The sequence below is a fragment of the Phasianus colchicus genome, chromosome 7 (assembly GCF_987193195.1).
Source record: "Phasianus colchicus chromosome 7, bPhaCol1.hap1.1, whole genome shotgun sequence".
In the NCBI taxonomy this organism is placed as follows: Eukaryota; Metazoa; Chordata; class Aves; order Galliformes; family Phasianidae; genus Phasianus; species Phasianus colchicus.
This window is the reverse complement of record NC_143442.1, coordinates 13700498-13843394: the sequence shown is the minus strand read 5'-3', so window position 1 is coordinate 13843394 and position 142897 is coordinate 13700498. Positions and strand designations below refer to the sequence as shown.

Sequence of the window (142897 nt, the reverse complement as noted above, 5' to 3'; positions counted from 1 at the left end):
TTTGCTCCAGTAGAAATACCTCGTGCTGGCAGTGCCGGAGTTTCAGACCTCTTCTGTAGCCTTGCTGAAAAACCACAAAGGGCATTTGTCCCATTGCCAGGAAGCTCTGGGGCTGCTCCCAGTCTGCCAGGCCTCTGCCTGCTCCATCTGGCCCCAAAGTGCCTTTGCAGTGGCAACAACCTCCCCCAGGCACACAAGTGTTTTACCAACAAAGGCCTTTCCATGAAGCTGCAAACTACAGCTTGAGAACAGGCTCCAGTTTAGGTTCAGCTCTGAACATAACTTTTTAAAAAAGAATCAGGTTCATTAATGACATTGTCATAGTTTATCACTGCCCCAAATAATTTCAAACTTAAGCTGGAGCAAGCAACCACTGTTATCTACTTACTATTGTTCTTCCAGCAATTATCAGGGTTCTTCCCACAACCTGCTTTTTCTGACCTAACTGCTAAGTGTTGCAGTGACTAAAAACAAACCTGTGATCCCAATCCAAATCAAATCCTACCTGACATATTGACTGTAAAAAATGTTCCAGTATCCTCAACCTGATAGTATAACTGCCTCCAAACAATCTTTAACTCAAACAGCAGTTCTTACTCTGGGATTGACAGTCCTTGGAATAGCTCAAACTGAAGATGTTGTTGCAATTTAGGATGTACGTTCAAGTTCCCTAGCCCGTACATGAGAGCCAGATCTCAGAACCAGAAGGAGCAAGCCAATGACAGCATTTGCATGGGCTAATCCTGAGACCTGCTCACAACAAAAAACACTGTGCAGCTGGCTCTGGAAAATTAACAGCACCAGACAGCAGAGGATGATGGCTGCCCTTTTTACCATTTCAATCAGTGTCTCTGAGCCAGTCTCTCAATCCTGCAGCACGTGAACCAGGAACAGGCAGAGCAATGTCTCACATACTCTCTCCTCTCCCCTCACATTTGCCCATTTCTCCACTAGTATATCTGCTCTATGATATTCTTCAAAGCACAGGAATAAAGGACACATCAAGTTGTGCTGGGCTTCTTAAGCTATTTCAGTTTTCATCACATTTACCTCAGTGCATTCAAGCAACAGAAATAGAGTATGTAATCAAGTGGAATAGAAAAAATGCTTACTAATGGCTTAACTTAGAAATAAGAGCTTTTCAACTACTGGATAGAAATGCTAATGTCTCCATGGTTATATCATAAATACAATACAAGAAAGACAAGTTTAACCTGACTCCACTCCATATCACCTTTTATTGTTAAAGGTACAGATCTTAACAGTGGAGGAAAAGAAAAAAAAACACGTTTCAAAGGGAGAGCAGGATGTAGCATCTACTGATCTTTCAACTCTTTCAGTCTTCTGATTGCAGATTTGACCGTCACTGCAGAGGTGGTACTGAAAGAAGAAGCAGAGTCATTTGCACGTTGCAGCAGCAGAACAATCCACACCAAAAAGCACTATTAATTTGCAATAGCTATCACTTGATTGCATTGTTAACAGGAGGCTAAACCTCTGATTTTCATTGTAACAATGCCTTTGTCTACAGAAGCACAGAACTTCACATCAATATCTCTCCCAAATTAGCCAGTCATGCAAGTGCATGGGCCAATTCCTAGGAACAACTGTGTGGGTAATGGTAGCTTCTACCATAATGGGAGGGATGAAGGGGAATTAAAAAAAAAAAAGGGGGGGGGGTACATACAAGAGTGCCATCACAGTAAGGATTATAATGTTTCAGTGGTTTTAAAAGAAAAATAAAACATAGAAATTTCTCTAAGAAAATTTTTTTTTAACTATTAAATCTGATTCTCTCAATGGAAAAGGCTACTGCAGTAACCACAAAAGGTGCTACTTAAACTTCAAAGAAAAATATCAGAGTGCCTTTCCATAACTAAGATTTTTCTACAGTCAACAGAATCAAGGAAGAATAAGTCCCAAGTCAGAGGCATCATTTAATTACAAGCTATGTCAGCCACGCAGCTGACTCCACTCTGACAATGGCTGGATGGACCAGCCATCATCTCTTCCCCTTTCCTTCCAACATTTGTGCAGAAGAGCTATAGTTTGCATCTCCAGTAAGAAAAGCTACTAAAACAGAGGCAAAGAAAGACACCTCAGAAATAAACATTTGTTTCTGCATTTGCAGCTGTTTGAATTTATTCCAAGTTTGGGAAAAGATGCAGAGATAGTATTTCTTTAATAGTAAAGTAATCACTTGAATAAATCTCAAAAGAGAGAAGAAAATTTTGGAGACACACCAAAAACAGGAGGAATGTAATGGATGAAATGCAATAGCAGGCACTTTACACTCCAATCAGATGTTAATAATGAAATTGAAAGAAGAACCAAAAATTATACCTTTATTTTGAGACAGAACTACTTAATGCTTAACAGATTATAACTAAATAATATTTTAAAAGTTTTATTATGTTTCAACTGTATGAAAATTAACACTGATAGGAACTTCATGGCCTTACTTGTAAGTCCAGGCACCACCAGCAACTGTCTTCATGCAGGACCCACAGTGCCAGATACCAACAGCCTTCCTCTTCATTTTGGTCTGTAATAAAAGTAAAAAAGGAAAAAAGAAAAAAAAAGAAAAAAAGAAAAGGAATGTGCTCTCAATCATTTGGAAAACAAAACAAAACTAATAATGAATTATACTGGTAGTAACAACTGATACTCTCACTCGGTGTGATGAATGACACAACACTGCTATCATACGTTGGTTCTGAACATTCTAAGATTACTGCAAACAGGAAGTCTTGGACAGCATCTAAAGAATGACTGTGGGGTACTGAAATCCCTTCACTTGAGGAAGTCTTCATCATCTCACAAAGATGATAACAAGTTTGCCTATACTTATGTTGGACTTAGACAACTGCTTAAATGGAGTTGTTGACATTCTCATTTCACCTGTAAAGGATGTTAAATTAAAAAAAAAAAAATCTATTTATGCTTCCAGTCAGTTAAAGATATCCACTTTGCAGGTATTGATAGTCTGGACAAAAACCAAGCTGCTGGGCCTCCTAGATTGTCAAAAAACAGATTCAAGTGAACTGTGATCATACATGATCAGATAAAAATATCACTTATTTCTAGCCCATCCAGAGTAACGCCATACACAGATAGATATAAGCAACCAATCAAAAGTTCTCCAGGGGAAAAACAAGGTCCCTCCCTCTCCTGGGTATGTTGTATGGGAGAAAAGCAAAGCTCCAGTCATGTCTTAATTACCAGGATAACACGCATGTTGTATAAATTGTTAAGTCTTCTTATTAGATATCAATAACGTACAGTCCGGCAACACTGCACATTTCTTAAATGAAAAAAAAAATCATTTTTCATTACTCAAGTGTTCACCTGAAAGGTGTAACAAACCTTTTTATTTTACAAGGGATTCTGACAGTGACCACGAGTTCACAACAAACTGCTTTCTCAAAACTAGTTGTCTCCTCAATAGAAAAACTCCTGAAGTAGCAGATTGCACTTCTAACACTACCGACAAAACGACTTTTAAGGACTGTTGTAGGGAACAAGATGCCTCACCTTGCCACAGAAGGAGCAGGTATACTTGGCGTGTTGGCTGATTTCAATCTTCTTCACCATTTTCCTTAGGGACGCACCATAACGGGTTCCATATTTACCCACAATCCCCACCTTCTTGGTGCGCTTGGCCTGTCAGGAAGCAAAATACAGCCAGCTGCAACTTCATTGCCATCACACCCTTCTCAGCAGCTCCTGACACGGGCGCTCAGCAGTCAGAAGTGGTGCTGCAGACGACCAAAGCTTCTTGCAGCCTTTATACACGGTGTTCTTCACTTAACTAGGAAGAGCACGTTCTGACACAGCCAAACCCGAGCAGAGATGTCTCCTTCCCCCCCTTCCGAACCGGGCCCGGCCTCCCATCCCTCCCCACAAACCTCCAAGGATGGCGTAGGGATGGGGCCCACCCGGAGAATCCCACACAAGGCCTCCGTCCAGGCCTCCCGTCGAGCACGTAAGCTCTCCCGTTCCCTCCCCTCTCCGCCGCCCCCTCGCCATGCCCCGCAGCCCCCGCTTAGTGCCTCTGGGCCGGATGGAGGCGGATAGGCCGCGGCGCTGCGGCTCAGCTCACCATCTTCCTTCCCGGCGCCGCTACAGAGAGAGGAAGTCGCTGTGCGCAGGCGCAGTATGAGCTGTCGCGCCGGAAGCTGGTGAGCGGGGACCGGATGTGACGCACGGCGGGCTTGTCTGCCCGTGGGGGTGCTGAGCTCTATGATCGGCGCCGCTCTCCCCCGCCCCTGCGGGGAAAACTGCCCCAAAGCTGGAACCGTTGTTGAACCGCCCCGTGATAACGGGATTATCCACAGCCTACAGCACAGGCAGTGGAATTTTTTTTTTTTTTTTTTTTTTTTTTTTTACAACCACGATTCAGATAAAATCGATGTGCAGCAGCGCCAGGCGTTACTGGGAACGCAGACGATGGACTTCCACGCAAGGACAGCACAAAAGGAAAACAGGAGGAGCGAGCCGTGGGGTCCCTGCACGCCCTCCTCCGTCCTGCGTGCGGTTCGGGGTGATGGGGGGACAGGCGAGGGCTCAGCGGGGCTCCAGGCAACAGTATTTGTATCTCTCTGCTGAGTCAAACTCTCGTTCCACACACCCTAGGAATATATTTGCCCTTTTCGGATCTTCATCATAATGGTGACTCACAGGACACATCTCCAATAATGGCATATTAAAAAAATAATAATAAAAAGTTCCTCTTGCTGCTCTGTGGTTATTTTGGTTAAGAGTGAATTGTCAGCCAACGCATGCAGGACAGAGGATCTATTACTGTTCTCCAGCCTGTGCCTACAGATAAGATTTGCTTTAACACAGTACACAGTCAGATCCTTCACCTACCATTACTGCAGGCAGCTCTGCCAACAGCCAAATCCCAGCTCCCTCAGACTGCAGCCAGTCCCAGCACTGCCAAAATAAACGTGTTTCCAGGTGGCTGAAAAGATGGATGGGTGCAGAGAAACCTGCACAGCTCCCAGAGTCTTGTTTTGGCTCTCACCTCGGCCTATTCTGCACAAGCCTGGCTGTCCAGCTTCAAAATACAGCAATTGAATTACTACTTTCTATTGCTCAAGTACCTGTTGTTTCAGATTGGGCATCCTTCCTCGAAAAGTCTTTCTGTAATTACAGGTGAGAGGACAGAGAGAGGTGTACAGAAAGGTAGACCAGTCACCTCAATAGAATGCTCCAAGTTCAGTTCCAGTACAGAAGAAATAATGCTGCAGTTTTGAGTCTGAAAGGTCTGAGTGTATCCAAACACACGCAATGATAATTATGGTTGTTCAAGAAGTGTCCTTTCCTTGTCTAGTAGGCTGATCAGCATACTTCTTGTTTGAACTGTGGCAGCATCAAGATGCCCTACTGCACTGGATCACATAGGAAACAGTCTGACCTTAAAAAGCTCCCAAAACATACAGAAAACAAAACAAGAGCAAAGTACCTTAACAGACATCCGATGGAAAAGCTGAAGGACGTAGGCCCCAGGTAAACCACAGGCATCACAGAACTTCCCACATTCCATTTTCTTTAATGGAAGTTCCATTCACTTTACTCAGATGTAGATAATGGCAAATAAATTAAAATAAAATAAAATAAAATAATTAAAAAAAAAAAGCTATAGTGTCTTGTGTCTTTGATGGGCAGATGTAAGAATCCTCAAAGCACTGCATATTCCTCAGCCTGGCTGTAGATCTCACTGGCAACCTGCGCACTAACTTGTACAAATCCTCAGCAGCAAGCCTTGGAGACCCCATCTAAGACTGCTGGCAGCATCCCAACCACCTCATCCTATTAATGACAGACTAATGGTATAACTGGACTAAGGCATGCACAGTCTTTCTAACTCCTTGATGTAGAGACTAAAAGCACTTTCCTTCAAGATTCTTCTCCCCTTTTTCATCTAGTATGGATAAAACAAATCTCAAGTGTACTTGAAGAGCCAATGTAATCCTGCAGCAATCCAGCTGAGATTTTATGGGTCCTAACAAAGAAAGAGTACACCTGGCATTCCTCTAACAGAACTGGGACTATTCAGTATATGGGTTAGATAAATTGAGTTTATGAGAAGCAGAATTCTCCAAGGGCACTTTCATCAGATTTCAGAAAAAAAATACTGTTTTGAAGTAGCTGTACCTTTACAAAGAAGAGAATTACTTCTATAGGAGATGACAATATGGTTACACAAATAATGCCTCCCATTTGTTTTTCAGTAGATATATGGCAACATTTCTCACCCCTTACTCAGAACAACCTTCTCTTCAAAGTGGAGAGATTGTGTTCTAGAAACAGATTAAATACTCCCATGTTCAAGAAGGAAGCCATTTAAAAGCATTTTAAAGCATGTATTTGTCTCCTGGCCAGTTGTCAGAGTAAGAGAAATAATGTTTAACTTTTACTCTCAAATCCAGAGACAAAACATTTCCCACAGTTGGCCAGTCACTCGATCTTCAGTCCTACACTTCTTCACTTGCACACACATCAAAGCACCATTTCTAGTGATGAATGAAAAGCAAATCTCTACCCAGCACAACTGCAAACACAGCCTGCAGGGCATTTCCATGACGACACTTGATAAAAATGGAATAATCAGACCCTCTGAAACACGAAAAAAATATCCTAATTATTATCAGTCTGATCCTGTAGCACAAACCTTTTCCTCCTTTCGGCCTACCATGGAAGAGAGGGCTTTTTGCCACTGCCTGGTATCTGCACAGAGCTAAGCGTGCTCCCTGCACAGCACATTAGCTCCTGCCCTCCAGGAGCTAAATGTAAGCCTTCAACTTGCTATTTCCCTATCCTTCACCAAAGATAATGGCTATAGACTGTCGTTAGCTGGTACCTCTGAAATTTTATCTTCTCATGTACACCCTGGTGAACATTTGCATAACACTAGGCCGCTTCCAAGCACCTTCCAGTACTAAGACCAAAAGTGGGAAAGACATGAATTTGGAATTACATTACACTGCACTGGAAATAACACACACCATGAAAAGACAACTATGCAGAGATGCCTGAAAAGACCGGTTACAATCAATAGAGTCATTTGCCTTTACATCAAGCTCACAGCAAAAATGGCCTCTAGAATTTTTGCTGAGCTAGCACTGCAGTGTAGTAGACTCAGATCATTCACAAAGAATAACAATTGTGTCACAAATCCCTGAAAGGAATAAAAGAGTAGGTTTGCTTAGATGGCACTGATGCTAAGATTCCAAGTCCCAGCAGCTCAGAGCACTAACAGTAGGATGGAGACTATTACAAATTAAAAACATGCAGTTTATTCACCATGTCAAACAACAGCCCTACTTATAGATTTTCATTGTAAACTGTACAGAAGTGTAAGGGAGTGAATAACAAGTCTTAACCAGCCTGAATGCCTTGTGGAAGTAGCTGCTGATGCACCTCTAGACAAAATATCATGGGTGATTCTCTTCTGAAAGCTCATGTGTTTTAGAAAGCACAGAAAGAAGCATCACTAGATCATCTCTCCACTGTAAATATATATATATATATATTTTAAATCAACAAACAAAACAACCCCACTAATATTCTCAATGCATCGTGTCTTCTAAGCTTAAGGTTCAAATGCAAGATGAAATTCTAATACAGAAAAAATACTTAAAGCTTGGGAACTGTGAGTTAAAACAACTTTTTATTTAACTTACTCAGTCCAGAATCAGATTTTCTACAAAAAAGTGAACAGTTTCCTCATGACCCCCTCTCCTCATTCATCTGTGGTAATAAGTCTTGAGCCTGAAAGAAAACACACACATGCACACACACTCCTTCCCCTGAGTAGCCAAGGTTAATCTCTGTCAGTAAGCACAGGCTTCACCCTTCACTGAAACAAGCAAGTGCTGTGGAGCAGGTCCTAAGATTTAGAGGACGAGGCCAGAGACAAACACGCTCAGGCAAATATGTGCCTAACAGGCAACAGGCTTGCTGATAGGCTGTAACAATGCTTGGTTTCAAGGTATTGCCAAAATTTCTGGGGCTCTCCTTCTGCTTGCTCACCTCCAGAAAATATCAAGAATTGTCTGTATTCCTATTTTTTTTCTGCTCTCTGCCAAACTGAATATGAGAGCTAGTTTGTGCATGACTCACAGAAGGACCGAATTCTGCCTGTGAACCAACTCTTCATAATACACACTAAGCTTTTTGGAGATGACTGTTGAAAGCACTCTGCAGTTGCTGATACACTAATTCTCAGAAGAGCTCTTCTTTGTGGACAGACAACAGTTATCTGTTTTATAAATAAAACAACTGTGGAAGCTGAGTTGCCAAAACAAAGCAGCATGCTACCTTCCCATGTCCACTCCGTCATCAGCAAAGGCAAGTCTGCAAGACCAGCAGGCTGCCAAGTGTGCAGTGCTCATCTGTCATGCTGTCATCCTTCGAGATGAAATGTACTACAGATACAAAAAATTTGAAATATTTTATTTTGAAAACTTAAAAATAATACTTTATTATTATTTTTTTTTAAGTTAAAAATATACGTTAGCCACTTTTGCTGTGTTACTCTTTAATAAACTCCTCGGTACGCTGCTTTTTGGGGGAACTCACTGAACACCTCTCTTCCGTGTCTTGAAAGGCACTGTCAGAGTCAAACTCACAACAAGCATCAGCTGCTTCCAAAAGTGCAACATCAGTATCATCTTTACTGTCAGAGAAGGTCCTCTGGAAGAGTTCATAAATGGTCTTCTGTTTTGGATCCGGCTGAGAAATTAGAACAGACGGAAGATGTATGTGCACTGTCATATAAAAATCAAAGTGAGAAACAACCAAAGTGTAATCTCACATTTCTAGTTCCTTCCCAGCTTTACTACTCAATACAGAATTCAAGCCCAGAAGAGATTGGCTTTACTTGGGTGATTCAAGATCTATCTGAATCTGAACTCTACACAAGGTCGTATGTCCTTACTTTCTGTCAACAAAAAGTAAATATTCAAAATACTGTTATGTTTTTAATGAGAAGAAAAGAAAGGATGCGAACTCTGTGGAAAGTAAATATAGACACTGATTCGATAGGAGTTGGACATTTTGTTCTGTGATACTGAAGGCAGAACAGGTGTAAGGTCAGCCTACCAATTACACGCCGATCTAGATGTACACAAGCCAAAACCCATTCAGCCTCTCCTGGGGAACACCAACATTTTTTCGGGTCAGTTACCTTAGGATAGTAATTAGTAGATTCAGCTGTATTGGAGAAATTGGTTTCTGAAAGCCCCGCTTCTCCCAGCACTTTTATCTTCTCTTGAATCATTGGCCTAGAAGAGATAAACAGTTATTACTGGAAGGAAGAAAATAACATGCAAGATTCTGTGGCCCAATGAGAAGCATGCTCAGTCATTTACTATGTGTAGATAAAAAATAAAAAAATTAAAAAAAAAAAAAAGATGTAGCAGGAATGTAAAGATGGCTTTTCTACCAAAGCTTTTTAGCTTCTTAATCTGTGTTCGCTTGCTTATGATGGTTGTTCGCTGCTTTGGGATATCAATTAATCCATGAAAGTATCAGTCCAATTTAAATAAGTGACATATAAGAGGATGTGATTTCAGACTATTAATAGCTGGAGGAGTTGCATATTCAGGAGGGAAAGTAGTTGACTGTGGTGACACTGATGGTATGAAGTCAGAATAAGAAGACGCAGTTAAAGGGAACCCAAATTGCCCATTGTGTTGAGTCTCCAAGGCAAGCAGCAGTATAACACCTGTCAAAAGCCACATAAGCATTTCTGGGGTATCTTCCATTGTATTGCAGAAGTAAGAATCCATTGCTGGGTCAAAACGTCTAGAGAAGTTCCAGCAGCATCTCCACAATGAACACCAAATATCCTGTCTTTGTTCTTTTTTCTTGCCTTTAAAAACGATGACAATATCTGTCTTTGAAGAGCCATATTTCCTTCTAACTAAGCATTAATGACTACATAGACAGCATTTCACAATACAGGCAGAATTGCTGTCATTATGTTTCTGTGAAACGTGGGCGATGCATCAATTTCCAGATCCCTGCATTGTAGGGTTATAATTATTTGCCATCATGATATTCTAGAAACTGGACAAGTTCATTTACCCCACTTGTTCCTTTAAATGAGGTAATAAAGAAGTAATTTTGGACTTAAAATGAACCAGCTGGTGGATAATTTATTTTGGTCATTTGCAGGTCAGTTCACTTGCAGCAGAAATGATTCCTCAGATTCTCCACTCCCCCAGGATGTCAGATTCCCTAGCCCCAAGGGCTGCAGTGACGGTTCAGACCCCATTTACTCAGAGATGCATCAACAGCGTTTCTTTAATCTCTATCAAAGGGCTTACTGAAGAGCAAGACAAAAGCAACAGTGAAGTCATCCTCTACACCCCCCTGTCGAAGTGTTCCCCAACCAGCCAAACTGCTCCTCAGACTTGATCCACAATACTCACAACTGACTCACATCCAATCTCCAGTACCTAAGGGGTTCACTGGAACGTACTGAACACTTGACAGTACCCCTGCATCAGAACCCTCTGCACTGTATGTGAGAAACTTTCTTGTCTTAGAAGCTGTGAAGGTTTTAGATGCATCACTCTTCCCAGATTTTTTTCTCAGCAGCCCCTTCTTTGCCAGATAACTACTTGTATTCCACCTGTGTATCATCCACTTAGTTGTAACCACTGTGACACCATGCTGACTGTCACCATTTCACTGCAGCCCTGGCTAGCAATTGCTGCTTCTTTCCTTGCAGACTGTGGAGACCAACATTAATATTAAGCAACTTCTGTGTCACATGTGATGCACTGAAATTACGTAGCAGGACAACCAAAGAGACACTCTCCACTTCCTACCATAAAAAGTCATCTGCTGTGCCTCTAGCCACCAAGTAGTGTACATTAACAGAGCTGGTCTGTCCAATTCGATGCGCCCGGTCTTCTGCTTGGATCAAAACCTTTATATAAAAACATTACAAAGAAAAACAATTGAAAGCTTGAACATCTAAGGAATAACAAACACTAGAGAACAGGGAGATCTCCTTCCTTGTGCTCTGTGACTACATCTTATCTGGATCCCATTAAGTTCTGCATCCTTCAACACAAACTAAGACAAAAAGTCACCTACTGCATCAGGTTGACTAAAAGACACCATGCATTTTTCAAAAGATGCCCTAAATCCTCTCCTCCTACTGAATTTCAGTAATCTGGGGCTGAGAAATGTAGGACTCACTCCCATAAGACTGAGTATACAATAATGGAGAGAGATGCTTGAACTGCATTCGGTATGGGGTGCAACCTGTGTTGTCCACAGCCTGCATTCACTCTTTGTCAAATACACTGGTAATATACTGAGATGATACTTGAAATACAGAGCCCGTGTTCCTAGGTGTTTGCTGCCAGATGAAAAGCTGTACAAATGCGGCTGAGATTAAGGGAACTGAATAAATAAACCAAAACCTACACTCCCTCCACTTTCAAAGTGAAGTGCGGAGTCAGCATTGATGATGGACTCATTCAGATCTTGGCTGAGCTGAGGGAGCTGTTGAGAGTTGTTAAGAAACAGCAGCATGTTTCCCTTTCATGCTATGTTCTTCAGCAAGTAAACAGTGTAACCAACCACAATAGCTCAAGCCCCAGGTGCTTGAACAAATAGCCACCTGAGAGGTAACAGAAAAACCCTAGAGAAAGTTTCCTGCCCTCACATCTCCTCCCAAGAGCCCCCCAGGCAGAATCCAGCACCCATCCCCTCCAGATTTGTACCCCTGGATTCCAGAAGAGCTCTGCAAACACCACCAGGTCCGCAGCAGACAGTGTCAGGCCCATGTTTGCAGCAGTGAGGGACAGAACAGCCACAGCCTGTTTCTCTGAGAACTGGAACTTCTGGCACAAAGACTGCCGTTCAGCTGACGGTGTAGAGCCATCAATGCGGATGTAGTTGAAATGCTGAGAAAAGGCAGAGAAAGATCCTCCTTAGCAGTCTTTCCTGCATTCATCTTCCAGATTTTAGTGGATTCTATTTCCCTTCCCCATACCAAAACCAGGAAAGTAAAAATTGCAACTACTGTCTTTTTAAAAGTTCACTCAAATTTTAAGGCACTGTAGCTCAACATATAACATACTCTTCCTCTGCTAACAATGTCTGGCTTGCTTCTGTGTCCATTGCTCCCCTATCAGACCTGAGCAACAGGAAGAACAACACCCCATCTGGCAACTCAAGTACAACAGAAAGGGAAATGGCTAACAGAAAGATGAAAGCTACATGCGTGCATGTTGTGCTACAACAGCTACAACCTTGCCAACCTCCTTAAGTCTTCCTCTGCTTACAAAAGGAGAAGATGAGATCCCAGTAGCATCAGGAGAGACATCCAAGTTTATACTTGGATGACACAGGGCTATAACTTCAGGGTTCAGCCCCCTTGCTCTGCTGGAGAATGCTGCCACAAAGGCAAAGTCATCGCTGCCACTGTATTTTAAAGCTAAGAATATTAACTTAAATCATCATTCACACTGCCCCAACGTGACCAAGAACTCTTTAGGAATGCCCATAGAAATCTCTCATGAATAATTAGTGCCAGCATTTTTGAAGTAAGAGAAATTACTGCCCAGGTACAAGGGTTCTATACCATAAGAGTACTGTAGTACAAAGGAAGGCAGCCATAGCTGGACTTGGGTTGTTACCTTTCCCTCTCTGAGGAAAGTTTGGAGGAAAAAGTAGAAATGGCCACACAGGTTAATTCTACTCCAGAAATTTTCTAGCTCCAGGGCAGATGATGAAGGTCAGCAAAAAACAACAAAAGCCACTCAGCTAATTCAGAGTGCATCTCATGATGCTCTGCTCGGCTCCCTTGGAGAAGGGCATGCTCAGACGCACAGCAAGTACAGATGATCTCCGTCCATATCTTTCATAAAATAGATGACTAGCCCTAACTCTGGGGAGCTCTTAAACGGCTTTGAAGCTGCAATAGTGATAAAATTGGGAAAATTCAGGCATTACTTACTTTCTTCTCCAGCTCTTCAACTATTGCATCCAGCACTACTTTATGATGAGCAAACACGAGGAATTTATCTTTCCCACTTTCTAGTAACTCCAAGATGTATTCTCTATATTAAAGAGGAGAAAAAAAGAACAAAACAAGTTCTGAACTATCTGCTGACAGAACACAGGCATTGCTCAAAACAGATTTTAAATCAACTTTTTACTCAACAGAAACTAGAAACTAAGTTAGCATAAATTGTTGCTGCAAAATGCAAATAACAAGACAAGTCTCCTACAGATTGAAGAAAGACCCATTCATTTTCTTCACATCAGCTGGACAGCTGCCCACAGCTATGCTTGTTTATCATTGAGAATCAATTTAATATATCCTACTTGACTTATGGCATCCCAGACCAATCAAATGGAAAGTACCTATGCTTTTTGACAATCCATTTGTCTTTCTGTATTTCTGACTTGTGCTCAATCTCAGATGATCAAAATTCCGTATCTTCTACAGAATAGCAAATAGTTGTTCTAGACCAAGAATGTCAAGTTCTTTGCTAAACACAACACAGCTTAGATCAGCAGCAACTGGCAGAAAACACCAAGCAATATCTCCAGCAATGTATTAAGATGGATCAATGTTTTTCAGACAGCTTACTGAATTCCATGATGTTCAGATCCCAATTATATGAAAATACCATTTAAGAAAGAAATCTGGATACATATCAAAGTGAATCCCCATTTATCCAGTTTCAAAATGGCTGTTTTCTCAATGACTGCAGAGCAGCCATGGACAACACTGTCATCAGGGGTAAGACACAGAAGGTGCTAGTAATCATAGGAGAGTACCATTAGATAGATGGAACTGTACATTAGCATCTTACACAAAGTAATACTTTAAATGCTACTAAACATCAGAAAAGGAAGTGGACAAGCTGCTATACCTCTCAGTATTTGGAGAGTCAGGTAAACAGCACAACATGGTTTATTCAGTTCAAATTTGCAACTGAATATAAAAGGAAGAAACTCTACTAACTGTTCAGTAACACAAAAAGAAGAAAATCCCTCTACAAGAGCTGGGACTCTGAAGTGGAGTTCTGTGCCAAACAGGCAGATTTTGCAGCAAGGTCTGAGACTGTGGAATCACACAGTGCACTTCAGCTGGTCCTTACATTCAAAGCACTGAGGAAAAGTAAGCTGTTTTCATGTTACCAGCACACTAATTAAAAAGTCTAAATGAACTACAGCAACTCCTTCGCAGTCCCAGAAGAAAGAATAAGGATGAAATGGCTTTACAACACACTGAAGGACATTTAGAAGGTCATCTGTGAGAAAAAACATTTGCTATTGAGGTCCAGCACTGAGCTCTGTGGAAGAGCCAAGAACTTCAGTAGGGGCTGCGACACCCTTGGAGAATGGTACAACTAGAGCTCAGTCCATCTCATAAGCTTTCTGACTCAGGGCTCCTGCTGCAGTACTACTGCAGTATTTGACTTCTCAAATTCTGTTGATACTTCTAGTTTCATTGCTCCACCTCCCCATAAACTGAAACAGAGTCTGGAGCAGGGAATCTAATCCAAGTCCCAAACATCAAATAATTTTCAGTGGTTCAAATGACACAGTTTAGATCCATATCTGGAATGAAATCAGAAAACTTGTTAATCCTAGGAATGCCAAGAGAAGGAAACCTTTAGTGCATTGTAATTAAAATCAATTTTTTTAAGCTGGCTTGCGGCTATTCTTCATGTCCCTACGTTGTTATCTCTAAGGCACCATTTTCCTGTTCTCAGCAGAAAAACACATTTTAGTAGGCAAGAATGAAGCAGTGACAAGCAGCTTACATGACTGAGTGGATTTTAGCTTCTGCTGTTCTGTTGTAGAAGAGGAGAAGAGCTTCCTTCTCCTGTTGTTTCTGCAGAGAGAAAGAAAAACAAATGTGAGTCCCAGTAATGCCTTCTCTCCCTTCTTGCTTACAGATCTAGGTTGGCTGCTGTAGCTCATATACACCTCTCTAGAAAAAAAATGAACCTAATAATATAAAACAAAAGGAGATTGGATGGCGAAGTCTACTCACCACTGGGCACAGCACATAGCCAAGCTCATTCTTCTGACACCTCCCTACCTACCTCCTACTCAACTCCTACAAGTTGCATGACAAGCATATCACAAATGCAGTTTTAGCTGATAAAGCACTTCCCAACTAAAATGACAAAGAACAACTCCCAGGTTATTACAAAACTGTGTTAGAAACTTATTTGCTAGCCAAAGTAGAAAAAAAAAATCCAAAAACACAGTCTTCACTTTTTTGCCTACTTCTATGTTGTACAACTCATCTTCAGTAAGACTTTTTATAGTCTGAATGGGATTACATGGCAAGACAGAAGAGTAGACAGAGGCAAAAATGATAATTACAAAGGACTAACAAGAAGAAAGAGAGAAGAAATAGTATTTGACACAGAAAGGATAAAGTATACCACTTTAAAGGGAAAAAAAAACCTGTTTTGTGATGTACGTTACTTTCCAACAGCAACCGTCCACTGTGCCTCCACATGGGGTGCAGCTCTAACTTTCATTGGAACACAGGACAGATTTTTCTCTGATTTTTAATTCAATTTAACCAAAGAAGAGTTCTAATCTGAAAAATAAAGACACCTGAAATACCAATGGCTCATCACAAAAATCAGTTCTGACTTACACTTTCATATCCTTTGGCCATTTTCTTAGCTTCAGCTGCCAACATAGCTTTGGTCTTTGCATTAATGCCTTCAGGAGCTACCACAACCATTTTGCGTTGCTTTGCTGGAAGCTGGGATAGCACATCTGATTTAAGACGTCGGATCATGATGGACTCTTCCAGCAAAATTTTCAGTTCAGCTAAGTTGGATGATCCAGAGTAGTCCCAACCCCACGGCATCTGGGAAAGATCAAAGTGGTTATCAGTGTCATACTTACAAGAGACTGATGCTTCTGTTCTGCAGGTGATCCAGCAGAGGAATAAGCTTTATCCAGTTTCTCTGGAGCTAAGAACTTAATGATTACTAGGAAAAGAGATGTGGGAAATATGGTGGTAAGACAGAAGAATACAAACTAATCCAAGAGAAAGTTACTCATCAACTTCCCTTTCTCCTAACAACAAGTATTCAGGAAGGTACAGGAAATAGGATTATGGAAAAAGATAGGGATCCCTCTCACGTGCCTTGGTATTTACCCTCACCCTGCCAGGTGTTTCTACTCTTGTAGCTTTGGGCAGGCCTACAGAACTCAGTGCAGTTCGGTGTACATGAATTTACCTCAGCTCTAAGCAGGGAGGAAGACAAACATCTCCAGCAGCACGATCACAAGCACCCTTAACCAAATGCCTTCACAGAGACATTAAACTTAGCATTTACTAGGTATGTCAGACAAGTAAAAACTGTCTGCTTTCCACTATGACCTGTCTCTTGGCTCTGTCATCGGCTCAGACTTGAGCAAACCATAAATAAATTTTGGTCCAAAATACATCACTCAAAGCATTGTCTTTTCAAAGCATTATCACTTCAAAGCTCCTCTAAATCAAACCTTCATTTAATCCACTTCTAAGCACTAGCCTCTGAACCTGCCCTATCCTCCAACACCCTACACACAGACATCATCTATCTGTTCAATTCATCTCAGCTCATAATTTCTCCTACTAGTAACCCCACAGCCACTCATTTGTTCTCTGGGGACACTAAGATGCCAACCATTACATTTTCCAAATGAAGCATCTCTCAACAACATGTATTCAGACAGGAGACCAATAAGGTTTTTATAATGATGTAAAGGATACAGAGATTTTTTTTTTCTTTGCTGAAGTTTCACAAATATATATATGAAATAAAGCTACAGTAATCTGAAAACTGAACGCTGGCAAAGAGGATCTTCCTCAGCTCCAATTTCAAGTCTTGCTGACAGTGTCACCAAAACCCACCACAAATATAAGCTCCAATCCTCCAGCAAGTCAAAGCAACCCTTATGCATGTAAATATCCTGCACTGCCTGTAAGAGGTACCCATGGTACCTCAGCACCAACCCCTTTAATCTGCTGCTCTATTCTCATTGTATCACCTTAACTGCTAAAATAGATTTAACTTGAAAAAAATCCATATTCCCTTTATTTGCCTTCCCCAAGAGAAATCTGCTGCAAATCGGTATTTGAAATAAAATAGGAAAAAGCTCTACAGCATTCACTGCACCCTCTATCTTCTTGTAGAATGGAGGAAACAAAAGTAACAATATTAGACATGAGGTTAACCACATCACTTACTGTATTAACGAATGGTGCTTTGATGGAAGAGGGACAAGAACAGGTTATGAGACAGAAAAGGGAGGAATGAAACAGGTCACAGGCAATTAAGACCTCTTTCATGTATTAAAGCAAGTATTCTTATTTCAGGCTGGGACATAACAGGACAATCTGCAATTCTATTGCCATATTGCAGTGATGAGAACCATTAACTAACTACAGATTCTGGCACCTGTAGCCACCATTAAAACTCATTTGACTTAATGTATTCCTATGTAATTATGGTACTTCCTGATTATCTGTAGTAGGTTCATTAAAGCTAGAAATAATTCAAACCATATATACAGAACCAGACTAAGTCCTGTAAAGAATTTTGGCTCTGAAAACAGCCCAGTGGTATATAGCTAAAGGTAATAAACACACTTGGATCTAAGCCAAGCCTCCAAAAGCCACCATGGGTATAACTGCTCTGCTTCCCTGAAACCAGGGGCACAATGCAAGTCCCTTGGGACCATGGAAAGCTGGCTCAAGTCTAGCTAGGTTCTTTAGCTTTAGACATGCTGCAGCACAGCTAACAGTGCTCAGCCCCAAGTCTCTGTGCCCTCCTTCTGCACTGCTTAAGAATTCTGACTCAGCGGTACAGATGTGCAGAGCCAAGAAGGACCTGGTGCTGCATCCAGCTTGGTCACACTGCTCAGTGCTGACAGTGAATGAGCAGGGATCAATGCTGAGTGAGCAGCTGAACAAGACCTTGCACACAGCCTGGACGCTCTACACAGGCTGCCACATTCTATTCACACAGCACACCTTCCACTTTTCATTGCCATCATGGACAAGTGATATATATATATTTTAGATTCACATAGTACAATTCATTTCAGAAGACTAACATCATCATGACTGGAAGAACGAGGCAGAAACAGAGCCAAAACAATATCTACTGTCATGCTAGGAAGTATATACAGGCAGAATGGAATTTTCAGATAACTGTCTTTCTTTTATGGTGATTGTGTTGCTGGAACAACCTGCAAACAAGAAAGCATACTAGTTTTGTGTTTACCTAGTTCATGATAGATAATAATTATTATCATGATAGATAATAATTATTCTTGGAATTATTAAAATAAGTTTTATTGTATATTACTATGAAAAAAGAGAGGGGAAAAAAAGAGGAATATTTATTTTGCCAAAATACACATCTGGCTTTGATCCATAACATTCCAGAACAAATGCATCTGTGATTTTCTTAAAGCGTTACAGCATTTTACATGAGTCAGTAAACTTAATACACTGTTAGCAGAAGCTGCCAAACTCACAAATTTAGAGCCTGTGCTCAGATAGAAATTATTTAATATTTGCCAACATCACCGAGTTGGAAAAATGAATTTGCAGCACGTATTACGGGAAACAGACCTGTGCTGTTTTGTAAATATACAGGTGACATTTCACTTGCTACATTTTTGAGAGTATTGATGCTAGGAGGCTGAATTACAAAATGACAAACTTCTATATCTTTTCTAATCACACCTGCCAGGTACCTGCAATTTTCTGTTAAGTAATCTATTCTCTTCAAATGGAAAGTTGTCAGATTTTAGTTTAAAATTGAATGGTACACAGGTTTGTCAGTTTTTTCTTAATCAGATTTATTACTAACACAAAAACATTTTTATACAGCACCTTTCATTCTGACAGATCTCCAACAGCTTTGCAAAACCTCTCTGGTTCTGTGCAATTCCATCCCCCCTTATAGTGCAGCCACTTTTGGGACAAAAAGCAGCACCTATTTGAATAATGACAGCAAAAGTACCACAACAGCTCTCTGGAGAGGCTGCAATTCAACACGATCTCATGTTAGAGCTGCAAAAATAAATGTGAGGGACACACTACAATCACCAAAGCACCTTTCAGTTTACTCATAGCTGAGAGGATCTAAGGCAACTCAATATGCAGTAGTCCTATTTTTAACTTGGCTACTATCCACATCCCTTCATTTTCAGCAGTCCCACTTCTGCTCTAAATAAGCAAATTCTTCCTAGTTTCACTCTATAATTTATTGACACTGACTGTAGCAAAACATCCCAGGAGAAGAGCAGTAATGTTCAAATGTCTAGTAGAGATGGGTCAAACGGAAATGAAATTGTACTACAAACCCTACAGAGGCTTTGAAGAGAAACTGACACAGACTGCGGCCCACACCCTGAGTTTCACTGTGGGCTGAAAAATCATTTATACAGAATACATTGCTGCAACCTGAACTGTGCAGAACAATTTTATTTCCTTTATCCAATTACACATCTTACCTGAGGTCCATATGCCTTGTAATTGAAGTAACAGCAAGTCATGCAGAACTTTACCCTCAAAGGGTTTATGAAACTCCAGACTTATTTAGATTCACAATCCAACCTTCCTTTTTACTGCAGAAAGCCAGTAAGACTCCCTCTACAAAGCATGCTGGACACTGTTCAGACAGGAATCTCTCACCAAAGATAATGTAACTCAGCAAAATAACTGCCCTCTCCCTCCCTCTGAGCTCTTCATCCACACAACTACTACAATGGATGAAGAAATAAGAAGTTTCCATCATCTGCCAAGAAAGCAGTGCTTTGCTTACATTAATGCTGTTATCTTCTAGAACTCATGCTCTGTATCTGTGATTCTGCACATTAAATGGTCTGACTTTAATCAATGATATCAGTGTTATCAGTACCAAAGCCAATGAACTGCACATCTATCTTGTACATCTGGACAAACATAGAATAGCACTAAGGTAGCTACAAAAGCTGAAGTGGACATTCAGATCTAGGGAAAATGGGCTTGTCAACTTCTGATGGGACTGCATCTTCCTGATGCAAACTTAGCATACATTAGCTACACCAAAGAGAAAAAAAAATAAAAATCAGTAAGCACAGCATCAATGCCCTACAAATAGATACAACTATTTTTATGGCATGCACTCATGATTTTCATTCTTCTGTAAATATTTTTGAGTGTACACATGGTCATTTGGCATTTCCAGCCACTCTGCTGAGATTAAGTTATTGCCCAGTCTTAGACAAGATGAGGCACAAGAATGGCTTACTTGAGAATAAAGCAGAGAGAGCAATTTTATGCAATACGTGTCCTTTCTCACACTGCCAAGCCACTGTAACTGCTACATACTTGTCCTAGAGGAGCTAGAGAGCAGGCCAGATTAGAAGGGTCTTGTTCCAAACAAGAACTCAGTCTGTGCAACCAACACAAAAGATTCCAGAACCTTGCTGTTAAGAGGCAGAAGCAACAGCTCTGCTCATACCAGCGTGTGTTCCAACACACACCGCAGCCTGAGAAATTACAAAGCCAAAGGCAGCTGAATTTCCTGTATGTCAAGATCAAGTCAGAGTCCCACCATCATAGCTGCAAGAACTAACGCTGCAAAGCCAAATTCTTGCAGTGGTTGCACTCAGTGACTCTGCTAAAACCACTGAGAGCAGCTGCCAGGGATAAGAGAAGTTACTCTGTCTTCAGGGTATGTTGGGAAAAACATTCATTTCATAAATTGGCAGAGAATAGAATAAATAGATGGACAGCAAGTCTTTTTTTTTTTTTTTAATTTCATCTTACCTGAAGGCATTACACTGTTAAAATGTATGTTAAGTGTAAACTGTAAAATGTTGAAAAGAAGTCTTACATTGTTAAAATGGTCACTAAACCAGACAATAAATTGTTTTTTAATCAATTAGCTCAATCCTGCAGCTGCTTAAAATGACCACATTGTATCCACTTAGAACTCTTAGCAAGTTCTTGTCAGAACAATCTCTTAACCCACAAGCTATGGCCACTTCGACTTTTAGCTTTTTATTTCCATGCTCTTCCAGGGCAGAATTTGACAAGAAGCTTTACTACCTCTTTATCTCAGGCCTACTTCTTATTTGCAGTACCTACAGCCTCTAAGGTTGAGAGCCTTCAAAATACCACTGCAGAGCAAGACCTTCTCAAAAAGTAGTATCAGAAAGGGAAAGGAAGGCAAGAAAGAAACACTCCAATTAAAACAAAACAAACAAACAAAAACCCAATAAAATAAAATACTGTTTGGAGAGTCCAACTTTGTCATTTCCCCACCATCCCTCTGAAGTACCTTCTTTGCATCACAGTAGCGGAGCCCGAAGGTGTGGAACTGTGGAAAGAAATCTGGCTGAACAGCTGCAATCTGTGTGTAGAGCTCTGCAGGCCGCGACATGGCAGGGGTTCCCGAAAGCAAGATCACTCTCCTTGCAGCCTAGAAAAGCAAAATGGGACATCCCTTATCATACAGTTGACAACACAGATGACACCTGCAATGAGGTCATCTCTGGCCCCAGTAGAAAGCCCCAGGGCTGTTGTCCTATCATCATAAATAATGTTTCACTTTCCAAAGATGCTTTCTGCCTTCACTTTCAGAAGGCTCCCAAGGACGGTGCTTAGAACTTCTAGGAGGCAGGACAAACTGTATCATTTCTTATTCATCATGCACATGCTGGAAGAGGACATCAATTTTTATGACAGTTCTTTCTGAATTGGCATTTACGCACAAGACGCGTTAATACCTTATGTCTGCCTCAACATTTCATCTGGCATTAGGATGTCACAAGAGCATGACACGCACTCCTCTCAGGTACATCTCACCTCCAAAATAAATTCTCTTGTAATAAACCTGCCACAACAAGCCACAAGCAAACTGTCTTGCTCACAAAAGCAGAAGGGATTGAGAGAAGTAGAGTTTTTCATGTTTTTAGGGCATTTTTTTAAAAATTCAACTAGGAAGGAGAGAAAGATGATGCTGCCTGAAGAAGGCTGCCCACCTAGCAGTCATTCTGAGTTTAAGCACAGCTTGCTGGATGCATGAGGTAATCAATAAGAAATCAGTTTAAAAAAAAATGCTTTTTATTGGATACAGGTGGGAGGGGTAGACAAACAAAAAGAACCCACACAGTAATCTGAAGTAGGTGCTCACAAAAAGTGAGGAAAAAAATAATTACACCGTAGACATAAAAGCCTCCAAAATGCATTTCTACCCTCTTATCCAATTCTATTATTAGATGAGAGCAACGAATTTCTACTGCTGTAAATTCACGTATAGTAGTTAAATTACAAATGCCTTGTAATTTCCTGCATAGTTTAAAGCAGGTTCATTAAAATAACAAAAAGATTCTTGAGTGACATCTGTACCAGCAGCTCATTCATATTTAAATGAAAAAGAAAATGAAATTCTTTTATCATTTCACTGAGATCTACCAGTCACCCAAATCTATTCAAGATGATTCATCAACTCACCAACCAAATGTGATAGGAAAAAAAAAAAAGAGTTCACAGATCAGCTAACGGAAATTAATTTCAGGACTTTATCAGATATTTATACACAGGTTGTAACCAAGGTGGAACTTGCTTTCCCCCTCTGTTAAACAGATCAGAAGGAAACGTGACGACCAAGAGGATCACACAATTCTCACAAATCTTAAAAAAGCAGGATATTTATCACATAAAGTAAGAAGAGGTATCTAACCTTTTGACATATCAGAAAGGTGTAAGTTCACACAAGACAGAGATCCCTACACTACTCAAAGGAGGGAAGGGTGACAGCCAGTGCTGGGAAAAAAGACAACATGGAGGTTGCACGACTACATGCTTGCACAAGAGAGCATATCAAGGTCAAGATGAATAGGAGGGAACAGCACAGCTGAGACATTTCTAAGCAATGCGTACACAGACCAGGAACATACTAAATGCAACATAAAACCATCTGAGTTGCAAGTTATACCACTCTCAAGGCTCTTCCTCCATGGACGGTGCTCCTCAGGAGCTACACAAAACAAGGCTGGAATGCTAATTTCTTGGTAGTTACAACACTTGGTTGGTCTCCTTGCTCTTTCTCTAATCCCAGAACAAGTACCAAAAGGGGGAGTTCAGAAGCTACAGGTCACGTGAATTCTAACCATGTCCAGCTGTTGCTTCTTTGTTTGCATCTTATTTTTGAACAGAAAAGATATCTCATCACTGCAAGCACTTACCAAGGGTTGTGATACATCTACAATTAACCATTTTAAAAATCAGGAGAACTAAAAAACAACTTAAAAAAAAACAAACAACCCATACTACTTAAGCAACAGCTGTGAAGAACCTGAAGAAGTTAATTTCAGAAAATGGTGTAGAACACAGGTGGTCTGACTCATTATCCAAGAATTCCTTTCAGTATTAAAAACTGTAATAGAAGGAGCCCAAGGGAGAGGGGAAAAAATCCTAGGCAGACAAGGTTTTAAAGTGTTGAAGACTTAAATTCTGGGTGACAGAAATGTCTTTGATTCAACAGATCTTTTACTAGTGGCAACTCATTTTGAATACATGCCAATAAAGATTTGCTCCTGCAAATCCTGCAGAGAAGTCTCTGCTGATCACTGCTTACTCTCATTTCTCAAGAAACCTGTAATGTCAAAAAGTGGATGAAAAAGGGTAAACTCCCAAGATATATAAGAACAATATAGAATACAACACAGAAAATATTATCACAGTGACAAACTGTGGACTCTTCAGCAAAAAAAAACAGAACTGTCATCAATTTCTATGCATCTCCACATAGAACAAATAACTTCAGCTACTAGTTATCATGCAGGCATGAAGACTAATCTTGACCAGAAGTACTCCTCCTCTCTCTCTCTCTCTCTTATTTGTCCTTGAGACAATTCTTACAGCTACTTTCCTGTGAAACTGCTTCAAGCAAATCTGATGATGACTTGACCAGTCTGTAGACCTGAGTAACATAAAACAATTGCGGCACTGCAGCACACACAAGACACCAGCAAGAATGATTTCCGCAGCTGTGATAACATTTACAAAAATTACTTTTTAAAGTTGAATAATTTATTAAGCCTGATGGTACTTTAGAGTTTCAAACTCAGCATCCAACTGACTGGAAGGGGGAGTAGGTAGGGGGTGGTGTGGAGTGTTATGCCACAAAACTAAACACACAGAGACTCATTAACATACAATGACTGCCTCTATTGTAAATGAATTTCACAGCATGAGCTCTGCCATATGCTAACAGACTTACACTTAAAAAAAAAGTTTGGCTGACTCTGGCTATATAATTACTTGTGTCCCCAGTTTTTGCTTACTTTGTCATTTTGAACTGCTTAGCTAAGAACGCATTATCCTGTGAAATTAGAAATCTGAGAGTGGCCATAATGTAATGGGGATAATAAATGTAGTAGAAGATTTGATAAAGAGAAAATGTTGCAGCTGTTTTGGGGAGTTTATTTCTGTACTTGGGTCAGTGTTCTTCATTTTGTAAGATGATGCGGTCATTCTAAAAAATATAAATGCTTTTCTCTATTATTAAATGACACCCAGACAGAGAACTTCTCCCAAATGGTGACAAACAGCTTCCACTGAACCAAATTACCTCCCCACCTGGAGAATCAGCTTCTCTGATTTCAATACAACATTCTTCCTCACAGCAGGTGACAAGTAAAGGTTTCTTTATCCAATCCATATAGATTTGTAATGCCTAAAGATAGCAGCTATTTATTTCCTACAGAGAGATTTTTCTGTTCCCTCTTTACCTTCTACCTTCAACACTGACCTAATTCCCTTTATTATTTCTAAGCATCACTTTATTGAAAGAAGCATGCAGAGTATCAGATTCCAGCTACCCAATGTATTTGGACTTAAGTAATAGAAACAAAGAACTTTAACCTGGTATATATCAGGATGTGCATTATGTTATTAACCTGCGTAGCAGCTCAGTAAGAACAATTTCATGAGTAATATTACCCAAATCTTATGGAAAGAAGCCCATAGAGAAAACAACAAAAATAAGGCCATTTTATTTCACCAGAATCTTTGATTAAATACTACTATGTATTTCTCAGTTTCTAACTCAGTTCTTCACTGAAAACTTACTGTCATGCCTCCAGAAACACCACTCATCCATATTCCACTGGGACCTTTCTCAGTTTCCATTGCTTCGCAATTACAGAACAAAGACAATATAGCTTTTCAGCTAGTTGAAGGATGTAGAATCCTTTTCACCCAAGTCCCCAAGAGATCCCTCTACAGATCACTGAAAAACTTCCATTTCACTGTTTCTTTTTCCTCTACTTCCCTTGGGGCTTTGTTGTTTTATGGCTATTGGTACCACGCCTCCTCTCTCCTCAACACTCACGTTCCTGGGACAGTTTAACCTTGGAAGGAGAAAACTAAGATGTGTCTAGAAGAGGTAACACGTTGGGAGGCAGGTGCAGGACAGAGGTAAAGGGAACAAGGGGTATCAACAATAAATCCAGGACAGCAACTCAGTCCCAACCACAAAACTAAAGAGAACAGCAAGGTGACAAATTCCTATGATGATTGCTGCAGCCATCTGGGACAATCAGGCTCAGACAATAAGGGACTGGGACAAATCAAGCATGAAAACAGTGACTCAACCAAAGCCCAACAGTGTGAGGCTATTGTCACTTTGGTATACATGGAAACGGGACAAAAGGGCCACTCTGAACACAGGAACTTCCAGCCCTCTTCAGTGCTACAAGACATGCTGAAGCAGGGGACATCTCACACGCGCAGTTGCACAGACTGATCAGCATGAAAGTTACCTAAGCTTGAAAGAAGCGTTTTTGCCATGTGCCAAAACATCAAAGTACAGTTTTCCACTATGGCTTTCAATCCATTTGCCTCCATAATTGTGCAGGGTCGCACACCGTGTACAGACTTGGCCACCTGAGTCCTTGTGGGCAGGTGAATCATTCTCCCCCACATACAAGTCTGCACACCCAGAAGTAAGCACATCCACAAGGAAGGTGAAGAGGGTAAGAAATCCAGCCTACACACTTTACTGTCACTATTTCAGCTCATTCTATCATATTGTAAAGGCAAGTTCCTCTCTCAACGTTTTGCCCAATAAAAATAAACTGGGCACATCATGTCTTTATCCTTATTCTTATGCATCTGTTAAGGTACTTCAGAAGGTAGTAAGCATGGTTACTGCATACATCTAGGCACTATAAAAGCATACTAAGAAGTCCTTCTGGTCACACTTCCCATTGTCCTCAAGCAAAACATTACCTCCGTCAGGGTAGGCAACTAAATATGTCATAAAAGATACTAAGTACTACACACTAAAAAAAAAAAAAAAAAGTTGGTGCTTCGTTTTTAAAATTTCTTAAAACATCAAGAAGTCCCCAGCCAACAGATTTAGGCCACATGTTTATTACACGGCTCTGCTTGACAATTCTATACCACACTTGCTCTGCAATACATACAAGAGAGCAGGGGAAGACAAATTGCAACTGGGTAGTTAAAAATACCATTTTGAAAAACAATCAGGGTCAGATATTAAAACTAAAACAAGACTTTAAATGCTGTAATCATAGGTTAAATATTTCAGATGCTAGAGATTCAGCCTGGCTGTCTGACAAGGCAGATTCAAAATTAACATCCATGCTAAGTCATCTTTATTGTGAATGTGCTGATGTATAATCTGGTTATTGTGCAGTTCTGTCTAAGCATCCACAACAATTTCACTTATCATTCAAACAGAGGAGTCACAGAAGCAGATTCTACCGAGATAAAAAGAATCCATTAAGCACCAACAGAAGGGACAGAAACATTTCAGGCTAGGAAATATTTTAATTTACATCTGCCTGGTGTCATTATGGACTCAATTCTTTGTAGCAAGTAAGAACCAATAATAACATTTGTTATGTTTTTTTTCTCCTTTTCTGTCCCCAAAGTTCAGTTCAAGGCTAAGCCTTCACGCTTAAAGGTACTGGGAACCTCATAGGAAATATAAATAATAAACAACTATAGCAATTTAAGGAAGCTAAAAGCAGCATAATGCCAAACACAAGAATTGCTTAAAAAGTACTCTAGGCATGACTTGGCTCCACAGGCTCTGGCTACAGCACTGACAAGGCTTAGTACTGTGACCTTAAAGTAGGGACTTACATGCCACAAGCACTGTACCTATCAAGAGCTTGCATATGGAAGGAGCTTTTTCTGGTCTCTTCCAAAAGACTCACTACTGCTCTAATCCTTTTAAACGCAAGGAAAGCAAAAATAAGAACATTATCTTCAGCACTCAAATCTCTAGCAATAATAAACAACTTTATCCATTCATCTTATGCAATAATCTTGAAGTATCACATAAAATACTAAAAAAACACTCCCATTTTTACCCCACTTACTATTTACTATACAGGTGACAATGTAATTTTTACATACAGTGTTCAGGTGATGAAATCTCCTCATATCTTGGTTGGTCTTTCAAATAAAAAATTGCCACAATGTGCTATGCCAGTAGTGGGCACAAGATCATTCACTAGCAGTTGAGGACAAAGCTGCCAAAGGGAGTAGATTTAGAGCAAAATACATGTTGGAAAGCAAGAAGAGCTAATGAGTGGCTATTACAAACAACACTCCCTGCAAAAATTAGTCAGGAAAATGCAGTTTATGTGAACATACAGCAGAAAATGTTCTCTAAAGGTTCTGGTCCTGTCTTACTGAATGCTTCTTACACGTGAGAGAACGCATGATGCAAATATGAAACTCCTGACTGAAAATTCAGTTTCAAAAGCACAAGATCTCAGTGCTTTAAAGACCAGTGATGTGACAGCATAAAACTATAAATTCTCACTAAGTTCATACAGGCAATTAACCTCTATATAACAGGTACCATCTTTCACATCTTATACCCTGCAAATTATTTTGACAAGCTGATCCTTTCAAAGCTACAAATAGGAAAGGGTTTTTGAGCATTCTGCAAAGAGGTAAAAATTGTTATTTTCTGCCATTTGTGATTGGACACCCCTTTGTGTCTACTTCAAAATGCTCATAAAAATCACATCTCCTGCTTAGTTTCCAAAACTCAAGGACTGTCACTAAAAATCATTAAAAGTGATTTGGAAAGCCAAGAGATGACAAGAGAGAATTTAAAGATAATGATGAAGTTACTAAGGACAACCACCTTTGCCCTGTCATTAAAAATCTTGCATATAAAAGTTGACTGCTGTAAAGCCATAATGGATCAAACCTTCTCTTTATATACAAATACTGGTAGCTATTGAGAAAAAACTGCATTTGCCTTGTTCTAATGAACAGACTTTGCAGTGTCTAGAAACTACTGCTACCTTTAATCTCTGAAAGGCTACTAGAGACAATTTAGCTCTTTGATCCCAGGACCACAGGCAGATAAAAAACCTCATATTTCTCTGATATCAGCTCAATATTTCTTCCTTTCTGTGGGTCACTTGCCTTGCTTACCTCACATCCCACCATTAACTACTAGTTCTTTATAATTAACCAGCAGAAGTGCTGTTGTACCCCAACCACACAAGTACATTGGAGGCTTGCAGTAACAGAGCAAAGGTTAAACTAAAGCCAAGGAAGGTATCTACGTAAGGTCGTTTTGATATGTCACAGTGATTTGAGAGCCAAGAAGTAACTGATTATGACAATTTACATGAAATAAGCTGCACTGATAATACTATATTCTTTCTGCTCTCCATGAATACATTCAGTAAGTCCTGACATTCCCTCCTTCCCATCACCATAAAACCATTGGCTGTAATAGAACTAGATCAAGGGAGGTACTTGTATGGGAACTGCTGAATCACAACCTGAACTTCTGATTAATCACCTGAGGTGAGCAATGAGTCAGCCACGGGAGCACAGGTGAAGGCAATTCACCTGTGCTGCTGGAAGGGGTGGAGCCTGGCTGCACCTCTCCTAGACCCATCTGACTACCAGTGGGGAAGATCTCTTCTGGAGATCCCCTCCTCTGGAGTTTGATAGCAAGCCTAGGATATGGGTAAGCATTCTATATATTCTCTTTTGGTATAATAACTGCTTAGCTACACTCTCTGGTATATTTCATAATTTTAACATCTGTACATTCATTGATTATACAGTACTGAAGTTCTTTTGTTGTATGGAAATTTGTGATTAAGTCAAAGATAAATTTTGTTCTTAAAGCAACAGTTACTTGGACTTTCACAAGCACAACAGAAGAATTCAGCTGCTGGCTCAGACAGCAACACTGCTTGGGGAGTCTGGCCTTAGCTGCAAAAGGTTTGGCATGCAGCATACATACCTTAAGTAGAGGCATGGCAGCTCGGCATCGTGCAGTTTTTATGTTCTTTAGGTAATGAGATTCATCCTGAAATAAAACCAGCATGAAAATGAAGACCGCTCTGATCCACAGTCCAACTGCAGGCTAAAGAACAAATTCTCAGTGCTCTCAGCTATCTAATATTACAAGCCTGCCATCCCAGAGGATATTCCAAGTACTGGGACAGTCGCATCAAAATCTCAACTAGAAGACAGAATGGAGAGTAGCAGGCTTCCTACATTCAAACCCATAGTTGTAACTGAATGGAATGGAAATCAAACCTTAAGGCCATGAATCTCAAATGACTACAGGCAAGTAAAAAGAGGTGGACAGAGACAGGTGGAGAAACATTAGTTCTACCACCAATGCTTGTTTGCCCCAAATTTCCACCTTAATGCCCCTTTAAATGCAGCAAACACAGGAGGCCTATACGTTGTTATTTCCCTAAACAAAGAGGTTAATAAAAACAATATGGGGAAAAAAAAGAAATCTAATTAGGATCCAACTGCTCTGCTGATAGGGCTCACCAGGTGGAAAATAGCCTCCTATTTGAGATGTCACACCCAAACAGCCTTCATTTCTTCTGCTGTAGCAAGGCAGACTTGGACACAAAAAGTAATTGACGCCCTCCAAGGGTACATTCTCATCTTTTCACATGTAGATGAGCAAGCAACCACGTATGCTTAGTACAACTGCTCAGTCTCTCGGGTACAGCCTTCTCCTTCCCCGTTAACAAATAACCTACGTGAATAGCCCCAGTCAGTGAAAGAATATTAAATGTAAAAGCAGGGAAGTTCAGCATTCAGTAAGACTACTTAAATCTGTAAAAACATACAGGGTCCAAATCTGAACACACAAAGACACAGAAAGAACATCTGCAGCTCAGGGGATTCCAATACAGCACCCCTAGAGCCCAAGTCTCTTTACAGAAAGCAGCAGCCCAGACAAAGCAAGAACCCATACTTCCACTCTGAATGCCTTGTATGGAAGGGGACCAAGAGAAATAAAATTAATTCCCTCATGAGCAGCTTGTCTCCAAAGCCCTCACCTACTCCCATATTCCCACATGATGCTGAGAAGAAAAGAGCTATTATGTTCCAAGTGTCATAATCATGGAGACAGGTGGATCTGTTTACTGAAAACCAGGCTGAGAATGTGAAACACTTGCAAGAAGGTATATAGACACTTCTAGTCTTTACAGTCTTTAAAGTTGGATTTGAAATATAAGGTGTTTTGAATTTTTAAGAAGTGAAATCTAGAAAAATGCCTTTTACCACAGTTCCTAAAAAGGTGAAAAAAATAAGTTTCAAAACCATTTACAACAGTAGTGATACATGTGATCAATGAAAGCTTAATGCACACTATCTGTGGCACTCAAACACAGGAAGACTTCTTGATGCTTCACCCACATACTTGGTGTTGACAAGTTACCTGGCTTGTTGGATAAACATTAAAATCAAACATCAAGTCCAATTACCATAAAATGACATAATTACTAAGCTAATGTATTGACATACAACACCTTAGTCTCCTGTAAGGAACATACCCAATCACAGTGAAACCAAGGAGGCACCCTAACCAGTAAAACAGAAAACACAGCCACAAGAATCAAAAAGGTTTCAGAGAATTCTGCTGTTTCTGCTCACAGAGCTATAATCACAGTCACAATTCTAAGACAATTTCAGTCCTAAAAATGGCCTGCCTTACACTTCTCTGCTGTACAATCCTAAGGATACCCCATTTGCAGTATATAATCAACTTCAAAACTCTAGCATACTACTTACAATAATAACTACTTGGAAAGTGCTCTTGAGTTGCTTGTCCATCTTGCTGAGGAGGTCAAAGCTGATGATGTTAATCAAGCTTGCTGTTAGGCTGTCTTTGCCAGTCACTATTACATTAGTGCTTCCTGGTCTTAAGGATGGAAGCCACCTGTGAAATGCCTGGAAGAAGAGAGAGTGATTAATTGCATTACTGTGCTCACATCCAACGCAAAGGTTCCCAAACCCACCACATCTTACAAAAGAGCATCCTCAAGGATGCTTAGAACAAGGAACAATCCCACTCGCCATTAGACACCAGGTGAGGGCATAGAAGGGGTGAGAAGCCTTCACAAGTCAGCACTGCTAGTAATAGGAAGATCAAAAACAGCACTCAGGATGTAAGGCCAAATCCACCTTCCACAGATAAGAAGACTCAAAAATGATTTATTCGTGCTTCTTGCTGAAAAAGAAATCTGATCTGCAGTAGAAATGTGTGTAACCTCCTGACAATGTTACCCGCTGTATTTGTAGCCAGAGAATGCAATGAACACTGTTGACAGGGAAATTCATCATTTTCCCACTCAAAAGGCTGTGAAATACAGCATTCTGAACAGTAAACATCTCCCACTACAGCAATGTTTACTCCACAATGATGAAGTACAACACATCCATACCAACAAAAACTTCCACTATTCCTCCTTCTTAAAAAAGCCTACCAAAAATAAAAAAATACTAGCAGTACCCAATCACAAAAAAGATCAAAATGACACCACACTAGCTTCAATATAACAGCAGATGAACATGTGGGAAGTCATTAAAATCACCTCTTGAAATGCTCCACACACCACAGGAAGATAACCTCCTGCAAACACATCTGTTAAGTACTGAGCACCCACCATTTCCCTTGTAAACCTATCCCCAACACCACCAACCTCCCTGCAACATCCAAGTCCTGCCGACGTTGCACTCTAGAGGACTTGGCTGGTGCTCTAGCAATCACAACCTGGTCTCTACAGGAATGTATTAAAGAGTGGTGATGGAAATGGCATCTCTGACTCAAGCACCTTCACCTGTGGCAGTCCACCAAGTCCCAGTCTTCTGTTTATCCAGGGAAGTGGCGGAGTCACTTTCCTTGGATCAAGAGAAAAGAGTGGATGTTGCACTTAGGGACATGGGTTAGCGGGCATGGTGGTTGGACTAGATGATCTTACTGGTCTTTTTCAACCTCAGTGATTCCATGAATTACATGCAGCAGGTAGATCATTCAAATGCTGACAGCTTATGAGAAATTAACAATTGCCTATACTTTACCACTTACAAGCAAAGCAGGCCACTATATGGACAAGGTTAGATCAAAACCAAAAAACATGGGGCTGATGCTATGCAAAGCTAAAAAAGGCGGCAGTAGTAAAAAGAATCTAGAAGCTCCCAGCTGAACTGCTCTACCTTTTTGGAAAGGTCACATGCCTACTTCACAGAAAAGAGAATCTGAACCTCTAAGTTTTAACACAGAACTCCAAATGAACACCTGCAGCATTTCTCATCCCTTCTTGCTGGCTTCCTATTGCACTTAAAATACTTAAGCACTCAATGGCATGAGCCTGGAAAACTGAAAACTAAACCCCACACTTCTGAGATGAACACAATTTCTGGCTATTCATCTCCAGAAACATAACAAGAACTTTACATTAAACGTATCTGTACAGAATGAATTGAGAAGGTTACAGACCACAACCTTCACCTTTTTCTACACCTTCTGCCAAACATTTTCCTTAGATTCACACCCTTCACTTACTGAAAGCAACAGAGAAAATTTCAAAGCAAATCTCCTAACAAATACCTCCCACAACAGCCTCCCAGGAAATCTGGAGGGTGTAGATAGAGGAAATGAAGCACCCAAGTAGAAAATTCTCATATTGCTTAAATCTCAGAGTAGGATAGAGGAGTTTGGCTGTAGGTACCCAAGACTTCAGTAGCTTGGGCCCCAGATTCCTCCCAGTAGGTCTCAAACAGCAGCCATAGATACAGGATAGGTACTGAACCACAGGCCTTTGAAACAAGTCCTTTGCCTTCACATCTCAAACACAATGAGCATTGCTACCTTGTTCAGAAATCTTTTTTCTTGTCATTCAGTGTTTTGTTGCACTACTGAATATGAAAACACGAGCCAAGATGTTCTTATAACCAGGTTACAGTACAAAACAAAACAAGCACATTTTTACCAATACATTTCTCATTTTCCCATCAATGTAGCATCCTGGGGAAAGCAATGGAAGGAAACTTTGTCTACTCAGACATGAAAATTACTGACCTGAAACATATGACTCGCATTTTTTTCCCCACAGAAATCTCACTAACCTATGGCAACTAAAATTCTCAGTGTACAAGTCATGACACTGATTTCTTTCAACCAGTTACATCTCCCAGCTATACAAACTTTCTTGGGCTTCTGATTAACAGCAATAAAGGACTCAAAGGAGTCGTATCTTTGACAGACTGAAAGACATAGTATGACAAACATTTAATGACAATGATAACAGAACCTTGTGAAAAGAGGTGAGAATTCCAGCATCTGAACTTTTATTCTAGTAAGTCCAGCTATAAAGGGATTGAATACAACCAACAATCGCTTCAATGCAACTATTGTCTTTGGCATTAATGAGCAAAACACCTCTTAAGAGCTAGCTGACTTGCATGAACAAAGTTAAGAGGCTCAGAGGAGATATTTTCTCTAGATCTCCTTTCCAACAGCTGGACCACAAAAAGAAAATCAGCCAATAGAAGAAAGTAGGCATATAACATACAGTCAGTGCAAACATCAAGCAATTTCTCTGCTCTTTAAAAAAGTACAAATTTTACTTTCTTCACCTTAAAATACATCTTTTTTAAAAAATTTAACTTATCCCTATCATTTACACAGAATAACCATCACACATGCTCTCTACTGGCCATCCACATGATCTTAAACTCACAGTACCTCTGCCCATGTAAACCTCACAGAAGAAGGAGTCACCACCAGCAAGGGCCATTCCTTTCTGTAGTATGCAGCGATGCAGATTGCCTGAACAGTCTTGCCCAAACCCATGTCATCCGCAAGAAGTAAACGGCCATTATTTAAAACCGCAAAACTGGGGAAAATAGAGAAGAGAAATATGAGAGTCAAGAAACGGTCCTGTCTCTTTCCTTTGTCAAGTCCTGTCTCTTTCCTGGTAGCCAAGATGAGTACAACTCATCTGTCTCCATCAGATGAGGAGCGTTCTGTAGAATTTAGAAGTGAAAAAATTAAATCCTTTTGCAGATTATGGATGACACTATACAGTGAGTATCAACTGCAGTAGCTGCACAGTATCTGATGAACTACAGATGTCTTTGCAGATTAAGCCTACAAGGTGTATCTCATGGCAGTGATCTGAGCTTTTTATTTCAATAAACCTATATCTTCACCATTAGTCTTAACACAATTGAGCAGCTCACAACAATCTTCTCTCAAAGCTGAAATGGTTCAGCCAAGTGACCCTGGATGGTTACTCAGAGACACTGATTTAATAAGTGGAGTAAACAAGATCTTAAAATTATTTAAAGAGCACATTCCATACTATTATTCATGTTCTGTCTTAAGAGTTCATTCCTATTGGGCTAAGAAAATATTATTTATAACATGGTCACCTAAGTAGCAGTAACTATGGGCTTTCCTGGATTGCATCTCAAATTCAACAACAAAATGCTATATATGGCAGAAACAGGGCCACATGAAAGTTTCCCTCTCCATACAATTAACCATTTTATGCCTTTCATCATCAGGTTTCCATTTCCTGGCACTTACTGTGTGCATTACTATTTTAATACAAACAAACAACAGAGATGCACTGGGTTAGAAAAAGATGACCTTATAAAAGCATCATATGACAATTAGGCACATACTGAATCATGGGATAGAGATGAGAAATTTATCACTTGAACAATGTTATTTTTGCACCTGACTAATGATGAAGAATTCTAGCTGGAAACAAATAAGTGTGTCATTCAAAACACACACACAGGCACACAAAGTCAAACAAAACAAATCAGGCAAAACATCCAAGAGTCCACAATATCACAACACAAGACTATGAGAAACATTAAGTCCTCCCCATGAAAGAAAATGAGACCTGTACACTGATACAACTTGCCTAACTGTACACAAGGATTAGATCTTAACAGCACAAAAAGGACCTACTTCACACCTTCCCTCTGAAAAGGCATGAGGCTTGTCACAATTTTAGAGTCCACTACTGAAAGATCAGCATCAGGAAAATCCATCTTCTGTGATGTAGAACTCTGTATTTGAGCAGCAAAGGCTTGTATGACTGTCCCAGGAAGTGGCTCCACTTCTACAGACACAAGGTTCTGGAACACTTTCACTGCAAAGAACAGAGAAGTTGATTATCAGAAAGGGAAACATACACACATTAAGGACACCTGGGTAACATCCTTTTACCTCAACAACAACATTATCTCCTACCTTTAGACAGCTCAAGAAAGTACTGCATCACACACTCATGTCAGCCTGGCCTCTTCCCTGAAATCTATTTCAGCAGCAAATGATGAATCACATTCCCACCCCTCATATTTAGACTTGATTATAAAAAACTGGAAGTCTGATGCCATCATTCAGAGATGATTGCTACTAATACAGCTGGAGCTGGATTATTCACATTGAGGGCAGCTTAGGGCACACTTTACTCAGAAATGAAAGTGTAGATTGGAACAAAAGAGCTCTTGAAGCCTAGAAGGCAGAAGCATCTTGGGATTCTGCATTAAATATCTCTCAGGCCTCCACCACCCGAGTACATGGATCAGGAGTTACGCGAGACAATTACCTAAAGGTCATACATCCTCAGCTTTGAAAACTCATTTCTCCCCGTTACCTAAATTCACACCAGTTTGGTTCTTTCTGAAATGTAGAAAATCTCCTATTTTCCCACACTTGGATAAGAAAATTCAGAGTCAGAACTTGTACTCAGAAAGCCATCCCTCAGGGACATGACACCAACAGCAGCTCCTTGCTCAGCTGGTGCACTCTGCCTTCTACCAAGACAGAAGTTCTGCAAGCCAGAACCAGCCCACAGGCTGCTACCTGAATCCCTCAACACTACTGATGTTTGACTAAAGGCCTCTTTCAGCCTCTCTATTCCATCCAAAAAAACCCAAAAGACAAAAAAAAACTCTTATTAATCCAACAATAAGTTTATAAGAAAATAGCAGTTTAAAACATGATTGCAAGGTCCCTGCTCACAATGTTTAGTAATCAGTCTCTGACCACTGATAGAAACAAAAGGCACCTCTGAACTATGAACACAAACACTCATGCACAGATCCTTCGTGGCAAGGAGACACTTTTATTTAGTAGTTGGTTTGTATAGGAAGTCAGAAAGATATGAAACAACTGTTTGCAAAAAATGACCAGAGCTATGCACACTGAAATAAATACTCATGACACCAGCAGTAAATGCACCTCCAGAACTCAGCTGAAATTAGAATACCCATCCCCAGGAGGTAAGCAGCAGAATGGATCTCTGTCATATGAAGGGGAAAAGCAATTCAAAGAAATATACATATGAAAAGATTTCCATTTGTGGTTGAGCTTTGGCCAAACTTTTTAAACTCTCCAGTTCAATTTGTACTTCAATAGCAAGAACTCTCTCCATTGGAAGTACAGCACAAGCTTGTTATTACACTCACAGACTGAGCTATGTGTTAGCATAATTGCTACAATTTGCTCACTGATAATTCTGTTGCTATTGTTCTGTACATGAGCTGGAAGAGTGATTAAGATATATCTGCCACCAGCATGATTCATCCAACAGACACATTTTACTGAAGTGACCTTTATATAAAGATGACTGAGCAACTAGGCAAAGAGACATTAACCTCTACAAACAGTTCCAAACTAACAGATAGCACTGCTGGAAATGGCAACCAGCTTTTTATTTTTTTTTTCCCTGACGTAGGTAAATTAACAGGCACAAACCTCATGCTTGCTCCTCTAAAAGGCACGTGCTACAAGAAGCCTCAAATGCCCTCACAAATTACTCCTTGCAAGAACATCTAAAGAATTTTTTGTGGTTTGGTGCTGGTTTGTTTTTTTTTTTTCAGCTTGATTTTGCTTTCCTTAAATCTGTGGGATTCTGAATTAATGTGATGTGTAAAACTGCCAGCAAACATAGTGACAGGCTGGGAGATGATGCATTTGCTCAGACTGCCTAGCTCTTACTATAGGATGGGCCTTTAGCAGATACAAAAGACCCTTTTAAAAAGCAGTGTGGGCTCATCAGCTCCCACTGAATCCAGAGCCTCTGAGCATCACAATCCTGCGTTTCATAATAGTCACCACCAAGATACACTTACTTCTTTCACAGCCTGCCATTGCTACAAGGCCCTATCACTGGAAGTAGAACAGCCTGGTAAGTTTTGCTCTGTACTCTCTTCTGAGTAAGGCATGGCTGTTCAGTTTTATGAATTGATGCATGCAGAAAAAGGAGCAAAACTTTATGGGTGGGCTGGCACTGCAGATTATAGAAATACACCTAAACACAGTCCATAAGACAGAATTTCTTGTAAGGACACTAAGGCTTGGTAGCCACCATGCCTACCTGTTCAAAGCTTTCAAGACAGAAGATAGTAATCCATTTTCTTGCAGTTCCTTAGTTCAAGTATAGCTGCTATACCTTATAAGCAGTAGCAATTTTATAATATTTAATACAGGTCCTCTAAGAAGAAGCACAGAAATTCAGCATAGAACCTTACGAAAACAGGCCAGTGTGAGTAATACATATTTATACAGTTTTAAGTCTGGGTAAACAGTATAAGTGTCTGACAAAGCAGGAAGACGCTTGCTTCATGGTTCATTAGCCACTCATTTCATCGAAATGAGAAGGCTCAATCCAAGAAATGAAGCTACAATTCACTTGCCTCCCCAGAAAACAGCCCTAGTCAGAAAGGAAAAATAAAAAGGACAGCTACTCACTCAGTTTGGGATAGTCCTCCAGTAAGAAATTCCACTTTCTGGTCTTCATATCTGCAACAGATAAAAAAAAAAAACAACACAAGAAAACACCGTTTTAAACTTTCTTAAGACTGAATTCTCTACCCAGAATGTAGTTATCCTCCCATATATCCTCATTTCAAAACAGATTTAACAGAACTCCTACCTTGTCCAGCCACCCATTTTCCTCCCTTTGTTTTCACGTTAAACAAATAGTTTGAAGAAAGTTAGAAACATGGACACTCTGAAAAGTAACATGAAGTCCTGACTTGTCTGACAATTCTACACCCAATTAGCATGCGCTTACAACCTCCAGGGAAGACAGAGTGAGCCAGGTAGAGATCTGCCCAGAGAGCCAGAGCTTCAGGATTTGCTCTCCATGCTGTCACTGACTTGCTGTGACACCTTACCACACTGCACCACATTCCGACATAACTGATGGAAAAACTAGTGTGTACCTTTGTAATCTAAGTGCCAACAGTAGAAGTGCTCTACAACTCCACTTGCCTCAAAAAATATCAGTAAAGCTGCTAGTAAACACAGTCTGCTCAGACAGCTGCAGCCAGTTGACAATAAAAACAAGAACTTAAGTGTGGCCTCTGTACTGGCAAACTGCTGACACATCCCACCTTGAGAGTAAATATAATGCCAAGTGCTGTAATATCATCTTGACTCTGAAGAGATTCTCTGGCACAGTGAGGGGCACAGATACAATACTATACCAGAACTAAGCTCTCAAAATCTTCACCAAAGCACATCCTCTCACACCATTCAAAGACTGATGCCCTCGCACACTCACTCTCCTCCATACCATTCACAGTACTTCAAAAGCAGCCCCAGTAACATTAAAGTAGAGACTAACCATAATTTCTGGAATTCATCTGTTTGAACACTCCAACCACTTCTGCAGAATACCCAATATCAACCTCAAACCGAGAGCGAGAGATCAGCACACATTTCCCTTTGACGTGGGCAGACGGTTTCTTCCAGTTCTTGCACATGTTCAACAGGGATACCATATCAACCCCGCTGCTGCTGAAATGAGAGCCTGATGACAACTCAACTGCATTTTCTCCTTCCAGTGGTGCCAGAATCACGGAGGAAAGTTGACTTGCTGCTTTCACTAGAAAGAAAAACATGAGATACTAAGGAAAGACAGGAGAACGCTGGTAAGCTACTTTGGGAAAGGACAAGAGAATGACAAGCAAGCCAGGCATCTTCACATTTAACGGGAATGAAGATTCCTTAATTTAACTTAGAGGGACAAAGAATACATGCGAGGGTATGGGAATCAGGGCTCATTCAGAACTGCTACAGCGTCAGGCTCCTGCTGTCAACAAACATGGCTCACCAGGCCAGGCCAGCCAACTACAGAAACACATCCAGAAGTAAACTGCACACAGCCATAGCATTTTCACATAAAATGATGCAGAGAGGTATGGTGATCAATAGCATGTGCCCAGGAAGACTGGAAGGTGTTTCTGCAAGTAGCAAAGGAGAAAGATATAAAAATTTGTGCCTCTCTATTCATGCGGACATCTGAGCAATCTCATCAAGGAGAAATGCTCAATAAACATAATACTGTAGGAAGGAATCTCATACAAAACCATAGACCGCTCCTTTGTTACAAGACCATCACCCTTTATTCTAACACAGCTTGCTGTTAGACTTGTATTTCTGCACAGCCAGGTGAGCTCCTATCTTATAGTCTGCAGCAACCACCTGTGTCACGATGCTAAGGCATGGGGAGAGACAAGACACATTTTTGCCAGTTGAAGACCATGACATTTTTCCCTTCTGTCTCTTTGTCAATCTATATCCACATGGCTGTCTTTATCATTACAGCTGAAGTTACAGTTTAAGGAGAAAAAAAGAAACCCTGACATGACACAATTCCCAAAAATCATTCTCTTTATTTGCAAGTTCCTTGGTGCAGGGACTCCACTCATCTGTACTCAGCACACTTCAAGCAAACCAGCAGCGCTTAAATAATGAATGTGTGTGGCAACCCACATGGGAAGCTGGAATACCAGTACTCAACTGTGGGTTTTTCAAAGTGCTCAACACAGGCCTAATTCTGTTCCCACTGAAATCAATAATGATTTATCACTGGCTTCAAGACAATGTACTTCTGAAAATCTTATCTGACTCATTTGCCTCTCTGTCATCTCTCAATCTTGCAGAAAATGACAGTAGAGAAAAAGATAAAACCATCCTTGGTATGTAAAAGAACAAAAAAGGCAAGTTCATTTACAGCCTCACTCAGAGCTTTAGAAAATTAGACTTTTTCCTGTCCTGATACCCAAAATTAATAGGAAAAACAGTTAAAAAAAAAAGTTTGAAAAGAACATACTTCAACAGATCTAGAAATTAAGTATTAGCCAGTAAAGTCAGCTGTCAACACAGACTCCACTATAATCAGACTAAGCAATTCAGCAACCGCAGGGAAGGTTAAACCTAAACTAGGCATTTAGATTACATCAAAAATCATACTTCTAACATACTACAACATGTCAAAAAATAATATGTACTAAAAGCCTAAAAGGTGGGCATTATGTTTGAGTAGCACCATCTTTTTTCATTATTCCAGACAATAACAAAGTAAAATCACAATCAGAGAAAGGTTATGGTGGTGATCTTAAGACTTAAGAGCCTTTCTTATCATTCAACAATCCATTTACTTACTGAAACTGCTGTAATCTTCTAGGCTGAAATTCCATTTTTTCGTGGTAGGATCTAAAATCAGGCAGAATATGAGTTATTTAGGGTAGAAAAAAGTGGTGCTGTAAAACGTTTATGCCAGACAATACAGAATTCATTCTACACATGCAAATTTCTCAATAGACATCTGAAAAACAGCATGCCCAGGCTTACAGCTACATGACATCAAATAAAGCCATAGGGCACATTAATGCTAAGGCAAGGAGAATGCAGCAGTCATTCACAGGGAGCAACAACAGATGTGGGAAACAAAAAGAGAATATAACAAAGAAAAGATTAGCAAGTTGAGGACTCCACTACTCGCAATAACCCAGTTAATACTCAGACCATTGACTCTGAAGTGGCCTATTTTCCCATACTAATTCATTAGTAACTTCCTTTCCAAAACATAGACCAGCTACCAACACTAAACTTCTTTGAGCACTGTTCATAAAACTTCTGATTTCTTGGCTAAATCCAAACTCAAGATTTTATGCTCAGAATATCTTTTCAGTTTCAGCTGCCTTGACTTTTCCAGTACCCCATAAATACTGTACCATATATTTGATCCCAACACTAGCCACCCTGCTAAAAACATAACACTACTACAGTTTCAGCATATACTGAAACTGCAATCAAAACACAGAACAGAGAAAACAGCAATGAATCAATTCTTACCATAGTTTCTGTTTGGTATCTTCTTAAACAAAGCAATAAGTTCAGCATTATACCCTACTTCAACCTGGAAACGGTCTTCCCCATATTTCACACATTTTCCTTTTGTGACATTATTTGCTTTCTTGAAATAGGCAGCTTTGATAGACTCTGCAACAGCAGGACTGGTCAGCTTCTGCATCTTACCACTGGTTGGAAAGGCACCACTTCCACCCTGTCTTTCTGCTGGTCTGTTTGTATTTGTCACCATTTCTGAAGCACTCAGTGTGGTGCTGCTTGGTGATGAAACATATTTTATAGCAGATTTGCTCTGACTTTTTAAATCTTTAATATCGTCGGAGTTCCTGTTACCAGTTAAATTAGGGTGAGATGTTTCTGTAGGGTTTTTGAAAGCTGGGTAGCATTTGGGCCGCTGGAATGTACTAAGATTAATTAAAGCTTGTTGTCCACATTGTCCATCTGAGTAATGTTGATGGGAATAACTCAGAGAATTTGGGATCGATGTAGGGAACTGCTTAATGCCACTTGCTTGTTTTGAGTCCTCTGAACAATTCTTTTGTTGTTCTCCCTGTGAACCAGCCATCTGTTGGTTTGCAGTGTAATGATTATAATCTTTCCGAAGATAGCTCTTCTGCTCCGCAGGACTGTCTGAATTCTGTTGGGGCAGGCTAATGAACCTGACATGACTGTTTCCTTGCTTCAAGCTTCCTCGATTGTCTGGACTCTGTTCTTTTACCTGCGGCCCAGTGATCCCCAGCTGCCCACCTTGCTGGGCTGCTAGTCTCTCTGCTCTCCTAGCCAAAGCCTTTTGGCGGTTCTCTTCAATTCTTCTCTTTTGCTCCTCTGTAAGGCCAGATGACATCTTCACCATTTCAAACAAACCTGAGTCAGTATGTCAGTATTTCATCTCAGAGGCACCTGCTTCTTGGTAGGAATGGAGGCCAGTCTGAAAAAGAAAGCAACAGAAGTTCCAACTTCATCCCAGGTAACAAGCTTAACGCACTGACAACTCATTGCTATCAGTGATCAGTTTCTAACCTTTCAGTCCTCAGGCATCTCCCAGCACATAGCAGACACACTCAGCTGCAGAGGGGAGTGTCAGCTGCTCCCTTGAGAAAGGTTCTCTCGCTGCTGTGCTTGTGAAGATTTACTGAATATATATATACTGAATACTGAAAGCATGCAACAGGCCCCCACCACACCTCCTCGCTCCACCTTCTCCTCGGCCTCTCTTCTGAGAGGCTGCCCACTCCTGCAGAGCTCAGAGATGGACTTAACTAACTGTACAAAGTCAGGCCCGCTCCTCCCGTCCCCACCCCCCTCCCAGAGGTGATGTTCCATCCCTGCCCCAACCCTGCAGGCTAGGGAACCCCTCGACCTCTTCAGGGCCCGGGAGCCACCCCACACCCAGCACACTTCCTACTCTCCAGGCTCCCCGCTGCCCACAAAGGCCCAGCACCACGACGCCGACTAGACCCCCGCACCCTACCACAGCTCCCCCCCTCGCTGCAACTCGCTACGAGCTCAGCCCTGACCGGCCTTCCACGAACGCCCGCACACCCACCGGCGGGCAGAGGCCAGCACCGCCGCCTTAAGGCGCGCAGCCGCGCAGACTACATCTCCCATCGGCCCCCGCCCTGCCGCCCGGTGGCGCCAAACTAACGGAGGCGCGCGGCGCGCTGGGAAATTGAGTCTTCCCTGCGCGGCGCCATCTTAGGGCCGCTAGGGGAATCTGGGTGGGAGGGGGTGGAGGCAGAGTGAGTGGTGCTGCGCTGTGCTCCTGGTCACGTGCGGGTGTGGGACCTCCGTTGCAAGCTGCGGGCTGAGATTTTGTCCGCTGGTGCACCGAGACGTTTTGGTGCAGAGATAAAAACAGTAGTACTGCATTTGAAAAAGCGATACTGCCTTCATAATAATGCAATTATTCACATTTTTATTAAAGTTCTGAATAAAAGTGCTTCCATGGGTTTTAATTATGCGTATCAAGTTGGCCTTCCTGGACAGCCAGGATTTCCCTCTCTGCTGTCAGGCATACTGGGGGTGAAAGGCAAGGAAACAGCCGTGGGAAGCACCGCTCCCCCATCCCTATCATGTGCTGTCCTGTCCTGTCCAGTGGCAGCTCTGGAGCCATCTGCCCCGTCTCAAAATCCCATTTTCTTTCACAGGCCCCTCAGCTGGGGATGCGGCAGCCAGCTGGTTGTTTTGCAGTTTATTTATTCATTCTCTGCTAGTTAATTAAAAAATGTTATCCTTAAATTGCTTCCTGATTAAGCAGCGGTGACTGTCATTAGTCAGGAGCTCGTCAGGCTGAGAAAAACAAGGCAGGCAGTGAGATCAAGGTGTGACCTGACACACAGCCCTGTGAGTGCCCTTACTCGCTGTGTGCATGCACAGATCCTCCCAAACACACAATTTAAAAAGCAAACAAACAAACAAACAAACAAAAAACACACCACCAACAACAAAAATGAGACTGAGGAGATCTGGGTCTAGAGTTTGGTCCCAGCTTCTCTTAGGAAGTAGAAAGAAAAGAGTAAAAGATGAATATATTTCCAGACTGCAGAGCAGGGTGTGCAAGGAAAGGATGCTCACCCTGTGTCTTCTCACATCCTTTCTGTTTACCCTTTTTATCCCCCTGCAAGCCAGCAGACTCCCACTGAGAGGAATGGATGAGACATCTTTATTTTTTCCTTCTTGTTACACTTCTAACTGACCAAAACTAGACCAAATCCTGATACCACAAAGCAGTAAGAGAGAGGACATGCAGAGCATAATCCTGAAAGTATTCCCAGCCAACTCCCTCCCTCCCAAGCAGCTCGAGGTCTCTGTTGTTGGGTCCTTATGCTTGGGAGATTTGGGGGGGGGGGGACTTGGGAAAAGTGGAAAAAAGCCCCAGAGGACTGAACCCAGCTCATACAAACAATTAGAGAGCATTGTTTTGCAGAAAGAAGAAGAGCTATTGGGTCGCACGGTCAGGCAGACACACAGACAGACGTTGAAGCATTTGCTCCATATGGCACAACTTCAGCAAGGCACAAAGAACAGACCAACCATGCAGAGAACAGACCTACAAAGCAAGAGGCCATTTGTGAGCAGTTTGCTGGTAGCACTCCAGGTGTCCTTTCAGTCAGAACATGCTTCCAGCGGTACCTTGGACTCACTCTCCACAAACCAAGTCAGAGTGCAGAGATGCAGTAAGAAAATCCTGGGAGGGCCAGTGGGTCAGCACACCCCAGTAATATCTCATGTTGAATGCGTCCACTTCTCTTTTCCAATACACTCTCACGGTTCTCTGCATGGGTCAAGCTGTACAGCTACATCTCACAGTCTCTTTGGATCTTGGTGAACCACACGCAGAGCCACTGTGTGCATCACAACCATCCGGGAGGTGATTGGAAATGGAAACCTCAGCCCACGCTTATGGCCCTTGGATGCTCCACCTTCTCAGAGGCATTTGGAAGCCCACACAAGTTCAGCAACACCATTTCCAGTGCTCAGACACACTAGTCTTCAACCATATGGAGAGAACCTTAGCTGCTCTCTTTAAAATAAATTCCATGCTCATGATCGTTTTCCGCTTCTTCCCAGTTAAAGCCTGGCAAGTGACTGGACTGGGGATATTCAGGTCAGCTCTTCAAGGAAGATCTCAAGGAAGGAGAAGCAGAGAAAAGCCCGTGGATATGCAGAGGTTTTGGTTGTTTTTTTTTGTTTGTTTGTTTGTTTTTTTGTGGTTGGGAATACAATTTGTATATGCTTTTAGTGTCTAACGTGAATACTTTCTACAGTATCTGCCCTCCAAGGGCTGATGGGATGTATTTGGGATCCTCAGTGGGATCTGAGCTTTCTAATGGAGCACCAGAGCCCCAGGTTAAGAGTTCAAGAGAGTGTTTGGCCTGTTCTTGGGTTTTGGACTGGACTTGGGAATGGTAGTTGACCCCACATCCTCCATTTCTGATTCTCTGAGGGTTTCTGTTGTTAGACAGCCATTGATTCCCTCTGCTTTCTCTTTGCCACTGCACATCACGGACTGTGGCTGACCCACTGAACAGCCCAGCTGTTACCACAAGTAGACCCTGAATAAGGTCCTTTCCCTGAGCATCTCTGTAGCATCAAAGTCCAAATTTGGAGTTTGCTAAATCCAGTTGCGTCAACTCCAACGAAAGAAGATCTCCAGAGCCTTTTGTATGAACTTTTCTAGAATTTAAGGGTTGTTCCCCTCCTCTGACTGACAGCTTAGTGAAGACCACTTCTTTTTCCCTGCTCCTTGTCCACTGGGTGCAAAGAAAATTAGTTGCCCTCACTCTTTTGAAGCAGCCTCTTTTATCTACACAGCCTGTTCTTCCCTGGCACACTGAAGCCTTCCTGCTCATGTTTATAGTACAACCCCACCAACAGATTGCAGGGTCTCTTTTCTGCCTTCTGTCCTTCTTGGCTGGATTCCCCTCCACAGCTCCAGTACAGAGCAATGGTCTGCACAGCACATGGCCTCCACTTTGCTGCCAGGCCACCGCCACACTCACACGGCTGCTGCATGGCTGAGCTGGCTCTTCATCTTTTATAGGATGCAACCTAAATGTGGGGAACAGTTTATTGGCATCTGAAAGAAAGATTTAAAAGAAAAGAAAAAAAAAAAGGAAAAAAAAAAAAAAAAGGAAGAAAGATCTGCATTAAGATGCAAACAGTGTTTCCAAATCTGCTGTATTGCCAGCATTTAACACAAGAGGAGGTGTGATCCCGCTCCAGGAGGCACAGGCAATGTGGTCTCTTCGAAGTCCTGTAGTGTGCTTGTGCTCAGGCCAGAGCACGTCCCTCTGCTCTATACAACTGCTTTTTTTTTTTTTTTTTCTTTTTCTTTTTTCCCTTTTATTTATTTATTTTCTCTGTTTTTCTCCAGATGCTGAACAGAGCTTTATCATGATGAAACATGGCTGAACTGGCAGAAGGATACAAAGAGAGAAGGGGACAACCATGTGCACACAAAGAATTTAATTGCATAAGCTTTGTTTCCTCAGGAAACCAGGCTAAAGAAACAAAAGTTGCATTTCCAGTTCTTTTCTGGAGCTTGAATTACTGGCCTGGTTTTTGAGCTCAGAGCTCAGAATAAATAGCTAATCCTAGTGCTGCAGTATTGATATGAAGCCAGCTTCTGAGATCCTGTTTGTTAAAACTAACCACAGTTCTCTGCCCTTTCTCTTCCAGGTGCACAAGATACACAGAGATACTAAGAAATCCCCTAAGCAGGAGCGTCAAAGGTGATGATGGTAAATAATTAACCAACAATCTAATGTTAGCAGTCTTTTGCCCTTGCACAGGAGTAGCATCTCTCCTTGGAAGATCTCAAAGCACACTTCATATCAAGAGGTGTAGGCAAAGAGGTAGCGGACTTCTCTGAGACACAAAGTCTGAGGTCAAGGGGGCTTCCAAGACACAGACCCAGGGTTGTGGCATGCCAGAGACTTTCCTAAGAGTCCCAATCTTACACTGGATTCTGGTACAGCTGTTTGTCCTGATCTGCTGTGACTTAGACCACTATTGCTTTACTGACAAGTGTAGACTCAGGGCTCTCCTCTGCCTTGATCTTTACTTAACCAAGTATGCAGGAAAGTTGTTCTCATCTTAGAAATCTCCATGAAGGCAGAGCATGGAAAGTGAGCCAGAATCTGGCCTTGGCAAGCAGTGCACTTAAGCACACACTTAACTTAAATTGTGCGTGCTTAAGTTTGTTATTAAGATTCCTCTCTCAACAGAGATGGTTTTCCTTTATCTTGGGAGTCTCATCTGCTACAGTGGGAAAAATCACAGGGTGATTTGTTTGCTACATTACAGCCTGATCTAAAAAACACTTGCTGTCAGCTGCAGTATTTTGCTACTCGCTTGTTTCAGCGACTTCCACTGGGCTACCTAGGATAGCAATTGCCCCACTCTTGGAGCGTCAGGGCAGCGTGCTCTCAAGGCACTGCTGCAGTCACTGCCTGAGTGGTGCTATGCAACTCTCATTATAAATAGCAAGGGTTGTGGGCAATGGGAATGCATGTGCCTGTATTTATGGAGGTATTTCCCCATTTTGATCGCAGTAAAAGTCACAATAGCTGGATCCTAAGAAACAGCTACAAAGGTTCTGCTTAAAAGTGTGTGACTACAGAAAGCAGATGCTCATCAAGTTAAATAAGGAATTTAATTAGCCGGCATTTTATCTTGTTTTCAGCAATATGATGACAAATCGCATCTTAATAAAATAACATTAGGGAGCAGCACAATTCCAGTGCTTCAGGAAATGAGAAGCAGTATAAGTTATAGGCCTGTTCCCACCAAAGAATGCATTCTCATTCAGAAATCTGACATGATGTTAAGATGGATAATGTTTTAGCAAAATGGTCCTCTGGCATTTAGAAAGATCTACAGCCACTTCCAGCTTTAAAAGGCTGAAAGTAGGGTGATAGGGGAGAAAAAAGTGGCACGAAGAACACAAGGGACTGGTAGGCAATTAATTTTTTTTTCGATCCTCCACTGTCAAACACACACAGGGTTCTTTACAGATGAATAAGAAGAGTTGTCCTTTCTCCCATGGGACTATAACTAAACATAGACATGGTGCACTGGGCAATGAGAAGCAGTTTCAATGTTTGTTGTGTTGTCAGATATGTCCACATTCAATTATAAACTCCCATTTGATCTGGGAAATTGGTTTTGTGTAACATTATGATCACAAGTCTCACTTTTAGAAAGGTTCATGAAGGACTTTCAGAAGGTTCACTCAGGTCACAGCTTGAAGGCTGCAGAAGTTTGCCTCAACTCAGTTGTAACTTCTAGGACTCAACAAAGTAGCATGTTTTGGAATATTTCTATCCAGTAAAAAGGATTATTAAAATACAAGAAAAAAAATCATTGCTTTAACAAGAGTTATAGCAATTAAAGATGGTGAGATTTCATTTCATTATACAAGAATACAGAAGCCACATGTCCTATTCAGCATGGTTGTCTATTGATTCCTTTCTTCTGTCTACCAGCAAGCAGATTCATGTTTTAAGTGATAGTTCATGGGATTAGTACTTAATTGTCCATCATAAAATGCACTATTTGATCCTGAGTGATATCTTGAGGCAGTAGATTTCACTTGCTGATTGTATGTTGTAACAACACTTATTCTCAGTGGTCCATTTGACATTTTCCATCTTTCAGATTCACTGGCTGCTCCATAGCTCTGGTAACAGAAAGGGATTACAAGAGTTGTCTGGTTAGATCTTGTCATGCAAGAGTGCACACATGCACAAACAGTACACACGTTAGTGCATATAAATACATGCATGTATATTTTTGATGATAGGATTGTTTAATGATTTCATAATTTAATTTGCTAACCTGAAATTATATTGCTCTTACTGAGGACAGGAATCCTTCAGAGATTATCAATAAATTGGGTTCTTCTGATAGTAACTTGGCCTGCATTTGGGTTAAGTAAGCGAGGGCTGGAAGCTCTGGGTCCCAGACAGCCGTTCATTGATGCATGTGAAATGAGTTTATGATTCTTTATGTACTTCCTACAAAAACAGATGTACATGCTGCAAAACTCACTTTTGCTATTTTAGATCCTCGCTAACATTTACTGGAGAGATGATGGTGAAGCCCTGCTCATTGCTGTGTGGCAGCTTTGAATCAAACCACAGTGTAAAAGTGGGAGTTGGGAGCAATTCTCCTCCTTTAACAGGCACCAACTTTCTTTTAAAAGGATCTTGCAGGACACAGATTTGAGACTGAATGTAGAAGGGTGAGGTTTTCCCTTCTCTCCATCAGTGGAAAAATTTTTGAAAGGTATTGACCTAGAAAATCCAAGCTCGGGAGCAGCAGCTGGGTTTTCAGCAAGTCTTTTTCTTCTTCTCCTATTGTCCATCTGGATTAATTGTAACACAGAAAAATCATGCGTTCCCTCTGAGGTCAAGTAAAGTTTGGAAATAGCCATCATTTCCAAGCAGTTTTGTCAGGGGTGAATGGTGCTGCTTTGAAAATGGTACTTGCCAGACATGTAGGGCTCAGGCCTGCAAGGGGTGGTGCAGCTGATTTTTTCATTTACAGAATTAGATCCTAAGTCCTCCTGGAGCAAACTGTGAGGCAATGCATGAATCAAATCAAGATGCTGACTGTGACTGCATCATGGCACAATATCATGCAGATAGAATTTGAGGCTAAAAGCAGTGACATTCATGTCTAGTGATGTCTAATACATCATATGGTTGTAAAGTGACAAGTGAGTCCTGGAGGACAAAGATTCACCACCACCACCCCCAAAATGCCCCACCAATATTTTCTAGTCCACGGGCAAGTTAAAGATCCGGCTTTGAAAATCATTGGAGAGAGCCTGATCTTAATAGCTGAACAGGTAGTTCCCTCTGCATTAGCAGATGCTGTCAGGTTTTATTTATGGTCATGGCACCATTTGGTATTAATGATCCCCATGGATGCAGCCATCTTTTTTTCATAGATTTTCCAAACTTTTGCTAGTTCTTAATTGGTGCACAGTAATATAAAAAATTGAGTGTATTCCTACAGGGCAGTCATACTTCAGACAAGAACTAGACTATTTGTGAACAGAATAAAGAACAAGCAGGAGAAACATTTTCTGTTGTCCCTGCTTCATCCCTGATTTCAGCAACAAAGCTGGTACATAGCTATGTACTGATCCTACTACCTGGGATTTGTCCAGATTGAAAACTTATTAGTGCTCATTTGAGAGAAGGGAGTGAGAGAGAACACAGCCTGTATAAATCAGATTAAAGTATTGACAACTCCTAGGCAGTGCTCATTCCAGGAACAAGCTCAATATGTGTTAATGCCACTGCTATGAAAAAAGTCTATCTGGAATGCATGCCACTTTGCAAATATCTGGCAGGTCATGAGTTCCTGGGGCTTGGTTCCTAGAAGAGAAAACAGCTTTTCTGGAAAAGCCAAATAGTTTAGATGAAGATTATCTGAATGATTTAATAGGTAAGAGACTTAACAGTGACTGGACTTTGCTTTGCCTGTAGTTGATGGTTCAAACCCGTCTTGGCGTGAAGAACTGTAGATATTGTTACAATTGCTACAGACTACATGAAAAAAATCAGGGTTTTACCACAGGCAACGTACACAAAGGACTCCACTGCATGCCACGATTAGACTCAGCTGGCATATTCAGCAGGACCTTCTTGGTCCTGCATGGTTAAATGCAAGCCTAGAAGAACAAACTTCTGTTTCTCCTCTCGATGTGATTGCTAGACGTCAGTATCATGAAATATTAATAGTCAGTGTATGTTAAGTGTCCCCCTCTCTGCCTGATCCACAGATGACTTGCATCTGTCTCTGCTTTCATCCAAGGAGTTCAGCTCAAGCTGTGGATGCTGTTGCTTTTTGCTTGGGAACCTTCAGTGCACTCAGCAGCACAGCAGCTTTGCCACTGGTGTTTAGTCTGGGCTTGGCAGATGGCATCAGCTTTGTGACTACCACCCTGGCATCTTGCATCAGCACTGAAAAAGCCTTTGTTTTTTTTCATTTGATACATCAGTTTATTTTTCCACAAAGCAGAAGTGTTGGAAGCAGTGTAACATGACCAGAGCAGCAACAGTGGTAGGAAAGAGAGGGGAGAGCTTCAACTCAAAGTGGAGAGATCTTCTGTGGCTCTACCAGGATCACATCCCTTTTCCCCTTCCCTCCTTCACAAACACACGCACAGACTCATGCATACACAGGGAGTTGAGGAGTGGCAGATGGGGAAAGGAAATAAATAAAAGTGTCAGGAAGATGAACTGGCTTGCACTTGGTCTCCTCTCATATCTCTGCATACGTTTACTGGTATGTAAAGATCACAAGACCAAGGGACTTTGTGCTGACCCAGAAAATGTATACCGCTTACAATAAAAATGAATAAAAAAATAAAAACATAGGAAAAGGGTGATTCTGGAAGAGGGAAAAAAAAGGGGGGATATTGTTTTTTTGTTTCTATGCACATAAGGACTTGAGATTTCATTGGTACAGCAATTTTGTGAGAGCACATATTGCCCGTGATACTGCTGGAGCAGCTCAGCCTGAGAAAAGACAGCAAGTGGGAGGTTTCTGCTGCTGAGATCATAGTTTTGACCTTTGTCTACCTAAACAATGGCACCTCCAAGGACATCAGAGCTAAACAGGGATGAACTCAGCAGCAGAGTCCCCACATGTGAGACCCAGAGTCATGTGAGTCCCAGACAGGAGAGACTGCATTTCCCTCTGTGAGCTTCCCTGATATCACGCACCCAAACCAGAACAGAGGGAGGTGGATGTATTTCAGCAGCACTCCAAGCTGGTGCTGCTGTGGTTTTCCAGTTTTCCAATAAGCTCTGTGCCCAGAGGAAAATCCTGCACAGGGAACCCGAGCAGAGGCAAGGCAATAGCTGGGAGAAAGGGAAACAATAGCCACTACTCCCTCCAGTGAGGCCACAACATGCTCAAATGTTCTCTTCTCCTTCAGGGCAGGTGGGGAGATGCCAGTGTCACCTGTGGGCTGCTGGGGCTCCTGGCCTCCATGCATGGCAGGAAGCCTTGCCCAGGACCACAGGCAGGTGCAAGCATGGGGTGACATTCACATTTAGCCTTGTCTTCTGTGTGGAAGCCTTCACTTTTAGAACATACTGGAAACAATTTTTCCTATGGCACTCTCTATCCTCCAGGGCATCCTTTCCTCCTTCTCATTGCTAGTTTCTACACAAATGCAGGATCTTTGGTGCTTAGTCACTCTACCGTTCCTGCTGTTTATTTCCTCCGACGGGCGTAATTCTCCACTCGGGAGGCCTTTGCGAGTTGCTGCGAAGGAGCCCTGGGCTGTTGACATCCCATTTCCAGGGGGCAATAAACAGTAGCAGTCAAACTTCCATGTAACAAAGATTGTATGGTTATTCAGCCATAAAGAGAAGGAAGAAAAACAGATATGCATTGTGTGTGTTTATTTGCACATCACGCAAAGATGTGCAAATTGCTCTCGTAGGCGAGCCTTCCCATAACGTAAAATGGGTCCCTATGTAGCACTTTTCATTTCCGTGCCTCAGTTTCTCTGTAGAAATCAAAGGGCTGTAGGCCTTCCCACCTAGCTTAAGTGTTTGCAGGGCCAGATGATTGTTCATGTCCTTATGCATGGTCAGAATGGCAGGGATGTGAGTTATGGGGTGACATAGGTAGGGCTGTGTTTCACAGCGTTATGACTTGTGTTTTCCCCCTCTCATTAATGAGACCAAGTGTTTGCTTGAGAGGAAAACCTAGAGAAACAACATTAGTGTTAAGGGCTGGTATTGGAATCAGCCCATCACCACAGTGACGAGGGATAAAAAGCCATCAACAGACAGAGCTAAAGCTGGCTAGGAAGGAAAAGTCCCTTCAGCAGCAGGGAAATGCTGCCTGCAAGCCGATGCTGGCTCAGAAGCCAGTTTTGAGGGACTGTGAATTCCTCAGTCCTTTGAGGCCAATGCATTAACAGCATAACCCAAGGACCAAAGAGTATTTCCAGCCCATCAGCAGGGTTGGTTCAGCCCACTGGGGGCCCAGCACTCAGCACCTACCTGGAGGTGTTCTGGTAGCATCCATCCCTAAAATGCTTCCCCTGCCATGAAGTGTAATTATAAAACTCCTTAACTACATAAACTTTATTCTAAATCAATTAATTATCTCAGCAAGAATATGCATATGGTTTAGAGATCTCCCTTTAATTAACACTAAGTCCATTAGGAAGTGGTAAATCCGGGCCATCGCTTGGAGATAACAGTGTCTCACCTGACATGCTCCCGCAGCCCTGGCAATGTCCCCATGGTGCCCCAGCTCCTTTTTGAATGCTCTGCCTGGTCTCCGTGCAAGGCCCTAACCCTCCTTTCACAACAAGGTTTCCATGCTGTTGTACTGTCGGGGTCCCTCCTTAGAAGTGCAAGGGTCAAAAAATCAACTCCTGTTTTCACTGGTGTAAATCCATTGACTTTCCCCACACACTGCTCTTGCGTTTCTTCCTGCTTTCGTCTCCAGCAGCACTCCATCTCTGACAGCCCTGCCTTTAAATCCACACGATCCTCTTATCCCTATCTTATCTCTTCCTGATGGAGCCCTCAGTACTTTTATCAACAGACACTGCACTTGTCCTTTGTGCAAATGTGTGAGGAGAAATCACTGGAAAGAGTGATAACTGCCAGTGGAATCACTGCACACTTATTAGCAACAGTTCTGAGCTTCCCTGCCACAATTTCTCATGTGTATTGGAGAATATTGAGGGAAGGGGAGAGAGCATCTCAACAGGCTGTGGGTTTCCCCTGTACTTAGTACCTGGCACTTCCAAGCATATCTGGAAACCTACTGTCTGCTCCTGCTGGGAAAATGATGTGAAACTGCTGTGTGTGGTGGGTACTTGTCAGCACAGGGAGTAACAAGGATGTCCTCATATGAGATTCTCCACTGTGTGTCTTTCTCTGACCTCCAGTGTACCCTCCCTTCTCAAGACCCTCGGTATGCAATGGTCACTTAGGAGAGACCTAAAATGGCCCTCATGTCTGGATATTTTCTTCTGCCCTCCCAGAAACTCATCTCCTATTGATGAAACTAATAAGATTATCTGACTTGTAAGTGACTTCACTGCCTGCCTTGTATTTATGCAGCATGCATACGTTTGGCTGCTGATCCAGAAACAAGCTGCTCTAGCTGAGGATGTTATCTGGGCAGACAAAGATGTTAAATCCTAAAATACAGATTTGTAAGACTTTGGGGAAACAGCATCTAAAGTTCCGCCTGTTCAATGTTCTCAGGGAGAGTTGCAGCACAGGAGGGCTCTCACTCAGCACAGGATCCAGGACATCTCAGCACAACATCACCATGCATGATTCCTTTGCAAAACTGTTCCCTTTTCTTGGCAGGAAGCTGGGACATTAGCAGGAGCATCCCAAATGAGGCATCTCTGGCCAAGCAGCTCCTATGTCTTTAAGCTGATTGTGGCAGTGTTGTGCCACAATAAAATCACAGAATATCCTGAGGGACCCACAGGATCATCAAGTCCAGTTCTACACAGGACCACCCAAAAATCTAATCCTGTGTCTGAGAGCTCTGTCCAAACACTTCTCGAATTCCAGAAGGCTTCATGAAGATCCTATGGGGAATATTCTTGGTGTTACTGTATCCAGTTGTGAATCCTGGTAGCAAAGCAAACATCTGATAATATGCCAGATACGCTCAGCTCATCTTGACTGGGGAAGTACAGCGTATCTCTAAGAATCAGCCTCTAATAGGCTTTTTAAACCCCATTATTTTCTCTCAGTCTCATATTAGACAAGTGAGAGGTGGTTCTAGAGCTGCTCCATCTCACGAAAATAACCAGTGCATCTGAGAACACAATTAGAGAATTGAAACAAATTTGACTTGAGTCAGGATAGGAGTGGAAATACCCAAACACCCAAGGGACCTGCAATTATATGCTTTCTCTTTGTTCTGTTTGTTTGTTTGTTTGTTTTAGTATCTACATTCCAGGTCCTTTTAGGTTTGGGATTTCATGACAATTAGTGCATTCCTAGATAGTTAAAGCTGCTCAGCATATGGCTAAACGCCTTCTGAATCTATCCTGAAATTTACCACCTATTGCAATTGCTCTGTTCAAGTCACAGCTCTGACCAGTAAGCAAGGGGACAAGAAATTCCCTCTAGGACTTGAGGACAGGAAAGTCCCAAGCTTGGTGTTGCCTCATCCTAAAGAATAGTGCTCTGGTTTTCCAAATTTCAATTTGAAGTCCTAAAGGAGGAACGATGGGGTCTGTCCCCATCAACATTCGTGTTGTGTCTCTCACCCACTCATGCACAATGACTAGCCTCAAAAGTGCTTGCAGAAGAAGCTAGATAAAACAAAGACTTGGATTTCTTTCAAAATCCAAGAAAAAAGATGTATAGTTGTGCTTGTGCTTGTCTGCTTGGGCTACTATTGCAGGACGTCTGATTTTTGAATAAAAACAAGTTCCTTCACTTCATAGAGTAGAGAGCAGGCTGTTGTGGAAGTAGAAAAAAAATGCTGTTTATCTGCTCAGAGGCAGACCATGATCCTCACAGGAAGAGAAGAAATGGAAGTTCAGTCCCTGCTTGGGGAGAAAGCAATAGCGCAGGGACTCTCTGAGAGCAGAGTGCCATGCTTTTTGCTGCAGCCCAAGGCAGCAGAGATACCAAGGCACAGCACTTCAGAAATTATTTCTGATCTCCTTTGAGAAGATCATTCCAATCAATACATGGATTATTTCTGGATGCTTGGAGAATGCATAAACCCCCACCCGCTGAGCCCTGCTTCCCAGCAGTAGCATCCTTTTCGTCAGCACTTTGCAACTGCCCAGAAAGAAAGAAAAAACAATGAAAATGTGTCAGAGCTCCCTCCAGTCCCTGTCTGTGTCTGCCCACAAGCTTCATCAACTGAGTTATGGTAATTACATCACTTGAGATTTATTTAATATCTCCATCTAGGAAAAAGAATCAAGAAGTCTGGCTGTGACAAGCAATCAGAGGGTACTCAGCTGATGAGCAGCTCCCCATCACTGAGAGAGCAGTAGGAATCTTCGATGGATTGGATTTAAGTAATGGTGTGCCAAAGGGACGGGGCTCACACCACGGCAATCAGAGCTCCTCTGCACCATTAAGGAGCTCTAAGTGGAGCAGGAAGCACAGTGCAGCTATTGACCGAGTAGTTGGGCATGAAAATGGTTTTAGGTAACTGTTTGCTTTCTGAGAGATGGAAAACACAAAGGGATGTTTCTCTGGCAGCTTTCTGGCTCTCTGAACCTGGCAGTCCCCATCAACATTTATGTTGTTTATCTCTCACATACTCACGCACAGTGACTGGTACACTGTGTTCAAGCTGTTAGGCTTCAGTCCACATAGTTTTCCTGCTTGCATTTACCCTCTTGTGGTCTCTGATATATTTTTTTTAATCTCTGACTTGACAACATCAAAAAAAAAAAAAAAAAAAAAAAAAGACAAAAAGAAAGAAAGAAAGAAAGAAAGAAAGAAAGAATTTCTAATATGATTCAATATCATACTTCCACATCAACAGGTCAAGTATCACTCCTTGCTCCAGCTACCCTCTGCACCACATTGCACTGAGTTACAGCTTGTACAGAGAATTAAGGACAAGCGCATGAACAGAAATATTTCTTTCCTCTTTGTTGAGGTGGCAGCTAAGGGCCATCAGCCCACACTCTGCTCTAGAAGACAGAGTTGGGATATCTGCCGTGAGATCCACAGTCTGACATTAGAAACCATCCTGACACAGATCTGTTGCAAACTTGCAGACAGGGCTGTACTGAGATGCCTGGGCATTTCCTGAGAACACCAGGTCTCTGCAGAGGCTCTCAACATGCCCTTAAGAGCCCATGGTGTGGATAGCAGCAGACCTGGTGCTGAGGCCCAGCCTGGATGGGTGCTTTTTTGGATGCATGTCTTCTTTACTAAGCTCTCTACACTGTGCAGCTTACAGAATGAAAATACTTTATGGATTATTAATGCTATTGCTGCTATTAAGAATAAATAAGGGTTATAGAGAGAGCATCATGCCAGAATCCTGGCCTTATTTGAAAGGATGAAGAAAAGCATGGGAGTGGTCCCATTGAAGGGAAGATCTGTCAATAGCACAGAGACCTAAAGGTTTGCAAAAGCTGGCTGGACCATGCTTCTCTATGCTCTGTAATGCCCTGAACCAGACAGACACACACCACTGGTCCCCACTCACTCACTCCTTTTCAGTAAGTTATAGAGCCCAAACATTTCTCATTCCAAGACGTTGCAGAGCTCAGGATGTCCCAGTCAGTAGCCAATACGTAAACACCCAGGAGGAACCAACCAAGAGGAATCACTTCCCATTTTCAGCCCATGAACCAAGTTTTTTTCTTGCTCTTTCGGTACCTGAGGAAGATAAGATAGTTTGCATTAGCACTGATGCCTCCAGTATGCTTCCTCCCTGTGTTATCCTTGCAACTGTTGGTGGGCTCAAGAGACACAGGGCCAAAACCCTCAGAGACAGATTTTTTCTAAGAGGAGAAGGTGTTGCCCATTATTTACTCTACATTGCTTCCCATGGAGCAAAGTTAAGCAGCCTGCATTGACCCACTGACAACTTCCTGCTTTCGCTAGGATCTCACCAATGAGGCTTGGGCCAGCTCTTTCCAGTGTGCACATTTTAAGCAAGATACCTCAATCCATAACAAGGGACCTGAATGCAGCATCCAAGTGTGAAAACATTGGCCGCTCTCCCATTTACTGAAAGAGGAATATTAGTACCAGCTCACCTCTGGGAAGCATATGGAGCACCTCCGATTTATTATTTGTTTTATTTATTTTGTCACATTTATCAGCCATTCAACTCTCTGGGCACACAGCCCATACATTAAAACCCAGAGTGTAATATAAAGATCTCCTCTATTGTGAACACATCCTTTCTGAAAAACCAGGCATGGCCATGAGGGAAGGATGAAGGATGCATTACACATGCAAAATATGACAACAATATATTTTTCTCCAATTCTGTTATTGATGGAACCATTCTGAAAATGTTGGTGACATCAAAATAATAGGATGAGGGCAATAAAAAGCAGGAGGGTGGAAAGCCATACTGGAGTTTGGGCATGTAGACAGCCTCTAGTCAGCCTGTCTCATGCTCAGGAAGTCCCTAAAATGCTCTTTCCATTATTATTTCTCTAATGACCTCATCAGACACATGTGAAATTCTGAGAAGCTTTAAACGTGTTGTAAAGATCCACAATGGCAAATGTGCCCAGTTTTTCTGAGAAACAGCAAGCTGCAATGATGAATGCTTTAACATTGCAGCATCTCAATGTGTAATTTATTTGCTGGAAATTAATTGCATATGCTGGTTTCACTTTTCTGTAGCAAATAATCAGTTTTGCTTTTTAATTAGGTAGCTACATAGATTCCTCTGCTGATCATGGCACAGCGGTTTACACATCACATCTTATTCTAAGAGAGACCATTTCAAATCACTGTTCAGGGCCTACCACAACTTTTGGGTGGCATCACATTCTCTGTCAGCTCTAACTCCTGAGTCAGTACCAATGAAGACCCCATGCACCCACCAGCTAAAGAACCCAATCTGGGTTTTGGTGGATGTTATACATCTGTCATATGGGAGCTGGAAGAAACTCTACAGAGAAAACAAATTAAGTAACCTGAAATCTCAATGGTGTTGACATGATGTCAGGCCTGAACACTGCTTTGTTTCACCAAAAAGTGCGTTCCATTGTGCGGATATTCACTGATCCTTGAGCTGAGACACTGCATTGACATTAGCAGAACTTCATAGACTAGAAGCCTCCACATCATCTGTGCCATTAATGGGTTTGGTCTACATCAAACCAGCACTTTTGCCAACTGGAACAGCTGGAGCAGCAGCACAAAGCCCCAGCTAAGAGCTCATTTTACCCCTGTATTTGACAGCTGAATGGGGCTGTCTGGCACACAGGGCAGAACAAGGTGGGGAAAGCCACCTCTGCTGACATTTTCAGGAGAAAGCTTAATGGACTGCAGCAGCTGCCACTTAAAATTTTCAAGTAGGCTGAAGAGAGTAAGAAACTATGAGCTTTGGCTGCTATTGGTTACTCTCGGCAATAATTTCTATCTTAATTAATTCTAATTAAGCGATAGCGTTCAGTCATATTTACCCTTTATTGGGCTACAAGGAACCCATATTTCTACTGAAATATGCGCGACCGAAACAAAACAAATCTATCAGCGAACGAACGCTGCTGGGGTGAAATGAAAAATATTGATTATCATCGCTATTAAACCATGAAATCCTCCGCAACTAATTAATCAGCCAGGGAAAAAGTTTGTTAGCGACATTTCTGCTTCCTGCCGGCAACCTGACAAGCAGGAATCACCAAACACTCGATGGCTGCCACCTGCCCCTGAAAGTTTCCCCGTTCCTTAGCTCCCCGCAGCAGGCGGCGGGGAGGTGAAAAGCAGCCCGAAAACATGCCTGAGCGCTGAGGTTTGGCGCTCATCAGCTCTGCCCTGCCTCGCTGCCTTCCGGCTCCTCCGCGCCGCCGTGCCCGCCTCCCTCCACGCCCGCCCTTTCCGCAGGGCTCGCTGCGGGGTCCCGGGCGTGCCCGGCCTCGGGGGCGCGCAGCGCGGTGCCGCCGTGCCCGCGCCTCTCCCCGCGCCCGCGCTCGGAGGAGCTGTCCGCGGCTCGTGGTGCTGAAGCCGCAGCGGCCGCCCAGCCCCTTCCTCCGCCCCCCTCCCTTCTTCCCCGGCGTGGGCTCTTGCAGGCAGCCGGCAGCCTGGGGCATCAAAGGCTGGGGAGGGCCCCATTCCTCCCTTTGATTTCCCCCCCCACCCCCCCACCCCATCTTTTTGCTTCTTCTGCTTTTTTTTTTTTTTTTTTTTTTTTTTTAAGCCGGGGGAGGGAGGAGAGCGCAGCCACGTTACACCCCTCCCTTCCTGCAAATCCCCGCTTGCACTGCAAACAATCTGCCTTCCCCATTGCATCCAAGGGAGATAGCAACAGCAACATCATCACTGCAAGCCGGATGGGAGCACAGAGAGGAGGCTGCTGAGGGAGAAAGGCACACACGCACACACCAGCTCGATGTTGCCAAAGCGGCAGGAGCCGCACGAAAAATAAGCCATGCTGCTCGGTGTGTCTGGCGCATTGTGCTCTATCAGAGCCTTTTAGGAGGAAGAAGAGAATTATCCACTCCGATTTTTTTTCCTGCCTGCGAGAGTGCGACAGACTTGCGATGGTTGAATGTCAATGCCTATGAGAGAGAACAACAGTCAGAGGAGGAGGACAGAAGGGGAGGAAAATGAAGGTGGGGATGGTGGTGAAGAGAAAGAAGCACCCTCATCCAATGCATCAAAAGGAGGTCCCTGCAATTGCTGATAGAGCCCTGGCTGCCTCACCATCCACAATGGTCTGTACAAGCTGCCAATGCGTTTGATGACGTTCCTGTTTTGTGAAAGGAGGAAAGGAAACGTGACCATGTAAGATCCACGTTTCTCCGGTCAATTACATGCGAAGAATAGGTCTGATTTCGACGTGGTTGTTTTTTTATTTTATTTTATTTTGTCCAGGATGGTAACTGCCTAGGGAATAATACAGCCGCCTTCCCTCACCAGTTTTGCTCTGATTTTTTTTTTTTTTTTAATTTTTTTATTTTTTGGTGTGGTCCAGACAGCTGCTGGAATAGAGAAGGTCAGAATATACAAATACGTATAAAATATATATATGATATATATTATATATATTATATATATAAATATATTTATCTCAGTACATCTGGGATTAAGCTCATTGAATGCTAATTATTTCTTTCAGGACTTTTAATATTTACAGTGAAATCTTTTAAAGGCAACAGTACATTCTGACGCCACCTGGGAGTACAGTGTTGGAGACGTAGGGTGTTTTCCCATAAACAATGTGAAGGTCTTTTTGTTAAAGAGGCAATTTTGATATTAACAGCAGCTACCCATTTTGCATTTTGATAGCCAGACCGGCTGCTATTTTGTTCGGGTACACACCAGGTCTCGTGCGACTTTTATTTTATAATTGAAAAAAGAAAAAAAAAAAAAAAAGAAGAAGAAGAAAAGGAAAATTACTTGAGATGCCAAATACTGTCGAGAGGACCATATTCTCCCTCTTCCCCACACCCACTGGAGACGCGGACCCTTCTTTTTTACAGGCTTAGAGTCGCCGGAGCCGAGCTGGGCTCCCTCCGGAGCGCCGCACAGCGCCGTGCCCGCGCCCCCGGACCCCGCGGCGTGGGAGATTTCTTCCCTCCTGCCGCTGATTTGCAAACAAACTTGTGGAATCCGCCCCGTCCGAGGGGGAGGGGGATAAAATCCCCCCGGGGAGCAGAGTGGGTTTGGTTTTTTTTATATATTATTGCAAGATTTCAGCGGGCTGCCGGGGATCTCCCCCCTCTCGCCCTCTTTTGTCGTTTCTCGGCCGGCGAGCGCAGCCCCCCCTCAGCACTGAGGTCTCAGCAGAGCCCCCCGGCCGCGGGGAGCCCGGCTCCTGCCCTTTCTTTCCCACCTCATCCCCGCCTGTCAAGGAAAGGCACATGTTAATACCACCCGGCGCGGTCATTTTCTGTTACTGCTGCTGCGGGCTCCTCCGTCCGAGACAGATGTTGCGAAACCAAGGCCTCCTCAAGTGCCGCTGCCGCATGCTCTTCAATGACCTGAAGGTCTTCCTGCTGCGGAGACCCCCCGCGCCGCCGCCGCCCTCGCCGCCGCCGCCGCTTCCCATGCCCGGCGGCGCAGAGGCGGGGGCCGGCGGCGCCGCTCCGCTCGGGGGGCGCGGGCCCGGCTGGCGGGCGGCGGCGGCGGGCGGCGGAGCGGGCAGCCCGGGAACCGAGGAGTGGGGCAGCCCCGCCGGGGAGCCGCCCGCCTCCCTGCCCAGCAGCACCTCCTCGGATGACTTCGGCAAGGGCAAGGCCGAGGACCGCTACTCGCTGGGAAGCAGCGTCGATAGCGGCATCCGCACCCCGCTCTGCAGGATCTGCTTCCAGGGTCCCGAGCAGGTGAGGCCGTGCGCGGAGGTGGGTGGTGTGGTTGGATATTGGCTCGTCCGGAGGAAAAGGAGATGGGGACGCTTCCTCGACCGGAACGGCCCCTAGGGGAAGAGGAGATGGGGATGCTCGCTCCTAACTTAGAACGGCCCCAGCCCAGTGGGCTTTGGAGATGGGCGTGCTTTCCCCTAACCAGAATGGCCCCAGCCCAGGTGCTGGGCAGTGTCGGGGCCAGATGTTGCTCAGCTTAACTGCAGCTGTGGTTCTTCATGGAATGTTGGGGTTGTGCCCCTCTGCAGCCCAGGAGCCTGGCCTCCAGGTGCCCATCCCCAGGCTCACAGCCACACAGGTGTGGCACAGCAGGGACTCACAGTCAGAGTGCATCTCAGCATGGGGGTCTCCATCCCCGAGTGGGTACTCAGTTGTGATGATGCCAAAAAGGATGCGAAGGATGGGGATCTGGTTGTGACAATCTCAGAAGGATGTGTTTAATGTGCTGTTGGCTTTTAAGAATACAACTCGAGTCTGTAGGAACACGTGGTAGGAGGCAACCCCACCTCATCAGCTGTGCCCACAGCAAGAGCTCTGCAGCTTTACCAGAGCTTCCATGCTCCCACTGCACTTGCTGGGGGGAGAAAAACTGCTGGCTCCAATTGTACCTGCTGAAGCAGCAGCCTTGAAATGCTCTGTGGTACAGACTGAGGTTGGGCCAATGAAGTTTCCTTCCATCAAATGGGAGAATTAAATAAATGCAATCCCACTATAACATAAGGTGCCACCCTTGGAGCATTATTCTCCCTCTTTAATGACAATTACAAGAAATTCATGTGTTTTCAAGCTGGGAACTTCCATGAAATAACATGCACAGCACAATTTGCACTTAATGTGACACAACTGCAGGCAGTGGGGAAGGCTGCAGATCTCTGCTTGTGTGATCAAACCCAGATATGCAGGTAACCTTTATTATCCAGGGTAGCTCTGCGACAGTAAGGGATCCTTGCACAAGCATGATTCAAAGTTCAACTTAGCTGATACCCATTGCTATTTCAGGCACAGATTGTGACACACGGGGCATACGTTAAAATCCTGAGCAAAGCAGGTTTTGCTCCATGTCTTCTTCCCCCTTTAAGGACCTGTGCACTCTGTCAAGGAAAGCCAGTGTTCACCTGAGAATGGCCACATTCAGGCACACATCCTGCCAGTTCCAGGGGGTGATGCATTGTGCTGGGCAGTGACTGTGCCTACCACTGTGTTGGTTCACAGAGGGGGCAGTGGGCTTGCATTTATCGTCAGGAGAAGCAGGGCCTGCCATGGACTCATCTGAATGCCCTCATGTCCTCCCCATCAGAGCTAGGTGCTCAGTAGACTGTAGCCTTCTCTAATGCTTCTGCAGCTGATTGATAGCCGTGAGACACAGTTCTCACTGGGATTTTAGGTGAAAGTTGAGGAAATCATTCTTTTTTGGAGATGCTTTATGTCTTCCTCACTTGACTGTCTCCTCCGTGTCTCTTCTAAAAGTTGGAAACTGTGCAGCTCCCTGCCTGGGAATTTGCATTATTCCACGTTTCTAGTACTCTTCTCTGGCTTACAATTCTGCCTGTGTACAGGAGGCGTAGCGCCCGCATGATCGGCGTGCGTGTTTGAGCAAATAGAGCCTAAGCAGAATTAAAACAGAAGTAACCTGCTTCCTTGGCAAACATCAACACTGGGAAATAATTGGATGCTAATTTTCATGCTTAAAGACTGTGTAGGTTGTGTTGTAAAAGTGGGACTGTTTGCTGACCATCTGCCAGCCTACCTGAGTGAGAAGCCGAGCAGATGTGACTGGCATTTAATAGAGTTTCTCTCTTTCTCTTCTCACAGTTTCTGACCAATATAATAAGACACTTACAGCTGGATTCTGCCTGTCTCCCTTCAGTAGTACCTTATTCTGCAAATAATTTCTTTTTCACCAGCATGTCTTAAAAGCCTTAGCCCAGCTAAGATTTAGCACTGGTGAGCACAAGTCAATATGTGGGCCCAAGTTGGGAGTTTTAAATCATGGTCATATTCTGACACAGCTTTCTACAAGTAAGGTTTGGAATGACTGAGAACTGAATCAATGCACTGATGTCAAGACCCGCAGTTTGGTTTGTTTGGCCCCTACATCCATGAAACTCCAATGGTGCTAAATCATAGAATGCCTTAGGTTGGAAGGGACCTTAAAGATGACCTAGTACCAAGCCCCTGCCATTGACAAGGCTGCCAACCACTGAATACGCAGCCTGAATTCTACATTCTTACTCACTGAGGTGGTTGTTACTGATTTAATATTTATTCCTCATTTGTTTTCCAGCTGAACAGCTGAGCAAAGCCTCTTTTTTCAGACGCTTGCAGCAATAGATGCCATAAATGCACGTTATTCTGTACCACCCTTGCCAAGATCATCGTGAAAATGTATCCAATTGGAAAGAAAATGCAATTGCAAGTTCTTTACTGTGCAGATTAATAACAATGGCAGAAATAAATTGTGTTTTATTTACCTGTCAGAAACATCTGAAACTGCTGCAGCTGTGGGCAAATTTGCAAGGCTGCATCATAGTACCAAGAACAAAAGTCTTCATTATAAATTGACTGTTAGGCGCTTTAAGCTTATTTACTCAGATTAAATGACATTGAGTCTCCAAAAGATGTTTTAATCCTGTTTTGATTTTTTTATATATATATGCAGCAGCCAAAAAGCTTTCTTACTGATCTAGCTTCACAAGTGGGTTTTATTTAATATCTAATGCAAAGCAAAATCTGTAGGGATTTTCACTTTAAATTTATGATTGCCCACTAAGCATAATACTGCAGGCTACTGAATTGCTTCTACCTTAAGCTCCTCATGTTTGTTTGTGGCTCTTATGAGTAAACTGATTCTTTCATTATAAATGTGCTGAGCACTGTAGGAAGGAGTAAAGCTCATTATTGTAGAACCAATCCTTGCAGGTTATTCAGAGAAAAACAGTAATGCAGACAAGAATGAAGGGACCTGGTGCCCAGGTGAGCACAGCACCTCCCACTTCAAGGGCATGGAGAGTGCAGCTTGGGTCTGGCTGTTGGAAGAGACAATTGTATGTTGGGCTTAATGTCATGAAAGCCAGTGGGCTGGACTCTGAACTTGGCAATGGCATTGCCTTTTAGAGGCTTACTTGGCATTTTCAAAGGTTTTGCGCCATTGTGTCAGCTAGTTCTGAAACTATGGATTGAAAGGCAGAGCTTGAGAGAGAAAGTGAGAAAGAAAGATGCTGGAGTATTTTCATCTGTTTTAGTTAATGCTTCATGTTTGCAGAATCTTGTCTGCTTTCCTGGATCTTTGGCAATGTGCTGCAAGAGAAAGAAACTAAAGCGAGCTCTGCTTTCACATATGTTTCATAGTGCTTGGTATGGATCCAAGTTGAAAGCAAGTCATGGAGAGTAGCAGGAAAGTACATGGATGAGAAGTCCCTCTGCATCCACAGATACAGTGTTTGCTCATGTCACAAGGAGTTAGCAGTACGGTAGCATTTTGGATTTCTGAGCTGGTGCTCGCTGTGCTGAAAATAAATAGAAAAGCATTCTTAGATGAAACTGAGATCATTTGGAAATCAGTGTCTCAAGGATTGCTTGTGAGATTCTCAGTCAGAGCATACATACATCTCTTCCTACCCGTCAGTTTCTGCCTGTGTTTCTCTGTTCTGAGGAAGAAGACTGTAAAGGTGGAGATTTTAATAGCGTGGATAGGACTGGTTGGCTAAGGAGGATCAGAGGGAACAGACTGTGACTTTTGCCAGCAGGCTGCTAGTTTGGACATCGCTCTGTATTCAGTGAAAAAGCTTGGGGAATAGATTTTTCTTCCCACTAAGGTCCGTTCCAGATTTTAAGGAGACCAGCTCATTAACATGTGAACACAGAGACCTTTAAGGAAATTGAAAGGAAAGACAACTTAGAGTGGATAGCAGGACATGTGTTTCTATGTGATATGTCATTGGGCTGTGGAGCTCCCTTCTGCAGGATGTTAGCAAGCCAAAGGACTTAACTATATTTAATCCTAGTTGTAAAGCCACGTGGATACCAAATCATGTCTACAGTCATCAGAATTAAAGATAATACATCTGAAAGTACAACATGTTCTTCAGGTCTGATATCAATCTTGAGATCAGAACACTGATGAAGAGCAGATACTAGGGCTAGTGTATAGCCCCAGGGCTCACAGCTCCTTGCACACAACCAGTAAGACCTGCCTCTCCAATGCATGTTTAGATTTAACGTGCCTGTAAGATAACGCAGGCACTTGCTGCCATGGTCAGAACCTGCCTGGAGCTAAGGAGGCTCTAAATGCATAGGGAGCCCTCTCCTGTATACCAGAACAGCCCCACCTGGCAATTCCTGGATCATTCTTGCTCCTCAGTCTGGATGAACACACCATTCTTGATGGTTCCATGTAGTAGCAATGCATGCTGAGTACCACTGAATGGATAGTCCTTAGCATGTGCCACTGGAAATAACAGGTGAGAATCTTGAACTTGCTCCTGTTACAAATACAGGCACACCCATAAGCTCTCCTTAGCTTGCTGCTTGGTAGCACCTGAAGAGAAATCACAAACTAAGCCAGGAAATATTGTTACTCTACAGACTGGTTTCTCCATAGCATGGAAAAGTGCAGGAAGTTACTGGCATGCTTGATTTCTGATTTACAGTGTTGTATGACAAAGCAGAATTGGGTATCTCCTTTCTAGAGTAAGATAAAGAAGATAAGAGGTAGCTTGTGGCTGAATTAGAGGCATGAGTGTGATAAGGAGCAACTACACAAGTAGCATTACAAGCAAGTGGAAAGGCAGGGAAGTTCAGGAAAGGAGATGCAGGTGTTTGGTAAGATCTGTCTAAGCTGGCTAGAACATCAGCACATTGTTTTCGAACATGTTGAAACACATAATGACAGTGCAGACACCCCATCCAAGTACTTTTCATAGGTGTGTTCCCACATGATTCATTTACGTGGTGTTAGAAGGAGAATTATTCATTGGAAAACAGCCAGTCCTGCTAAATCTGAAGCCTAAGAAATGCTGGGTTGCAGCTCATCAGATTTCAGTCTGTATACTGCAATTTTTAAACAGAAAGGAAGGGAAGAAGCTTCCTGTGACGTTCAATCCACCTCTCTGCTTTCCTTTCTTTGACTTTCAGCACTTCTATAGATAGCGTTTCTGTTTCACCTGTTCCTGGATGAAGTCTGTACTGTGCAGGCAGAACTTCTTTGGCTTCAGCAAAGGCTTTGCTTAAGCTATCAACTGAACGGAGCACAGGATGTCATCTATTTTAGATTTAGACTCTGTTGCCACAGAGTTGATTGGCAAAGCTCCCATTAACTTCAACAGCAGAAGAGTAGGCAACCAGTACCAGGGACTTGACCCTTGTATTTCAGTAATGTTGTGCACACAGTGGGGTTTCTATAAATAATAGTGAAGGCCGCTAATCCCATTGACTTTTAATTGCTCCAGGAGACAGGGTGTTCACCTTCTGTGCCTGCTGAAACTCTGATGCCTGACCCATTTATTTCAGTGCCACCAGCTAGCCCGAGGAACAGTTTTTCTTTTCTTTCACTTTCCTCCATATGAAAAGCTTTCTGAAGGAACTTGTTTGTGTTTGTGTCACTGTTTCTTAAATATACATTTCAAGCCATGATTAACAGTGGCTGATGTCAGTTAGTGACAGAACAAGCAATGCAAAAGCATGTAGCTCCATTGTTTGCATCTGTAGAGTCACTGTTATTCCCACAAAGGCAACACTTGCTCCTGGAAAGGTTCTGTTTGTACATAACTGAACTGCATTCAGGTGTCTTTCAAATAGATATTCATTCACAGCAAGAGCCTCCACTGTGACAGCTTTTTTCCTGCATTGGTGTTTTTCCATTCAAGGATGGTCCAAAGGTCAGAAATACAGTTGTGCCAAAATCTGCATGATTCATAGTGTCTGTGATGCTGCATTTCCTATTTGTCCACTCCATGCATGGTTCCAAGTTGATGAAAGGTGATTGCCTGTGCAAAACTTCCAACTTCATCCACATTCCCTGGGTCAGGCCTTGGTCCAAGGCTTCTGGATGAAAGATGTCCTTGAATCACTTCCCAAGGAGCTGCAAGTGCTCAGCAGCCCTTCAGCTTAACCTGCAGAAATCCACTACCAGGGGGAGGAAAACATTGGTTGAGGATTGTAGGGAAAGGCAATAGCAGATAACCAGTTCAAAATTACCCAAAAAATGGCAACAGTCACAATCCAATTAAAGAAAGATTTGCTTACCCATCCCAAGGATCAGAACTCACCAAATACTCCAAAAGGAAGGATCTCCAGATAGAGCACCTTCCCTTCTGACAGCCAGCCCTTAAATGAGGCTTAAGGAGTTACACAGGTGAATTGCTTTTACCTACTCCCAGGGCTGGCTGTGTCCTTTTACCAGGTGCTCAATCATTGGTTCAGGCTGTGACATAGCAATTCCCATACAAGGACTGTGTTATTTCAATATGTAGGGCTCATGATTTTCGGCTGAACTTTTATGCCAGAAATAGCAGCAGAACTACTAGCCCCACACCTAAAATCCTCCCTTTGCCTGCTACAGAGTGAGGACCCAACAGTCTCTTGCTAAAAAGGCATTTCAGCCTCTCCATGCAGTTACACCTTAGCTCCCAGGAGAATATCAGCTGTGGAAAGGGCTGATTTAATGACATGGACTGGATTAAAATAATCTGAACTGAAAAATGGGTTATGTTTTCCTCACACCTAGCCCTAGAGTAAAATAAAAAGATAGACTATAATCATGGTCGGTCCTTATCTATGGCCACCCAGTCTCTGTTATTAGTGGATTACTGAAGTAATAAAGCCACATGAAGGTGTTAGCTGTTAGATTGTATGCTCATCAGCTCTCCTCTACACCCATTGGCTGATTTCAATCAGATTTGGCAGGGATTGGAGATCTGAAAAGAACTAAATTCCTTGAAATTTCATGAAAACTAGCTGATGAAAAAGAGGAAAACTATGAATGTCCTGTTGTGGGAAAGGTTACAACGTTGGCTCAGATGCACTACATACTGTAGCATACGTTGCCCTCTTTTTGTTACTTATATGCATTAACTGTATTAAGTATTTTATATGTGGCCCAAGACAATTCCTCTTTATTCAGTGTGGCCTAGGGAAGCCGAAAAGTTGGACACCCATAAAGTCCATGGAGAACAGAGTTTTAACAGCAAGATTTAACAGGAAAGAAAAAAAACACAAAAAATAACATGATATTCTTCCCATGGAAAAGCAGGCTCAAATAATACAGCTTGTTAATTTTCTGTCTTTCTCCTTTTCTTTTGTTAATCAGGGTTACTTGCCTACAATGAATTGCTTGATGTTGAAAACTTACTTACCTTTCCCTGTCCTTTAACAACTGACCTTTATCCTTTTCTGCTTCATCAGTGGTTACAGTAGAACAGATGAGGTTGTTGGCAGTGAAGAGTGATGAGTGTTGCCTTCTCTCCAGTGAGGAAAAAAAAAGCAAGAACCTGGAAGCTTATGTAGGTAATAAATCTGCTGTCGCCATGCCCCCTGTGAAAAGTTGTTAAGCAGGTGGCCTCCAATGACAAGATCCAGAAGCTGAAGTTCTCACACATCATTCCTTTTGTCATAGTTTTAAACCCTTTGGTGGTTTTCTCTCAACTCCTTCTCTTCTTCTTTGTCAAAGTCAACAAATACATCAAACTTTGGTCCTGTCCACCCCATGGGACTCTACTCTGCGTAGGTTTTCCTATGGTCCATGTTATCATCTTATCTAGGCACCCTTTGTTTGTAGCTCAAACACTGGTGGTACTCTGAAAATCATCACCCACAGCAGTCACATCAGTTTAACCTGCTTCCCTGGGTGCAAATGAAGGAAATAATGGTAAAGAACAGAAGAATTATAACACAAAATATGTTTCACAGGTTGTTTCCTTCTTTCCTTTGGAGACAAAGACTGACAAGGATTGATTGGTTGACGTTGTGTTTACGTTTGTCACCTCAGCATAAAATACATGTCATTTGGAAGCATCTTTAAATAAGTTTGTAGTACATTGAGCATTTGTGGGTGTCTGCCATCATCTGACGTACGCATGCTGTAACTACAGGCTCTGTGAAGCCTTTTCCTGTGGCTACCATCATAACCTCTGCTACTATGTGGATTTACCTTGTTACTTAAACCATGCACTGATATGCACTGTTCCTGTCCAAGCAGTAGGCGGTGCACAGGTCTCAAGAGATCAATTAGTCCACCCATCTAAAAACCTAACGCAGGCAGATATAACCAGTTCTTGAGGGTGAGCGTGGTTGAAGACTCCACTTGTCCCTAGACACCCTGTTATAGGACTTCATGATCCTTCTTCCCTCTTGTTAGCAAGTTTTATATAATGTCTGACCTCAATCTTTCCTGCTGCAGCCCATTTCTTCTTGCCCTCCACATTAGGAGGACAGCAAATTACTTTTGCCTTTTTCTTCTTCTTCTTCTTTTTTTTTTCCAAGTAGTAAGTAATTGAAAGCCTTATCCAGCAACTGAATGTAAATGTAGCAAAAACTGATCCTTTGAGGACTTTACAAGTTGTGATACTCCTTGCTATTTTGTAGTCCAAACAATCCCAAATTTACCTTTGCTCTTATGACATAATTTCTAGAACTCCAATAATCCTTTAGTGTTCTCCTCTGGATTTTCACCAGGTGGACCATATTCCGCTTTAAAAGCACTGTCTAAAGTGGAAACTTTATCCAGTTGAGTCTTTGTTAATGCTGAGTAGTGCAGAAAGATTTTGAGTCCTCTTCAGGAGATAACAGATGCCAGTCATTTCAGGGTGATGTTTGCTTTCTCTTTTCTTTCATTTACTTATTTATTTTTGGAGCAGCAGAAGGTTATTAATTTTATTCAACTCATGGTCCCATATAATCTTCATGTCCTTCAGAACTGCTCTCTAGTTAGTCCTCCTTCATCCTAGATCTGTGCAGTTGAAATTACTGCCTTGGTGGAGAAGCTGTACTTGGCCCCATTTAGTTGCATCTTTTTTTTTTTTTTTTTTTTAACCAGTCTTCCCCTTTCAGATAAGCCTGCAGATGTAGTAAGTATTCCCTCTATTGAATCTTTCATGCTGTTAATGATTTAAGTTCTTCTGCCTTGATTCTTTAAGAGGGGTGAGAGAAAAGTGCTGCAAGAGCAGCTTTAAGGCTGTTTTCAATGAAACTTAGGGCTAGGACTGTCCCTTCTCACATATAACCATATACAGGATGGGAGAAGAGATTCCCATCATTTCACTGCAGGTGTCTGCACTCTGTTCCCAACTAAAGATACCCTCAGCAAGGCTGAATGTGACCTTTTCTGATAGATCCAGGCCTCCAGCCAGTCCTACTTGAAATGTTCCCCTAGCCTCCCCTTTTTCTCCTGCTTCTCTGATCACTCTAACATTGATGTGGTGGTTCACATTACCTCCACATTCCTCCCTAATGGAGTCCCACAAACCCCCTTTGTCTTTGTCCATCCCATCTTTTTCCAGCTTGCATACTTTCTCCATTATGGCCCTTAAGGCCAGTCCTGCAGGTATCATTTTGTCATTTCTTTCAGTCCAATCCCAGATCTCCTTGTGTTTCCCAGACTTAGTGAATGCTTTAGCATCAGTAAAAGTAGCTCAGATTTCTTGTATCCAGCATTTTCCTCCATGTTCATCTTTTTTCTGCCTTTCTCTTGTGCCGACTCTGTCACTCAGGCCATTAACCCTACCCTTAGCTTGAGCTTCTTTCCTCTCATTTTCCAGCTATGTATTGAGGTCATGCCCAGATTGCTTGTTGCTTTCTTTCAAGTCACACAAACACATGCTTAGATCCTTGTCTCTTGCTTTCACTTCTGTAATCTTTTTTTTTTTTTTCCAATCTTCCTGGCATGGATATTGCCTTACTTCAGTTGAATCAAAATGAAAATGTGAAGAACATTTGCTTTGATGAATGCTTTAAGAACAGGTTGCCCCAAGAACTTCCATGTGCATCTTCCCTCCCATCAGTGTTCTCTGTCATTACCCAGGTGGATCCTGTCCAGTTTTTACTCCAATTCCCAGTCTTTGGGAGAGTTAAGAAAGCCTTGTGGATGGCTGATGAAGACACAATATACAGCATTGGCACCCAGGGAGCCTGCTGACGATTCACCCACATCACATCAGCATCTACCCTGGTAATTTCATGTGGGCACTGAACTAAAGCTCAGAGGGTTATTTGCATTTTCCACAAGTACAGTGCCATGAACTAAACCCACCCCCAGCACTTCTAGTTGTGTCAGATCTTCTCAGTCTGTCTGGTATCTTGTTTGACCTTGTCCTGTCTGGGAAATGAAGCACTTTCCCTCTCCTTTTCTCCTTGTTAAGTGCACTAGGACCTGTCAGGATTAAAGGTACTGGGAAAGTACAAGCTGATTATTATCCCATTCCAAGTGATATTAAAAGAACATTAAGACGGATCAGATGAGCATTCAAGAAAAGTAGGTAATAATAAAGTATTATATCAGCAGAGAAATAGCAGTTAAGTAATTAAAGAGAGGGTTTGCACAAGAGGAAGAAGTAAAGTTATAGGTGCTCTTGGCCTCTAGACCATTCTTTATTTTAATATGGTGGTAACCTTTAGAGGATGTCAGTATGTCAAGCGCAGCACCAAGAAGTAACGCAGAGGCTTTTCCTGCCCCAGAGAGTTCACATTTTAGGACGTAAAAAAACCAATATTTCCTTAACATTCAAGAGAGGTGAATTCTGACAAGATTTAGGGCTTGAGGGAGGTTATTGGGCTAGTGTAGTCTGAACCTTTTTATAATAGCAGTGAAATAAGTTCAGTCAATGAAATTCCTGCTTGAAGGTTAACAGCTGTGCAAGGACTGGAGAAGAAATACCCCATCTTGATTTTAAATCTTCGACAATGGGAAATTGTTGCAGTGCCCAAGGAAAAAATCTGGGGAAAGAAAGAACTGAAATTGTCTTCGCATATGAGTTTCTGTCTTTTCTGTCACAGGAAGGACCATGTACTTCATGTATCCTTAGAAACGAGCTTTTGTAACCCTTAGGCTGCCTGACAAAGATTTCCCTCAAGGAAAAATGTTCTATAGTTGAAGACAGGTTTATTCCTCATCAGATTGAAAGCAAGAAACTTTCAGACTGGGCAAACATGCATGAGATTCAGCAAGTTAGAAAAAAACAGTTCATAGCCTCCTCTGACATATGAGAGCAGAAGTGTTGTCACCTACATTTAACCCACATTTGGAAAATATTCTTCATAGACAGGATGGCTACATCATTTCTAAGAAAAACATTTCTACAGCCCCCATAGCCCACAGGGAGGACTCCTACATAAAATTGAGCATACTAAACTGCCATGACCTGACCCAGCTGCCATCAGCATTCTCTTTGCCAATTCTCATGGGTTTGTTTCTTGCCCTTTTTGCAGATGTGAAAATGTGCAGGAGAGCCCTTGGCTTTCCCATACTGCAGCTACTCATGAGAATTCCTCTCTCAGCTTTTTCTTGATGCTGCTTCATTTCTTCGGAGGTGTGCTCAGGCATGTGATGCAAATATAAGGAGAAAGAGGTAATTCTGAGTTTTTAGATCAGATTAGATATTGGGAAAAATTTGTTCTTCAAAAGAGTGATGAGGCATGGGCACAGGCTGCCCAGGGAGGTGGTAGAGTCACTATCCCTGGAGGTGCTGAAGAACTGTGGAGATGTGGCACTGAGGGACACAATTAGTGGGAACAGTGGGGACAGGTTGATGGTTGGACTAGATGATCTGAGTAGTCTTTTCCAACCTTGATGATTCTATTATTCAATGACCTCAGCTCGAACAAAATCAAATGACCATAGAATGATTTAGGAAGCTGGGACCTCTGGAGGTCATCTCCATCAGCTTGCTCAAGTAGGTTGGACTGATTGAGGCTGGGCAGGGCCTTGTCAAGGTGAGAGCTGCGTCACTCAAAGGATGGTTATTCTACTTACTTCTCTGGTCCAATATTGGGCACCTGGTCCAATATTTGAATGCCCTCCTGGTGCAAATGTTTTTTTTTTTTTTTTTTTGGATTTCCAATCTGAATTTCTGCCATTCCAAATTGTGTCTGTTTTCTTGTCTTATAATCAGGTACCTTCGAGAAGAGTCTAGCTCTGTCTTTGCTCTACCTATCCATGAGATGGCTGAAAACAATAAGATCTCCCCTTAGCCTTTACAGTGATTTTAGCAGGAGGTTTACAAAAGATAGGATTAAATGTCTGCTTTAGCTCCCCAGGGTGGATTTGGACAGTGGTTGAGATTTTTGTAATGGTAGTCAGATAAATATCAAGGGAAAATAGCTGCCCAACCACAGGTTGAAGAATGAGAACAAACATCACTAATAATAGCAAAGGCTCAGATATTTCTGTTTGTCATAGCCAAGACATTTCTTGATCCAATAATCACTAAGCCTCCAAGAGGTGAAACTATTTTAAATCCAAGTCACAGAAAAACTGATCGTAGAAAAGCTTGATTGAGCGAGAAATATTTGTTTACATTAAACAGAAGGAAAGGCAAAAAGAGATTTGTAAGTAAGGTTTACAACTTTGCAAATGCAGATTTTTTAAAATCAGGAATCTTTAAAACTATGCAGTATGTTATTATTGTACCTTGACTAATGGCTACCGAAATAGGCATTAGTTTCTTTATAACAAACAAAAGCATTCTGTTACAAGTGCTGGAAGCTCACTGTCATTCTACAGGCTATTTTTGCTTTCTGCTTTCACTTAATTTGGCTGGAAAGCTGGAAGGCTTCAAATCCTGTCCCAAGATGTATATTAACAATGAAAAAATCTTTTTCTCCCTTTCTAGCTTGCTCTCTTACAATTACTACAGATACTTCTAAGCTACAGTGCTTATCTGTGCAAGATCTGTTTAGAAGTCCAGGAGATGCACTGAATAACATATAAATTTATTTGCCAAAGTCAGCCACCTTTGACAAAGAAAGGATGCAGAATTCTTAAGCTCATATGAGTTGTGTGAAAACAAGTGACCAAGTGATAACAATGGAACTGTTGGAAAAAAAGTCCACTGTTACTAGTCAGCAAAGAAGCCAGCTTAGCAAGTTTGAATACCTACATTTTTTAGAAAATTGTGTGTTTAGGAACACGAAGGAACCACACACTATAAGTTTTAGAGTCTTCTCCGCTGAGCACAGTCCAAGATCAGCTATTTTTGTTGGCCTCTTCTGACAGGGCATTTGCACCCAGCCAAGACGTTTTCCCCTCAGACAGAACAAGCATGGAGGATGTTAATGGGAAGCCCTGAAAACCTGAGCCAGCATCTTGGAAGTTGGTTAGTGGAGAAAACCCAATTGGAACGGAGAGCCAGGTGGTATGGGCAATTGCAGGCCAGTTAAATGAGCATGTACCGTGGAGATAATATCAGAAATAATTCTGTGCTGTTCAAGGAAAGGAGGAACTTTGATAAGAGGTGGCCAAAGTGCCTCTGTTACTGGGAAAGAGAACTAAGCTGCTGGAACCCTTCAGAAATTGTCACGGTCTTGGTACACCAAGGACAGTGCAGTGATGGCTGCAAGCTTATGTATTTCTGCAGAACAATCTGAGAGGCTCCACGTCAGAGATTATTTGCAAATGCAGAACAGTACAAATGTGTGTGTGTTTGTAACTGAGCTGCTGTCTGTGTGTTTAGGAGGATCAGAAACACACGGGGTGAATATTGCAATCTTCTCTGAAGTTGGCAAGAGGCTTACCACCATATCAGGGCTCTGTTTTATGTTTGGGTTGGATCCAGTTATTTTTCTTTTTTTCTGGTGAAATAGCACAGGCAGATGATCTTGGGAGAGTACTGGTTGGAAAATATGCTTTGCTTCTCGGACCAGCACCAGGCTGTGTTCCTGCAGGTGATCCCACCATCTGCAGGAGAGCCCAGGGATGTTCACCTTCCATAATCCTTGCTCCTTTGCATCACTCCAGTTCTGCCCTTCCATTTCTGTAACTCTTTCTATGGGATTTATCACTTCCTACAACAAGGGAGACTTTTACCTTCACTGACTATGTCCTGAGTGTTCCCAATTTTTCAGCATGCTCTGCATTTCAGTCTGATTAGGCTATTTGTTCTGTTGTATTGTAGAGACAAGGAGTGGCACTTAGACACAAGAGAAAATGTTCTTTCTGTATGCAGGAAAATAAGGGAAAATGCGCTCAGCTGGAAATGAAACAGCTTGGAGTTCAAAACTCACTTCTACAGGCAGCTGTTCTGCATTTTCATACCCTTAGCAGCCATCAGCACTGGCCACACCCTCTACCCCAGAATAAATGCCCCTATTGGCACTTAGCAGTTATGCTGCAGATACAGATGAGGAAATGAGTAGCAGCAAAAGCACATGGAGACTGGGAAAGCCATCCAAATCTCTGCCATTCAGCCTGCCTTAACTTTGACTGTTGCAAGCTTAGACCCCTTGAGTCTTTTCTCAGGCTGCTCTATTGAATTCAGCAGATTTCAGATAAAACCTAGGAGCCTCCTTGTCAACACTCTGTTGCTAGAGTTTGGAAACCCTGTGTGTCAGAATAGCCTCAGATGATGCGCCGGTCCCCTCAGTATTGGGTGGGTGGCAGCATGAATAGCACTCCACAAGATTTATATCCCGCAGGGAAGGAGAGGGAGGGATCTTTGCCAGATATATATCTACCTATAAATGCATATGGCATAACTACTAGGACCCAGCTGCACTCACATGACTGTCTTTAATCTGTTTCCTTTTAAATTGCTTTGTCTACATTGCCTTGAGCTGTTTTTTTTTTTTTTTTTTTTTTCAACTCCTGAAATGCACACACAGCATTAAAGGTAGATATCTTCAGTGCGTTGCTCCAATCCTGGACTATACACCCTCCAGGGCTTTCATGGGATGCTCCGAGGGATGCTATAGGCCAGGGACACAGGTTCCCCCTAACACACCCTCCAACCCTTCTGCATTTCCACGCACTTCTGTGATTTCCAAGCAGCAGATAGCCACCTTGCATCATCACAGCATGCACTGAGCCCAGCACTCATTATTAGGCAGGGATTTGCTGTGCACAGATCTGTGGCAGTGCAGTGGAAGGCAGATGCCACGTGGCTGAACCAAATTGGATAGAGAAGGAGCTTAAATGGTCACTTGTGGGTCATCTTCTCCTGTTGAAAGTGGCTCAGGGCCATAGCGCACATCTGGGCAGTTGAGTAGAAGCAGCAGCTTCAAGCTGTTGCAAGGCATTTTCCTGGAAGTCTCTCCACAGTGTTGGAGACACAACACACAACCCAAAAGTTTCCTGTCCAGGGACATTCCTCTGCAGAAAGCAGTCCTTTGGAAGGTGAGTGCTCCTCGCTGCTGCCTGTACATTTGTACTCAGAGATCAGTATTTTGCTTTATTTCAGTCCCCATACAGTGCTGTGTTCATTCACTGAAAAGATCTATGCGTTTGGCTGGTCAGCCAGCAGGTTCACCAAGTCATGAAAGCAAGCTGACCTGGCCATCCTAAGTCATTATGATGTATGAGAAGTTAGGATTGTTTTTACTACTCATAAAGGGAGTTTTGGATCATAGGACAGTCCTAGTAGTGGTAATTCCTACTTTATTTCCTTTTGGCCTTCCCTGTCTTGTCAAACCTTTTTTCAAACACTTGCACAGATGTATCTGTGCCTGCAGAGTTGTGTGAGCTTGGAAAGCTAAATAGCCTTCATGAGTGCCTGGAGAAGGGCGTCTCCACTTCCTGAGGAATCAAGATCTGCCATTCTGCAGGAGAAAAAAAAAAGTACAATGAAGGATGGGGGAAGCTGAGCAGCAAACAGATTTCCAAGATGAGCAGCATTAGCAAAGACCAGGCATTAGGATCAAGGCGGTAGCTTGGTAACTGGTTACTAAACAGGATCTAAACTGAGGTGTAGGGGACACATTTAGAGTAAATCATCCACAAGTACAACTTTACTAGATGGTTACTCTTCCAGTTCAAGTGAATGAAGATAGAAGAGCAGCAACCCAAAGATCTTAACTTTTCCTGAGCTTTGTAAACAAGCCATGATCTTGGGCACATCCTTGAGGCAGAATGCAGCTCTGGATTGCAGACATCTCAGCATGAGTGTCACCTTGTAGGTGTTTGCATGTGGACTGGGTGTCTAGGCAGAGAAAATCAAAAGCTTGATTCATACCCACGCAGTGATTACTTAGTGGAAAAACTTCTCAAAATAGGTAATTCAATTGAGCCCCCAGTCAATACAGTCAGTGGAGCTGGAGAGCTAGACACCTACATTTGTTCAGCTGACTCACTCTCGGGGCTCCACTGTCAGCAGTGACTAGACCCTCCTTTGATTATATAGGAAGACAAAAGCCCACTGTGCATATAGCTACTACATCCAGGTATAAACTGTCTGGACTCAGATTCTCCTCTGATGATAGGAACAACCCTTTCATCCCACCATAAAGTAAGTCTAGAAACCTTCACTTCCTCCTAGGAAAGCTGTAAGGGATTGTTCCTGATCTGTACAACACTTCGAAGCTAGGTGCTCTGTGAATGCTGAGTATTCATATTATTATAAACACACCGTGATTTAGAAATGCATGTAAGACATTGAAGAGTAGTAAACAGATGGGAGATGGTGCCAAGTAAGGCCACGCTGAAGTAGCAAGCAAAAATAAGTGTAAGAGACAGTCTGACATCTTCATAAAGAGACAGACGCAGCTAGAATTTGAAGCACATAGCAATGAAATAGGGTCAGGAAGGTGAACTGCCTTTTCTTGGCCAAGTTGTTCTCTTATGGGGCAGCTCCTTCTGCAGTCAGACCAGAAAATCCTCACTGCTTACCTGGCTTGGAGTCTTCAAGATGATCACTGCACAGCTCCAGTGGACAAGGCAGGAAAAGTGATAGTGTTTATGATGAGCTGCTGTGTGGGAGAGGTTTTAAATGCATCCTTGAAGTCACTGGGTTACACCAACTCTGGGCTGGCTGAACTGACAGGTACTAATTACTAAAAGAAAAGTGACTCACTGAAAACCAATAATAATTGTCTTATATCTAATTAAAATGGATGATTTACAGTCAAATAGAAGACTACAGCCTAAGCATGAGGGGCATACAGGATGTGATGGACAGTCTGCAGCCCCACATATTTCATACAGAAATAAAAGTTCAAAAGTTGGGTGAGTTGTGCTCTACTTTAGTTAGCTACAGCCCAGAAAAGCTGTTCTGTAAACGAGACAGAAACAGCACATGGCAGGTCCTTCTCCCAGTAAAACAATGGAAGTGCAGTTGGTGCTGCTAACAGCAAAACCTCTCTGGCTTCTGAGGGGTCAGTATATTCATTCCTTTTTTCAGTATCCTACCAAAACTGCTGTTGGAAACTATTCCACAGCGAAGGGAGAGCACCTGTATCTCATAAAGAAGTGGTGAGGAGGGGGACAGTACTCAGGGACAAACATAGTAAGCATGCAACAGACACTTCTGAAAATTCATGCATTCATTGAAGGCGTTAAAACTATCTCCTGTTGGTGCGATAAGAACGTATGAAATATTTGTAGGGATTTACATGTGCATGGATTATAAGGAAAGCTCTTGTATTTTAAGAGATTACATACTCTAACGGAGTATATGCTACATAAGTAGTACTGAGAACAGTTCTTGTGTATGCAATGTGCCATAAAAGAACATCAAGGAAAAGACAAATGATTGGCCATAGTTTTAGGCATAATTCAGATGAATAAGCATAGTTTACCTCTTTTTGGCATCCAAAGTCATCTTCTTGCCTCCATAGAGTGACCTGCAGTCCACAGGAAAATCAAACTGGCAGTGTTGAGTTTCTCCTTTTTTGAGGGACAATGGCTCCACTGTACTTCATGGGTATCAGAGCTCAGGGGATGTCTCTGAATCCCAATTTACTATTTAACCTTAGTCAGGTCATCTCTAACCCCTGTTTTGGGAGGGGCAGCTCAGCACATCTCAGCTCTGAATGTCAAGCTGCTGGCCCCACTGAGCAGAAAGAGACATTTTCTGGGGAACACCCCTTGGATGCACTGTCAGTTCAGTGTCATTTACTTCTAGAAAAAGTTGGCTTGGCCTTTCACTTACCATTACCTTTTCACAGGTATGTTTATAATCCCTTGCTTTTGGGTTATTTCTGTTGGTAAAGCACTTAAAGGTCCCACTGTACAGTTTAAGACCAGTATGGGACACACTCTTTCCTAACATGGAGCTGTCCTCTGCTTTCCCTTCTCTGATAATTTCCCTCAAGCCCCTGGTTTCCTGGTTTGCCTTGGACTCAGAATAGTAACAGTCTTAATCTAGGGGACTTCTCTGATCTTGGGGTCTGAGTGGGAGGCGTGAGTGATTGCTCTAAGCAGCAAACCCATTTATGCAAAGCGTTTCACTCTCTGAGTGGGATCGCTGAGGAAGGATGAGATTAGAAGGATATCACTGGCAAAGTGACTAAGAGATTTATCCTATTCATAGGCTTGGCTCGTACTTAAGGAATTTGCATTATTGGGATTTTTCAAAATCTGAGCTGCTGAATCCATTCTTCTTCAAACAGCATCACAGGTATTCAGGGCCTACTTTTCAAGCTTTTACCTTTCCACACAGACATATTGCTTCCATTGCATTCTCTGTTTTTACACACTTATTTCCAAGTGCCAAGAGTAGCACAGCCTCCTCCAACTCATTAAGGCACTTCAGTGTCAAGATATATTCCCTAATGTTCAGCATGTTGTTTTTTTTTTTTTTTTTTCCCTTTTTGCTTAATTTCTTCCTAATTTGTCTAGTTAATGTTATTGGGAAGGATTAAGAGGGGTACATCTTCCTCTGACACTGTTACATCCAGATATTTGCAGACTTTGAAGAGTTAGATCTCCTTGAAACATCTAGGTGGGAGAACTCCCCTAAAAAACTGGGCTAGACCATACATATAGCAAAAGAAGGCAATAACAGTGCCTTCAAATGGGATACAGAGCAATTGCAGGTGATAAAGAAGGAAAAGTTAGCTCACCTCTTCCAGCAACCAGTGAGAGCCTCAGAAGAGCACCATACCTACCCAGAAAGCTTCTGCTCCTCAGCTGCCAACCCTTAAATGAGAGTAAGAAGGACTGGATCCTTGCTGAACTCCTTCCAGTCACTTAGGTGCATTGTTTGCACCTGAGCTCCCTGGGTTAGCCATGCCCTCTCACCTGGTGCTCAACCATTGGTTCAGGCTGTGACCTGGCAATTCCGCTGCACTGTATGATAGATGAAGATGTTTCATTGCATCTGTTCTGAGGGAAGATCCTCAAGAGTACTGATCTTAGGGAGTCCTGCAGTAGAGGATGCCAGCATGAGCCCCCAGCTCACAATACCAAAAGAAGTCCTGCAGTGCCTTCTCTCTGCTAGTAGTCTGCATTCAGCCTGCCTACTTCAGAAATTGTAGCAGCCAAAAAATATACTTATCAGCTAATAGAGGCTGACACCTTGCTGGTGTCTTCAGAGGGGTGTATAGGGGTAGAAATGGCTGGGCTGGGCTGACACAAATGAGATGCTCTGGGTAAAGACTGCACAGAATGAGACATGTGGTGCTGGAAGGCAAAATGTCTGTGGTGAACAAAGTCAGACTAATGTCAGTTCAGAAACTGTGTGTCCTCCCAGTGTGTTATCTCCCTGCTCAGTAACTGAGCCAGGAGCCGCAGGGACGTACCAAGGAAAACAAAAGGTGTCAGGGGAAGTTGGATGTTAGGAAAAAAATAATCTGAGAAAGAATGGTGAGGTACTAGAATAGGCTGCCCAGGGAGGTGGTGGAGTCACCGTCCCTGGAGGTGTTCAAAGAATGTGTGGATGTGGCACTGAGAACACGGTTAGTGGGCACAGTGGGGATGGGTGGATGCTTGGACTGGGTGATATTAGAGGTCTTTTCTGGCCTTGATGATTCCGTGACTCTATGAAAGAAAGCAAAACCTTATCTACATCTCTTTCCTCGGTGTATCAGTGACTTTGTGATCACTTAGTGGTGTGTGTTCACAAGCAAGCCGAGCTCATCTAAACCCACGCTGCTGCAGTGAGCAGCAACCTCAGCTTTGCATTTCCACTTTATCCTTTAAACTGCTATTCATTTCTTCTTTTCAAATTTCATTCCATTCTCCTGTACTGTCTGACTGGGATCAAGTCCCACCACCACGATGTGAGGCTGGCACCAGGTCCTTGGCTCATCCAGGAACCTGATCCTGGGTGTGGTCCTGGGCTTGTCCTCAAGCTGCCATGAAAGGAAAGGCAGTAGTAAAGGGATGTGCGGTCTCCAGAGAGCTAGACCCAGGTGTAAGTGTGAAATGCCTCTGTGCTGGTGAGGAAGAAGGAAGAAAGCGTGTTAATGCTTCCCTGAAGCACGGTCAGGCCACAGCTTTCATTTCTCAGCCATCCACCTCGCTGTGCTATTCGGCAAACCGCAAATAGTAACACCTCCCGCCCGCCCTCCGGGAAGCAAAATTAACTATTGCAAAGCCCGCCAGGCACAGGAAACAAAGAGTCCACAGTGTAAATTCTCACCTGCGATGTATTTTGGGCTTTCATTTAAAAAATATTAAAGCACAAAGAGAGTCGAGCCACCTCCCTGTGCGCAGAGCCGGGTGTGTGTACAAGGCTCATAGCAGGCTCTGCTCCTTGAGCGGAAGAAGTGAGCCCAGCCTCACATTGTGCTTTAAGAGCCGTAGCACAAAAAGACGGGTTCTGAGTCTGGGAAGCAGCGCTGCCTTTCGCTGCCACCATTGTTCCACCTTTGTTATGGCAGCTTGCTGCTGGCGGCAATTAGGCAGAATGAGTTTTGTTCTTGCTGAGAGAATGGGCATTAGCATGGCTCTCGTGGATAGGTTGAATTTTGCTGTGAAAACGTGGCTTGGCTTGGGAAATTTGCTTTTTGAAGGGGTGCTGCCATGCAGGGTGGGACCAGCTGGTTTTGTTAGAGGAGCAATGGATGCGAAGCATGGAGGGGATACAGACTAGTTAGAATGCGGCATGGTGGGAAAGCAGGATGCTGGCACTTGGAAGTCCGTGGCTTAAATCCCTAGTCCACCAGAGCCTTCCCACGTGTCCTCCCATGCATCCCTGCCCATGTGCTGGCACCTGGGGACATCGCGCTGTCCCTTCTCCCTGGGGACCCCACAAAGGTAAAGGCATTGACCATTACGCATCCCCCAGGCAGTCAGAAAAAAGGAGACACATGCATGCCTGAGATAGCTGCTATTAACCTTGCCTTATTTTATATATTTTTACAGCTGCAGCAGATGTCTGCGAGCCTCCCTGGGGGGACCTTAGGTACTTACAGCCTTCAGAACTGCCTTACAGGAGCTGATGGCTTCAGACCCAGCCTCTGTGAGGCTCCCTGCTCACAGGCAGGCTGGCTGAAGCTGCCTTGATAGGGAATCGCCTGTGAGAGCACGGCTGGATTGCAGCAGCCAGGTCAGCGCCGCTCGCCCAGCTCTAATTGCAAGCTGGGAACATAAATAAGACAAAGGATAAATAAGAAAGGATGCACTGGGAAGCCCCACAAGAGGAAATAAGGATATTATTATTGATTAATAAAGATAATAAGAATAGTTGTTATCGACTCAGTGTTGCAGAGTAGGGCACACCAGCCATGTTGTGCTAATGCAGGAGAAGCAGGAGGTGCCGCCACCCCTGCATGCCTATCATGCAGCTCATTTGCTCTCACCAAGCAGAGCTGGAGGGAGCACATTTGTAAGATGCAGCCTGAATATCACAAGATAAGTGACCCATCGGATTTTCCCACTACAGTTGGCAGCAGTAGTCCAGGCGTATTTTTCCATGGCATTGGCAAAGAGGGCTGTGATGACCGGCAAAACTGCCTCTGCCTATGCATGCACCCCACACTGGCCTGACTGTGGCTGGATCCCCCTCTGCAAGGTACAGATGGTGTTCACACCTGGGCATTACTCCCCTGAGTGAGAGCATAGCTTTGAGCTGGGACACAGAGCAGCCAGGAGTGGAACAGCCCTGATGGGCAGCTTTGCCTCCCCTCAACTCTGCTCCCCATCCCATGCATGGGCTGCTCCAGTCACCTCTGCTCTGCCTCCCACTGTCCTTGTCAAAATAAAGGGACTTCTCAGCCTCTGCAGTTGCTTTATAGGACAGATTTTGGTGTTGGAGAGCCAAAGCCCTGGCACATCCCATGCTGCAGTTTGCAGCTGCTCCCTCTGCCCTGCTTGTGCATCATTTTGCACCATATGTGAAGTACAAATGAGAGCAGCAAGCTTTGAGAGGTGCTTGGATGTTTAATGTATGAGAGATCACACAGCACTTGGGTAGCCTTGATTGAAGGCAAATGGGAAACAGCTCCATGTCACTATTAACACATGCATTTCTCACCACTCATTGTGTGCTGCCTCTAAGTCTCTTGCAGATCCAGTGTAGATATTGCATCTAGCAGCACAGGGATGCTGTGATACAGACTTGGGGCTTTGCTTTGAAACTGGGGAGCTCACCATGCCCCCCCATGCTTGGAGCTGACACAGCTGCTCCTGAAGATAATGCATTTCTCTGGTTTGCTTTGTCCTCTCACTCCGAAGCCTGATGAAGGATGGCATTATCTAATACAAAAATGTGCTGATTTACCATTTCTTCCATATTTTGGAGCATCCTGATGTTCATCCTGCTAGCACGTGGGTGTAAGTGCACAGGGGGGTGGGATACCATTTGGAGCAAGAAATGTCATAGTCCTCCCTCTATGCAGTGAATCTGCTCTGCGAAGGGAGGTTGAGCTAATCAGCCTCCAGGATCAGGAACAATGCCAGCTGGAGTTGTTCTTAGCATGCCATAGGCTGTACTAACCATACTCTGCCTTCTGACCCTCTAGCCCACTGCAGGAGGCTTTATCAAACAACACCATGACTCCCCCAGACTTCACAAAGTGTTCCACGCTGGTGTCAGTTCCTCAGTGTCTGCAGCCTGGAGTCTGTCCCTGCCCAGTGGAGCTGCAGAGAGATTTTGTTGCATGCACTGGCGATGTGACCACCCAGGCTGATCACTCCAGGGTATACCATCATGACAAAGCACCCCATGGCTCTGCCTTTTTTTGCAGGGCTATCGCCACTTTGCCCGTGACATAGGCATGAATCATTCTGCCCAGCGTTAGCAAACAGCCTCCTCCAGAATTGCTGCTGGTTACTCATGCACAGCAATGCTACGTGCTGGCTTAGCGCTCCAGGCCTGTCCTCTCCAGCTTCAGAACACAAGATGAGGGAATTTAGACTTGCCCCATGCCATAGCTGACTGGGGCTGAACCCCTCAGTGGGCAAGAAGAAGGGTAGCAAATTGCCCCCATCTCTCTATGAAGAGTGAAGCTGCAGCAGGACCCTTAGCCCAGTGTTGAGCTCAGAGCTGCTCCATTGCCTGACATAGGAACACGGACTTGTTGTCACTAGAGACCTTCCCCCGCACTAATCTGGCCTGGCAGGGGAGACAGAGTGAAGTGCCAGAATGCTATTTTCTTTTCCTTTTCATCCTCTTTTAAATGGCAGTTCAGCTGATGGGCAAAACATGATCTAGAGCAGTGTTTCAGGCAGCAGAAAATTAGTTCAGCTTTTACCCTCATTAGCTGATTGCCAGTAATTAACATTTTGTCATTAACTACAGATGTTTATGGCCTGGAAGAGAAGTTTGGGTGTCTCCACATTAGCTCTCAGAAATGCACTGATTATCTCCATTTAATTGGCTGACTGTGCCTCAGTTTCCTTATCTGCTAAGGGGAAAAAAGATTATCATGACTCATCCCCATCCGCTACTTCACATCCCAGCCTACTAGGACTGTCAAAAGAGAACCTGCTGCCTTTGGATATGGGTCTTTTTAGGAGGTTCAGCTTCAGGAAATGCAATTTTTCACTTTCTCTAGCTTGCCAGCCCTTGCCTTTAATGAGCCTCATTGTCCAATAGATCATAATCTTCTTGGCATTAAGTGACTCTCCATTGAGTCCTGGGGCTTTATTCTAACTATTATCTTCAAATGAGTGTAGATGCTCACAGATTCATTAAAGCCTGTTTTTTTCACAGCATTGGGTTCCTTTGCTGCTGGTAATGCTAAGGTGTGTTAATGAACCATAGCTGTGGACCAGCCCACTCTGAAGACCCCACTTCTGAACTGGAAATATGTGCACAGCCCAGCACTTGGATCCCAGCTGAGTGGGTGCTGGTTCAAAGGGGCTTGGCAAAACAATGTATTGCCTTGGCCTCACAAACCAGCCCTTCCACAAAGCATGGGCTGTGCAGGCCTTGTTTATATCACAGTGGCACCCAAATTGTGCTGCTAATAGCATGAGTCCTAGGGTGAGCCTGTCTGATGGATCATGATATGAGGGCATGAGTGGTGTTCTGGTTGAGGCTATTCAAAGCAGGATGGAACTACTGGGGTGGGAGACCAGGCACAAGTTATTGCATGCAGGCAGAAGTGAAATATATCCCTTGCACATTAAGAGGGAATTTTTGAGGAGTGTGGAAAATGTGCTCTTCTTACTAGTTAGATGTCTTCAAAATGGCTGGATCCTCCACCCAACGCAAACATGGTCTCCAGCACTGGTGCCCTACTCCTAGCTCTGCTGTATTAGGGCTGTGCAGACTGGTGCACGTAGTTCTGCACACACTACTGCACAAATGCTTTGTGCTCTGGGGAAGGGCTTCAGGGTTGTGCTGCCAAAGCATCTCAAAGGGTTTGGACAGGAAGGTCTCTGGCAGCTGCTCAGAGTGCCAATGAGAATGGAAAATGCCTGTGGGACATCTCATTGCATAACTATGAGAAAATTCCTTCATCCTCTCGACAGCACTGCGGTGTCTCTTTGGTCACCAGATGGATACGAGCAAGGCCATTTTGTTTGTGAGAAGTTTTTCATTGAGAGCACAACAGCTTATCCAGAACAACCACTTCCAGTGGGGCTGGAGAGGCATCTGGGACCCAACCATGGCCCTGTAGAGCATTCAGAGACCCTTCCCATGCCCCAGCAAGCACGAGAACAGAGAGGAACACTCTACAAACTGGGAGCCAGATATTCTGCCTAGCTCAAGACACATTCACAAGATCTGAGAGGATCCAAGAGGAAAGCAGGATTGTAAGTACCAAAGAGATTTGGGGAGAAAACAGTGTGAGAGTAGTGTGGGAACTGACTACAAGAGGAGGCAGGTTATTCTGGTCTTGAACGGGTGTGGAGCGGAGGTCACAGCTACCATAGGGCCCTTGAAAACCAAAGCAGGAGAGGAGGAGTGTGTGCAGGTGATTAAGAGCCTGATTAATGTTCTCCTGTGGAGAATATGTATAGCTGTGCAATGCACAACTCGTGGCTGGAAGGCAAGAGCTGTTAAAGAGAAATTCGGAAGCCTGTAGGAGGCAAAAGTAAATTTGTGGATTTTTAAGTGGGTCTTTTATAAACCAGCTATCGTGCTTTCTGTGTGAAGGGAAACTGTAGCAGGTGCCTGAATTTCAGACCCACTGATACGTATCATTTCTAACATAACAAGGTTTTGTTTAAGACTTAAGGAGTCAGGAGACGTGATGCATCTCTTCGTAAGTTCTTTTAATGGCTAATTTCTTTCTCTGTTTTAAACAAAAATATACCTTATTTCTGGACTGCATCTGCCTGTCTTCAGCTTCTATCCACTGGATCTCATTCTGCTTGTCTAGTGAATTAAAAAGCCCTCCACAGTTAAAAGCCTTCTCCCAGTGGTAGTACTTAGTAGACTGCAGTGGCGTCACGTCTTCACCTTCTCTTCATTAAGCTAAGCAGATTAAGCTTCTCTCTGCTCATCAGAGAGGCAGGCTTTCCCAAACACGGCCGTGCGGCTCAGCTTTCCACTGCTGAAATTACAGCAGGGTTGTAGGGAGTCAGGACACTCTCCAGGTGGTCCAGATGGCCAGACTAACCTTAGGACTTGAGGATACATTGCTGGATGTCTTTGATAGGCTTTGAGATGCTGATTTTGTGGAATTGTAGAATCATAGAATGGTTTGGATTGGAAGGGACTTCAAAGATAATCTAGCCCCAACCTCCCTGCCTTGGGCAGAGTTGCCAACTACTAGATCAGGCATCAGACCAGGCTGCCCAGGGCCCATCCAGCTTAGCCATGAACACCTCCAGGGATGAGGCATCCGCAACCTCTGGGACTAAAGACTGAAGCCTTTACCAGTCCCTCACTGCCCTCTTGGAGAAAAACCTCCCCCAGACAGTGTCAGAGTGTTGTGCGTGGAGATGAGGTACTGTGAAGTATGGCCATGGAGACTTCTACACTGCGTCTCCTTTCAGGATGTATTTACAGAAATTGGAAGTCCAAGAGCATTTCCTCACTTTCCTAACTTGTAGTGAGTCCTCTTCATGTCTGGCAGTCTTTGGGTTAATCTTGCACTTGTAAGTTTAGTGATTTGCAGAAATCTGTTTATTTCATATGTACACTTTGTTAAGGAAAGGTCCATATGTCCTGTCTGCTCCTGTAGCACGAATAGGATTGACACAAATGAATGATGCCATCCACAGCCTGATCATATTTGGCATCCTTGCATTTGGCAGAGGCTGTGGAGCTAGTTTTAAAAAAGAAGGAAGAAGAAAAAACTGTAAGATGCTGTCAGCTCTGCTTTCCTAAAGGGCTTATTAGAAGGTATGTTGTAAAAATCTGCTCAGCATTTTTGTGATTTGATGAAGAGTACCCAGGAGGGATGAGTGAAGCAATCTGGAAGGAATAAGAATTGATCCGAAGCTCAGCCCTAATATTATTGGAAGTCTGTAAGTTTGAACAGACTCATGTTTCCACCACTACTTTCATGAGCTCCTACCTTTCTTACACTGGGGCCAGTGTCCCGAACAACAGTAGAACTGCTTTAAAACTACGATGTGTCCTGCCTGACCAGACATGCCAAGTTTTGAAAAGGATTTCTGCCTTTGGGACCACATGCTCCTCCCTTGGTGTAAATGCAGTTTCTCATCCTGACAGTCTGAGAACATGTTGTCATTGCTGCCACTCAGGTCTCTGAGCTAGGGACTGAAAGATGTCCAATCCTTTATCTTTGCACGTTTTATATGATTTTGTCTTTGAAATGTGAATCTCTTACTATCTAATTTGGTTTAATGCACTCGAATCACTTTGTCTGAGCTCCCTAAAAGCCTTTCTGGCCCTGTTCATCCCAGGAAAGGGATGATCAGCAAACCAAACTTTACCAGGGGCTGTAGAGTCCTCAAGAGGGATGATGACACAGAAAGATGTAGAGAGGGAAAAGACTAAGAAGAAAACAACTCCATACTTCTTGGGGAGAAAGGTATTAGGTATGTTACCTGCTGAGCTGGAGTATAGATACACTCAGTTACAGACAATGTTCAGACTAAAAATAATTAATCCTTATGAATGCTAAGAAGGAGTTTAAGGTGCTGCCTGTCTGTTTGGTTATAAATCCCAACTAAATGCATTTACTGCAGTCAATCAACCGTGTAACTTAATTCTTGCTAAATTTTTTCATAAGCAATGAGATAATTAGCTATTTGGACAGGAAAAGTGTTGGTTCTTAGAAGTCAGCACTCCTGTGTTGGTTAAAATGTCCCCTCCATGCCCTGCTGGGATTCCACAGAGCACACAGGGCAGGAAGTTCTGCCACTCTTGCTTTAAGTCACGGGTGAAATTTTCAAGCCCCAGGAGGCTTGGGGATACCGAACCCACCAAGGATTGGTTAGCACTGAGGGAATATTCTAACACTGTGTTTTCCATGGAGAGATCATGTGTGATTAATATGTATACCTGTATGGATTCACATTCCTTTTTGCGCCTTAAAATCAAAGAACATGGCAAGATTAAGAAAACACAAGGTGTAATAGAAAAATATCAGAAAATAAAAAAGGAAGAGGAAATAAGTATGTAAAACACAGGGAGATACCATCTCTACAGCTTTCTCTACCTCTGGACGTGTCCAGAGAAAGTACCAGATCTTTGGTACTCCGCGCAGCTAGCACAGCCCTGTTCATGGCTGCTTGTGTGATGAGTTTTGTTTAGCAGGGGAAGGAAAAGCCTGACTGAAGGGTAGAGGGACTCAGTGGGCTATTACAAGAATGCCTTAATAAAATCTGCTGATTATATGAGGTCCAGAGGCACTGGCCATGGATAGGAGAATGAGAGTATCAATTTTAGATTACTTTGGGTAACAGAAATTACATGAAATGGAGTAAAACTACAGGGATCAACAACCTGGTCTTCCAGTCTAGTTCCAGGACCTGACTCCTTTATTTGGGATTGAGGCTTGCATTGGAACTCAGGTGATTTCATCTGTCCAAATTCAAAGTCTCCTACATACAGGTCTGTTCAGAGAAGTCTCATGTAAATCAGGCACTCAGATTATATCCCAGACTGTAATACTATTGTTCTTCACACACCCAGCACTCATTTGCCAAAAATTGTACATAAGGCAGCTACAGGTAGGAAGAATCATAGAATCATTAAGGTTGGAAAAGACCTCCACGATGATCTAGTCCAATCATTGACCTACTGCCAGTATTGCCCACTAACCACATCCCTAAGTGCCACATCTGCACAATTATTGAACACCTCCAGAGATGGTGACTCCACCACCTCCCTGGGCAGCCTGTGCCAATCTTTCATCACTTTTTCAGGGTAGTTTTTCCTAATATCCGACCAGAACCATACTTGAGGCCAACTTGAGGAAGGTGAGATGAGGTTTTACTTGAGAGAAGACAATTTGAGATTCCAGCATTAAGCAAGCTGATAAATTCCATCTGGGTTTGTTTTAGTCATTCAAGTCATCCACTAGCAAAAATAAAAATAACTCCAAACTTATGACTATTTCATCATCTCTGATCAAAATCTGGAGCTATAAATCAGTTCATCTTTGGAATCTACAATAAAGAAATGCTACCATAGATCGTAATCAGAATGAGGCTTCCCCTGAACACAGAGTATTCAATATGGGTAAGGTGTAGGTCTCCACACATATTCTTCATCATATCAAAGTCACCCAGTCTGCTGTTATAGAGAGGAGCTGAGAGTTGTTCTAGTACAGCAAGCAGACACCAGTCTGTCAAGATACGGCTATCTGAGGACAATCCCAGCTGATCAGCAGAGAATTGGGTTTTGCATTAGCTGTAGCTAATTACATCTAACTAGTGCAGGCTCTTCAAAGGTAGCCTCGAGTGATGATCATGTTGTCCCTCAGCCATCTGTCCAAACTCCCCTCCGTCCCCAACATGAAGTGGGCCTGGGAAAGAGCGTTCAGTTCTTCCCAGTGAACACCTAATAGTTTGAGTGCACCCTCCCCAAGCACCCTGCCCTGAGACTGTACTGCAGCAAGATATAAATTACCCAGCTCCTGCCAGCTGTGCAGAGAGCATTAAATGACTCACTAGGCTTTTCTACCAATTTGGGTTATATTTTTAAATCTTTTTTATTATTATTTAGCCTGCAAAAGCATTTTCTGTATCCACTCGTCTGCTTTTAATGGAATGCATTTAGATTTCTTTTTTTTTTTTTTTTAACCTAAGATTAAGGCAGAATTTTCTGTTTTTAGACATGGAATGGATGGCCATTATCTCTAAGTTTTTGGTGTATCGAGGGTTTACTGTGCCTGCCATAAAAACAGTTTCTTATTGAAATGAAGATGTGTCTTATTTCTGTGGTGGCAACTGCCAGAGAAAAAGCATTATACTTCCAGCATATGCAGTGTGGTTGTGGTGCTGTGTGTAGGAAGGAGGAGCGTATTTCTGGAAGAAACCTTTACGCAGGTGCAGATACCCTTCTACCACAAAATTCTTGCAGCTGGGCTGAGGGACACCGTGAGCAGTAGTTTGCTTCTCAGGAAACCATGTGAAGAGCAATTGAGATGAATGGCGTGAGAGCATTTTTAGGAAGCCTTTGCTTTCACTGCGTTCTGGCTAAGGCTGACATGCCTTTCTGGTAGAGCAGAGGGCCTCTCAGATGCCTCCAAGAGGAGCAGCACAGCACTTACTGCCCACCTACACAATGGCACATCAAGGTCTCATTCCCAGCCTCTCCTGAAGTCTTCGCCAGCCGCGGAGATGGAGGCGTGTGTGGATGAGATAGTGCCTCTCAGAGCAGCTCTCCAAATTACGTCATTGGAACAAAACAAGGAATACAGGGGAGGCGGAGGAAGGCAAATCAGGATGAAGCCAGGAGCAGGCAGGGGAGAGGAGATCAGCAGGATGCCAGGAGAGAAGCCTAAATATTGCTTGATGTTATTGAAGCCTGCATGCAGCCAAGATGCATCAGACGTAGAGTATAGGGGTCCTGAGAACTGTGTGTGGCTGCGCTGGGACATGTGGGTGTATTTGTTATCTGCCAGAGATTGCACAGCATCATCATCATCCCTATCTAAAATTTTGACTGTGATTAATGCTATTACATGGTGTATCCAATTAATTAACAATGGCTTCCCACTTGTGGCTGCTTCTAGCCCAGCAAGTACATCAGCTCTCTCTTGGCAGTTGCTGGCAGTGGTGTTGCTGGTACCAACAACAGATCTCCATGGTGTGGTAGCACAGTGGCTGGGGCTCTAACAAAAGGACTGGAGATGTGCAGATGGCCCACACTAGTAGCAAACCAAGCTTTGTCCCAGTGCAGGGTGGCCCATTGTGGGAGCAGAAGCGGTAGCAAAGAGGTGAGTGTTATCTTCTGCAAGGAGCAGAAGGTGTGGAGGATTGAGAGCTGCCCATGGGTATCAGGAGCCTGCATGCCTTCATCTCCCCTTTTCTGCTCTCAACAGCCACGTTAATGCTCTGTTGATTGGTGCTCACATGGGAACCAGAGGCGAGTGGCAGCCCTCCTCCTGCCTTCCCCCTCACCCAGGGACAAAAACTCTTTGGCATTTCTATCTGCTACCTCCCCACTGCCACCAATTTCACGTGATGTCTTTTTTTATTTTGTAGATAGTTTTTGATAGCTGATAACCTGTTGCCATGACAACCAGCCTCTGTTGTGACACTGGTCTTGAAGCAAGCTCAGTTTTCAAAGTTCCCGCATGTCTCGAGCAGTTAGAGGGCTGCCTTTGTGCCCTCACATACCCTGGCACGCCTCTGAGGCTGCGGAAGAGGCTAGAGTTTCCTTTTAATGAGGGCAGTGGGTGCCTGGCTACATTTTTGTCTATTAGTGACTCAGAGAGATTAAAAGAGAGGCTCCACTGAAGGATTAGCAGATTTGGTTATTCAGCTATCTCTTTAAATTATTATCCCCTAATTATGAGTATGATGAAAGTCCACTTGGTGAGGGATTAGAAAAGAGTCAGATGCAGCACTTGGGGCTCTTGTGCTGGTATCTGGCTCCAGGGAAGGTCTCCATGTTGTGCTTTTGTGTGCTCTACTCAAACAACTCATTTAAGTGTGGGGCTGAGGGCCTGGAGTTGCCTGTTCTCTTTTCTGAACCCTGTGTGTAGGAGAAAACAAAGGTGAGGAGGACCCCTCAGCTTCCTGGCTCCCCATGGCTTCCGTTTATGTTTGAACATGGTTTCTCTATCTCCCCACATCAAGACATAATAAGAGCCTCACTGTGATTTGCAAAACCCCTTGGAGTCCTCGCGTATTTGCCAGACACAAAAATGATTGGTATTTTAAACCCATTCTCTTTTTGCTACTTGTAGATCTTTTGCATCTGCTGTGTTGTTTTCCAATTAAAGGGCTTCAGGGACAGGACTTTCCTGCAGCTGATGGTACTGGTGGTGGCAGGGAAGAAGAAGGTGACTGCCATTCAAGCAGGACTGGAAGGACAGGGATTTTCTTCTAGGAAGAAAGTTGCAGTTTGGGCAGGAGACAGGGACTAACCCACATAGCCTGCAGAGTGCACACAAAGAGGTTGTATCATTTTTGAGTGCTGTTGCCCATTTTCCTAGTAAGCTAACATACGCCTTCCTTGCAGTCTATAGGGTCAGTCACGAGGCAAAGCTGAGTGACCCTACAGCCCCATGTGATTTGTGTCTTCCTCAGAAGACTCAGGGCAGCAAACCTGCTGCAGCGTGGGCTCTTGTGTGCCATGCTGCATTTTTTTTGACTGAATCATTTCTTTTTTTTTGGCATTGGGTGTTTGGGGGTGGGGGAGAAAAGGGTAAATAACTGGCAAGAAATGGAAACATGGCAATTAAAAGGATTAAAGTGTCATGTTTTACAGGGCTGCGTACATGATTTACTATAATGGGAGTTGTAATTATAAGTGCTCCCAACTGACAGAGGAGGCACAGCTCTGCAAGTCAGTGTACCTTACCCAGCCTGTGGCAGCATCTCTTTGGGATGGGGAACAAATGAGCAGCCCTGACTGGAAGTAGCATCATTTTGGGGAAGGAGTTGTTACATCAGCTTGTGTGGGAAAGCAGAGTGGTCCTAGGCAGGGAATGGAAACTGCATCTAAACTGCTGTGGGCAGATGAACATCATCATAGTTCTTAGGGCTGCTGGCCATGATAGTGTTGTCTCCAAGCAGGTGTAACCGTGTCTTTTCTGAGATTTTTGTTGAGAAGATCAGAGATGAGGTGGGAAATCATCTTTTGATCACTACTTTGACTCAGTAGGTATAAATGTTCTACAGGTTTCTCTGTAATAACCTTAGGTTTGGTGGAATGAGAGTGGATGGTATGGGAGGAACACTGCTGGTACAGGAAAGGTCAGTGGGGTGAGTCAAAAGGGCTCCTTGGTCAGGACTAAGGAGCAGTGCCTTGTGCTACAGATAGCTGCCTATCTAGGTCAGTCTTCTTCAATAGGGCAAGGCAGCTCCATCTTCTGGGTCTAAAAGAGGGAAGGTATTTGGCTAATCTTTTAGGTCTTTGGATAATTGATAACATCACAGTGAGGAGCCAGGAGGCGTTGGCAGTTGGACTCTACTACATTTCATTTGTAGCATGCATATTTGGGGTTTTCTGGCACAGGGATGTGGGTGCCAAGATGGATTCTGGAGGATTTCCATCTTGGGGAACTCTCTTGAGGTTGTCTGTGGCATGAACTTTTCTTGTTCAGCATGCAGTTGAACTAGTTCTGAAACCTGGAACTAGTACTCCTGCCCATCTAGGGCCACAGGCTCTCAGGAGGAAACCCAGGCTCTGCATCATTACGTGGGTAAATTGTGCATGATGTGCAGTGGTGCATTGTTCCCAACCTGGCCAGTATGGGTAAACTAAGAAACCTGGGAGAGGTGACTTGACTTCTCTTTCTACAAGCTTCAACTTACACCATTAATGGCAAAGCTGAATTTTACCTGTTAATTTTCAGTGCTGGGGCTGATTTTGGGGTACTGTGGCTGGCTTGGATTCAGATGGATGATTTACCCAGCATCACAGTGATTTACCCCTGCTCCCATGTCATGGGAGGAAACACACTGAGGCAGTATCTGTCCTTCTCTTTATCTTACAAGAAGCAGGGGAGCTTCCCACAAGTGGATCTCTCAGCACTACATGGGTGTACTCCATGACAGTCTCATATCTCTAGAAACCAGGATTAGGTTCCCCATAAAGATCAGCTTGGGCATTACCAGATCTCCAGGGGCAAACAGGGACAAGTTGGTCTATATAGTCTATTACACCAGAGTCCAGCACCAAGTAGAACAATTCCAAACTCTCAGTATCTTTATTTGAAGCCTTTTCTGTTGTGTTTCAGTAGCAGCATTCAAAGTCACCCTCCATGTGAATTTCAAGCCACCCTATCACTGATTTAAGTGTTTCATATCTTGCAGAGCCTTGAATGAATTGTGTATTATGAACAACAAATTACATCACAGCATGTGCAGTCAGGCTAAGCTTAAAAATGAAATATTCCTTTTCCTTAGTCAGCAAATTTTCCCAGATAACTTTTAAGAGCATTTGCATTTATATGTCACCTGCACTGCATTGGGCCCTATCACTTCAAATGCTGAATCCAGTGACTGCCTGCTGAATGCCAGCAAGAGTAAAAAGAATGCTAGTTATCCCCACTCCTTTTGCTCATGAGCTTATTGCTTTGTTCACAGAATTTTCATGTGATGGGGGAATACAGTATTCTATTCTACTCTTCTATTTCACTCTGTTCTACACTGCAAAATATGATTGACAATTTCAGTGTTTGATGTCTGGACTGGGTCTCGAGTTTGACTCTGAAGTCCTTATTTAGTCTCCCAACTCCACCCTGTGACTCAGTTTCCTCACTGGGGAAATTGGAGATAGCGATGCAGCCTCCATGTAAACTGCTACAAAGCAGTTCTGCAAACCATCTCAAAAGAGAGGGGTTATATTCTTCAGTACAGTGTTAATAAATACCGCAGTACGAATCTTTCAGTAGCCTTACATATAATTATATACCCTCCTTAATTATTGAACAGATGCTTTAATAAAACATGCAACAAATAAAATCTATTCAAGGAAAAAGATGTAAAAAAATTCTTCCCTTAAATATGTACAAAAAATAATCTGTTTATTATTTAAAAATCAGAGCAGTCCTTTGCTCTATCTATGGAGAATTGAATAGAAAAATATTGAAGTTAGTAAAGAGCAACTTAATAATTCACATACTACTCACAGTCATCCTACACAATATTTTCTACCAAGTGCGTGTTCCCTTTCCACTGATCAATTGAAGAGATGCTGCAGACAAAGGCACTGGTGGCTGGACACTTTTTTGAACTATTTAGTGTCTGAGGAATGCAGCTGTGAGTGACATATCAAGTTGTTCTGCTGCCACTGTGGCCAGTGAAAACTTGCCAAGATGGAAAACCAGCTTCTGTTTAAAGGTCTGCAGTGTTTCTGCTCCAGTAGTTAGAGCATAGAAACATGAAGTCTGAAAACAACCACTAAGATCATCTAGTCCAACCCCAACCCATCACATCTGCTGTGTCTGTCAGTACCACATCCACATGTTTCTTGAACACCTCCAGGGATGACGACTCCACCACCTCCCTGGAAAGCCTGTGCCAGTGCCTGACCACTCTTTCTGAGAATAAGTTTTTCCTGATATCCAGCCTGAACCTCCGTCTGTACAACTTGTGGCCATTCTCTCTTGCCCTAAAGCATTATACAAGCTTTGCTTTACGTGAGGACTAGTGATCTCATTGGCACATTCTGCATCTTAGTACTGCTATCACAGGCTGAATGCAGTTTATGGCACACAGAGAATATGTTTTTAAATTATTTGCTTTGCTTCTACCTTGGCAGTGGTCAATTTTGGAGACAATTGTTGCATGTTAACATGTACTCTTTTCTTGAATTGTCTCAAAAACTATCATTTGGCCCACACCAAAACCTGTGCGTTGCTCAGGAAAAAATAAGACAGTTTACAATGGTAGAAACCAAACTTTCTTCTAGCCTCCCATGGGATCTTGTTGAATCTCTCACAGCCAAACCAAAATGGTCAGTACAACACGTGAGTTCAAAGGAAAAAGGACCAGTTTGGATCACCTGCTCCCCAAGGGGTGTGCACCCTTCTATACCTTGATATTGAGTGTTCAGGACTCATAGAGTGGCTTAATTAGGTTGGAAGGAACCTCAAAGATCATCCAGTTCCAACTCCATGCCACAGGCACGGTTGCCACCCACTAGATCAGGCTACCCAGGGCCCTATTCACCCTCCAGGGATGGGGCATCCGCGTCCCTGTCCCTTGGTGTTGAATCAGGTCTGTAAATGAAGTGGTTTGAAAGCATTCTCAGAAGAAGGGAACATGCAAGGAGGCACCAGAAAGTCTTAGATGCAGCGGGGGTTTCTATCCGCACCCTATTGAGTCAATCCCAGGCAGAGAGGACTCTGTGGGTGTGCGCTGTTTTAGGCTCTGGAGCCTACAGCAGGCTGAAGTCGAAACCCCAGTCAGACAGATTTAATGCGGGCAGCCCTCTAGGGAGGGCTTCAGACTTGAATTCAGCAGCTTTGGATCACTTCTGTTAGGATCAGCTCTGACTTTTCATTTTTTTCTAATAGCATTACCCAGGGCAGGTCTCTAGAGTTGAGTGTGTTTAAAAGCTATTCTTTTTAGTGCTAAATCTTGGGGGAGAAAGCCTTTTCAGAGGCTCTTCGAACAGTTCATTCTGAGATTTAAGTTTCCATTGCGTCCCTTCCCATTCTGGAAATCTGAAAATTAAGAGCTACCTGACTTTTCCAGGAACTTATTCCCAGAGTGTTCAGATTTTGCTTCCTTGCTGAAAATCTGGATCACTCACATCATCAGAGTACTGAAATTGGGAAAAATAAGGGTTTTCACTTTTAGCTTACCGGTCTAAATCCTGGTCAGCCAGTGCCCACATGGAAAGGTCCTTCCAGAGGAGCTGAACATCCAAGCAGCAGTTAGAAGAGTTCAACCCAGAGGTTGAGCAGGGAGAGATAGACCCACACTCCTGGTCGCATGACTGCAGGATGTAGACCTCAGCAGGAGTGTCTGGCTCTGCTGATGAGGATGAGGAGGAGAACCACCAGAGACCTGCCTCCAGGGTTATTTCTTCAATCAGCCTCCTGTCTGTTTCCTCCAGAGAGCCCCTGAGTGACAGCTCTCCAGCAGGGATTCACGCAGTGCCGTCAGTCATTCATTACTGCCAGAGACACTACGTGCTGACAGCAGCCACCAATGGCACTGCATAGGAGCACAGGATGTCTGAGGGACAGGAGGTAAATTTTACTCCATCTATCATTTCCCCTCCTTGCTGGGGTTCGTGTGACTTTGTATCCGCCTTACAAAGACAGGGCTATTATCTTCAGCTCTGTGACCAGATTTTAATGAGGCAATTCTTTTATTTCTGCTTTACATTCACTGAATGCCTGGATGCTGAGAGGAGGCACAGCACAAGGATTAAACCATTATCAAACCTGCCAGATGTTTAAAGCCAGAGCTACCATCTGCACCTCCCATCCCAAATCTCCTAGAGAGGCTGCAATGGACACCTTGCTTCAACCTGTAGTCCAGAATTTCATCAGGGAATGTCAGGTGGCTTGGGGTGAGAGTTGCTTGTAAAAAAACAACATCTTGCCCCTTAAGGTTACAGCTGTAGGATCACCAGGCATAATCGGCTGCCCTGGGTTTCACAAATGAGAGTACAGCATGGGCATGCATTGGGGACATCCTGGGAAAAATAGCCCTTTGGTTCATCTCACCTTGTGCATTTTCTTAAACATGGAGAATCACATTAAATAGAAGAAAGAGAAATTATGCAAGCCAGGGAGATGTGGGCTAACCATCCCTGGAGATATTGAAGAGAAGGTTAGATGTGGTACAGAGGATGTGGTCAGTGGGCATGGTGGTGATCTGTTGATGGTTGGAACTTGATTATCTTAGTGGTCTTTTCCAACCTTAATGACTGTATGAACCACATGGCAGCCTCTGCTGTTTGCAATTCTAAGTGCTCTCTCATATTTTTGATTCTTGTGGAATCTGTGCCTCTCCCAGTAGCCCTGCAGTTGTCTACTCACGGGGACAGTTTTGGCACTGTCCCATGATTTGGCCCCACGCTGACAGGTGCCTAAACTCAGAGTTGGCTGTTCCTGGCAACAATAACTTCCCTACCATCCAGGTGGGAGCATCTTTTTTTCCCCCCAAGGGGATGCTCTAGTTCTCTAGAGATTTATTACTGCAGATAATTCCCATTGCTACCATGAGGGAGAACTCTTTTCCGGGCCTTTGGCATGCATTTAATGTACTTAGCATCCTTCTCATGCTAATGCTGCTGTTTTCTTTTGCTCATGTAAGAGCACCAAAAGAAGTGAAGTGAAATACAGAAGATTTTCTTCTTTGTTCTCCCAGAAATATAAAAGGCATTATTCATGGTAAATATATATTTAAATCAACCGCAACAGAAAGTCCATCTCCCCCTTTATATACATATAATGTAATTTTAACTACAATTTAAGAATGAAGAAAGTTATCCCTATAAAAGCTAATTATACTCAAAGACGATTAGTACAAACGAGATTTCAACTGATCAAAAATATTTTTGCATTTATAAAAAATTAAATTCTACTGAGCCTGATTGTGCAGAAAAGAAGTCTAAAAATATCACATCGCTGATTTCCTGAGACAGAATTTCTGCCACTGAGATCCAAGAAGAGAAATTTCCAGGTGCTCAGAGAAGGTGAGCACACTGCACCATGTAAACCTCCGAAAGCAGCCAGAAAACAACAGAGCTGGCCCAGGACACTGCCCTCATGGATTAGTAATGGATACAGCACAGTTAGGAAGTACTGTATTCAAGACCAACTAGTTGAGCATGGCTGCCTAATGTTATTGCTATGGTTCCCAACTGAGATTTTTGCTTACTGTGGGTCTCATCACATCAGAAAGCAGGTGCCCACATCTGTCTCAGCCTCCCTCAAGAACAGTGGGCTGGAGGGCATGAATCATCTCACAAGAAAAAAAAAAAAAATGAGCCCTATCCTTCCCTGTCTTGTCTAGCCCCTACATCAGGAGAACAGGGAGACAACCTCAGATGGAATGTCTGCACAGGAACACTGCATGTTACATGTGATAAATCCCACTGTCTCTCTATTGAAGTGTTTATCTTGCTGCCAGTGCCTTTCTCAATATTCCTCTCCATTTCAATTTTTTTTTTTTTCTAAAAAGGCTGATGTTGCTGCTATCTACAGGTTATGCAAATGATACATTTTCCCCCAAAATATGCCACCTGCCTTTGCTGTGCTACTAGATAGGAAGAAGCTAAATAACTAGATCTTAGTTTGGTAAAAGAATGATGATGGGGCAATTACAGGGTAGAAAAATCAAATGAAATGTGGAATAGAATAAAAGGACTGGGAACAATTACTCAGTGCTCATTCCAGTCCAGCCCTAAGGATGACCAAGTACCAGATAACAGGTCTGAAGGCAGCAAAAGGGAAGTACTCCCATACAGTGCATGTGCAACTCATTTCCTCAGGATGTTGCAGGTGGAAAAAGTAATAAAACACCTGAAAGACAAATTAGGAGTTATTAAACTCAGTATCTCATAGGTGACCTCTCTCAGTGAACTTTCAGTCTGGCCTTGATTTTATGACAATTGCTGCTGTGAAACATGAACACCAGCCACTGTTGTAACCCCAAGAGAAACACTGATTAAAATGCAGTTGTCTACCTAGTCCAGGGCAGAAAGTGCCTGGTGGTAATGGGGAGCAATGTAGTCCTCTGTAAAAAAAAGACACGGAGATCAGCTGGGCTCCAGGAAATGAGAGGTTGATCTGCTTCACAGCCTTAGGCAAACCATACTTTCCTCAGTATTGCTGGTGACCCTGGTTTGTCTTATTAACATGATGGTCACCCTGTAGAGCAGGAGCAATCTTTCACTATTTGCCTGTTAATTTCTTAGGAGAAATCAACCCATTTCCCAGGCAGGACCTCTCTCTGTGCTTGCAATGGGGACTAAAATCTGTAATAGTTATGAAAAAAATCCATTCCACTGTGTTTTACTCTGCATATCTGAAGCTGTTCCACTTACAGATATCCTCCATGTGTCACTCCACTCACTGACTGATGCAGATGGTCCAATTATTTATTAATTTGGTTTTAAAATATCTTCAGTGTTTCAGCAGGAGACACTTTTGTCAAGGTCCCATTTCCAGCAGTCGCTAAGAGTTCTGCTGTTGACTTTGATGGCAAGCAGGATCAAGAATTCTTTCATCTTTTCTGACCTTCTCTTTCACACATAACCATCTTGGACCTGGGAGGGGCAGTTTCTCTTATGATGCATTCATATCTTTAAGACTTCTGAAACAGCAGGGATTACATCTTCAATCTGTCTCCATCCCTAGAGTGTCTTCACACTCTCGCAAGCTATGGCAGCACGGATAAGAAAAGTATGGGATATGAATTATGTGCTAAGAGTTGTTTCTTTCTGCAGTGCATTCCAGAAGACTCAGGACATCTGGGATGTCAGCCCCAGGCACTGGTATGCACTGGTTTTAGTGGCAGCTCCTTGGATTTTGTCCCACTCTTCAGCAGTGGGTGAGTCTGACCAGGCAGTTCATCCAACTGCAGCTGAATTGGGCATGCCCATGACTCAGGGTTTCATGTCACAGCTAGAGAAAACATCTCACTGCAGAATAGGCTCGTCCAGTCTCCATTAGCCACCAGATTCTGGCCACCAGCTGCGCTGATGAGCTGGCACTTGCAGAGAGCACTGAAAGTCAGAGGACAAAAATCACCTAAACCATAGGAGAATTCAGGTATCAACTTGGGGATTGTGCCCTTCCTCTGAAAAAATAAAAAGAAGTGCTTGGAAGCATTTCAGCAGGCTGCTGTTTTCCAGCACCACTGTCTGAGCACCTTTACTGATGTGTTCAGGGAATTGATGCACCAGAGGGGTCCAGAAGACACTCAGGGATCTGTCCTGCAACCTCCCACTGACTTCACAGGGTGAGGTCTGAAAATATCTGCAACCTTCAAAAGATCACAGCAGAAAACACCACACAGATGATGGCTTGTGCATCCCATGAGCCCGAGGCCATAATATGACACCAATAGAGCCAGCCTGAGCTCATGTGGGAACAGCACTGCCTTGTACCAATGGTGCCAAATATAACCTTGGTCTGAATTTCTGCCTCATGTGTAAGGGCAGCTGAAGAGGTACAGAGGACCAAGTAACCTTGTGTCCTTGTTTGGCCTAATGTCCTGACCCCCTTCCTTTTCCAGAGGAATAGGCATTCAGATTCAGTCACAGCCAGGTTAAGCTCCCTTTGGTTGCAGCAAGTCAATTTAGAGGCAGTTAGTTAATTGGTACATTTGTTACATGCACATTGAATTGCAGTGCAGCAGAAAAGGTTTACCACGAATAAAACAATTACAATAGAAAATGAAAGGAGCTGTTTAATTCCATTTTACAATTAATTGCTTGAACAATGCAACGTTTGAACCGATGAGCAGGAAACAAAGAAATCCTGCCTTTCAGGAGCAGATATTCTCCCACTGCTGATCCCTTACTTCCCAGCTAGGAGCATCACTGCACCTTGGGAGGAAGAGCAGTCAAGTGGCATTCCCAAGGCTTCAGCTTTGGTGAAAAAAATCTTTAGCTCATCTGGGCTTTTGCTGTTGTGCCACTTCATGCTTGTCCTCATTTTGACCAAAGCTTTCTGTCATGTAAAGACACTTTGGGCTTTAGGAATAGCTCAGATCCTTACCCTGGGACTAAAGAACACATCTAGTGATAAGAGGTAATCTCCTTAAATTGAACCAGGGGAAGTTCAAGTTGGATATTAGGAAAAATATCTTCTCCAAAAGAGCAGTGAGGCATTGGCACAAGCTGCTAAGGGAGGTGGTGCAGTCACCATCTCTGGAGTATTCAAGAAAAGGGTAGATGTGACACAGAGGGACAAGGTTAGTGGCAGTATTGGTGTTGATGGGTTGATGTTTAGACAAGATGATCTTAGTAGACTTTTCCAACCTTAATGATTCTACATGAGGCGGCAACACAGTGCCATTTCAGACTTGGGCTGTTCTAGAGCCAGTCTATTGCAGAGCAGTGCCAGAAGTATGGTATCACCTCATAAAACCTTAGCCCCAGTGCACACCTTAGCAATTTGATAAATGCGAGATTTCCCCTGGGATAACATCTCTTGTAGGCTAGGCTCAAGGCTCCAACGTACATGGTGTGGTACAAATAGTATTCCTACACTTGTTGCTACAAAGTTCTTCACAAATCAGAAGCAAAAAAAAAGTTTCTTCTCACATCTTATATTCCTCCCTCCAAAAAATTAAGAACATAGAAAAGGCAACTGAGCTCCTTGAGGAAGCCTAGTATCAGTTTTGTTTGTAATAGAAAAAGAACTCGGTGGTGTAATTGAACCTTATGGTAACTTTGAACAACTACAGTACTAATAGGCTGAGAAGTACAACTGCCATCCTGCAACAGGATGGAAAACAGGGACCCCCCACTGCACTTGTGCAGCATTAACACCTCTGGATGGCAGCTGGGAGATCTGGGCACAACACCTGGAAACAGGTTACAAAGAAATATAGTGCTTGGAGACCAAGGAAAAGTAACAGAGGTGCAATTTCTCTCTGGAAATACAAAAAAGGGAACTCCGGGGAGGAAAAACAGCTGCTCAAGCTGCCCTGGATATTTGGTAAGTGGAGTAAAGTAGGTATAACTATAGCTATAATGACTTTAAGAGGAAGATTGTAAGCAAGTTTAAGTAACCAAGTCAGGAGCTTCCCACAAGGTGGGGCATCTCTAATACATCAGCAGCCCAGATGTGGCATTTACAAATAGAAAAGAATTGTGGTTCATGGCACATGAAGCATGGGCCATAGCCAATGCAAGGGAAGGACATTTCCCTCCAGCTCCTTTAACTTCACTAAATAATTGTTCTTCTTCATTGCCCCTGCAGCTCTCAGCAAGCCACACATACACCAAGGATGTCCATTCCTCTGTAGCCACCTGGGGGACTTCTAGTACAGGTGCTCCCCTCTGCTGAACCCTTTGAGTTTTGTAAGTCTCAACCAGGGTAAGCAGTATCAACCACAATCCTTGAAAGCAACCAGCTCCAAACTTGCACACGTGAAAGAGCAAGTAAACCTCAAACTGGTAAACAGTTTATTACTCATTTAAGTTCATCACTCAGCAAAGCTCCCAGGTTGCTAATACACCTAGGTGTTTTTGGCACAATTACCACTGAATTGCCAAGAAACATCCCCCAAAATCTTTCCATGTAGACAGCATCTGTCTGATAGACGGGTCTAAGGATTCCCCCATCCTAAGAGTTTCTAATCCCTCCTACGTAGAATTTAACAAGCCATTCGGGAGAATAGGAGAAACTCATTGCCCTGAGAAAAGCATCCCAAAGAATAAAACAGACTTCTGTTAGCCATGCTTTTCCTTTGCATAATATTAAGAAACAGTTTTATGGTCCTATCAAAACCATTAATATGTACCCTACCTGATTTACAGCCAGCCTAGCAAAGAGAAGGGACCCAACTTACAGCCACTCAAGTACCAGAAAAAACAAGAGAAACAACCAAATCCTCCCAGATTTGGAAAACAATGCCCTTCCAGAGCCTTCTCTCTTTCAAGCTAAAGAAGCTCAACTCCCTCAAACTTTCTTTCTGGGAGAGGCGTTCCAGCTCTTTAATCATCTTCTTGCCCTTCCTCTAGACCTGCTTCAACAGTGAACTAACTACATGGCTTTCTTACAGTGATCTCTCACATTTATAAAGAATATCTTGAACAACATACCTGCTCTAGATTGGGCCCATCTCCAGCAGCTGAACAACAGGACCTCAGGATGAGAAGAAAGAAAATACTTCATCCAAAACTGAAGGCACTCTTGCTTTCTGCTCTTAAAGGGAGTACATGAGATGCTCAGGTGCATCTAATAATGAGGAAGAGTGCTATAGACATTAGTTTAATTCCTTACCACAAGTGACTTTAATCACCAAATTAAGAGGAGGGCTTGAGCAGATGTCCTGGGGCACATTGTGGGGGTGTCTGTAGTGTTGCTGAATGGTCTGCGTTGATGTGATCTGAGCCTGAGAAGCCCTGGGTTCCCTCCCCCCCCCAGACCATCTTTTAGGGGGTTAGGCTCCTGAATATGCTTTTCAGTTTGGGCAGGATACTTTCAGTCTTAAATCAATATTAATACTTCAGAAGGAAGGCTGTGATAGGACTACTTCATATTCCAGTTTTTTTTAGGATCCTTCCTGTTCATGGGAACAGGAAAGATTTTCTACACGCGACTGTTTCTGTGACTGAGTAGCAAAGGGCAAACCCTGTGTGCACCCTTACTGGTGCCACATTGCAACCTACAGGATGGAAAACCTGCTAACAAACCAGCCAGCGCTGCTGTTGGTGCAGAGATGACTGTTGCAGGCTGTGTCCAGCACCTGCCGCTGCCTCTGTCTTGCAGTTTCACACCTCACTCCCTTCTGTGCCATTGCTCCAAGGTGACCACTTCTCTCCATTCTCTGCCTTACCCACGTTGCCAGTACGTGCCCAAGTCACCTGTGGGCTCTGCAAATAAAATCATTCCTGCAGTGACAAGCGTGCCCATATTTCTGGCTTGCCGTGGGGGAAACACTCAGCTCATGTTCCAGCTTCCTTGTAATGTGACTACTTAAGGGGGAGGAGAGCTTCTCCTGTAACCATGGGCAGATCTAATAGTTGCAGATTTTTTTTCCTATTATCAGTGAATATAGCCAGGCAGGAGAAACCTGGGCTGCCCATTCTGTAATCCAGATGGCACTAAAGCATGTGGCAGTGCAGCAGGATATATTTCAAGATCTAACCCCAGTGTATTAATGCTCTTTGGCACTGTTAGCAGGCAGACTTCGATCTCTAGTATTTCCAAATAAAGAAATACTGGGAATTTTTCGTCCTCCTCCTAGCAGCAGGAGGGCAAAGCTGCTGGAGATTCTTCATGGTGACCGCAGAGATAAACTGAGGGATGTGGAAGGAGCACTTCAATCTGAAGGCACTGAGGCTGTCAAAAGTCCCTTGAATTCTCAAGATGAATCATAGAATCACAGAATCATTAATGTTGGAAAAGATCTTTAAGATCATCCAGTCCACCTACCACCAATAATTCCTCACTAAACCACGTCCATTAGTACAACACCTAGACATTTCCTGAACACCTCCAGGGATCGTGACTCAATCACCTCTCTGGACCATTCCAGCTCCTGACCACTCATTTGGATAATAAATTTTTCCAACATGAAATTCTCTTGCTTGCAGATACTGCAATTTTCCCCCTCTTTGATGGTCCCACAGAAGCAGGATATAGAGACAGGGAGAATGTTGCTCCCAGCCAAAGTGGCAGCACAGGATCAAGCTGATGTGCAGAGCTGGGGATTTTTGAGGCCCACCAAGCCTTCTCTGCCATTTCAGTTTAACTGCAGCTTTATAAGTGTGGAGACAGGTGTGTTCAGCAGATGCTGGCATGGGATGCACTGTGTCCCAGGCCATTGCCACTGGCTGAGGCTGCCCAAAAGCCAATGGCACGGTGTGGCTGGAGCTGCAGGAGGGGCTGGGGCTCACTCTGCTCATGCTGACCCAGGGGCACCTCAGGCTGTGAGGAGTGCTTGCGGCTGCCACAGTTCTTCCCTATTTTCAGAGCATCACTGCAGAGGGTGATGGCTGTGTAATGAGTTTCTTTAGTCTTGCCTGAATGCTTTCAGCTCTGCAGACAAAACATCTCAGTGTTTGGCACCAAGGAGCAGATGAGTAGCTGATTACACACTACCCTGCCCTGAACACAAATCTTCACAATTAGTGGGATTTCTTCCAAGTAATGCACATCTATGAATAGTGATAATTTTTGAGCTCATCTCTTTACCAACTGGGGAAAAAAAGAACATCAAGAAGAACTTGCAAAAACCTCTTAAAACCTTTCTAGCATAAAAAAGTCCAGAAGTGCTGCAGTGAAAGATCTCAGGGCCCCATCAGGGCCCACCCAATGTCGTTGCTCGAGAGGTGGGCTTGTATGTATCTCATAGAGTTCAACAGTGCCAAGTGTAAGGTCCTATGCTTGGGTGAGAGCTATCTCAAACATGAGGAGATTGAGAGCAAACCTGGGGGAAGAGTCTGGGCATGCTGATTGTTGAGATAAGACTTTTGGGTAAGGGCGTTAAAGGTAGGAAGAAAGGAAAACCAGAGCAACTAGAGCTTTTCCTTCTTGAATTGGACTCTATTGCAACAGATATGACTTCTTTAATTGTTTAGGTGCTTGGCAGCAGTTATCCATCCCAGAAAATGATAGTGAAGGAGTACCTGGCTTTGCCAGAAGACAGCACGTCACCATCAGGAAAGGGAGCTGGTTACATGGCACGCTGCCATGGTGCTCTTAGTTCAGTGCTCTGAGAAGTAGGGTAGAGTGGCTGGGTTGGTGTGAAGGATGATGCTGGACATTGCCAAGGAAAAATAAAAGCCCAGCCAGGACCAGGCACTTGGACATTGTCTGTGCAAAGATACAACTTGCTAAGGGGATTGCATGTTCTTATGGAGCAGACGTGTTGATTTGGATGAAAGCAGCCTATTTCTGAGCTAAGGAGGACGTGGGAAGGCCAATCTGATTGAATTATCTAATCTAGGTGTGGTAAGGGAAACATCATGTGGCTGAAACAGGTTCTGTATCTGATAGTACAGATCTTGGGAAGGAAGCGGCAGAAGCAATCTGATTGTGCAGGATAACAACCAACAACGGAGAGGCTAATAATTCTTATTTCAATAGAGCATCTTTCATGCTGAAGGATACAAACGAGTTTTTCCTACTGGCCACTTTGAAATTAGGCCACCTCGAGAGCGGAACAAAGCCATGCATAACATCTGACACCACTTCCATGTTGATGTATTTGTTAATATGCAAATTGCCAATCAGTGTATCTTCAAAAGGTTGTTGCAGTCAGATAACAAATCAGCCCTATGTACCTATATGTTGACAGTGCCCAAACCTCAGAGCCCTGGTGTTGTTTTTGTATATATGCATCTTGGTGTGGAGTTCAGTGCACTGAGTGCTGTTGTTCTGCAATAGGAAGATCAAAAGAAAGAAATAGAAAATGGCCTTTGTGGTCCTCTTCGCTGGTGTTACGGCTGTTCTACGCTCATTTCTGACTTTTCTGCTCTCTGTTTTGTATTCTGCCTGGAAAAGGAAGGCTGCTTGCATTCCTCTGCTGGAGGAGGAAAACACAAGACTTTCCACCAGGAGGCATGTGCAAGCAAAGACAGAAACACATGGATTCATGCAGCTTCAGATACAGGAGGTCTTTGGCCAGGGCAGCAGAAAATCAGAATTAATGTTGTGCAGCTTCTCCTGGCACAGTGCGGCCAGTGCCTTTGCTCTGTCCTCTTGAGCTTCTCTCAGCTGGAGCGTTGTCAAGAGAGGCAAGGGGATTTGGGGATTAAGCCACCTGCTCTTTTTTCACATGGTTTGTTTTTGCTACCAGCTTCATGCTGGTACAGCTACATGCTGCCCTACAGGTCCTTCCCCAGGCCCTGCTGAAGATGTGACCACTATGAGTTGGTTTGCCCACTCAGGTCCTCCCAGAACATCCATCACCACTATATGTGATGCAGGCAGCATATATCCTGCAGGCAGCAGCCTCGCTTCCACACCACCAACCACATTGTTGGGTACCTGTTAGAGAAACCCTTGGTGCTCCTGGCTGGTTTCTGCCAGATGAAGCAGCTCTGCCTCAGCTCTTAGCTGCAACATTGCAGTGAAGTTGGACCAGGTGGTCTTTAAGGGTCCCTTCCAACTCAAATGATTCTATGATTCTATGAAATGCCTTCCCCACAAAGACGTTCTGTAATCATAAGGAGCTTGATCTCACCCAAATTGGGATGTTCTGAGAATCATTTTAATTTCTTCTAATCAGCACATGAAAAATGAATTACTTCAGATGTCATGTCCTGCCACATGGACCTCGTAATGTTTGGAAAAAACGCAATGGAGTTACCTGGTAATTGAAGGGCTCTACATGAGTGAACTTTGTAATTGCATATTCTTCTCCTTGGGTCTGGGAGGCAGAAAGGAAAAGCGGATCAGGGCCACGTCTTAATGAAATGGTTGAGTCCTACAGAGCTACTGAAAATAAAATTAACCAAACCACTCACATTATTTCTTATTGCAGCTCCTTATACCAGCATACCTGTGGGTGCAACCCAGGCCAGTTCCTGGATGAGAGATGCTGGGAACAGTGGGAAGATGCTCTGTACTTCTGTCTTCACATCATTACTGGGTTCCAATTAAAGTGCATGCAGACCCACTGGTTCCCTGCTAATGCTGCCCTCTGTCTGTGTCTGCCTGGGAACCACTCAAGGTTGCTAATGTCGAACAGGGGCAAATATTGCAGAATAGAGATTCTTTCAGCTGTCATGTCATGCTAGAGGCTTTTTTCTGGGAAAAAAGAAAAAAGAAAAAAGAAAAAAGAAAAAAAAAAAAAAAGGTCTACTGCTGTTTGTTTCACTGTCTTTGAAAATGGGATCTATCATCTGGAGAATCTAACCAGCATCCATTTCTGTGGATTTTCCATGGCTGCTTCTTAGCGGTTGATGGCATAATGTTGTCTGAAATGGCCATTAGCTGGGTATCTTTATGAACAGCTTCCCAGGGAAAGTTCAATTTGCTGAATTATGAGCACATCTCTGAGAAGAATTGCATTATATGGTACTCGCATGCTGAAAGCATTAACTTTATACTTTTAAAATACGCACTGATGGATCTGATGAGGATTGAAAAAGTAGAAAGGTGAAGGTCCCAATGGATTAGATATAATATGCAATAATTGGTATCTTTTTTTTTCCAAGAAAACTAAATGGTAAATTTAGAAAAATTCTATTTAGCTGAGGCTTTTTCACTAGGGAAAAAAAAAAAAGGCAATTGTATAAAAAAATTAATGGAAAACCTCTTCACTTGGTACAAGCCATAGCTTAAGGGCACTTGATTTGTGCTGAAGAGCTGTTTGGCTCCATGGAGTCACATCTGATTTACCCCCAGCATCCGTGGGAACAGAGCTTAGTTCACTATTCTGTCTCATTCAGGGTAAATCTAAGTATTGTCTAAAATACTTTGTTTTTTAATTAAGAAGAAGCAGAGTGAAACAACAGTGAATTTCTCTTTCAGAAGAGACGAGATCATTCCGTCTCACAAAATGGACGCGGTCCACGGCAAATCTCCAGAAGTTTAAAGCCTCAGTACACACTGGGTGAAAGCCCAGGAGCTATAGACTAGGACATCTCTTCTCCTTGATGCTGAGACAGCTCCCACTCTGTATTCAGCTCAAGTCTGCATCTGAACTCGCTCTCACACCCAAGAGAGCTCCGAGGTATTCAGGTATCTTGATTTCACATGCGCAGCACTGTTATTTCTCTACACTGAAGGCACTTCACTTAATCGGTGCTATTATCACACCTGATGAGGCACAGCAGGTGATATTTGAGATGCTTGCCTTTTGATTCCTTGCAACTGAGCAACATTTAGTAAGAATTACTTAAATCAGCTAATCAAAAACAAGTTCAATGACATTAGGATGAAGTGGGCTCCAGAACACCTAGGCAAAGTTATTTATCTTGTGGAAATCCTTCTTTAGAGGGAAAAGCAAATAATTCCCAATGTGCTCTATAAGCTCTCTGCTTCTTGGGCTGTGGATAAGCAGATGTCGTTCCTGAAAATCCTTTGTTATCCCCTATTTCAGGCAAGGTTTGAGTTTGTTCTTATGGAACAGATTTCCATGACCCTTTGCCTGCCTCCTGGTGCTGGAGAAGCAGGATGGTGGGGCTGCTTGCAGGTGGGAACCGGATGGAGGTATGTGCATGGGCTGTGCTGGGGATGACGTCTTTCTCAAAAATTCACATCTGACTTCAATTCCCAGCAATGGAGGTAGCCCAGCTTTTCTCTCCTTCAACAGGAATTGTCCCAAAGCAGAACCAGCCCTCAGCATTCCCACTGCTCCCCTTTCAAAGCTGAGTGGGGCTTAAATCATCCTCTGCCTTAACTGGGGTACTAACATCCTCCAGAGTCCATTGCACAAAAAGTAACCTGCAATCCTCTACATCTTGGGAAAATGTGTTTTCTGCTCCTTTGAACTACTTCTCTTTAAAGGAAATTGATGATAAGAGACACCTGGTCTGCTTTTAGGGCAAGTCTCCCATAGCTTGTGGAGCCAGTGATGGTGCTGGAGACCATTTGGGACATATGGACCCAATGGTGGGGCTGAGGGCCATTTTTGGGGCCTGGGCAGATGCCACCCATCTGTGACTGTTCCCAGTGATGTCCCAGCACCTGGGATACATAAGCTTTGTGGGGTCCATGCTTAGCAACAATGTTACAGAGTGCTGGAGAATTTCATGCAGTGCACACAATAATGGCTGAGAGAAAAAGCACGATGGAAACACGTGGCTTCAGTTTTTCAGAGGTAGCTATTAAGTGTCCCCTGTTGTCTGTTGCTGGCTGGCACAGCACTCACACGCAGGAGGGGACACACAGAAAGCATTGGAGTTGCTGGTAGCAACGCATCTATTTAGGTTTAAAAGGATGGAGGTTCCTGTAAGTGAGTGTGAAGACAGAAAGATCATTAGCACATATTTATTGGAATTTACCAGCTCTGTTAACAATGGGTTTCTCTTTGCCATTGGAGTTAATTCCTCTGTAATTATGTTCCTAATATAGAAATCATTTGGCATTTATTTGCCATAATAAAACTTCCCATTGCATTTAAATTCAATGTGAAGTTAAGTGTATTTAGAAGACTCAGTTGAAGACCCAAAATTAAATATTCCTGGTTTCCTTTTCCAAACAAGACAAACTCAGACAAATGCTAGCAGTCGGGTCCATGTGTGCAGCTGCTCCTGTGAGCACTGGATGCTACTCATGCTTATCTGGAGGGATAAGCTCTGTCCTGGTGCACTGATCATGCAGGCAATGCCAACAATTGGTCCTTCTTGTTACACCTGAGCAAGGAAAATGCTCAGCTGAGGAAGCATTACTAACCAGCCATCCTGGTTAGTAAGCTGTTTCCAAAATAGGAAAATACTCCAGCAGCTGGGATAGCAGGATGTGTGCACGTGGCTTTTCCCAGCTCTCAGGAGCAGCTTGGGAGAGCCCAGAGGCCTCATCCTGGCCAAATGACACAACTGTCCCCAGCCCTATGCCCTTCAGCTGATGTATGAGCCACACAGCTTTGGAAGCAGCCTGTGAATGTGGATGGGCTCCCAGCATTGGTAAATGATAGATAAAATGGCCAGGGCAACACACTGACATCAGTATGCAGAAGGGCTGACATTGATCCTGATGTCAGTATTTTCCCTCTGAATATACCAACCATTAGAAGCATGCACTGGCAACGGTGTTTTTCCCATCCTTTCTCAGAAGTCTTCCCAGCAGGCTGAAAATAGGCAATCCTTAATCACGCTGATGTACTGCAATGGGCACTGAGTGGGAGCAGCTCCAGTCCATCTCCAGCAGCATGCTCCTCCTGCAATAAAGCCAGGTCAGCCTGGCTGGCCTTGCTGCTCCTGAAGACAAGCTCCTATTTTAGACAGGAAACAAAGCAGGTTGTTTCAGGGGGACAGTATAGAATCATAGAATCATTAAGGTTGGAAAAGACCACTAAGATCAACCCTGCCATGGCAGGGAGATTGGAAGTAAATGATCTCTGAGGTCCCTTCCAACCCTAACCTCTCTATGATTCTATGATTCTGTGATTCTATGATTCTATGATCTAGTTCAACCCTCAGCCCACCCCCACCATCTCCCTGGGCAGGCTTTCCAATGCCTCACCACTCTTTCTGAAGCTTTTTCTCCCTCCAGAGTGTCTTTGTAGAGCAGTGACGAAGGGTGTTGGTGGCACTGGAGAGCAAGTTGTGCAGAGCTATCTTCTACTAACCTACAGAAATGGCCGTGGGGTTTAACTTCCATTTCTCAGGGCTCACAGCTGAGGGACTGTTCCTGAGCAAACTGCACAGCCAGTTACAAAGCTCCTTCTCCTCGACATACAAAAGATTTATGCCTTTTATGTCCGCAGTGTTTATTTTTTCTGTTGGTACACAAGCACATGTGCGCAAGTGTGCGTGTGGCGGTGTTTTATGAATGCCTGCTGTGGACAGAATTGGGCTTCACAGTATGCAAAAATAGCTGTGTGCCACATGCAAGGATATAATACTTCACATGGCTGGGGGAAATGTGATAAATCACAGTTTTGCTGGATTTGCAAAAGCCCAAAAACCGGGGGTTTCATCTCCGTGTTCCAGCCATGAGCTCTAGCGAAGGGCAGCAGGGCTGTCTGGGTTGGAGCAGTGCGATGTTAGAGGACCAGCTCCCCACTGCTGTGTAGGATGTCTGTGGACATCTCTTGGCTCTGAGCAGCTGGGATTTCATAGACTCATTTACTATGGAGACCAAGGAGACCTAACAAAGGTTGTCACTGTTGGCTTCTGCTCCATTCCACCCATCCCTGCTGCCTCCAGCCGCCTGTTAAGCCAAAGCCCAGCCAAACCTCAGCCCTGCAGAGATCCTGGTGTGTGGGACACCAGCCTGATTCTTCCCCTGAAAATGTTTGGGGATTCTAAAGCCTTTCTTGCTCCCCCCTCATTGTGTCCTCTCCAGTGTGTAATGGAAGTGGCTGACAGGTAGGGCTGAGTCTAGTTTTGTAGCATAAACAGTTATTTACAGTTGTGCTGAAATTTCATGGAAGATGACATTTTTAGGTCACCTAGCTGAAGCAAATGAAATGATTAATGTGTTTGCATTAGATTTCATAAAAAAAAGTATCGCTCTTGCCCAGCATGGCTCTCACTTCCTCGGGCTTTCAGATCTGGTGTAGTGCCCTGAAACCTAAGGCAGTTTTCCCCCAGGTTTAGGAGGAGCAGGATCTGGCCTCCCAACCCAAGGCAGATGGGATGTGGATGTCTTCTGCTGGTCCAGCATCCTCAGGGAGGTAACATTATTACCTAAGCCAATCCAAGTGAAAAGGGGCAAAGAGCAAAGGGGTGGTTGTAGGAGCACTTTGGCCAGTACCAGGTCTGTGCATGAACCTCTTTGCCGTGCTCTGCAGGAGGAGGGAGCCTCATGATGCCATCTCTCTTTTCCAGGGGGAGTTGCTGAGCCCGTGTCGATGCGATGGATCGGTGAAATGCACGCACCAGCCATGTCTGATCAAATGGATTAGCGAGAGAGGCTGCTGGAGCTGTGAGCTGTGTTACTACAAGTACCACGTCATTGCCATAAGCACAAAGAACCCTCTGCAGGTAAAGGTACTAGAGACATTTCAAAGTCTATTTATTCTCAGTCCTCTTTTTGTTTCTGGGAGCAAGTAGATTTTACTGGCTTGGGTTTTGCCTCCCTGTACGATGGTCCCTAGGAAGGGCTGTAGGGCTGCTCCAATGAGCCCCATGCCCTCACTGGTGGTGCTGAGGCATCCCTCAAGGCCCTGCTCTTTCTACCTCTCCTCTCCAACCTTGAAACCTTTTTCACTTTACTGCTCCCTGTGTCCCAGTATAGCCTGGCATAGCACTGGAGGTGGTTGCTCTGGTGCTCTGGTCTCTCCAGGCTTAATTCTCAGTGTGCAGGTGTGCACACAACAGGTAGAGCACATCCGAATGTAAGTACCTGTGAAAGGCAGCAGAGGACCTTCCTTTTTCCTCTTGTGAGTTCAAAAGCACTGCAACTTATTAAACCCCACTGCAGGCTAGTAATTTAAAATCAAGATTTAGAATGGAGAAAGCTGTGTGACTGTTAAAAATGGGATAATTTATCCCTAATAGCTATTGATTTATTGCTGGAGCAACACCTGAAGATGGACTAATTGCTGAGCACCATTAGTGCCTCAGACATAAGGAAGCACATTAGACCCAGGCACTACTGCTTAATTAGCATCATGTGGAGGGAGAGACATTGCAGCAGCATGCTGTGCTCAGACACCAGGACAACGCCTGTGTGAATGTTGATCTGTCCAGCACTTGGTTGCATTGGCTCTCTGTTCATCTTTCTGTCTCTAACAGGAAGCAAACCCTTTGCCAGTGATGGTACCCAATTGTACAGCACTCAGGGGATGCAAATCCCTGTTCTCTCCTCCAAATGGCTGCCTGTGTTCAAGGCTAGGTTGGATGGGACCCTGGGCATCCTGTTCTGATGGGTGGTAACCTTTCCCATGGCATGGGGTTGGAACTGGATGGTCTTTAAGATCCCTTCCAACCTCAGCCATTCTGTGATTCTAAGATTCTGTGGTTCTGTGTATGTCCTTCTCCATGCCTGAGGTCTCTTAAAACAGTGGAGAAAGAGGCACAGCCCTTAGGACTCCAGGCTGACATGAAGTAGCAAAATTAGTGGGGCATCACAAGGAAATTTTGCTGGAGGGAAGGAAAAAACATCCCTACTCTCTGCAAGTCCCTGCAGCTTCTAATTCAATTTTCCCTGTGCCACGGCCTGGAGAGAACAGTAGTTCCATCCCAAGCCTAAGACCCAGAGTGTTTGAGATTCTTGGCTCCGCTAAATCAGTCCAGATTGAAACACAGCAGGGGAGATGTGGACAGAACAGCATTTGTTTATTTCTGGAAAGCTGGTCCATAAGTGCCCGAATACTTCATGAGCCTCAGGTTGATGGAACGATGCTGGGCAGTGTCAAAGGCTTGTGGGTGCAGATTTGTGATGTGTGTGCAGCCAGCCTTTAACGAACGACCTCCAAGTACTCTACATCCCCATACAGCTCAGGGCAACTCAGGACATTCCTATGGCTCCTCACTTGGCTAAAACTTGTTGAAGCAGATGAATTTGCAGATGAGCTCTCATCCCGCAAACACATTTCAAATGCCTGCCCGAAGGATCACTTTTTTTATCTCCCCTGTTAGAAAGTGACCTTTGCCACAAACATAAAAACTGACTGCCAGGAGCAGCCAAGCCAGAGAGCTAGATAGACATCTCTGCTCCGTGAGCAAGGTTCCTGGGGGACTGTGTTCTGAGGGCTTCTCACTGCGGGCAAGGACTTCACAGTGCCTCTCACAGAAATATGGGAGATATGGCTCAGCAGAGGGTGGGAAGAAGCAACTGGAGTGAAAAGCCACTTGGTCTGGAACAAATGCTGCACATGCAGAGCTGCAGCTGTGTGCCCCAGTGCCCTGCCTGGTGTCAGCACAAAAGCACGGCTGGGAAGCAGGTGTTACACCAGTGCAGTATGTGAAATCCTGAGGGACGTTGCTCATGTATGAAGCCTGGAATTCCCAAGAGGACTAAAGGATGTGGGACCTATAGCTATCACCATGCACATCTCTGTGCTCCTTGGTGGTTCTTGCCATTCTCTAATGCTGGAAAAGGGAGGCAGAGAGGCTGTGATGCTCTGGTACTATGTACCATAACAACATGTCACAATGTGGCCAGGTGGGAAGTATATCTTTTCTGCTCAATCTTCACCCCGCATGTGGTCAGCAGGGGCCCTTGGACATATAGTATGTCTCTTAGCAAAGCCATTAATTCCTGGCCTTTCTTCTTAGGGTCTGCTGGAATTTCTACCCAGCTTTATTCTTTTTAGAAAGCTCTGAATTTCTCAAGCACAGACTTTGGAAGGCAGGGACATCCCTTTATTCCAGACCAACCATCATATGGGCAAAGACCACATAGAAATCACCTCCTCATCAAGTGAAGGATGTTCAGATGAAGCTCAGAGCACAGCTATGCTCCAGTTGGTCAGAGCCAGGCAGTACACCCAACACCCACATGCCCCAGGATCTGCCTGTTTCTCTGCCCATTTGGACGCATGCTGCACATTTTCTAGCAAGCCTAGGAGTATGGCATGGGCCAGATGTGCAGAGAAGTTGCAGTCAGGGGAATGTGGTTCATACATAATTAACACAGATTCCTTCAAGCCTCCAGGCTGTTATGATGTCTCATAGCAGAGAGGAGCCTCCAGTCTGGCATTTTGATATAAAGAATTTCTATAAATTAACCCCTCAGCCCTGGATGGCTGAAATTTAAGAGCAAAAGACTTAAAGCAGCAACACTGCTGAGACTGGAGGATTAAAGTTGTTGGAGAGCATGGCAAGTGTCCTGGCAAGCAGCAGCAAATGAGCAAAAATTTCCCACCCACTATGAGCAATCAGGAGGTGCACAGCCTTTGTCCATCCATAGCTTGCTGTAATTCTGCTGGTCCCTGAGGCAGGAGATATGGGCACGGAGAGTCTAAAAGCTCCTCTCTGCTGCAGTATTTGTGCAAAGCCTATGATTTTAATGAGGCCCTGAAAACACAGTTTTGGAAGCATGCGATAGCACTTGCTATGACAGGGCTCTGCAGTGGGTTTCATCTATACAGCTTTGTAGCCACTCCTATGCCACATTCATTCGGATGCTCTGATTTCAGCAAATACCAGATCAGTTTGAATCAGCCTTCCCAGACCTACTGCTGTCTGCAGTCTCAAGGAGTCCAACTCTGCATCACATTCTTTTCCCTGCCTCTTCCTGACCAATGGTTAGTTATATCCAGAGGCCCTCAGTTACGGAATGCTGGGGTTGGGATCTGATCCCAGTTCTCTCCAGTGCTTTGGGAGTGGCCCCTCCTTCTCTCTGCTCTCTTGCATCTGAATAAACCAAAGCATCTGTAAGTGTACAGCAGGGAAGCTACCACAGCTTTAGAACTAATTTGCTTGGTTAGTGTACTCTCCTAAAGATAATCAAGGTGGATAGCCAGGGCATCAGGACAGCACTGAGGAGAGAGCCAGACCCAAGCAGTGATGGGAATGCTCCACTGCATCCTTCTAGGATAAACCTCTACTTGTTTGGGATACTGGGTTTGAAACAAAATCGCTGAGTAGCACACTCAGGATGTTAATGATACGTACTAAGGGGACGTGTCAGATATAGCAATAAAAATAAACTGAACTGCCTGAGGCAGCCATGGGGGAGCTCTCAGAGGAGTGTAGGAAGGCTTTTCTAGCAAGCAAGGCTTCTTAGCAAGCTGCTGCACTAAAACAGAGATATCTTCTGCAGGCAAATACGTGCCTTGGATCTGCTCGTGCTCATGCTTGTGAATCTTTGGAGACTGCTGGTGTTAAAGAAAGGGAAGTATGGATCAGACCCTAAATACTACACTGATGACATTGTTAATTTTTGTTACATTAGCAGCAGGGGTTTTGGTTACAAGACTCTAGGAGAAGCACTGAAACAAACAGGGGAATGGTCTTGCCCCAGGTACAAACTACAGATCACATCAAATGGGATATGATGGGCAAGCATCAGTCCTACATTCATCTCTACCTATGATCATTGCAGACATCAGACCTGGGCTCCTAAGAAACCTTTTCTGAGGCATCTGGTGCACAGAACTTTGGGGAAACTGAGGAAAGTTGGGGGAAATTCATCCAAGAGAGTATGGTGTTTTGCACATGAACATCTGGGTGTTGTGCCAAAGTGGTCAGACAGGGAGAATGGTGGTAAGGACATGTGAATGAATTAGGACATTTGAGGTGGTAAGGCAAGGCACAGGCTGCCCAGTCTTTGCTCAAGGCCGGGTTGGATGGAGACCTGGGTAGCTTGATCTGGTTTGCAATGAGTTTTCAAAGCAGTCTGCAGAAAAAGAGCCTTTTTTCCAGTGTGGTTGGCAAAGCCATTGCAGAGAGTTGCTTCAGCTCTCTTTGCAGCCTCTGTGAGCCCAGCACTCAAAAACTGCTTCTGTTATCCCACAGAAGCCTGTAGTGTTTCCTGGTACCTCCAAGTTACACCCTATTCAGCAGTGCAGACTATCTATAGGGCTTTCTACCTGCCCAAAATCAGTCTCAATTGACAAGGAGATTGAGCTGTCTGTTGTTAAAGGTACGCTGCAGCAGCTCACTGCACTTGACAGTTCACATGTGACAGTTCACCCTCTAAATCCCTGGTTTGCTGGCCTTACTGATGACGGAGAGAGATTAGGAAAAAATGAAATTCTTGTGTGAGCTGGTTGTTTTCTCCAGCATTCAGCTCTCACCTGTGGGTAATTTCCCCCCAGTGCCACCCCCTGAACAGTCAGTGCTCCTTTGTTACCACCAGCACCAGGCAGCAGCCCTGTCAGTGTTGCAGCACCTCTGCTCTCATCCAAAGGCAGGTTTGAAGCTGTTTCACAGGTGTAGCTTTTCTGCCCTGAGCCACGTCCTCTTTGAAAGTATAATGTATTTAAAATCACACTGATGCCTCCCTGTCTCTGTAAAACAGTTGTACGCAGCTGCTAGCTGTAGGAAACATCTCCTCCTTTTTCTCTCTTTAATTGCTACCTTGGAAGGACCTGTTGCTGCCACAAGCCTTGCAGTTTGCCAGACAGATGGTGAGGAGCCAGCCCATTACCTCCTTGAGAGAGAGAAATGATGCAGAATGATTTTGCTGGCACAGGCGGGTCAACGTGAGGAACCTGCAGCAAAACCATAGCAGGCAGCTCTACGAAAGGCTCCCTGCTCCCCCATCCCTTCAGCATTTGTCAGGCTTAGTGGAAGAGGATCGGACTGCCTCAGCATTGAACAGCCTCTGTCTTTTCTCAGTCATCTATCTACTTCATGGTCGTCTATGAATCAGGCTGGTACCATCACCTCAGTGAAGCTGCACATCCTTATCACAAAACTTGAGGGCTGTCTGCCCTTGCAGGACATAAGCCAGAGACTGATGCTGGCAGAGGCAGACACTTCAGCTCACCTCTGAGCCAAGGCATGCGATCACCTTCCAGATGCAACCTTTTCCAAAGCAGTGCTTTGCAGGGGACTGCATTCAGTCCAGGAGTCTGGTAACTGGAATGGTAACAGTGCTGCGCAACCCTGTGGCAGCATAAGTCACCTTATTGCCCTTTGAGCAAGGGGCAAAGTTCTCCCTGCATCCCAAAAACGTTGGTGACCTCTAGCTGATATGGACATTAAAGAGCAGATTGCCTTCTTGCCCTACAAAATGAGGTGATGAGGCTTGACAGATGACCCTGGTGTCCCAGGATGTGTTTGACAAAGAGGCAGGGTGCTCAGGGCTCTCCAGAGCTGACACCTCACTTGGACATTGAATTTGGCGTGAATCCAGGCTAAAATGTTCAGTCCCTCTGAATCCTCTTCACTTGGAGGAGGTTGAAGTCCCCATTTGTTTATCCTTTTACCGGCCCTACTAGATTTCAAGGGCATGTATCTCACAGCTAAAGGTGGCCTATATATTTCCATCTCTCCCAGCCTGTTTACACATTTGATTTCTGATTTGCAGGAGGCACTGTGGGCCATGTCCCCCCAAGTCTTGTTAGAAAAAGCAATTTCTGCTCTTGGTTTTTACAGGACAGTTGTCTCAGCAGCATAAATCTGAGTAAGGAGGTTTTATTCTGGATGACAGAGAGGAGTTTGGGCTTTGGATATTTATAATGTAGTTTATACAAAGCTATTTGACAAAGCAAATGGATTTGGGGAAGTTAGTACTATTTTTTTTCTTCTTCTGAGGAAGAACAACTGCCTTTTACCTTAGGAAACGGCCTGAACATGTCACCACCTAAAGGCAGGGAGTCCTGGCAGCAGCAACTTTCATCGTTGGTAACATTTTGTGGGGTGTGCATTGCTTCCATGAGATCTTATGTACAGCTGCAATCCTGTCACATCTCACCAAGCAGCACGGAGCCTGCTCACAGGAGACCTGCAAGGCAAAGCATGGCTGTCTGAGACAAATCTTGTGGTAAAAGGATGCCATCACCAAGGCTGCTGCCTGGCCTTCATTTGAGACAAGCCTTCATCCTGGCTTGTGATGGCCAGGTTCATCTCCAGCCACGAGGTGGACCAGGTAAAAGCATCTATGTGTAGGGTGCACATATAAGGCATAGGTGATCTTTGGGATCTTCATGAATCACCGCAGTGAAGCAAAATTGCAATGTCCATCATGTAATTACTTTCTCCTCTTTTTCTCTCCTCCCTTCCCTTGTCTCCCTTCCTCTCCCTCTTGCCATCCCTTGCAGTGGCAGGCCATCTCCCTGACAGTCATTGAGAAGGTTCAGATAGCAGCAGCCATCCTGGGTTCCCTCTTCCTCATCGCCAGTATCTCGTGGCTCATCTGGTCGACCTTCAGTCCTTCAGCCAAATGGCAGCGCCAGGACCTGCTCTTCCAGATCTGCTATGGAATGTATGGCTTCATGGACATTGTCTGTATAGGTGGGTGAACACCTCTCACAGCACACGGCCAGGGTTGCCGACTGCCCACTCACCTGCAGAGAGGAGTAAGAGATGGTGTGGAGAGGCTCTGTTCTCGGTTTGAACCTCCTCTGTTCTTCCCCTTCTTTGCTTTTTTTTGACACCTTTTCTACAGTGCTCTCTGCCAGTCTCTGTAGCCCTGGAGAATCTCCTTGGCTGGGCTGGCAGAGGGACTTGCAACAAGCCCAGAGAAAAACAAATCTCTCTTCAAAGCAAGAAGAGGGCAGGGAGGTCTGGGGGAGGCTGAGAAGTATTGATTAACACTGGGGAGGAAACTCCTGCCATTCTGGAATAGCTGATACAGGGACTGCCCTATGTTTGACCATGGCATGCTCTGGTTTGCACCTTGCAGCACCACACTCTCCTCATGCATGGCTGTGCAGGGAACGGTGGGAGGGTGGTGGGTTCAGGGCAAGGTCTCTGTCCCCGCAGGAAGCCTGAGTGGAGGGACATGGCTAAAATATCTGTGGGCAGAGGCACTCACCACCCAGGCCATGAAAAAGTGGTAGTTAACAAAACAGTCAAGTAAATACCAACCATCTCCAAGCATGCTCCTGATCAATTTCCACCCAAGCATAGGCCACTGGATAATGTGAATTTGAGTGACCTTGCTGGGAAGCAAAGAGCATTCCAGAAGGCTCTTCATACCTGTTTTCTTCCATTATTGGTATAAATGCAGAATGAGTTTCCCAGAAAAAAAAAAAAAAAAAAAAGGACAAGGCAGTACTCCTGGCTTGGTGGATTAGTGTTAGTGTGAGTAGAACCATTCCTGAGGAAAGGAGCATAGCACCCAGGTCAGCCCTCAGGAAGAGCAGTACAGTCTGTATTGCAGTCAGTGAAATTGGGATAGGGAAGTAACACATACCAGGCCTCAGGGAGAGAGGTATTGGCAGCAAGCCCTGGTCTGGGTTCGGATTGGCATCAGCATCCTTCCAGGACAGGAAGCTGAAACCCAGTCCAGTTCTTCCCACTGTTGCCATCCCTGTGCTGACAAGATCTGAGCCTGGGCTGCTCCACCGTGAGCTGCCACAGATCAGCAAGAAGTGGCCAAGGGGGGTGAAAGAGAGACAGGCAGCCCCCTCGTGCTGGCACAGCAGCCCTGGTGACATTTTCTTGTTGGTGTGACTGGGAGTGGAAAAAAGTGATCTCTCTGTGCATGTGGCATGCATGCATGTCACCTTGTTGTCAGAGGACAGAAGTGGAGAGCCTTGGCATGGGCAGACGTCAGTAATATGATTAACTGGCTTTGATAAAGCTTCAAGAGCTGAGGGGAACTGATTAGCTCATCTGTCAATAGATGCTAAATCCTCCCACATGGCAGAGAACAAGCTATGCCAGCTAGGAACTGAAAGGGAGCTGGGCGGAAAGATTCATATTTGAGGGGTTTTACTTCTTCTTCTTTTTTTCTTTTTTTAAAGGATCTGGCCTTTATTTTTCCTCTCCACCTTCTCTAGGGGGTAAAAAATATCCCTTTGCATCTCTACTGATGTCACCACTAAGCACACTGCCCCAAGCTGTGAGCTTTGATTTTTCCAACCAGAGAGCAAGGGGCCATCCCATTCCCAGGAATACTTCAGAGCTGCAGCTGAGAGCAGCCCCTTGCCTTGCAGCCCTTCCTGCACAGCTGGCAGCCCCACAGTCTGGTGGGCCAGACATGCTGTTTTTCCCACAAACTCAAAAGCAAGTGGGAAGCACTACAATGCAGTGCCTTGATGTGTATGTTTTCTCTTGCCCAGCACCTCAGAGCAGTGCCCACCCACGGCTGGCTCCAGTCGTGTTGTGTGCAGCTTGTCTGCTGCGCTTTCAGGCAGCCCACCCATGATCAGCCAGGAGACATGACGTTTTGTACCATGAGAACCTTTTGTATACATTTCTCTAGAAAAGCTGATATATGCATGCAGTCAGCACCAGTGTTAAAAAGTGCTTATGTTGTGGCCTTTGCAATCCCGGCTGTTAATTGATTTAGATTGGATATAAGGAATAATTTTTTTACAGTAAGAGTAGTGAAGCACTGGCACAGGTTGCCAAGAGAGGTGGTAGATGCCCCATCCTTGCAGACACTCAAGGCCAGGCTGGAGGGGCTCTGAGCACTGATGGAGCTGTAGGTGTCCCTGCTCATTGCAAGGGGTAGGACCAGACAGTCTTTAAGGGTACCTTCCAACTCAAACAGTTCTATGATTCTATGAACTCCTCATTTGTTACAGCTTTCCTTGATTGTGATGGATGCAGCAATGGCAGCTCTCTAAAACACTCACAGTGAGTTCCTCGGTGCAGAATGGCTACTTCCCATCTTTTATCCTTCTCCCAGGCCTCACAGCCCCTTGCAATGTCTTTTATCACAGCTGGGCAAAACTGGCTCCGAAGACTCAGAGTTCTGCTCCTGACTGCCTGAAGCCTGGTGTTACTCCTCCCCAGGCTTTAGTTCCACTTCTGCAAGTTCAGGATAAAACCTCTCATGGATAATTGTAGTGACAACAGTTCTAGAAATACCAGAGTGCAGTCTGTGCATTTTTCTAACTCCTCCTCTGCAGCCCAGCCCTCTTCTCCTTTTGCTTTCCAGCCCGTGGATGGGTACAAAAAAAATAAGGCACTAAGAAATGCTCAGTGATGGGGAAAGAGCAGGACATTTAGATGCATTCAGTCCTGTTAGATTTGTTGTGTTTTGTTTTTTTTTTTTCCAGCTAACATAACACTTACATTGTGTACTGTTTGGCAATGGGCTGCACAGCCTTACCTTCCAGATGCTATTCTGTAGGGCCTACACTAATTGTGTGTCTTCTTCCATCAGTTTGATCCTGAGTTTTGCTCCCACTGACAGAGGAGCAGAGGTTTAAAAGGCAAGGTAGACTCTGAGCAACCTGATCCAGCTGTAGGTGTCCCTGGTCATTGGAGGGAAGTCGGGCTAGATGGCCTTTAATGGTCCCTTCCAACTCAATTCTGTGATTTCCATGTGAGCAGATGTGCTGAAGCAGAGTCCCTTGGCACTTCCTGCCTGTGTCCACTTTGGTTGTTCTTCCATTTCTCAAGTCCATTGAGTAGTCACTGAGTGACTTTTGTCCAGGAGAACAATTGGCACATGGAAATTGGGATTCACACCAATCATTTGGTGAATATTATCCTCACTTGATCTGCATGCACATGCTCTGAAATCGTCTGATCTGCTCCAAACTGAGCTTTCAAAAGAAAGCATTAACCCAGAGACTACTGAACCATGCATTCAAATTCAGAGGGTTTTACTCAGGCACTCACATGCAGTAATACACAAGCTTTCTTTGAACTCCACTAGATCCCAGCATCTCAGCAAAGACAGCTTAATGAACAGATACCATTTGCTGCCCCTGCACCCACCAAAGGAAACAAAAACACGACCAAAATAAAATGAATCTGCTCCTCAAAACCAGCAAGGCAGAAGGCATGGCCCTGAGTGCCAGAAGTTTTATCCATCTGGGCAAGATGTGCAAGATGGTCTTTCAGCATTGTTCTCTCCTTTGTTCTCAGATATCTAACAGGAAGGCAGGATGCTCTGGAAAGGATTGCTTGGAATTTGCAGGAGTCTCCAATACTGGAAATTTTAAAGAACCTGTTAGAAAAACATATGTCAAGAACAGGTTGCAGAGAGATGATCCCAGTTTGTGAAGGAGGAACAGACTAAATGCTTCTTGATATCCAGCCAGCCCTAATGTCTTTCACTCTGATCTCTCTCTCTCTCTTTTGTGTGTGCTACATCTCGTCATGACTATAGGACAGACATGAGAGCTGAATTAAACCAGAAACTGGCAACAGTGCCAGCATAACTATTGCTCTTCTACGAAGCTGTCTACAACATAAGAGCCTTGAGATCTGTGGCCAGGAGGTGAATGAGAAGCGAGGTGGGGACAGTTCATTTGATTAACTGCTCTCCCCACAGGTCTCTGCGAGGTAAATCCAGAAATCTGGCCTAAAGAGGGATTAGCAGGAATGCAGGTATTGAAATGTAAAGATAAGTGGAGTGAGCCTGAGCTACCGAGTAGAAAGATTGGCAGCTTAGAGCTGGGCTGTAAATCCTGAGAGATACCTGCCTGTTAATTAAATGACAGTCCTTGGAGGGGGAAGGAGGGGTTTGTCTCTCTTTCTGTCAAGGTGCAATTAAAAAAAGTCGTTGTTTGTAGATTAAAGTGTCATTTGGGGTCAGGAGGACAGGAAACAATCTCCTGTTAAACAAGGAGTAACTCTGCCAGCTAATGAGAGCGTGTCACAGCCTAAGCTTAGGAAATCACCAAGCCTGCTCCAAGGGAGAAATGTGGCTCAGAAAGGACATAAGCAGGCTGTTGTGTGCAGCACTGTCATTGTGTATGTGCGCAGTCCCACGTGTTTTTGCACACATGGCATCCCTGTGATTGACATGTCAGGGGCTTATCCCCGGCGATTCAGAAGCAACCTGATCTGCCTTTCCTTGGGTTGCTGTCTGGTGGGGTTGATGCTTTGTCCATGCTCAACCACTCCTTGCACTCTGACTCACCCTGCCTTGCTGCTGACAGTCGCTCACTTTTGTAGGCACTAAATCCTCATGTTCTTTGAAGCTTTTCCCTCGCTTTCCTTGGCAGCCAGTCCCTGAGGGTATTTGCCTTCACTACATAGCTGCACTGCAGCTCAATAGCACAAGAGACAGGCAGAGCAGGACCATTCATCCTGCCAACGATTTTTGTTGGCACACCATGGCAATCCATTACAGATCAGGAAGTGTGTGCCCGCTGTTTTTAATCCCAGCTGCCAGCAAGAATAATCAAAAGCATCCAATATGTCTGACGGCATCTTAGCACAACCGTAGGTAATAACATAAGAAATCAATAGCCAATTAAAACTGATCCACAGCATTTGATCTTTCATAGAGCAATGGGAGCAGTAATTAATGGAGCTTCCTTGCGATGGTCACAATTCAAGCTTCCTGCCAAGACTAATGTGGTTTTGTTTTAAATGAGCTTTGCTTCCTAGAGGAAATGCCAGGCTGAGGAAGCCTCGGGGTGTTTTCTAGACAGGTTACTTGGGCCCTGAGCATTCAAAGGATTTAGGAGCCTAAGTCCCAACAAAATGAAATGAAACTGAGAAGTGCCTTCAGAGTCTTAGTCTTCATCTGTATAAATGACCTGATTTTCAAAAGTAGATGCTTTCATTCAGGTCTGCGAAGTTTCCCAAAGAACATGGAAGGAATTGCTACAGCAGCAGGGAATAAGTTCTGGAAAAGCAACAAGCTCACATGTTCTCGATGACACTTCATATGTGGAGAAAAAACAGAGAAGACAAGTTCAGCCTGAAGAAGAGAAGACTTCAGGGAGACCTGAGAACATCCTTTCAGTATCTAGAAGGGGATTTATAAGAGAGAAGGGGACAGACTCTTTAGCAGGGTCTGTAGTAAGAGATCAAGGAGAAATGGTTTCAAACCAAGAGGGGGGAGTTAGGTTAGATATAAGGAAGACATTTTTTACATTAAGGGTGGTGAGGGGCTGGAGGAAGTTGCCTCAAAATGTGGTGGAAGCCCCATCCCTGGAGACACTGAAAGTCAGGTAGGTTTCCCTGGTCATTGCAGGGAGTTGGACTAGGTGGCCTTTAAGGGTCTCTTCCAACCCAAATGATGCTATGATTCTATGAAATGTCTTCAGAGGATAAACCTGAGGCCAATCCAGAAAGCAGACGTATACCATCAACACACCTGTAAGAATCCCATGAGTATTCACAAGTCTTCCTTTCCCATCAGCTTAATGCACAGCTTGCCATGCTGTTCACGTACTTTTTGACCAGTTTGTCTGCAAACAGATGCAGGACAATCTGGGAGGTCCCAGATTAGTCAGTCCCAAGAGGTCTCTTTAGAAGCAGATGTAGCTGGAATGCCCCTAGTCTAAGAGGTCTCTCTCAACTAACATTCAGAATGGAGCCAGCAGGCCTGGAGAGACAAGGACAGTCCCAAGAGGGGGACAGGATGAACAGTCCAGCTTTGCATATTAATCTGACTGAAGGGGGATGTTAGGCTGTTAGGTACCTCCCTGCTCACTGTAGACCAGTTTTCCATGAGCTACGAGGAGTTAAGTGGAGTGACCAAAGCCATGCCCTGTCAACAGAGAAGGCAATACGGAAAAAGGCAGGCTCATTTTTTCATACTGTGAATCTTGGTTTGCATACATTTGGCCAAAATGTGCATGCCCTAAAAGTCTCTCAGTAAATTACTGATTTATCAGCTGTGGAGACAGGAGCATTCCCTGCAGGATGTGTTGTGAGGCTCTCAATCCAGATGGGCAGGGACTATCCCTTGCCACCACTCACTCTGTGGCCCTGTACCTGGGCCAGCAGCACGAGCAGCAAGGCTGCACAGCTGAGCTGCCCACCAGCTTCTTGGCCACTGTCCAGGAACAGTGGATGCTCAGCAAAGCCAAGCCATGCCATCCCTCCGTTCCTGAAAGATGGGACCTATTTTTATCTAATGCTGCATTGATTATTCGATAAGAGCAGAGTGGGCCAGCCAGTGTGTGTGTGTGTGTGCTGCTCTCACCAGCGGGCATTGCTGCAGGAGCTCAACTTGCATTCTGAATTCCAGCACAGCAGTGGCAGTTTTTTCTCCCTTTTCTCCCTCTCTCTCCCTTTTCACAAGGTGGGCCTTGGTTTCCAGCACCACCAGAGCAGAACCTGGGCCTTTTACATATGTTCTTTCAGCCCCAAAATTCTTCGCCACATCTAGCTCCATAGAGCTTCCCACTGTTGCAAGAGGGCTCTGGAGATGTATTTTGTCATGAATAACCATATGGTGCTCTCTGCTCCAGTGGATCAATGTGTTTAGCATTTAGCAAGAGCAACATAAGTAACATTTTCTAAGGGGGATCCTTCTGCCTTGTGAACTGCATCTTCTGATACGTTATAATCAGAACATGGCTTCCCTGTCACTGGATCCTCTGTTGGAACGGAGAGCCTTTTGTCACTGGGTTCAGCTCCTGTCCATGGGCAGAGGCAGGAACACTCACCTGCCTGTCGTGGCAGGAGATTCCCTCGTAAGCAGCTGGCACATTCCTCCCAACCAGCCGCAAAAATTGTGGTGTACAGGTAGGATGGAGAAAGCCAGATGAAGAGGTAAGAAGAGATCAACATGAAGGCACATTAACCCAGCCCTGGAATCACTTCTTATAATAGTGACTGATCAATTCTTCTCCTAAGGACAGCCATCCTTCAGACCCATACACAACAATTCCATGAGCAGGAATTGAAACAGGAGCATGGGTGGTCTCAGGTCAAGATCTGATCCTGGATAGCGATGGATCAGAAATGATAAACATGGCCCTTGGCCTCTTGGCTCCGCTTTCCTTCCTTAGTTCTGCACAGTTAGCGGAAGAGTGCTTTGGTGGCAGAAGCAATCTCAAGGGGTTAGGCTCAGACAGGACCTGCAGCCCTCAGAAAATGAAAAATTCTGTGAAGCTATCCCCATTTTCCCTTACAGAATTTCATTTCCTAATAAAAACAGAGAGACATTAGCTCTACCTTCAATAAGCAAATGTCATATTTTGATCATTACCGAACAAAGCATTTTGATTTAGCATTTAAAGATGACTGCTCACACTGAGTATTTTAAATTCAGCATCAGAATTGGAATACATTAAAAAAAAACAAGTCCAAATGAAACATTCTCATCTGTCTGAAAACATATACATATACTTCCATCCTGGGGGACAGCATGACTTTTCAAGTCTTGCTTCAAGCTGGTATGATGCCAGATTTCAAAGCTCTACACAAAACAATGCTGTTGCCCAGCTTTGCCTTTAGAGAAATATCCCAGGAATATCTGAGGATATAGCATGACTACAAAAGCAGCACCTTAAATGGTATTAGTTATAGGATAGGGAGGTTTAGAACCCTCACCAGGAGGGCTGACTGCTGTGGTAACAAAAGAAATATCCACCTCCCTGGACTTCTGTCAGAGAACATCCTGAAGATGTAAAGGAGATCCATAGAGTCATCAGTAGACCAGAGTGTGCCCTTCTCAATCCAGTTTGATCTTCTGTTCCCTTCTTTTAAAGATCCAATAGCATCTGCCATGCACACAACTGGTGCCATGTTCCTCTTGTGCACAGTGTCCTATCAAGGTGTGGGGTGCTACTGTCCTCTCTGTTGTAAGTGTTGGGCTTGTTCAGCCTGGAGAAAAGAAGGCTGCAGGCTGACCTCATTGCAGCATTTCAGTACCTAAAGGGAGCCTACAGAGGGGAAGGGAATCAACTCTTTGAAAGGGTAGATAACAGCAGGACGAGGGGAAATAGTTTTAAGTTGAGGGAGGGGAGATTCAGGTTGGACGTCAGGGGGAAATTCTTTACAGAGAGAGTGGTGAGGTGCTGGAACAGGCTGCCCAGAGAGGTTGTGGATGCCCCGTCCCTGGAAGTGTTCAAGGCCAGATTGGATGGGGCCCTGGGCAGCCTGGTCTAGCATTAAATGAGGAGGTTGGTGGCCCTGCATGTGGCAGGGGGGTTGGAGATTCATGATCCTTGAGGTCCCTTCCAACCCTGGCCATTCTGTGATTCTGTGATTCTGTGTGATTCATATAATTCTCACTATGAAGCAAGGAGGAGAATCTTGAAGAAAGCAGAGGGGTATATGGGCAATGCCTTTTTAAGCCCTATAACTGCACAGTTACAGGTAGACTCACAAGTGAGGAACAGTGGAGGCGTATGATTCAGAACTAAGAGCATTCTGCCTGTGGAGTTCCACTCCTTATTTATTTATTTGCCTTTTCCAAGAAGAGTCTCCATTTTTTTGCTGCCTGTATAGCTAGAGACTGCCCTTTAATCTTCTGCTTTATCGTGTGCTACGAATTAAATACCACAGGAGTACAAGGGCCCTTAAGGGCACAACATCCATTTTGCTGTAGCTGTCCACAACCAGCTGAGCTTGCAGGAGTGCTTTTGTTTATGGCTTGACTGTTTCCTGAGCGAGGATTACTTTAAGGTTTATTTTACCCATTTTTGCTGTTAGTTCTTGTTTTGTTTGTTTTGTCCAGGTTCTGAGGCAGGGAGTACAAGTGGACAGGGTGGGAGAAAGTCATGGCTAGTAGATTGTATATGTAGAGCTGAAAATACTGTGGCATTTCTAGAGTGATGGTCCTGCTCTGTGTGGTTCCAAGGGCCAGCCCAGCTCCTCTATCACAAGTGGCATCCTGCAGACAATTGATGCTGTTTTCCTACTGCAAATAAACCATGTGGGAGTGCTAAATGGAAAGGAATTTCCTGTCCCTCGGACACTTGATATCATCTTCTTACATTTCCTCATTTGGGGCCTTACCAGTTCAGCCCAATAGGGCTATGCCCATGTGTTGTGGAGGTACACATGACTGGGCAGAGGACATGACTGCAGATGGAGGCAGCAGCTCTCAAAGAAGCTGGCTTCTGCCTGGTAGCCATAAAAGCTCTACACTGCACCTACATCATATTGACCCCAGCTCCCATCAGCCCTATGACAGAAAGTCTCTACTTGTCCTCTCCATTCATCCCAGTGGATTAAGTGATCCAGCTCCTACCAGTGCCATAGCAACTGTGGAGACCTTGTGAGACACTGGCACATTGAGCCCTCTTCCAGCCAGCAGGAATCCTGCTGAGTCTTAGGGCATAGCTCAGATGGGGATGCTGCTCCTGTTGCTCTGCCAGATGGAGCAGAGGAGGGAAGCAGAAGGGCTCCTGCTACCACTGCAGGGGATTGTGGCCCACCTGGGGCTGAGGAAGCGTTAAGGCAGATCTGTCCTTCAAGCCCAGCTTGCATGAGAGGAGCCAAGCTGTACTAAGCCAAAGTTTGCTGGTTCATCAGCAACAGAGGGTCTGGGGGCCTGCTTGTGCTGCTAATGGTCTGAAAGGGAATAATCCACACGCTCATGAAGTGCCTCACCAAGAGAGCTGGGAGCAGCTTGTCTGCATACACCGGAGGGGCTCATCTTCAGTTTTGCCAGAGTTGTGACCCATGTGACTGAGGAGAGCCAAGCATGAGACAGGTGTGAAAGCTGCCTGTCAGTGCAATCCCATTACAGAAAATACACCTAAGGGTGATAGGGAGAAGAAAGAGTGTTTTGTCTTCCGCAGACCCATGGGCTCTGTGATGGCACATATCACCTACTGATCCAAAGGTCATGCTGGACCAGGCTCTGAGTGCCCTGATGCAGCTATAGTTGTGCACTGCAGGGGTGTTAAACTAGATGGCCTTTAAAAGTCCCTTCCAACTTAAACAATTCTATGATCAAAAGCAGTGAACAGGGCCCAGCCACACAGCCATCCCAGTTCTGCTTGGCCAAAGCACAGCTCAGCCTTGCACATATTTAATCATCTCTCGAGGTATTAAAAAATGTGCATGGCGAATGATTGATAAGAAAACGCCTGATTATAATCAGCTAATTATTTTTTTCCATATGCTAAGTATTCACTCGAGCTCTAATCTTTGTGAATAAGTTTTCAGTGTATGCTGTGTATCTTTCAATGCTGGACATTTCCCAGCTTGCACAGCCTCCTTGTATCAGCATTCAGGGCAGACCTTTGCTGGATATCCTGTGGACTAAAAGCATTCTGCTCACTGCTCTGGTGCCTCACAACAATTAGAGATGTCTTAAGGATGGCATGGAGGTCCCAGGTCATCCATTACCCTCATGTATGTAGGGTAGACTATCCACTAAGCACTGGAAACATGGTGTAGAAAAAAATTATATTTTGGAAAACAGAGGTGAGAGTTAGGAAGGAGTCTATCCTTCATATTTGAGTTTTCCTGAGAGCAAAGAATCCCTGAAAATCTGAACGTAGCAGTAGTTTGTACGAAAAGGGAGTGTGTGATGAAAGCATTCCTGAACTCAAGAAATGTATGATGTGAGGATAATGGACTCCAGAAAAGCAGCAGCAGCAGCAGCCTCAGGGGAGCAGAGCAGGGAGTAACTCTTGGGAAGAGAATCAGAAGGATAAAAGAGCTGCGAACAGCTCGCGGTTGCCAAAAGGGATGATACTAAAGGCTCAACAGCAAACTGTGCCTGAGCAGGGGAAAGCTCAGAAGCGTGGGAAGAGAGCACTGAGGCTGCATCAGGAGCTCTTTGAGGACCCAAAATCAGAAGCTGCAATCACAAAAAGGCAGAAAGAAGAGCCTGCAACTAATGACAGGTCTCCAGGAATCACACAGGCATAGGGATCAGTCAGACCCGAGCCCCAGGATGACCATACAGGGAGAGAGAATGCAACAAGAAATGGGTCTGTAAGGTTATGTTAAAGCAAGTGTAAGAGCTCAAATAATACTTGATGGGGGAGGGAAAAAAAAACAAAGGCCAAACATTAAATGTTGCCTTTGTTTCAGTCTTCAAAACTTAACTAAAATAATTTTAATGAGGAGAAAGGAGCCCAGGGCAGAATCAGAAAAGAACAGACTCAAAAATATTTAGACAAGTTAGCTGTGTCCTTGTCAGCACATTTTAATGAACTTCAGAGGAAGCCGCAGGAGCAATCCCTGACCCATGAGCATTTTATCATCACGAACTCAGGGAGGACACAGGAGGTGCCAGGCAGCTGGGGAAATGCAGGCAGAGTACCAAGCTTGAATATAATCTCCATCATTGCAGAAGGTTTGAACGGCAGATCAAGGAAATGAAGGGCAAAGGAGTTTAACTGATTCATAGAAAGATACTAGAAAAAATCATTAACTGACCAATTGAGGAGCATGAGAGTATAACCACCTCTGATTTGGGAGGGTCACTATCCTAGTGGCTGAGGAGGAAGCAGTCGGTTTGACATCCCATGGCTTGAGCAGTGCTTATGATGCTTTGCCTTCAGATTCCCCTGAAGAAAACAGTGAAATGTGGTTTAGATTACGTAACTAAAAGGCAGATGTACAACCAATTGAAAAACTGCTTTCATAGTTGTTGTCAGTGGTATACTGGAAACACATTTCAAGTAGGAATGTTTTGGAATCTGCTCTCTTCATTATTTCTATTAATGGCTTTGATAATGAAACAGGAAGTGCTATTATAAAATCTGCAGATGACACCAAACTTGGAAAGGCCACAAGCATTCTGGATAATCAGATGAGATTTTGAAATGATCTTGCCAAATGGGAGAGATCAACAAGATGGAATTTGATATAAAGAAGTGCAAGGTGCTATTCTTGGGAAGGAGAAAACAAAACCCTTAACACAAGCTGGGCCAGGCAGTCACAGTACCAGAGACAGTGATACTGTGACCACATATCAGCGTGTTTTGTCAGAGTACTGCAAGGAGGATAGATTATATTTCTGACTCTGCACCTCCCTCTGGGGATTGCACTCTCTGGGACCTTGCTTGCAGAAAGAGATTCTGGGGATGATGAACAAGAGTGAGGAGAAGGAGAGAATTTCCTGATTCCCCACTTGATAGTCACTTCTTCCCTCCCCGATCAGCCCAAGTGTAGCGTCCCACTGATGCCATGGCATTACTTTCAGTTATAAATCTACCTACTCCCTGGTTCATCCACTTCACTAGTGCCTGTTGAGCAATTCTACAGCCTTGAGTCCTGGCTCTGGAGGATTTGAAGATGTTATGTTGTTTAAAGAACTTGTCAGATTCAGCTAGAAGAGACCTTGAGGAGGTACCAGACACCAGATACCCCTTTCCCAACCCATATTTCCAAGGAAAGGTCTCTCTGCTTTTTTTCTTTTTCTTTTCTTTTCTTTTTTTATTTTTCCCAGGTTTATCACCAAGGACTCTCTTGCATCAATGATGAGGGCTAAAGCATAGGGGAATGTACTGAAAAGTACTGGACTAGAGGGAACGCTGGGAGCTTGGTGACTCATCTCTCGTGTATTGTGAGATATGAGGTTGACATGAGGCAGAGATTCATGGTTATTTCTAAAGTATCTTTTGGAATGGAGCAATTTCAGAGAGACTGTGAGAATTTGGGGTGTGTAGGGCCAGCCTTGCCTGAGCAAAAGCAGAGCTCAGAGCAGAAGTCAGTACACTTCAGTGTAGTACACTAGAAACCTAAGGTTTGTTGTGACAGGACAAGGAAAAATGGTTTCAAACTAAAAGAGGGGAGATTTAGGCTGGATATAAGGAAGAAGTTTTTACAAGAAGGTTGGTAAGGCACTGGCACAAGTTGCCCAGGGGTTGATACTCCATCCCTGGAGACATTCAAGGTCAGGCTGGAGGGACTCTGAGCAACTGATGGAGCTGTAGGTGTCCCTATTCACCGCAGGGAGTGGGACCCAATGGCCCTTAAGGGTCCCTTCCCACTCAAATGATTCTGTGATTCTAAAGAGACCATTTGTGGCTAGACATGTTCACACAGGGTGCAGGGAAAAATCCCTCTGCTTGCTATGTTGTACTGTCCTGGCTTCTTGTACTGTTGGCTGCTGGTGGAAGTGGGTGCCGTGACAGGCAGACCTCTTCTCTGAACTAGTACCTCCACTTTTCTGCTATTAGATTAAGATAAAAGGAGGGTAAGGATGGAGCATATAGGATGAGATTAATGCAAGAAAATAAGTGAAGTGGGGGAATTTGAAAAGATGAAAGAATTCACAAGAAGGGAAAGAAGGATATGTGTATGCAATTATGTCAATAGGGGGAAAGTCCAGCAATGAAAGCCCTATCTCCCAGGAGGATTGGCTGGCCTTCGCCTGAGCCATCACTGCTGTGGATGCAAATATTTAACTTTGATCACAGCAGCCATAATCTTCCCCTGACACTCAGCAAGGAAAGCATCAGAAACAGGCAAAAGCATGGCAGCTGTCTGGCTGAGGTGAAACTGCATTTGGAAAGGAAAAGGAAGGGTGGAAGAGCTGCTGAAGGTGGAAACAAGAGATGACAGCTCAGATAACAGGACAGGGGTTTTATGAGAAGCAGGACAGAGTAACTGGCTAGGGCAGATTGTGATTTTTGTTTCTGTAGATAATGTGAGTGACAGCACAAGGGCAAAGTACCACTCACTGTCAGCAAAGGCCTTGTTTTCATGGTTTCTTTAGTGGCAAATGGGAGAAACAATTTCTGCCCCAAGAATTTACCTGTCTGTTTCAAGAAAATGCATGGCAAGTGTTGGAATGAGAGGAAGGTTAATTAGAGGCTGGAGGTCCTGGAGAAAAGATCGCTTGGTGGTTGAGCTGACAGTGTGCGCAAGGTGATTGCTTGTCATTTCTGGGAAGCTGCTGCTCCAAAGCTGCTGTAAATTGAAGATTTGCAGCCTCTTGGGTTAATCTCACAGGATGGTGGTACCTTAGCTGATCCCCTCTTGCCTATCTGGAGGCTCAAATTTGGGTTCTTTTGTATCCGTTTTTTGCCCATTCTGGCTACTGAGGGCCTCTCTTGAGCTCTCACAGGCTCACCAATGGCAGTGCACCTCTGTCCCAACTAAACCGAGAAGAGAAAGGGCTCCTTGCATACAGCTTCTCTGTCCTCCCTCGGCACTATGAATATTTGCCTTTCTGCCCTTGTGGATCACAGTGTGGGTGTTGCACACAGTGGGCAGGTGTTGCAAGGCTCAGAGAAACTCTACAGTGATAGCAGCCTTATCTCTGGGCCATGATTCTCACTCTTGGTCATGCTCTTCTTTCCGATTCCTGCATCTTAGGTGTGAAGAAGCTCAGGCATAGCTGTGCAAATCAGTAGAACATGGAACTTGAACTGCTTTCAGCAGTGATAGCCCTGTTGCAGACTGCAGCTTGATCATCTGGAAAAGAAAAAGCACAAATATCTTTGTTCTAGAAAGAGAGTGAGGTTGGTGGATAAATGGAAGAGCTAGATCCTTCCCAGACTCAACAGTTGTCAGCTTGCTTTCCCAGCTGCTTGGGACATGTGTATGCAACTGCACTGGCACAGTCCTTGCCTGCCCAACTTCAAGTGATTTTCCTGCCTAGACACTACAGAGCTCCTCAGAGTTGCCCATGGTCTGACTCTGCATGAACTCATGAGTAATAAAGTCATAACAGAAGAAGCAAGAAAGTCTAATATATAAAAGAGTGAATATAGCTAAAAGAGATAAATATAGTATCCTTTGTTTACTGTTGAGTTTAGCATGTTTTAAGCATGACCAAAGCTCAGTCTGGCTTTTTACTGTGCCTCCATCATGGAAACAAACAGACATAAGAGTTAAATCACATAAACAAGACAAGCATATATGATAAGTTCCCTGATTATTTCCCCTGACATTCAACAATTTTCAGTTCAAGGAATCTCCCCTGATACTGGTCCAGTCAGGTCTCTGCATGAGTAAACAAAATGAGAAGAACTCATCTTCAGCGCCTACGATCTCTAGGAGCTTCATTTCACCAGCACTGCAAAAAGGAATTTCATGGACCTGGCAACAATCTGGAGCAATGCAGATTTGTGTGAAACTCACACAGATTTTCTTTCTGAAGAGGATGTCTTTCACATAAGATATGTTGAGAACAGATTTTGTGGAGTAGAAAAGGGAAGGATAAACTTGGGAGGAGTGGAAAAGGATTAGGCCACTACTGGAATCCATCTGAAATTCTCATAGAGATACTTCTGAGTTGAAAGGAGAGAAGTTCACAAAGAGAGGAGTTCATACCAACTTGCTGTCTTCCCCACATAGAGGGGATTTGGCTTACAGAATAATTGCTTCCAGCTGGATGCTTGTAGTTGAACACAGTTCTTCCTGGAGGATTTTCCACTTTACTCTGGCCTTTAATTGCAAAGGTTCAGCTCTCTTAACCAGAATGAATCTCAAGGGAGGAGTGTTTCTGGAAGGGGATACACACAGCTGAATGTAGGAATTCCAAACCTAATTTAACTCAGGCAGACCAAATTTGTTTCAAGTGTTAAGCATCCTGCAAGTTGATATGAAGTGATGGACTCTTGCTTAATCTTGGCATTCTCTGTTGCAAATGAATCACCGTTACTTCCGCCTCCCTGCCCACCCCTCCACTTGGTTCTTTTTTAATTTTACAGCTTCCTGAGCTTGACACTGGGAAATCAATAAGTAATTTAGAGCCCCGCAAATACAGAGGAAAACAAGTTATTTTGTACTTTCATAAATATTTGGAAACCAAAATTATCTAAGAAAACAGGTGCTCAGTTGACTCAGCAACCCATCCATCAGCATCACACAGCTAATTGCATAAGATCATAAACATTTATAATTAGAAGGCAAACAAACAAGAATTTTATAAACAGCCCTCTTGAATCAGCCTGCGCATTAAATATTTGTGATAAGGTAATTAAGAATAGATTTACAGTCCTGGCTCAGTGTTTAATACTTTGGAGAATGGATTTGATTCTATGGAGAATGTTCTACAGCCAAGGAGAAAATATTTGATTTTGGTTCTTTTATCCAAGGCTTAAAGTGGTCTCAGAGAAATATTGGCTCTGTCATTGATCAGAGTGGAATTTCATTCATTACACATCAGACAGCTCATTTAAATATGTGTCTAATGTCCCTTGTCATGGACCAATCCACTTTAGCCCTGCTTCAAAGCTGTCTCCTTGGCTGGATCTGCAGGCTTTCCCTAAGTCCTGCTTTTTATGGTATGCTTTGATCAGAAGATGGCAGAATTCTCAACCATGTTCCAAAATAGACAGGAAAAAAACACTTTTTTGTTTTGTTATGACATCATATTATTTCATTTTGTAAAACTGGCATCATTGTAGGATTATACCTGTGCAATCTCAGTGGTTTATAAGAACTAGAATAAGGATCTCACCCATATTTTTAGCCCATTTTACTTCCTATCTACTTTCTATGTCCCAAAATAGCTAGGTTTGAATACTTAAATTAACTCATGTAATTACTTCTACAGCCAGTAAACAAGCTCAGCACTACATTAAGATGAATGTGAGTCCCCCTGAAGCTAATTTGTGATCAAGTCAGTAGGGCTTCTAGTTGTGTTTAGAACCAGACAGGATAGAAACTCAGAGGGTAGCAAACCTAGAATTTAAAGTTCGTAAAGTCAGATGCCCTGAGAAATTGGGTATCTGCACACCATCAGTGGGTAAAAGGGAGGTCAGCCCTAAGGGTAGGGTGACATTCAGATATGTTGGGTTTTTTTGTATAGAACTGGTTTACTTAGTAGTTGGCTGTCATCAGAAACAGTCTGGGAAAGCTGGATGGAGGGTAAAGCCCCAACATTCAATCATCAGGGATAACAGTAAACCACTTACTGTATCCTGTTGTAAACATCATCACCCCTCAGTGGACAAGGCAGCCTCCTCATTTTGATATGGTTTTGCTTCTTGCATCTTGTAGGTCTTTTGTTCTTTGCTCTCGTAATTGAACTCCTGGAACAGGTAGGCAAAAGAGCTGCTCTTGATACAAATGTTTCTGGTAATGTTGATGGTGACCAAGAATTGTGAAGCCATCACTGTCGAGAAGAATGAAGTTATCCATGTGCTAACTCAACTAGTACATGCCCTACCTGCTGGTCTGGCTTCAGTTACATAAGGGCACTTTCCTATTAGACAGATGGTTGCAAATCAAGGACACAGAGACCCTCTCACATTGCATAAATCCCAATCTCCAGTAAAGCTTATTAACTATATTACAGTGCACCAACTAAGCCAGTCTATATGGGAAGCTTTGTTCAGCGTCAGTGGGTAAAAACAACACTGTTGTAGGCACACTGCTTGCATTGCATTCAAAGGGTATAGTCAAAGCTTGGTAACTTTAATGGTATCAATGCTTAATAGTCACGTAATGTCATCTTCTAAACCACTTCTGGCATTATCTCATCCTTCCAGTCCTCTTGTTGTGGGGAGGATGGCAGAGCTCTGGGAGATGAGCTAACTCCTGGTGGAAGGGTCTGAGCAGCTCATTCTCTTTCAAATGCAGAGAAGCCAAGTGTCCTAAAGCCCACTTGCCATTCCCCAGATATCAGTTCTGGTGCATACAGATGGGTAACAGGACATATGCATTCCCTGCATACTAACAGCAGAAACTATGTAAACTCTTTTTTTCCAAGTGTGTTGTTTTCTCCCCTTGGAAGCGATGAGGTCTGACAAGGTACCTGCTTTGCCAATGAGCAAACATTTGCTGAGGATGACAAACCATTCACAGGTGTAGCCAGCCCCTTCTTGTTTTTGACTGCTGTCCCTGGCCTCTGTGCGTGTGTCTGCTCCGCTGCAGTGTGTGTGGGGAGATGTGCTCTGAGTTCGCAGTGACGTTGGTGCAGCAGACGTCACCAGCACGTCAGCTGCAGTTACTTACCCTCCAAACACACGGTGAATCATGCCTATGCAGCATGCAAAACCAGCTCGGTGATAGATAAACCTCAGGCATTTATTGGTAAACAGATACTGTTGTGCTGTAAGAGCATAACTCATTCCGCTGCATTTAAGACCTGTTTATTGATTGCTGAGATGAAGCTGTAATCCTTTTAATTCAGGGGGAAAGGGATCCAGCAGAGCAGAAGCACAAGGGGAAATGGTTTCAAACTGAAAGAGAGGAGATTTAGACTGAATATAAGAAAAAAGTTTTTTGCAATAAGGGAGATGAGACACTGGCACAGGTTGCCCAGAGATGTGGTAGAAGCCCCATCCCTGCAGACAATCAAGGTCAGGCTGGAGGGGCTCTGAGCACTGATGGAGCTGTAGGTGTGCCTGTTCATTGCAGGGGGTTGGACCAGATGGCCTGTAAGGGTCCCTTCCATGGACTCTATGATTCCATGAAATATCACAAAATAAGCTGAGGGAGAGCTGAGCAGGCAGCCAGCTGGAGGGCACGATGCTGGGATGATGAAGATGATGGTTCTTCTAAAGTTTCTCTCTACTTTATGTTTAATTCTTTCCCCCTTCCCTCCAGGTCTAATAATACACGAAGGGCCCTCGGTTTACCGGATTTTTAAACGGTGGCAGGCGGTCAATCAGCAGTGGAAAGTGCTGAACTATGACAAAACAAAGGACATGGAGGAACAAAAAACAGGGACCAGGACAAATCAGCGTCCCTCCTCCCAAACCACCCACTCGTCCTCCACTGGTGGTACAGCCACTAACTCCGCTCCGGCCGACAGCGGGGCCCGGGCCACCGGCCATGCCACAGGCACCCTCTCTGACCACCACTGTGCTTACACCATCCTGCATATACTCAGCCACCTGAGGCCTCACGAACAGAGGAGTCAGTCTAGTAGTAACAGAGAGCTCGTCATGAGGGTCACGACGGTCTGAGCCGAGGAATTCAGGAGGCCTTAACGCAGAGCGGAGGAGACGCAGAACTCGTAACGCAGAGGAGCATGGTGTGCCTTTTTCTTTCTCTTCCCTTTTATTCTTTTTTTTTCTTCTTCTTCTGTTCCTTCTTTTCTTTTTTTTCGGTAACTGCACAAGATATAAGAGGCGGCACCTGGCCAGCTGAGGAGAAAGCAGGTGGAGGGAGAGCTGCACACTCATGCTAAAGAGGTTAATGTTTTCCAGCCAGTTAAAAAAAATGGGGGGGGGAGGGGGGAACAGAAAAAAAAAACAAAACAACCACACAAATCACAAAAAGAAAAAAAAACCAACAAAACAAGTGCAATACAGACTAAAAAAACTGAGTAGGCAGAGTTCTGGGGAAGCAGAGGAACAGACGGTTTAGCATGTCTTACAAATCCTATTACCTGGAATAGGTGATGCTCTGTACACACCCACCCTACACACACACACGCACGCAAGTGTGAGATTTATATAAACAAGGAAGGGAATGAAATATTTGGAGTATTTTTTTTTTTCTTTCCAGACTGTGATTAACCAGGGCTATGAGTTGTTTTGTTCATGAGTCATTCTGGAACCTTGTTCGATTTACCATAGGATATCTGAAGTGAAATGGCTGGGGATTTTTCAGTAGCGATTTATGGGAAAAAAAACAAAACAAAACAAAACAACAACAACTGACCGTTGAATCATCTCACCAAGAAAATGCAACAAAGCCCAGGAGTACTCAAATTTCACCAAAACAAAAATTGTGATTTTTTCATAATGTTCCTGACAAAGGGTTTGTGAGGGTGGAGTTGGGAGGGGGGGAGGGAGGGCATTCCATGACCTTTATTCAACGTATAGGCATTTTTGGCAAATTTTGTACAAATGCTCTGCAGGTGTTTCAAGCACAAGTACTGGTGTGATTTATGCCTTCATAACCCCAAATCCAGCATCCAGATCTTTCCCATTCACACACACCATTTTTCCATGCAGGCATCCCAGGTTAATTTCCTTCCATTTTACTCCAGTCACAAAAAGCTGACCCATCTCCGTGGGTTTCTGCTACCTTGCTGATTCACATACTCATACATTTGAGAAATATGTGGGTTTTTTTTTTTCAGTGTCTTTATCCCTGCTGCTCAATTTGTAACGGTCTCAGTCTTGTAGGCTGAACCTTTCACATCCAGTTTGTTTGTTACAGAATCTATTCCATTCAGTAGTTCAACAGAGAGTTAGTCTGAAGAGGGAGCACAGTTGCTGATCAAATATATAACACTTCTAATAAGTCTCCTTCTCTGGGATATATCCACGAAGATACTTGCTGCTCTTCAGGAACATTCTCTTTCAATGCACAATGGCTGAATCATTTGTGGATATTAAAGGGACACTGTCAAGTACTTTTTAAATAGTTTTTAGAGTTTGGGCTTTTTTTACTCTCCATTGTTTGTAATATTCTCTTACAATCTTGGAAATAAAATTTCTTTCCCTACTGATATTGTTATTTTCCATTTGGCATATAGTGTTTTCTCTATTCACCTCATTGTTTTTACCATCCCTGTCCTCTCCACCTTTCATCTGCAACAGGAAGAGATCCATGTTTCCAATTTCCTGCTCACTGTCCTCGCTCCATGGGGTGCATCTCCCAGCTCTCTGAGGTTGAGCTCTTTTGCTGATGCAGCTGCCACGAAGCAAGCATCACAGTAGAAAGCCTAAAAACAGAGTGATCGGCTCATTGAGGAGCAGCAGCTCAGGAGTCCAAAAACAATGAGCCTGCAGTGATCAAGCCTGAACTCAGCCCTCCCAAAAATTGCTATGACTTCAGCCAAACCATGTCCATTCTGCAGAAGAGCTGAGCCCCCACAGCAGCAAGGCTGTTATAGGTTGAGTGTTTCTGCACTGGGGGAGGTGCCAAATTTAGTCCCCAGGTTTGAACTACAGCCATTCTGTAATGCTGGAGATGGAGGATAAAGTCTTAAGGCAGGGTCATGTTTTTCATCTAGATTACTTGACAGTGTCCCTTTGAATATCAGAAGGCAACAGAGCAGGTACTGCCCTAGCAGAGAATCTGGGAGGTGAAAAACCAGCCAAGAAAGCTGACATGGTGAGGACAGAAATGAACAGCGCTTTCTGAGGCCACTGTACCTTTCTGACCAATCTTACTGTCCACCAAAGAGTGCTTTTGGCTGAGGTGAGGGAAGG

The 142897-nt window shown here is 43.8% G+C and overlaps 3 protein-coding genes and 1 long non-coding RNA gene across 13 annotated transcripts; 1 reads left to right on the top strand and 3 right to left on the bottom strand.

The window, feature by feature from the left end:
* Window positions 1–1219: 1219 nt before the first annotated feature.
* RPL37A (ribosomal protein L37a) lies at window positions 1220–4217 on the bottom strand. The gene is made up of 4 exons (XM_031590572.2): window positions 4103–4217; window positions 3535–3663; window positions 2463–2545; window positions 1220–1380 (listed from the first exon to the last, which is right to left on the bottom strand). The coding sequence occupies exons 1-4, from the start codon at window positions 4103–4105 to the stop codon at window positions 1317–1319; spliced, it is 279 nt and encodes a 92-aa protein (XP_031446432.1). The 5' UTR covers window positions 4106–4217; the 3' UTR covers window positions 1220–1316.
* A 4275-nt stretch (window positions 4218–8492) lies between these two features.
* Window positions 8493–43179, bottom strand: SMARCAL1 (SNF2 related chromatin remodeling annealing helicase 1). 6 transcript variants are annotated; one of them, XM_090143750.1, is made up of 18 exons: window positions 43078–43169; window positions 42552–42644; window positions 41517–42459; window positions 40824–40874; window positions 39001–39261; window positions 38121–38171; window positions 35331–35514; window positions 34092–34242; window positions 31136–31294; window positions 29334–29399; window positions 21351–21491; window positions 15668–15886; window positions 14814–14884; window positions 12992–13094; window positions 11754–11936; window positions 10848–10948; window positions 9197–9293; window positions 8493–8742 (listed from the first exon to the last, which is right to left on the bottom strand). In XM_090143750.1, exons 3-18 carry the CDS (start codon window positions 42382–42384, stop codon window positions 8542–8544), a joined length of 2907 nt encoding a protein of 968 aa, XP_089999876.1. In that variant the 5' UTR covers window positions 42385–42459; window positions 42552–42644; window positions 43078–43169; the 3' UTR covers window positions 8493–8541. The 6 variants fall into 6 exon arrangements, with proteins under 6 accessions (XP_089999876.1, XP_089999875.1, XP_089999877.1 ...); XM_090143749.1 differs by having other exon boundaries at window positions 42552–42663; window positions 43078–43153; XM_090143751.1 differs by lacking the exon at window positions 43078–43169 and adding an exon at window positions 43003–43021.
* A 17973-nt stretch (window positions 43180–61152) lies between these two features.
* MARCHF4 (membrane associated ring-CH-type finger 4) lies at window positions 61153–141468 on the top strand. Of its 2 annotated transcripts, none has more exons than XM_031590577.2 (4): window positions 61153–62049; window positions 114531–114686; window positions 121361–121553; window positions 140334–141468. In XM_031590577.2, the coding sequence occupies exons 1-4, from the start codon at window positions 61588–61590 to the stop codon at window positions 140693–140695; spliced, it is 1173 nt and encodes a 390-aa protein (XP_031446437.1). In that variant the 5' UTR covers window positions 61153–61587; the 3' UTR covers window positions 140696–141468. The 2 variants fall into 2 exon arrangements, with proteins under 2 accessions (XP_031446437.1, XP_089999874.1); XM_090143748.1 differs by having other exon boundaries at window positions 114531–114692.
* LOC116227340 (uncharacterized) lies at window positions 75360–81115 on the bottom strand. Of its 4 annotated transcripts, none has more exons than XR_016468009.1 (4): window positions 81070–81108; window positions 79804–79891; window positions 78896–79059; window positions 75360–77829 (listed from the first exon to the last, which is right to left on the bottom strand). It is a non-coding gene; the product is annotated as an uncharacterized LOC116227340 (long non-coding RNA). The 4 variants fall into 4 exon arrangements; XR_016468007.1 differs by having other exon boundaries at window positions 75361–77829; window positions 78896–79037; window positions 79804–79848; window positions 81070–81115; XR_004166541.2 differs by having other exon boundaries at window positions 75361–77829; window positions 78896–78975; window positions 79804–79848; window positions 81070–81115.
* Window positions 141469–142897: the final 1429 nt, after the last annotated feature.

Coding starts and splice junctions, on each gene's coding strand:
- MARCHF4 (XM_090143748.1), top strand. CDS start 61,588: ATGTTAATACCACCCGGCGCGGTCATTTTCTGTTACTGCTGCTGCGGG. Junction 62,050..114,530: donor GCTTCCAGGGTCCCGAGCAG/GTGAGGCCGTGC, acceptor TCTCTTTTCCAG/GGGGAGTTGCTGAGCCCGTG. Junction 121,554..140,333: donor CATGGACATTGTCTGTATAG/GTGGGTGAACAC, acceptor CCTTCCCTCCAG/GTCTAATAATACACGAAGGG.
- RPL37A (XM_031590572.2), bottom strand. Junction 2,546..3,534: donor CCTGCTCCTTCTGTGGCAAG/GTGAGGCATCTT, acceptor CTTTTATTACAG/ACCAAAATGAAGAGGAAGGC. Junction 1,381..2,462: donor GGTGGTGCCTGGACTTACAA/GTAAGGCCATGA, acceptor TTCTTCTTTCAG/TACCACCTCTGCAGTGACGG.
- SMARCAL1 (XM_031590574.2), bottom strand. CDS start 42,384: ATGGTGAAGATGTCATCTGGCCTTACAGAGGAGCAAAAGAGAAGAATT. Junction 10,949..11,753: donor AGCTCTTCTGGAATCCAGGG/GTACAAATCTGG, acceptor TTTTATATAAAG/GTTTTGATCCAAGCAGAAGA. Junction 9,294..10,847: donor ACAGCAGATGACTTTTTATG/GTAGGAAGTGGA, acceptor TATCTCTTCTAG/GCCAATGATTCAAGAGAAGA.